Raw genomic sequence first — 144,179 nt, 5'->3', positions numbered from 1 at the left:
CCCCAATCAGCACCCCCCCACCCCATTCGTGGGCGGGGCCAGCCAGCCTACAGCCCACAGCCCCTCCCATGGCCGCCCCACCCCAAACCGGCCTCCCAACCCCAATCGGGGGTGGGGCCCACTGGTCAATTGCCCGGTGGCCCCTCCCCCCAGCCAGGCCCAGCCCTGATCGGGCTCCAATCAGGGTGGGCTGCTGGCCAATCTCCAGCCATCTCCTCTTCCTGACAGTCCCAGCCCTGATCCCCTCTGATTGGGGCCGGGCTGGCCAGACCCCACCTGAGCACGAATTTGTGCACTGGGCCTCTAGCGTATATATAAATATACATATATGCACTGATTAACTGTGATTCAGTAGTCAAATTTTCAATTTATTATGATAAAAGCTTAGATGAAAAAACACTTTCATATACATAAAATTTATGATATATTATCATAAATATATGCTATCAAAAATATATGTAAAATTTGGATTCACAGATTCTTAAAAATAACTCTGCTTGTTTAGATAGAGTGAATCTGTGAGCATCTGGATGAACTGACTACCCACTAGGTAATTTGTACTTACTATATGATTTGTATTACAGCGAGTTGAATCCTAAAGGAAATGTTAAAATAAGGAGGTTTAGCATTGTTGTGAGCATCACTTTTAAGAGACTTTCACTGTGGGAAAGTACGGGACTTGGTTGGAAAGTCTATAAGGAGGATTCTCTGAAAGATTGGGGGCCTCTAAGGGGGACCTTGCCGAAGGCAGCAGCCCCTTCCTTGACTTTTCCAGATAAGTCCAAGCCCCCGGGTATTTTGCTGGAATCTCTATGGTTAGTCTTTAAACCTGACCTTGTAGAAGCATGTACTTTCTCAAGAATACTTACCCTGCTAATTATATCTAGAGGTTAATTTTAATTCAAGCTGTTGTTACAATAAAAGCCTAAGAAGACAGGCAAACAGGGCTGGTTGGTGCCTCCTGCCAAGCAACCCCTTAGCCCTCTCTTTTACAGAAACTTGTGTCAGAGTAATCATTCATCCTTTGCTCAGGGGTCTGCTGGTCAGTCCCAGCATTTCACAATAGAGTTGCTGTCTATGGGCTCACACTTTTCTTTCTCTTACCCCACTTTTTATCCTAGCTGTTATTATAAAAACCTGACCAGCTCTTTCTATCTGCAAATCTACAATCTCCTGAAATAATATTTGTTCCAATAGTATCACTCTATTCTAGATAAAAATACTCCAGACTTCCTTGCAAGAAATAGTTTTATTGCAATCTTGAACTGTTGAAAAAGTAATATTGCCTCCAAGGGGTTATACCATCTTAATAAGAATATCTTCAAGACAAGGAAAAATGTACTTTTCAAATCCTACATGTGTTATAAACCACCATATATGAAACCTTTGTTCTAAAGCGTTGCCAATTTTACCTGAGGCAGTCATTTCACTGCATTTAAAAGGTCTCCAAGGATGTTAGGGAATCTTAGGTGAACCTGCAGGCCAGTGGATATAATGAAAACTAAAGTTTTTGTTTTGTGAAGTTTTCTCAAGGCTTTTCTCCTGGGCTTTGAAATGTAACTTCCGTTTTGCTAGTCTAACTACCATGTAGTGCTGGCAGAAATTTTAGAGAAATAGCTGGTGAATGTAATAAACTAAAAAAATAGAACTCTTTCTTCACTCACCTGCTCTTCTACTGAAGGAACTGGTGGTAGAAAATACTGTTAATCTAATTAAAAATAGGTGCCAGAAGTTTGTAAAAAATGAGAGAACAATGTTATTTTTAGAATTTTTTACTTTAGTAACTTACTTTGCTAGTTAGATCTAAAAAAATTGTGCAGGCAAACATCTGTCAATGTCAATTTTTTTCTTTCCTTTCAAAGTTTTCTCCATTCATGTTCAATGAGCCCAGGTTTTACCCAAATTGATGATCGAGTAAACCACACTAGGGTTCATTAATTTATTTTGTCCTTTAGAGTCCGCACATGAGTGAGATTGTGTTATACTTGTCTTTCTCTGCCTGGCTTATTTTGCTTAGTATAATACATTCTATGTCCCTCCATGCTGTCTCAAAGCATAAGAGATCCTTTTTTTTTTTTTTTTTTTTTTACTGCTGTATATATATAGTATCCGATGGTGTAAAAATACCACAACTTTTTTATTCACTTGTCTACTGATGGGCACTAGGGCTGTTTTCAGATCTTAGCTATTGTAAATTGTGCTGCAATGAACACAGGGGTACATACATTCTTTCTGATTGGTGTTTCAGGTTTATTAGGATATATTCTTAAATATTTTTAAAAATATATTTTTATTAATTTTAGAGAGGGAGAGAGAGGGGGAAAAGATATAGAAACATCAATGAGGGAGAAAAATCGATCAGCTGCTTCCTGCATGCCTCCTACTTGGAATCAGGCCCACAACTCGGGCATGTGACCTGACCAAGAATCGAACCATGACCTCCTGGCTCATGGGTCAATGGTCAACCACTGAGCCACATGGGTTGGGCTTGAATATATCTTATTATATTTAATGTATATTCTATGCTTTATTATAAATTGAAGTATACTTAGGTGTTTTATTTTCTTTTTATTTTTTCTAGGGTCAAATATTAACTGCCTCTTAGCCAAAAGAAACTTGAGCCAGACACATCTTTTGCTTCTTTTTTCTTATTTGTACACTGAGAGTATTAACAGATATCCATTCAAGGATGTTAAAGAATTTAATAAGATTTATGGAATCTGTTTGTTAACCACTTGAGAAAGTATCAGTTCCTCATTTCTTATAAAATGTGAGATTGCCAATAAATACTGGGATATTTGGAAATCACATTCTGAAGAAAATAACACACACACACACACACACACACATGAAATGGGTCATATAATAACAGCCCAAGTTGTTAGGAAACAACAAAATCTATACTTTATGTGTGTATGTCCTGACTCTTTAAAGAAAATGTACAACCTGTTAAATCTGATTGTCCCCAAAATGTCAGGGTTGCTTAAAGCAACAGGAGCTTTCTGATGGTGAAATTTCAAACACCTGTGTTGGGGGCTATCTTTGAACAAAGGTCCTACTTCAGGTGTTTCAAAACAGACCATGTAGAAAATAGCTTTAACATCAAGTACTTTTGAGTTCTGCCTTTTAATCTTTTCAGGAGTGAGAGAATTGTCAGATCTCCGCATGATACTAGTATCCATTCGTTGAGGGGGGAAATAACCGAATGAAAAATAACTTCCCCGAACTCTCTAAGTACTTTACTTTTAGTTTTATTAATCACACAGCATTCAAATAAATTGGCATTTGTAACAATGTGTATGAGCGACATATTCATGATACAGATAATCCTTGATGAATAAATGGATTGCAGATTCTTTGCTGTAAACTCTTACAGCTTAACAACCCTCTATGCACCTCCTTAGAGAACAATACATATCCTATGAGATAAAATGAGATATTTAGAGTTAATTTCATTTCCAAAGTAATGCTGACTTACACTAATGCACCCTCATCTGCTGCATTCATGTACTCTCCAGTAGTTTTTCTAAATTCTGTATTCCAGCTTCACTGTTCTAAGTGTGTTCTCATATTTATGTGTGCATTATACCACAGCCTCACTGTATGTTTGGACTTTTGCTGCCTAGCATAGCTAAGCATTGATACTAAGGGTCTCTTTCACTGGTCTAATAGGCCAAGGCAGAAAACAAAACTATTTACTAGTGGCCACTGTTGGGGTTGCTCATGGCTCAAATGCAACTCAAGATGGGCACTGAGTCTACCTAGGTGCCCCTTTGAGACATTTCAAACACTCATTAATACCATCATTGCCTATGATACACTCTAATTTTAATGCAAAGTTTCCTGCAGAATTTCAAGATTTCTACTCAATTTAGTAAAAAAATTGAAAACAGAGGGAGAAATCAACCTGGGTTATACACGTTCTTACTAACTGATTGACATGCTCATCTGCCAGCATTTATTTAAAGCCAATCCCAGAGCACCACTCCAGGTATTTTTTGTCACTCAAAGCTACTCAATTATACTGAAGGTTGGTTGTTTAAATTAGAATCTATCCACCCTTCCTTCCATCAAACTAATTATTGTTAAAGGCTTGCCCTTATTACTTATTAGTCTAGTTTTATGCTTAAGTGGAGGGTATGTGATGTTTCCCCGCAGAGAAGTTAAAGCCCAATTACTGGCATTCACATTCTGAGCTTATTATACACATGTTGTATGATCCTAACAAGTTATTTAATTTCTCTGGTCTCAATTTTATCTATAAGATGGAGATATTAATAATATATTCCTCATGGAGTGATCATGAAGTTTAAATCAGTTGATATTTCAAAAATGCCTGGTGTGGAGAAAGCCCATATAAGCGGTGGTTAATTATAATAAATAGGGAAAGAAAACAGATCATATGTTCTAAGACTTAATAGGCATGGTCATATATACTTCTACTTAGAAAGTTTTAGGAGAACTCCTATGATTTAATAGAAATTTTTTATTGAAAATATTTATTTGAAGATTTTTAAACTAAAAGACATCTTAAAAATTTTAAATCCAATTTTCCTACTTCACTCACATGCCACTGGCCAAAGCAGAACACACATCCACGTCTGAAGACAATGGAATAGGAAAGTAAAATTCTCCCCAGTAATAGAATTGCAAATATTTTGAGCAATAATGCCATGCAGGTACCCAATGAGGAACCTGAGGTATTGAGCAGCTAAGGGATTTACCCATGGTCACATAGTAAGATTTTGACCAGTATTCTAAGCCTACAGCCTGTGTTTTTAACTCTCCTATTCTGACTTCTTTTTATGTGGAGATGAGAGAGCCTGGACATTCACCTATGTCAGTCTGCATGAATACTGAGCATGACTGTGCAGATGAGAGACCTGGGATCTGGGTCATGCAGGAGGCTCCTGGCTGCCTCGCTGAGAAGCCAGCCTCAGAAGTATCTGTAGGTCATATTGGGGACTTTGCTTTCTGTCCTATGTAAAACACTGTAATTGAAATAGAATGTCTTTTTTGTTGTGTTATGTAGGGTTTTAAAAAATGTATAAATAATGCCCTGCACTTTAAATAAGATCCATTAGCAAAGCCCAGACACTATTAGCCGGTGAAATGACATTCGGGTCCCAGATGTTTGTACACTTTTCCGCCGTGATTCCCGTGATTGCCAATGAATGGTTACACCTCCTTCACCAAGCTGAATAATACATCACACTTACACTGACACCTCACCAGGGACAGAGTGCTTCTGCAAGGCCTCGGAGAGCCCGAGCTGCTGAAAATGAATGGATATTAAAGTGAAATATTAGACCACATAGCGGAGCAGAGCTTGTTGCATAAGAATGTTAAAATGATGTTATTGGCAAGTTGGAGAACACAATAAGAAGAAAATGATTATAACAGCTAGTAAAAAAAATGACATCTTATGAAAAATTCATTTATTACCTTAAAGGGCTTGTTTATAATTGTAACTATTTCCCCATTGTGGTAAGGAAATGTAGATCTTTTTTTTTTTTTTTATGCTCAGGTAGGTATTTTTTTTTCCTTTCTGAGCATCCTTCAAAAACAGATTTAGTTGCATTTCTCTAATTGATGAGAGAAATACATTTTACTCAAGTCAGCATCAAGCAAAACAAAAATTTGCATATGGTATTTCTGAGAGGAGATTCCGAGACTCCTGTTTGGTCATGGAATTTTACAAGTGCCTTTTATGGCACATAATTTTATCATAAACAGCCATTTTCCATTCAAGCATTTAAGTGATCCAGAGCAAGGCTTATTGAAGCGGCATTAAAAAAAAATCCCTATGGATGTAGACTCTGAAACTTCTCCTTCTGGAAATGCATATAAGCCATCAAGATTAGATGGACTTCAGGGTACACATCATATTATATATTGTCCTCCAAGCAGGTCAGGACAATTTTTATTTGTGAGTCAATATGTAATGGGATAACTTGTCTCCTCTTTTAAAACAGTCAGGCTAACAGAGAACAATGCCAAGAAGTCTAAAATCATGTGTTTTAATACATCTTCTTCTTTGCTAAAAGAATATGCTCATTTAAAACAATGTTTCCAGCATGTTTTAGATTTACTGGGTGAAAAGTGTTCATCCAGAGCCTACAAACACTCAGCTGGTGATGGCGAGGACTATGATGATGAGGGATGGAACTGAGTCATTTTTCTCAAACTGAGCTCATTTTGGAATCACCTACATGAGATTTGCAAATCCTGCGGCTGGGTTGTATTCCCAGTGTTCCTGATTCAACTGCTTTGAATTGCAGCCTGGGCACCAGGATTTTAAGGCTTTTCAGGTGATTCTGCTGTCCAGCTAAGGCTGTGAATCACTGGAATCAGAATTGAGAGAGAAGAGCGCATTGAGCAAGAATAGGATAGGCAGGATCTTGTGCAAGTATTAATGGCCTCATTCTTTGCTGGCAGAGTTGCCAGGAACAATTACCTGTTCCTTCTCCTTCCCTGCCTCCTGCTAGCACCTTCCTCATTTTTCCCCCACTTTGTCACATATTGAGTCCTTACTACCTGCCAGACAAAGCACCCTACATGGATTCACTCACTGGGTCTTCAACACAAATATTTGTGATAGGCAATGATATTACTCCTGTTTTGCAGACGAGAAAATAATGAATAGGTTTAGTAACGTGCACAGTGTTGCACATTTATGATGTTTCATGCTTGGGTTTCTCTTTTAAAGAGATCAGCCCAGAAGTGTATTCTATTCTTCTTATGAGCCTTATATAAGTTGCAAAAGTGCCCAATTCACAGCAGGTACTCTTTTCTGAATTTTTATTTTTTGTGTTTGAATTTGCATTTCTGAAATGAAAATACTTTTGAAAGTTCAGAGAGACACTTCTCTTCCCAAATAGTCCCTCTTCAGTTTCATATTTTATAAAACCTACTCAATAGGCAGCTTTTAGGAAGAATTAAGTATGGTCTTCTATTCACATGCAAATATCCATATGGGGGGTGAGTTTGGTAACTGATTTAGGTATTGAAATTACTTTACACAGTAGCCAAAGCTTTCCAAATTCTCACTCTGACCTTCTTTCACTGGGGTATCAGGTTAACTCCAATAGTGATTTGATATCTTCTCCCTTAAGACTACACTTGTCTTTGGCAGTTGTTCTCTTTACTTAAGCCTCAAGCTCTTATTCACGTGTTTGCCAGAATTTTGTGCAAATTCACATTATTTTTTCAGTAACATCTTTGTCTAATGCACTTCTTTATATTTTATGTAACAAAATTATTTCCAGCATGAATGTGGACTATAAGCAATGAATTAGTGGTTATGGAGAAAAAGAACATCATGGAGTGGGAACACTGGAAATACTGTATAATGTAAATACAGTGAAGCACTAGTATCGATGGATTATCTACTTTTACCTACTGCCTATCTATCTTGCTTGCAGGGGAGATGATGGGAATAAACTCATCTCTTTCAAAATTTGTTTTGTATCTCTTTAATAAATTTTACATTTCAATATTGTAATTTTGTACAAGTGTAGCACTAGAAGCAGTTTATTTTGGTTTTGTGTGTCCCCAGCTGATGCTGGGAGATAGTCAGTGACCACTTTCATTCAGAGCATGACCATGTTCAATGCCAAATAGGAAGCCACAAAATGATCCCCTGCCACTGACTGAGATTCCAGAAACAGTTTCTTTACATGTTATTAAAGCTGCAGTATGAGGTCATATGATATATCTCCTAACAACTGTCCTCTAACTTGCTCATTGCCAGTAAAAGTCATCTCAGAAATCACTTTAGACCCATGGGGATGCTTTTCTAAACATTTTGAAAATGCTTCTAATTGCACATATTTTTTCACAGTTACTGCTCAAGATCCTTTCCACTTTTGGAAAAACTGTGTACTTGATGATGTTGGGATTTCATATTTTGGGCGCCAGAAAGTGTTCAATGATAAAACTAAGATGTTATGCTAAATTTGAACACTCTTCAAAAACAGTCCTCTGTGTGGAAGAGTTATCTCTGAATAATCAATGATCAGTTTGCACTTAAAGAGGAAGACCTTTTAGCTTGGGATAAAGGGCCTTCTTAGTAGAGATTAAAGAAACAGCTACGTGTGTTGGAATTCATGAATCATTTTATGTTCTTTTTTTTTAAATCTTTATTGTTGAAAGTATTATAGATGTCCTCCTTTCCCCCCGTTGACCCCTTCCAGCCTGCCCCTGTCCCCCACGTCATGCCTCACCACCCTATTGTTTGTCCATGGGTCATGCGTATGTGCATACAAGTTCTTTGGTTGATTTCTTCCCACCCTCTCACCCACCCTTCACCTTCCCTCTGATATTGGACAGTCTGTCCCATGCTGCTATGTCTCTGGACCTAATTTGTTCATCAGTTTATTTTCTCATTTTATGTTCTTAAACCCTGTGAAATGTTATAATAGAAACCAGGAAACGGCAGAGTCCTGAGGTTCTCTCTCTCATTTAAACCCCCAGTCTTTAATTCAGTGTAGAATAAGGATTTCCTGCACTCATGGGGATTCGGAGGAGGACACCCTCAAGAGCTTTTGAGCTGAACTCTTTTTCTTGCCCAGGGCTGTAAAAGATCTGGGAGACAGAAAAGGAAATTCCTCCTACTCTTTATTTTCTAAATGACAAGTCAGAGCCGGAGCTTTCTTCGGTAGTGTCCTTGATATAGAAATCAGTGTTGATTGAGTCTTTCTTTCTTGCATTCCAGGCTTACTGGGCCCAACTGAGGATGAGTTGACACACTGTTATCTATCTATTTTTTCTCCATCCTCTTAGTCCTTAATTTCACACACCGCCTGCCAGAGGGAAGCAGATATATAGCAAAGAGCATTTTACACACAACCAAGGATGCCGAGTTATTTTATTTTAATAATTAAGAGATAATTTGGTTATAGAAAACTGCTCACAGCTTTAAGATTAATCCTTCTAATAAAATGAGAGATCAAATTGGGAAATAGCCAGGTGACTGAATATCTAGATGTGATTAAAATATAATGGGACTGCATTTCTTATATTGGATTTAAAATTATTTTGTAGGAAAAATCCAAAGGAGAATTACGAATGAATTTTGAACAATGAAATTACACAGGAATAATAATATTATTCTACAAGGTACTCTTTTAAAGGTTGTCATATGCATATCTAAACTATGCAATGTTACATAAAAATATACATAACTTCACAATCAATCTTTGTATAACTCACCATATGATTGATTTATTTATTTAATAACTATGATGATTCTTTTCAACTTATATAGTTATGTCTCTGATAATAGACAGTGATTCAGTTTGATTATAAAAAATCTGTTTAATATTTATTTATAGACTTAACTAAGGTGAGTTAAGCTGAAATAAGTAGAGATGGTAGTATTGACAGTGGCAGAGTGTTTTATATTAACACAATACAGAATGAACGGATGGGGAGCCTGGGAAGTGACTTGTAACTCCTACGAACACTTTGGTCTGGTTTTATGTATAACCCTCATCGACATCTTGTTGTAATAGCTTAACAATTTAATACCAAGGCCCTCAGATGATATTAATGCAGTTTTATATCATTGGAGGTCGAATTTAAAAGCATTGCATCTGAAGACTGATGTAAGTCAGATAGCCAAATAAAGCATCTTTGCTCATATCCCCCCATCAACAATTATAACTTGGCATCCATCCATAGATAGCAGTGCCTTTGTAGGAGCTGTGAGGCAGTAGATTTTGGAAGAACCCTGGTGTGATCCCGGAATGAAGAGGGCTATTTTGAAAAGATCTGTACCCAGGCAGCTGACACACTGACCATTGTTTTATCTATGAACTTGGAAACATCTCTGTACCCCTGAGGACTCAGCAATAGCCTATCTGGCTTTGGTTCTGTCACCAGCACTATACACAAAGGGACCCAGTGGAGTCTCACCATTAGTGTATGGGGTAATAGCATACAGACTTTGATCCTGACTGTGGACCCTTAAGTAGCCCATGGTCTCCAGTCCCTGTCAGCCATGGTCCAGAAGTCCCTGGAGAACACTGGATTAGAAAATTACCAATGGATAAGAGAGCCTTTGTGGAAATCCAAGAACACAGCTGAGAAGTACCATTATACTGTTGGAGAAACAGAAATCAGAGATTTAATAAGTCAGTAGAGCCTGAAAGAAATAATTGAAATGTTAGATGCAAAGACAGCAATATAGGACTTCAAGGAACATAAAAACAATCATGAAAATATGATACCATCAAAGGAACACAGTAATTTTTCAGTAACTGACTCCAAAGACATGAATATTTATAATTTACCTGACAGAGATTTCAAAATATTTTTTAAGGTAGCTCAATGAACTACAAGAAAACACAAAAATAAAATTTAATCAAGTCAGAAAAAAATCCATGGACAAAATAAAAGTTTAATAGGGATAGAATTCATAAGAAAGTACCAATAGATTCTGGAGCTAAAAATACAATGAATGGAATTTAAAAATGCATTAAAGAACATTAGCAGCAGGATGGGTTACACAGAAGAATCTGTGAACTACAAGACAAGAACTTGAAGTCATCCAGTTGGAGAACCAAGATAAAAATAATAATAAAAATAGAGTAAAAAAAAAAAAAAAGCAAGTGTGAATTTTGGGATATCATTGAGAGAAATAACCTGCAGGTTATTGGAGTCCCAGGAGGAGAAGAGAGGAAAAGGGGGGAAAGCCTATTTAAAGAAGTAAATGACATAGAGGGGATACATGGTGCTGGAAAATTAAGTTAAATTAAATGTAATAAATAGAAAGATAGGAGGAACAATGGGTGAAGACTTCCCACATGTGAAGAGTTTTGCACATCCTCATTCATGAAGCTAACAGGGCACTTCAAATGTCAACCTGAAATGATCTTCAAGATACAGTGTAATAACAGTGTCTAAAAAAAGAGACAAAAATAATTCTTTAAAGCAGGAATAGGAAAGAAATTATGTAATAGCAGATCCTCTGTAAGACTATCAATGGATTTCTCATCAGAAACCTTGCAGGCCAGAAGGAAGTCACATGATATACTCGAAGGAGAGAGAGAGAGAGAGAGAGAGAGAGAGAGAGAGAGAGAGAGAGAGAGAGAGAGATGCTTACCTACGCTTACCTACTAAGCATATATTACCTGGCTAATTGGCCTTCAGAATTGAAGGCAAGATAAACAAAAGTTGAAGAAGTTCATCACTGCTAAACTTGCCTTACAAAAAATGCTGAAAGAACTTCTTCAAGCTGAAAGGAAAGGATGTTAGTTAGTGATAGGAAAGCATATATAATACACAACACAGTGTTAAAGGTTAGTATAGAAACAAATTCAGAATACTCTAATACTGTAATATAGAGATATGTTTATTACTTAACTCTAGTTTAAAGATTAAAAAAACAAAAGTATTAAAAGTAATGATACCTACAATAATTTTAAATAAATACAATATAAAAAGAAATAAATTGTGACATCAGAAACAGAAAAAGGGAAATGAAGGGTAAAGTTTTTGTATGTGATCAAAGTTAAGTTGATATCAGTTAAAACTCAGGCTGTTTTATCTATCAGGTGTTTTATACCAGCCTCATGGTAACTACAAAGCAAAAACCTACAGTGCTGCAGAAAAGATAAAAAGAAGAGAATCAAAGCATTTCATTACAGAAAATTATTTATTCATAAAGGAAGATAGCAAGAGAGGAACAAAGGAACTATAAAACAGATGGGATAATTAATTAAATGACATTAGTAAATCTTTACCAATCAATAATTACTTTAAACATACAGATTAAATTCTACAATTAAGGGAGAGAGTGGCTGAATGGATAAAAAGGAAGACTCAAAAATATGCTATCTCCAAGAGACTTACTTCAACTTTAAGGACATACATAGGCGCAAAGTGAAGGGATATAAAGAGATATCCCATGCAAGTGGAGACCAAAAGAGAGCAGTGGTAGTTATGTTTATACCAGACAAAATAGACTTTAATTTGTTATATGTTAAATGATATAATGAATGATAAAGGTCAATTCATCAAGAGGTTATAACAATGTAAATATTTATGCATCCAACATGGAAGCAAATATTAAACAAATAATAAAAAATAATAACAAATCTAAGGGAGAAATGGGAAATACAATAATAATAGTATTATTACTTTACTTTCAACATTGGAATAATCATCTAGACAGAAAATCTGTAAGAAAACATTGGATGTGAGCTCTGCTCTAGACTGAATGGACGTAACAAACATATGCAGAGCATTCCATCCAACAGCAGCAAAGTACACATTTTTCTCCCCTGAACATGGTAAACCATCTGATAGGCCACCAAACAAGTCTGAGCAAATTCAAGAAGACTGAAATTATATCAAGTATCTTTTCTGACTGCAATAGTACAAAACAGAAAATATGAAACAGATTAAAAAGTGAAATATTCACAAGGATGTAGAAATTTTAAAACACACTTTTGAACATCCAGTGGGTCAAATAATAAATCAAAAATAGAATTAAAATATCTTGAAAAAAATGAAACCACTACATATTAGAATTTATGGATGCAATAGAAACAGTTCTAAGAGGAAAGTTTATGGTGATAAATGCCTGCATGAAGAAAACAAATGTCTCAAATAAACAACATAAATTTACACTTCAAGGAACTAAAACAACAACATAACAACAAAACTAAGCCCGCATTTAGCAGAAGAAAGGAAACAACAAAGATTAGAGCAGAAATAACTAAAACAGAGACTAAAAAGTAGAAAACATAAAAAAAAGAACTAGTTTTTCACCCTAGGGCTTAGCCAGTTTTACTCAGTAGTTAGAGCGCTAGCCTGTGGACTGAAGGGCGTCAGGTTCAGTTCCGATCAAGGACAGGTACTTCGATTGCAGGCTCGGTCCTTGGCTCCCGTCCCGGCATGTGTGGGAAGCAACCAAAAATGTGTCTCTCACATCAATGTTTCTCTGTGTGTGTCTCTTTCACTCCCTTCCATTCTCTAAAAAAAAAAAAAAAAAAAAAAAAAAATCAATGGGAAAATATACTCAGGTGAGGATTACCAAAAACAAAAAAAGACTAATTTTTCAAAAAGATAAATAAAAATGGCAAAACTTTAGTTATATTAACTAAGAATAAGAGAGAAGAATCATAAAATCATAAAAATAAAAGGATGCATTACAAGTGTACCACAGGAATAAAAAGACTCCTAAGAGACTACAAAAATTATATTCAGAAGAAATGGTTAAATGCCTAGAAACATACAACCTATCTAGTGGGAAACATGAACAAATGAAAAAAATCAGAGACGACAATAACAAGTACTGAGATTAAACTTACAAACACAGAAAAGCCCACGACCAGAGTATTTCACTGGTAAATTCTACTAATATTAAAAAATTGAATTCCAGCCCTAGCTGGTTTGGCTCAGTGTAATAGAGCATCAGCCCTGAAGTGTCCCAGGTTCGATTCTGGTCAAGGGCACATACATTGGTTGCAAGCTCAATCCCTGGCCCTGGTTGGGGCACGTGTGGGAGGCAATCAATCGATGTGTCTCTCTCACATTGATATTCCTCTCTGTCTCTCTCCCTCCCTTCCACTCTCTCTAAAAATCAATGGGCAAATATCCCCAGGTGAGGATGACAACAACAACAACAACCAAAAAAAAAACAGTTATGGGGAAATCTGTAAGCTATTTTCAATTCCACACTTAGAGACATCACACATTTCCATATTTTTGATGAACTAAGTAAAACACTAAAAAAATTGAATTTCAATTCTTCTCAAACTCTTTCCAAAAATCAAAGAGGATGGAACACTCCCAAACCTTTTCACCAAGCCAGCATTAGCCTGATACCAAAGTATGATAAGGATACTACAGAAAAAGAAAACTACAGGCTAATATCTTTTAAGAATACAGATGAAAATATTTTCAACAAAATATTAACAAACTAAATTCAATAGTACATTAAAAGAACCATATACCACGATCAAGTGTGATTTATGCCTGAGATGCAAGGATGCATATGTTTCAACAAAGGCAAGTCAATCTATGTGATATACCACATTAATGGCATAAAAAAATAAAATTACATAATCATCTCAATAGATCCAGAGAAGGCAATTGAAAATTCAAAACCGTTTCACGATAAAAACTCACAACAAATTGGATATAGAAGGAATGTTGCTAAACTTAATGAAGGCCTCATGTGATAAGTGTACATCTGAAATCATACTCATTGGTGAAAGGTTGCAAGCTTTTCCTCTTAAAATGAGATAAGGGTGTCCACCATTTCTACTCAGCATGCATTGGGAGTCCTAGCCAGCACAAATAAACAACAAAAAGAAATGCAAAGCATGTAAATTAGAAATAAAACACTAAAATAATTAGCCTGCAAAAAACTGTATAATAGACTTAGATGATGCCTTCATCTTCATGGACATGGCTCCAGAGAGACAAAATCATCTCTGTTTGCAGATCACATAATCTTACATACAAAAACCCCTAAGGTCTCCACCAAATAGATCTGTTCAGACTAATAAGTAATTGGGAAAAGTTTCAGGATACAAAATCAACATATAGAAATCAATTGCATTTCTGTATACTAACAACAAACTATATAAAAGGGTTAAAAAAAGTCCCATTACAATAGTATCAAAAAGAATAAAATTTAACAGATGTGAAAGATATGTATGCTGATAACTATATGACTTTAATGAAAGAAATTAAAGATACAAATTAATGGGAAGATAGCTCATGTTCATAGATCAAAAGAATTAATATTGGTAAAATGTCCAGACTACCAAAGCCATTTACAGGTTCAATGCAACCCATATAAAAATTCAATGGCATTTTTATAGAAATAGTAAAAAAAAACAATTTTAAAATTCATATGGAACCACAGAAGACCTTGAATAACCACAGCATTCCTGAGCAAGAACAAAGCTAGAGGCATCACACTTCCTAATTTCAAATTGCATTACAAAACTATATTAATCAAAATAATACTGTAGTGGTATAAAGACAGACTGACACAGAACAATGGAATGGAAAGGGAACCCAGAAACAATCTCTCTCATGTGCAATCAACTAATATTAGACAAAGGAGCCAAGAATACTCAGTGGGGAACAGACTCTCCAATAGTGTTGGGAAAACTGGATAATCATATGCAAAAATGAATTGGATTCCTATGTTACATCACTCACATAAATTAACCCAAAGTGAATTAAAGACAAATATAAAACCTGAAACCATAAAACTCCTAGAAGCAATCATAGGAAAAACTCCTTGACATTGGTTTTGGCAGTAGATTTTTGGATATAATACCAAAAGCAAAAGCACCAGAAGCAAAAATAAGCAAGTAAGACTACATTAAACTTAAATATGATTCATCCATGAGAAAGAAGGAAATTTTGCCATTGTGACAACATGGATGGATCTTGAAAGTATATATTAAGTGAAATAAGCCAGACACAGAAAGACAAATGCTATGTCATATCAGCTTTTTGTGGAATCTAAAAATGGAGAATAGTGGTCACCAGGGGCCAAGGGTTGGAGGAAATGTGAAGATATTGGTCAAAGGCCAACTTCCAGCAAGAAGAAGAATTGGTCTGGGGACCTAATGTACAACATGGTGTCAATGATTAATAACATTGTATAATATACTTAAAACTTGCTAGTAGTGTATGCCTTAAATGTCCTCACCACACACATAAAAAGTATTTATAAATTAGGTGATGGAGGTTTTAACCTTATTGTGGTATTTGTTTAACTATATATGTATTATCAAGCTATCACATGTATACCTTAAATTTACACAAAATAATAATGTAAATCATTTGTAAACAATAAAAAAGCCTTACATTTGATATTATCCTTTATAATAAAGATGTAATATGCAAATTGACCATCACTCTAACACACAAGATGGCCTGCAGGGAAGGGCAGTTGGGGGCTACCAGGCTGGCAGGGGAGGGTAGTTAGGGGTGACTGGGCCAGCAGGGGAGGACAGTTGGAGGCAACCAGGCCTTCAGGAGAGGGCACTTAGGGGTGACCAACCTAGCAGGGGAGGGCAGTTGGAGGCAATAGGGCCAGCAGGGGAACAGTTAGATGTTGATCAGGCAGGCAGGGGAGTGGTTAGGGGGTGATCAGGCTGGCAGGCAGAAGCAGTTAGGGGCAATCAGTCAGGCAGGCAGGTGAGTGGTTGGGAGCCAGCAGTCCTTGATTGTGAGAGGGATGTCTGACTGCTCATTTAGGCCCGATTCCAGTGGGGTCTCAGATTGGAGAGGGTGCAGGCAGGGCTGAGGAACACCCCCCCCCCATTGCATGAATTTCATGCACCAGGCCTCTAGTAGATATATAACTTCCTTTTCCAATGGTTATTAATAATACCATGTGGACAATACTATGATACTTACTTTGGCAAGTTTTCTTTTAAAAATACTTTAAAAATTTAAACCTAGCATTGAATTTCAGTGGGACTTCCATGGGTCAAAATGAAAATTGTGGTAGTGGGACATTAAATTTGGGGAGAAATTTTGAGAGACAGGAAATGGAATAAAAAAGTTAAGGTCATTGTAGGTAAGAGTTAGGCCACCGGTTATGTTACTAATTGAAAAAAAAAATTGGTATAAAAGTTTTATCTTACTTTTCTAGCACTGAAATACTTGGAGCATCTTAAATTTGAGTACATAAGTCAAATTCAATATAATTACAATATAAATTATTACAATATACTAATATTCTATAGGTGCTATAGTCTCTGTAAATGCAATAAACATAGTGAATTTAAATCATAGAAACTTGTCATATGAAAGAATACTTGCTTGTTGTAGCACTAACATTCTACACAGTTTTCGGCTATTATGTTCACAATCAGAATTTTAAAAAATGCATATGTGTTCAATCCATTCCTATACTAATTTTTGTTAGATTTTAGAGGAAAATGCCCCTTTTCATGTTTTAAATGTATCATTATAGGTTTGTGAAAAGAGTGTTTTCTGTATAGATTGGCCAATTAAATGAAGCTGTCAACATTCTAGAGTTTACACACTATAAGACATTTAAATCCTACAGATTCTCCTTGTCCTCACAATTGGCTTTGACAGTTATAAAATTGATTGTGGGGGGGGGGTGGCTTGAATCATAGTCAGCATCCGGCTAATTGGAAAACCATGCCTGTGATATAGCATGTCGTTAAAGTGGTCAAGGTAGCGGATGGTCTCTAAAGCAAATTCAAAGCTAACAAGCCAGTTTGGGCATGTGTGACAGCAGCGCTTAAAATGCAGAAGGAAATGGACCAAGTTCTAGCACTCTGGCAATGACAGCACAATGACACACATCGGTTTCCATTTGGGAAGGAAATCTGCAGCGTATGCCTTTCAGCTAATAGTCTCTCATTAAAGCAAAGCCTCCTTCCTCTGCTACCTTTATTAAGCCTCCCCTTTGTCTATGGTTTATCTATGCAATCTTTCAATGTTAAAGTGTTTTTATGATCCCATAGGGCACTTAGGTCATACTAACCATGCTTTATCCTCCCCAACAAAAACCATAATTTTTTGGCATCTCTTTTCTTCCAGTTATCTCCACAGCACACTTTGGTTTCTAACCAACTAGGATATAATTAAACTGTGGAGAGGAGGCCCACACCTGGGACTCAGGCTCACTGTTGTAGACGGATAAATCTAATCAGCCAGACATGGCAGCAGGAGTCTGGGCTCTGTTACTTGTGTCAGATAGCAAGGGCTGGCTCCTTTTATGTGCTTACTCAGCATGTGGATGGGACATGATAGGTAGCTGGCGGATCACATTTCTCTTTCCTCGCAAGCAGGCATCACATGGCTTTCATTGGGAAGGATGATTCCATTAATTTAACAAGAAATTTTCACAAGGTCACAGGAGACTCCTGTGGCTATTTTGTGGGGAAAGTAAGAATAATAATACATCTGAGGTTCAGGATTAATTGAACCCCCCTAATCCCATGTCGTGATGGGAATAAGGCAGCCAGCTCTGTTTGCCTGTACTTATAATTAGAGGTCTAGACGCATATTTCTCAGTATTCACTTTACTTTGGTGACTTGATAGACATAAAGATGATCAGCTCTTCAGGTTTTACTTGAGTAGCCTGTGAAACATGCTAGACATTTGTTTGTCCTCTGGAACCTATACATTTTGTTAGCAAGAATTAATATATTCATCCTATATATACTAGGTGTGTAGTAGATACTTGGAAAATATTAATTGATCAGATGGTTATTTGACAGACCCATGACACTGTTGGTCTTATTAAAGAATCAGGAGTGTTTAATAAAACACTCCAGTATGTGAAATATCTTGGAATGTCTGTGGACATTTCTGGCAATTCATTTGATTTTAATGTATTTTTTGTATACTTCTACCCTCCAATAACTGCAAAAAGCTGAGTATTTTCAATAGTATTACTGAGAGATCAAATGTTATTTAAGGAAAATCTAAATGATTAAGAGTTTTTGTTCTTCATCTGAATACATCTTATTGTAATGCAGACACAACTTCTTTGGGGGTTTTATTAGTTCTAGGAGACAGCATTTTGGTTCAACAGAGTTTTCTGTTGTTTTACTCAATGCCTACCATTAGTCATATGCACAGAAATACTGATTTGCCAAATAAAGCTTTAAAATAATGCCCAATTTCATCCATTGTAATTCACTTCTTTGCAACCTAGCAGTTGATTTTGCATAACTTGTATATGGTTTTTTTTGTGTGCAAACATTAACACTACCCCTCCTTTCATTTTTATTTCATTTTATATGATTACTTTTAACTTTAACTTGCGTGTGTATTAAAATAGAGAAATAGCCGAAACCGGTTTGGCTCAGTGGATAGAGTGTCGGCCTGCGGACTGAAAGGTCCCAGGTTCGATTCTGGTCAAGAGCATGTACCTGGGTTGCGGGCATATCCCCAGTGGGAGATGTGCAGGAGGCAGCAGATCGATGTTTCTCTCTCATCGATGTTTCTAACTCTCTATCTCTCTCCCTTCCTCTCTGTAAAAAATCAATAAAATATATAAAAAAAATAAAATAGAGAAATAAACAAGCGTTTTCTGCTGAGTACAAATTCTTGCTTTACTGCCCTTTACATTTCATGAGTCAATATCAATCCTAATATTTTTTTTTTATAGTTTGTAGTTTGTATTCACTTGGTAGGAACATGGTGTCTGTGTGCTTCACAGTTGAGAAAACTGACACTTCAATTTTTAATTTGTTTGGCCAAGGTCATTTAGTGAAGCTGGGAAGTGGACTAAAAGCTGTGTCCACTAGACTGATGCTAACACTCTCTGAGTTTACCCAGAAGCATTACTCTACACCATAGGTTGTCAATTTCATAGTTCTTGGGTGTTGGAATTTTAAAAGCGTTTTTGGAATTTCTCTGAGATCGTCATCTGATCCTTGCTGAAAGTGAAAGGCATGTGACACTGCTGGTTTACAGCACCCTGACCAATGCATCAGGTCTTCTCTGGGTACCTACATAGTGCTAGCTGGTGCTGATGAGGGCTATGGCCTCTGAGAGGAGGCAGTACACTTATTTGAATAGTCTTTTACTCAACTATGGACAGTTTGTTTCAGAGGCTGCCCCCCTGGAGAAATCTCCAAGAGATTGTTGCTTTTTTTACTCAGCAGCTTTGTGTTTTGTAGAAATATTTTGGCAACAGAGAAATGTACCAAAAATGAAAATCCAGTAACTCCAGAAAAGCAAGAAGAATCTTGAAGAGAAATAAGTTTCTATTCTGCCTTCACTGTGTTGTCAGTGGAAATGGAGTTCTCCCATGGAGTCCCAAGAAAAACCTTTTGGGAACCCATGAATAGGAGGATGAGATGTAATGGTATGATTTATCGAAATAAAAATCAAGGACTGTCTCCAGGTACCTGGTGTCTCATCCACAAGACAGCTTAGCTCCATCTTGCTGTAGAATAAGTCCTGGGCCTGGTGAGCATAAGTGCCCATCAGGAAGGTCAGGGTCCAGAACTGTAATGCCATCACCCTGGGCACTGGTGGTCCAACATACTCCCTGCTCCCATCCTGCTAGCTTAGTCTGTGTTCCCAGCTACATGCTGCAGGGCAGCACACAGGCCCGCGCTTGGAGCTCACCCAATCTTGGACCCACCCCGCTGTTACAGAGAGAAAACGTGCAAGAACAGGTGAACAAACAGGCCAAAGGTGCTACCCAGAGGGGCCTTTGTTAAGCTTTGATTATATTCCCTTGGGCTTGGGAAGGTGTAAGCTTTCTTTCAAACTAACCAGTCTCTCTTCTGGATCCTCCTCCTATCCAGTTTGTTTCCTAAATCTTCTGGGGTTTCATGCTCTCATCCAATCCGATCCTTTTCTCAAGCTAGGTACCTCCCCTTTTTGGTCTCCCTCTTGGCTCCTAGTGCACATGCACCCAGCAGAGGAATTTTCCCCTTTGTGGTTTATTCCTCCCCCGAATTATCTTGGATACAATGCTGGTTGCCCCCAGGGAGGTTGAAAAGCCTGACCTTCCTCTCTACATGGGGGGTAGGGAGCCGACAAAGGAGGTTTGTAACTTCCAGACTTTAAGCCTGATTAAATGTACATTCCAGATTCAATAGGGCCCAGCCAGTCTAGCTCTCCTGTCCTTTGTGAACGCCTAGCTGCCTACCTAACAATAGGTACTATTGATTTTTTGCTAAATCAAGACATTGAGATTTGAGTTTGATCTCAGTAGGAAGGGTGAGAGAGTATCATCCCTGCCCCTGGGCTGGCCATCAATCTGACTTGTGTTGCCAGGCCTTTAACCTCTCTATCTTTGATGCAGCAAAAGCATGGAATGTAGCAAAGATGTGCCTGTGAGGAAAAAATGTGCCAGGCTCCCTCATTTTCTGGCACTGGAATGCAGTGGAATCTTGAGTTGTAAGAGAGCATTGTCAAGTTTCCTAAGCAATTTTCCACTGTTGAATTCTAATACAGACCCTCCTAATGAGCAAAGATAGTGCCTTCTTTTCAGTTCAGCTCACATGACTAGAAGGAGGCCAGCAGTCCTAGCAGAGTCTGTGTTCTTGGAGTTTCTGCATTGTACAGTTTTAGGGATGTAAATGGTAACAAATGCCATTTATTAAGCACCTCCTGTGCTAAATATTTAATTAACACAATCCCACAATACCATGTGGTTAATGTTTGCGACATGCTTATGAGATAGATATTTTTACAGATAAGGAGGCTATGGTGCAGAGAAACTAAAAATCATGTTTGTTGTTTATCACATCTTATATAAATTATAAATCTGGGTTTCCAGCCTAGGTTTGTCTCACTGGAAAGACATGCTCTGTCATATTATGCTGCTTGAATAAACTTAGTTTCCAGAAAACTAACTTTCTTCCACAGTTCTCTTATCTTTTTCCCCCCAATTGAAGCAACATGTAACTGTTTGCTACTCACACTTTACTAATAAACACCATATTTTATATCTTTGCTAAAATGTTTTAGTCTGAGTGGATATGTTCATGTCAAGCCTCATGTTTGCATTCTCTTCTCGAGTTTAAGCTAATTTAATACCTCCAATTTCAATCCAGAAGTCCAGTGAGACCCAAACCTATACACTACCATTTTAAAAAGTTTTTATTGATTTTTTTAGAAAGAGAGGAAAGGAAAGGGATAGAGAGATGAAAATATTGATGAGCGAGAAATATTCATCAGCTGCCTCCTGCCCACCTCCTACTGAAGATCATGAGCCTGAAACCCAAGCATTTACCCTGACTGGGCATCGAACTGGGACCTCTTGGTTCCTTTGTTGATGCTCAATCACTGAGCCACACCGGCCAGGCACCATTTTTAATTTTACACCCTAACTGAGTTGTTTGATTAGTGCTGAAATTTCCTGTACCAGAATGCAAAATAAATTTCACTTAGAAAGTCAGTCTCCTTAACTCTCCTTATATCTCCCCTCAGATACCAGTGTTACTATTTGTGGTCTGAGGGGAGTGAAGACATTTTCCTGACTGTCTCAGAAACGTTTTTAAACCTTGTTTCCTAAAATTTTGGATGGACTTGGATTTTGTCACTTGAGCATGTTTAAACCACATTAGTGCACTTATGTCCAACCACATCGCTCTGGCCATGTTCACTGAGGCCATATTCCTTCTTCACAGTCCTGCAGAGGTACTACTTCCCTGATCACTCTTCCACTTTCTTTATCGTATGTCGGTTTTGGATTCTATCCCCACCCGATGGTGAGTCGAGCCTGTGTATTTCTGAGTGTATGTACTCATGAATCTATATACCAAGGAATTAGTTTGGCACACTTTGGTATAAGCAGAAGCCACTCCTTCCTCTCCGAATCCAAGAACCAAGCACAATGTATAATGCTTAGTAGTCACCAGGTAGGTTTACCAATTAATATTAAACCGTCTAAATTTCAGAATTATATTATGAAATTACTTTAAGAGATTCTGCTGGGTTTCATTCACTAAAGAGAAAAATGTGCTTTTCAAGGAAGTTGATTATTGAATATTCATATTTTAATGTGAAAGCTGGAATATTGAAGGGGTTTTACAGTTATTTTTTATTAAGGCAAAATCTAATTTTTGTTGCCGATTTCTTAATAACAAAATTTTATGGCTTATTATTTTAGGAACTTAAGAGGAAGAAAATTACTAAGATAGTATATAAATGATAAAACTATTATAACTGAATTGCAGAATTTATTGATATAGGCAGTGTTCTTATCTAGTCAGTTAACAAAATGTTTTAACTAGCAAGAGATACTATTTTTTTCTGTATATGTTTCTTTGTATGTTAATGTGGGTAAAAAAGTTGGCTAGAGTACTCACAGAAAATATATATCGCTTCCTTTGAAATACACCTTTAATGTATTTAGGGAGATATAATAAAGATTCATAGCTCTATGGCTCTAGACAGGGCTGGGCATACTAGGGCTGTAGGCCAAATCCAGCCCATCGCCTAGTTTTGTACAATTTCTGAGTTAAGAATAATTTTAAAATATTTAAATGTTTTTTAAAAATCAAAAGAATAACAATATTTCATGGCATGTAGAAATTATATAAATTTCAACTTTCAGCATGTTTAAGTAAAGTTAGGTTGGAACACAGCATTGGCCATTCCTTGATATGTTGTTTGAAGTGCTGCTGTGCTATAGTGACCGGGCTGAGCGCAGAGAAAGCATGGCCCACAGCTCTAAATTATTGACTCTCTGACCCTTTGCAGAATATTTGCCAATCTGTCCTGTAGAAGACATGCTTCATCCTCTGCCCATTGGTGTTGGGAGAAATACACAATCAATCAACACGTCCACGCCACACTGACCAGCTATGCTCAGGGCCCTGCATCGTTATATGAGAAATCAATGTGATTCAGTTCTGGAGTTTTTGAGAGGTCTGGTTTGTGTCATAAAAATAAAGTTTAAACACAATCTCCATTCTTGTTTGTCTTGCACATTTTAATAAGTAAGGATGAATGGAAAATGATCCTACAACACCCATTAGTATGCCACAAAGGTAATAGGAATTCTTAAAATGAAATTATTTTCATTTTCAGTAACCCACTAATTATTCCTAGTGTCATTCTGCTCCACACCCATTAAAATACATTTTTTTTTATATCTCCAGAAAAATGCTGGATATAGGTTGGAACAAGAAATCTAATATTTAGCTTTGCCTTTCAAAGTAGTCTTCTCAGATTTAAGCATTTATGCAGTCTGAAGCTTTTGGTTTGCAAAAATAATGTTTTGCTGGGAGAAAAAGTTCTATAAAGCAATCTCATGCCGAACTTTAACAAGCTGAAAATAAAGAGTCAAGTCTTATTATTATTATTATTATTATTATTATTATTATTTACTTTTTGCTATTAGCTACTCAGGGACAACTGCACACTACAATCATGATTCCTATTATAAAAGGAAGGAAAGCTAAGGAGCCTTTCTTGTTTAAGGGTGGAAGGAGTAACAGAAAGGAGTGATAGGAGGAAGTAAGCAAGGCAGAGTTCACAGCCTCTGGCAATTTGTCTTTGTTGTATTCCTTACCTCCTCCCCTAGGGTTTAACCTAGTAGGTGGTAGAAATATTCAGTTAAGTTGAGGGAAACGAAAGAGCAGGAGTCTTTCTCCTCAATCCAAGCTTAGAATCTCTGTGGTCTCATGGGAACTGGTTCAACATGGTAGAGTCTGCATTCCAGCACATTTGTACCGATGGACAGACAACTGGTGGGCTGGCCTGGGAAAACCTCTCTGACCCCCTGTGCAGCATTGCAGGGACCAATAGGAGCTCCCACAGTTTCTGATAAAATAAGCAGACAAAAATAACACTGTGAGAGATCTGAAAATTAAACTGTGATTGCAACCACAGCAGACAAACTAGACCAAGACCCATGTGATAACTGATACAGAGTGACTTGCTGCTAAAATCAAAGAATAATAAGTAATATGTCCAAGTACCATAAAAAATCACTTGTAAAAAAATGTAATTTCTACACTTTGTTCAAAGTAGTAAAAAGCTGATACCAGTAGACAATTTTGTTACAAAAGTACATTGTAATACACAAAAATGCAACTATACAAAACACTAAGAATAAATCAAGGTGCAATACTAAAAATAGGTCTAATCATCTTTTGAAATGCAAGAAAATAGAAATAAGTACAAGAATCTCAGGAAACAAGTAGAAAACAACAACAAAAATAACGTGTGTTGTGTTCACATATCAATAGTTATTTACATTGAAATAGTTTAAATACACCAACCGACCAACCAAGCGACTAAGATTAGTGAAGTATAGTTAAAAAAATAACTCAACTCTGTTTTCTACATAAAACTCATTGCAAATATAAAGATATCAGTAGATTGAAAGCCAGAGATTGAAAAATGTGTAACAAGCACACATTAATAAAACAACAGTGACAAAAATAAGCCATGCATGATATATTACTATTCAATGAAGTAGACTTTAAAGCAAAAGAAAGTTACTGGAGATATAGCAGAATATTACATGATCATTCTTCAAGACATAATAATCCTAAATTTGTGTATATTAAACAACAGAGATTCAAACTATATGAAATAAAAACTAAGAGAGCTGAAAGATGAAAGTGATAAAAGCACAATTGTAGTTGTGGATTTCAGCCCTCTCCTCTCAGGAAGTGATAAGACCACCAGACAGAAAATTAGCAAGGATATAGAAAATATGAATAACATAATCAACCAATCGGAACTAATTAACATATATTAAACATCTCATCCAATACCAAGACTATATATTTTTTAATCAAATGATCATGAAGCTTTTATAATATTCTGGGCTATATAACAAACTTCAACAATTTAAAAGAATTGAAATTATATAGAATATGGCATCTGATCAGAATATGAGATCAAACTAGCAATCAATAACAAGAAAAAAGGAGGAAAATCTCTAAACATGTAGAAATTAAACAATACACTTCTAAATAGTTCAGAGGCCAAATAAGAGGTCTCAAAAGAAATTTAAAAATACATAAAATTGAATAAAAATAGAAATACAATGTATCAAAATTTATGGAACATAACTAAAGCAGTGAGTCTCCTCCATCATCATTAGTAAGTGCCAGCACTGTTACAGAATTTACCAGGCAACCGAAAAATTCACAGGAGTACTTGGAAATGCAGGAAAAAAACATTTATTTTCAGATGTTTCCCATGTATTAGGACAGTGACTCAAGGGAGACTGTTTCTCTCTAAATCCTGAGCAAACCAATATGGAGGAAGCTCTCCCTTTACAGTGTACCCTTTGGTTTCTTTGTCCCCCAAATATGGGTGGGACTTCTGGCCCTTTCGCAGGCTTTGCAAAAAGCCCCATGTGTTGGGATGGGGGCCGTGAGACCACACCTAAAGGCCTGGCCTGGCGCCAGTGCTGATAACCCTCTCCGGGGGTTGTGTATTGTGAATGGTTCATGGCCTCTGTAAAATGTGAGCATTTATTTATTTTTCTTTCAATTTGTTTATGTGATGTATCACATTTATTGATTTTCAGATATTGTACCATCCTTGCATCCCTGGGATAAATCCTACTTGGTCATGGTGTATGATCTTTCTGATGTACTGCTGGATCCGATTTGCTAAGATTTTGTTGAGGATTTTGGCATCTATGTTCATGAGGGATATTGGCTTGTAATTCTCTTTCATTGTGTTGTCTTTACCTGGTTTTGGTATTAGGATGATGCTGGCTTCATAGATGAGCTTGGAAGTGTTCCTTCCTCTTGAATTTTTGTAGTAGTCTGAGGAGGATAGGTTTTAGTTCTTCCTTGAATGTTTGGTAAAACTCCCCTGTGAAGCCGTCTGGTCCTGGGCTTTTGTTTGATGGAAGCTTTTTGATGACTGCTTCAATTTCTTCCATAGTTATTGGCCTATTGAGATTCTTAGATTCTTCCTGATTGAGTTTTGGAATGTTTTATTTTTCTAGGAATTTGTCCATTTCCTCCAGGTTGTCTAGTTTGTTGGAGTAGAGCTGTCCATAGTATTTTTTTTAATATATTTTTTTTATTATTATTAGTTTGTCCATAGTATTTTTTAACAATCATTTGTATTTCTGTGGGGTCTGTTGTTATTTCACCTCTATCGTTTCTGATTTTGTTTATTTGGGTCTTCTCTCTTTGCTTCTTGGTGAGCCTGGCTAGAGGTTTGTCAATTTTGTTTATCCTTTCAAAGAACCAGCTCTTGGTTTCATTGATTTTCTGTATTTCTGTATTTATGTCATTTATTTCTGCTCTAATCTTTATTATCTCCTTCCTTCTGCTCACTCTGGGGTTTTCTTGTTGCTCTCTTTCTAATTCTTTGAGTTGTAGAGTTAGATGGTTTACTACCATTTTTTCTTGTTTTTTGAGATAGGCCTGTAGAGCTATAAACTTCCTCTCAGGACTGCTTTCATTGTGTCCCAAAGGTTTTGGATTGTTGTGTTTTCATTGTCATTAGTTTCCAGGATGTTTTTAATGTCTTCTTTGATCTCATTGGTAACCCAATCAATGTTTAATAACATGCTATTCAGCTTCCAAGTGTTTGAGTATTTTGAGTTATTTTTATTATAGTTTTTTTCTAATATTATGCCCTTGTGGTCTGAGAAGATGCTTGGTATGATTTCAATCTTCTTGAATTTGGGGAGACTTTGTGACCCAATATGTGGTCTATTTTTGAAGCTGTCCCATGAGCACTTGAGAAGAACATATATTTTGTGGCTTTGGGATGAAGTGTTCTGAAGATGTCAATTCCATCTGATCTAGTGAGTCATTTAGGATTGCTGTTTTTTGTCTGATTGCCAATTTTTTGTCTAGAGGATTTATCCAGTGATGTCAGTGGTGTATTAAAGTCCCCTACTATGATTGTATTGTTGTCGATCTCTCCCTTGATATCTTCCAGGAGTTTTTTTTATGTATTTGGGTGCTCCTGCATTGGGTGCATATATGTTTATCAGGGTTATATCCTCTTGTTGTATTGATCCCTTTAATATTATGAAGTGGCCTCCCTTATCTCTTGTTATGGCCTTCACTTTGAGGTCTATTTTGTCCGATATAAGTATTACTACACCAGCTTTTTTTTCATTTCCACTTTCCTGAAAGATATTTTTCCATCCCTTCACTTTCAGTCTGTGTGAGTCCCTTCTTCTGAGGTGGGTCTCTTGTAGACAGCAAATGTATGGGTCATGTTTTTTTATCCATTCAGCCACTCGATGTCTTTTGGTTGGAGCATTTAGTCCATTTACGTTTAAAGTTTTTATTGAAAGGTACTTTTTTGTAGTCATTTCTTTTTTTGTGTGGCTGTTTTCTTTCTGAGCTTTTTATTTCTTCTTTTTACACCAATCCCTTTAGCATTTCTTGCATTGCTGGCTTGGTGGTAATAAACTCCCTTAGCCGTTTTTTTTTTGTCTGTGAAGCTTCTTATTTCCCCTTCAATTTTGAATGATAGCCTTGCTGGATAGAGTATTCTTGGATTCAGTCCTTTGCTTTGCATCACTTTGTAAATTTCCGTCCATTCTTTTCTGGCCTGATGTGTTTCTGTTCAGAAATCATTTGATAATCTAATGGGAGATCCCTTGAATGTAACTTTCCGTCTCTCTCTTGCAGCCTTTAAGATTCTCTCTTTGTCCTGAACATTTGCCATGGTAATTATGATGTGTCTTGGTGTGGGTCTTTTCGGGTTCACCTTTTTTGGGACTCTCTGTGCTTGTGTGATTTTTTTCTTCCCCACCTCAGGTAAGTTTTCTAATATTATTTCTTCAAATAGGTTTTCTAAGTCTTGTTCCTCTTTCTGTTGTTCTGGAACCCCTATTATTCATATGTTGTTTCGTTTCATGTTGTCCCATATCTCCCTTAGGCTCTCCTCCTGTCTTTAAATTTTTTTCTCCAATTGCTGTTCAGTTTGGGTGTGTTTTGTTTCCCTGTCTTCTAATTTGCTAATTCGGTCCTCCGCTTCTCCTAGTCTACTATTGAAACTTTCAATGGTGTTTTTTATTGCAGCTATATCACTTTTCATTTCTTCTTGGCTCTTACATAATTTATTGATTTTTTCATCTGTTTCTTCTTGCTTCTTGCATAAGTTGTTGATTTTTTCCTTCATCCGGTTTAGGCATTCTAGGACCCTTAATCTGAATTCTTTTTCTGTCATGATGCATACCTTGGTTTCCCTTAGCTGCTTTTCTGGCGAGTCCTCCTTTTCTTTCCTTTGGGGGTTTCTTTGTCTACACATGTTAGATATCACCGACATATCTAGATGTTGAGTCCTTCAGTGGCTGCTCCCTGTGCGGCAGTGGCTCCTCGGGCTGCAGTTGCTCCTCGGGCAGTTGTGGTAGCAGCTGCTCCTCAGTTGGCAGCAGCTCCTGTGATGGGTGCTGTTCACCGCTGTGGTGGCTCCTCTGACTGGTGGGGGGAGGCTTCACACACAGCTGCTATTCCTCAGACTCTCTCTTGTTTTTTAATTCAGTTGGAATTTTCAGTATATTTAGCAGTATAGACTTCTATAGATGATTAGTTCTTGTTTTGTGAGCTCTTCCAGTGTAAATCAAGTTAATAAGTGGTAATGACAGCCAGCATTTTATTGAGAGTTTCCTCTGAGCCAGGAATGATGTTAAAGTGCTTTATGTAAATTTTCCCTGCAATTCTATAAGTATTGTTACGTGATATTTATAGTTGAAGAAATTGGGGCTCAGTGAAGTTCAATAAGACTTGAAGTCCTTGACCAGTAAATTTTGGAGCTGAGATTCAAATCCAGGTCTGTCTCATTCCTGAGCTCTTGACCACTGCTCATCCTGCCTCTCAAATAATTATTAATCTCCCAAGATATGCCAGACACATAATTAGAGAAATGTAAAATTCCACTCCAGGATTCTGAAACCAATGGTGGCAGTCCCTTCTTCTCTTGAACTATCCTTTGCCACTCATAAAATGCATATTCATTGTACTTAAAAACAAAGGAAAATAAAGGTAATCTGTGATCTTAGTACCCAGAGATATCACTGTTATTTTGGTGAATATCCTTACAGATATCTTCCTCCTATAGGTGCAGCCATGTATGTATGGTATCATACTACTTTGCTTTTTTGTAAAAAATTTTTTTTTTAAACTTTGTAAGAGTTTATTTGAGCCAAACTGACAACATATGCTAGAAAGCAAGATCTCAAATGCTGACCTGTAAACTTTTTTTAACTTACAATGGGCTGTGGATATGACTGAATAAATATTGATATTATAATTTTTTATGGCTAGCTGGTATTTCAGTGTATGTTTCTAATATGATCAGTTCCCAGCTGATGGATATTTATATTTTTATTGATTTTTTTCATTGTAAAAAACATAAAATTTACCATCTTAACCATGTAATATTGTTACAGATGTCCCCCCTTCCCCCTAACCTCCACCTCCACTTTGCCCCACCAACTCTGCTCTCCCCAGTGTATATAATACAGTTGTGTTAAGTGTATGCACCTGTCAGGCAACAGATTTCTGGAACTTTTTCATCTTACAAAACTGAAACTGCTCATTGAACAACAACTCCCCTTTTACTCTCCTACAGCTCCTGGAAACCACTATTCTACTTTGTTTCTAAGATTTTGACTACTTTAGATACCTCATATGGAATCATGCAGTATTTGTCCTGTAACTGTCTTATTTTACTTAGTATCATGTACTCAAGGTTCATCCATGTTGTAACATATGACAGAATTTTTTTTTAAGACTGAATAATAGTCCATTGTATTTTATTTATCCATTCATCTGCCAATGGAAATTTAGATTTTTTCCACCCTTGTTATTATGAATAACTAGAGGCCTGGTGCATAAAAATTTGTGCACTTCGGGGGGTGGGGCATCCCTCAGCACAGCCTGCGCCCTCTAGTAGTCTGGGAGCACTTGGGGGATGTCCACCTGCCAGCTTAGGCCCACTTCCCAGAGATTGGGCCTAAGCTGGCATCAGGCATCCCTCTGGCAGCCCAGGATCCCTCAGGGGATGTCTGGCCACAGACATCCTTAAGGCTGGCCACGGAGGTGGGAGAGGCTCCCATCACCGCCGCTGCGCTGGCCAGCCATGAGCCTGCTTCTGGCTGAGCAGCGCTCCCCCTGTGGAAGCACACTGACAACCAGGGGGAGCTCCTGCATTGAGCATCTGTTCCCTGGTGGTCAGTGCATGTCATAGCAACCAGTCATTCCCGGTCGTTCTGCTGGTAGGGTCAATTTGCATATTATCCTTTTATTATAGAGGAGACTTCAGTGAGCATGGATGTGCAAATATCTCTTTAAGATTATTAATTCTGCCCTACCTGGTTTGGCTCAATAGATAGAGCATTGGCCTGCAGACTGAAAGGTCCCAGGTTTGATTCTGGTCAAGGGCATGTACCTTGGTTGCAGGCATCCCCAGTTGGGGGCGTGCAAGAGGCAGCTGATTGATGTTTCTCTCTCATCGATGTTTCTAAAACTCTATCTCTCTCCCTTCCTCTCTGTAAAAAATCAATAAAATATATATAATTTTAAAAAAGATTATTAATTCTTTTGGATATATAATACCCAAAAGTTGGATTGTTGGGTCATTTAGTAACTTTTAAAAATAATACTGTTGTCATCTCCATGTTAGTATGCTTATCCAATTATCCCTTAAATCTAACTTTTTAGAAATAGGGTTACTTAGTCATAAATACTCTAATTCCTCAATTACTCTTTTCAAAAGGTTGTGCCCATTTTCTTTCTTACTTACAGTGTTTGAGAGCACCCATTTCCCATCTTTTATTCTATCCAATCCGATTGTAAAAAGTGATCTCTCATTAATTAATTTTATATTTAACAGAAGTCTGTTGATGCTAAGCATCTTTTATGTCTATGTTGTCCATTATTGTTTAATCAAATTTTCATTTGTTTTTACATTTAATTTTGAAATTTACATATACTTAGGGTTTTTTTTTGGACTCTGTTCTCTTTCATTGTTCTGTCTTCTTTTTTTTTTTTTTACTTGTATCTCCTATTAATTTCGGTAACTTGTTTTGATAGCTAGTAGGAAAAGTGTGCTTCCACTCTTCTTTTTAAGATATTTTCTTGTCATTCTCATGGTTTATTAGATGGATTTTTGGTTTCATTTTTCAAATTAAAAATAAATTTCTGTACTTTTGTATTTTAACAAAATAGAAGCTTGACATTTATATAGATATTGAATACTACATAAAGGAAGGAAAGTATTTCAATTAGTGTTAGCAATCAGAATTTTTCATAGATACCAGCAAGGCTCAATGGGGCATTCTGTGCTCTGTTAAAACATGTTTTTATTACAGAGTTGGATCAAAATGGTTGCAGTTTAAGAGCACATCTAACTTTTAAAATTATATAATCGCCTTTTATACAGCAGCTTGCATGTGATAGGTGGCTTCTGGTAGAGCCTGATAACTTCTTTGAATGATTATCTCAATTTATAACTACTTATCACACTGTAGTTTACAGCCTTCTCTAAGTACTTCAAATTCAACATTTTCCCTAAATCTGTTCCTCTTTTATCTCACTTGTTTATTTGGTCAAGAAACATTTATTGAGCTTCTACCAAAAGAGATACGAAGGGTCAAGAGGAGGGTCTCTGGGTTGCCTAGGCTTGATTCTTGGTTCTGCCAGTTACTTTTTGGGTGTCCTTGGGCAGATTAGATAACTATGTGTACCTTAGTTTTTTCCTGTAAAATTGAGATAATAGGGTACCCATGTCACAGGCTGTGTGAGGATTAAATGACTTAATATATGTAAAACACATAAAGTAGTGCCTGGTACATAGTAAATGTGTGCTGAGCTTTGTTAATATAATTTTTATTGACGTGGTTGATGCTAGAGTACCGAAGTAAAACAACAATAAACAAGACAGTTGATGGTTCTTGACTTTATGAAAGCATTCTAATAGGAGAGTGAGACAATTTTCTAGCAAACAAATTTTTAAAAATTGCCAGTTATAATAAGTGCTTTGAGGAAATCCTACATAATAAAAGGCTAATATGCAAATTGACAGAACGGTGGAATGACCGGTCTCTATTGCATGCACTGACCACGAGGGGGCAGATGCTCAATGCAGGAGCTGCCACCTGGTGGTCAGTGTGCTCCCACAGGGGGAGCACCATTGAGCCAGAAGCTGCAGTGGTAGTGGTGGTGGGAGCCTCTCCTGCCTCTGCAGCAGCGCTAAGGATGTCTGACATCCCCTGAGGGCTCCCAGACTGTGAGCGGGCGCAGGCTGGGCTGAGGGAGAACATCGCCCCCCCACACCCGAGTGCACAATTTTCATGCACTGGGCCTCTAGTCAATGATATTAAAGAAAATATCAGCTGTCCAGTTGGGAGATATTGCAGTATTCCAGTTGAGCAGTGATGCCTTGGGATAAGTGATGGCAATGGAACTGGAAATAAATGAATTAATTTGAGATATATTTGGGGAATAATCAATAATAATTGGATTTAATATGGTGGTTAAGGGAGAGGGAGAAATCAAGAATGAACCAAGGTTGCTGGTCTGAGTAGCTTGCTTGATTGTATTATTACTGAGAGATTGGGCAGGGAGCACACAAATTTGGTGGAGAAATCAAGATATTTTTTTTGGACATTTAGGCTAGAAATATTTATAAGATACCAAAAATGTCAGGTAGGTAATTAAATATAGGAGTCTGAAGCTAAGAGATTATGAATTATATTAACTGGACTATTTGTGGTGGCCTTCTAAAGGTTGTCCCTGTCTCCAGATCCATTCTTCCAGTTTTGACAAGATAATGTTTGTAAAATAGTGGCCTGATTAAACTCCAAGAATAGCTCTCAATTTCTTGCAGAATAAAGCTCAGTTTTAGCATTGCATATGAGAGCCTCCCTGATCTGGCCTGTTTTTGCTTCTTTACCACTTATCACAAGCATCTTATTTCTTAGCTATGTTACACTGCTAAGGATTTTCTGAAACTTTATGCTTTTGCAAATATGGCTTCTTTCTCTCTAGAACATTTAAAAAAATTAAATATTGATTTCAGAGAGGAAGGGAGAGAGAGAGACATAGAAACATCAATGATGAGAGAGAATCATCGATCAGCTGCCTCCTGCACGACCTTGACTGGGGGTTGAGCCTGCAACCCAGGCATGTGCCCTGACCGGGAATTGAACTGTGGACCTCCTGGTTCATAGGTCAATGCTCAACCACTGAACCACACCAGCTGGGCAATATTTTATCTTGATTCTCCATCTGCAAATTCTACTTTTCCTGTAGCTTCAATTTAAGAGTACATCAAATAATTAAACAAGCTGTACTATGTGCTAGCATTTTTTTCTGCTAAATGAAGCCTTCTTTGATTGTTTGCTATGTTACACAGAGTCAACATTGCTACTTATATATGCTATTTTTAATATACTCCTTTCATAGTGCTTATTACATTATGTTGCAGTTATTTGTTAATAATTCTTATTTCTGTCCTAGAGTGGGCTGGGAGGTGAGGATACAATGACATAAATTTATCTTTGTATATCTGGTACCTGCCGCAATGTGGTACATAATAGCCACTCAATAATTATTTGTTGAATGAGCGATTTTAAGAGGCAGTATTGCATAATGGGAAAAAAAGATCAGACTTTTAAATTAGGCCAATCTAAATTCCAGGCTAAATATCACCAATATTTTTTTTGTCCCTAACATGAGAATAATAATATTTGTTTTTGTGAGTGTTTTTGAGAATTACAGATTTTCTAAAATTTCCTAGTGTAGTACTAGGAGGCATATCCCCTACAGGAGAATGAAGCCTACAAGCTGGTCATATGTCCTAACCAGGAATTGAACCAGCGACCTTTTAGTGCATAGGACAATGCCGGCCCCGCCCCCCACCGATCACCACTGCCGGTTGCCTCACTTTCGGGGGCGAGGGGAGCGGGGGTTGGGGGGAGGAAGACTCTCAATGCAGACACTCCTGTGTTGAGTGTCTGCCCCCTGGTGGTCCGTGAATATCATAGTGACCGGTCGTTCCACCAGTCGTTCCACCATTCGGTCTATTTACATATTAGGGTTTTATTATATAGGACTAGAGGCCCAATGCACAAAAATTTGTGCACTCGAGGGGGGAATCCCTCAGCCTGGCCTGTGCCCTCTCGCAGGGACCACTCGGGGGATGACCACCTGCTGGCTTAGGCCCACTCCTCGGGAGTTTGGGCCTTAGCTGGCAGTCAGACATCCCTCTGGCAGCCCGAGAGGCCTCGGGGGATGTCCACTTGACAGCGGGGAGCAGGCCTAAGCTGCAGTCTGACATCCTTAGCGCTGCTGAGGAGGCTGGAGAAGCTCCCACCACCACCACTGTACTGGCGGCCCTCAGCCTGGCTTGTGGCTGAGCAGAACTCCCCCTGTGGGAGCGCACTGACCACCAGGGGGAAGCTCCTGCATTGAGCGTCTGACCCCTGGTGGTCAGTGTGTGTCATAGTGACCAGTCATTCCCAGTCTTTCTGCTGTTAGAGTCAGTTTGCATATTACCCTTTTATTATATAGGATAGAGGCCTGGTGCACAGGTGGGGCCAGCTGGTTTGCCCTGAAGGGTACCCCAGATCAGAGTGGGGGTCCCCACTGGGGTGCCTGGCCAGTCCAGGTGAGGGGCTGAGGGCTGTTTTCAGGCTGCCAAGTCCCCCCCCTGTACCTCCATCCCCCCGCGACAGAAGCTCTCAGCCTCTCCTTTATTTCTTTTCTTTTTTTTAAATTCTGGGATTTATTTACCTTCTATAATTGAAACTTTGTTGCCTTGAGAGGAGCTCAGAGCTTGCCGGCCAGGGCAGGGCAGGAGGGAAAGCCTCCTGCTCACTCCAGCTCCATGGCCACAGCCAGCTGAAAGCAGGTATCTGGGGTTTATTTACCTTCTATAATTGAAACTTTGTTGCTTTGAGTGGAGCTCAGAGCCAGCCCTGGCAGGTGGGAAGTTGGCTTCCTCCATCATTGGGGAAACCAAGCCTACTGCTTGCTCCAGCTTGGTTGGGTTAATTTGCATATAGTTGCTTTGATTGGCTGGTGGGTGTGGCTTAAGGCATAATGAAGGTATGGTCAATTTGCATGTTTGTCTTTTATTAGTGTAGATTAATTTTCTATAGGTTGTTTTTATTCTATATAAATGATTCTGTTATATCATCTGTTAATTATATACACCTTTTCTTTCTCCTTTTCCTTTTGCTTATTCAACAGATCTGATTCCACTTTTAAATAAAATATGAGGTAGTAGACATTTTTTGTATTGTCTGACCTTGCATGGAAAGCTTTCAACAGTTTACTTTAAGTATGATGATGGGTGGGGCAGGGGGTTGGTAAAAATCTTTCATCATATGAAGGAAATTTTCTATTTTTTCTCTGTCAGAGAGCTTTTGCTGTGAATGGATTTTGAACTTTATCCAATGTCCCTTGCCCCAGTCCAATGTCCATGCACATTACTTTGTTATTGTTGAGAATTACATTGATTGAGTTTTTCCACAATAAATTTCTTAACAGTGTTATTGAGATATAATTCCTATACCATAGAATTTAATCATTTCACAATTTTGTGGGTTTTGATATACTCAGAGTTGTGGGATCATCATCATGATCTAATTTTAGAAATTTTTCATCACTCTAAAAAGAAACCCAGTATTCATTAACAGTTGCTCTCTATTCTCCACTGCCCTACTCTCCTCCATTCCCCATTCTATTAAAACAATTTTTTTTTATAAAAGTGGCTTTAGCCCTAGCCGATTTGGCTCACTGGATAGAGCGTTGGCCTGGGGACTGAAGGGTCCCGGGTTCGATTCCGGTCAAGGGCATGTACCTTGGTTGCAGGCACATCCCCAGTGTGGGGCGTGCAGGAGGCAGCTGGTCAATGCTCCTCTCTCATCAATGTTTCTAGCTCTCTATCCCTCTCCCTTCCCTCTCTGTAAAAAATAAAAAAAAAATATTTTTTAAAAAACTGTTTCCCTTGAATATATAAAAAGAATTAACTCCTAAAGCTTAAAAAGAAGTGGCTTTATTTTCATTGTTTATCTTTATAAATATAGTGACTAATTCAGTCCTTATAGAATAAATCATATAAGTTCTAATGTGACCTCAATGTAGCAGATTTTTTTTTTCTTGGAGTTTTTGTTAGAATTTTTTGCATTGTAGAAAAAAGCAAAGATAATAGACTATATAATGTGTTTTTTTAAAATTTTTTTTAGCTTTTGGCCAGTTTTTCCACACTAAAGCCTGGCACCCCTCATACCCTTGACCCTGAGAAGTGCTTCTTAGCTGCTATTACTTATAGAAAGTGGGCATGGCTCTTTCTGCTGTTGCCACTCTTGCCAGAATGTGTTTCACTTAATCCCTGCTCCTTTGAGTTTTGACTTTCTGGATTAAAGTCTAGAATGGGTCTATCTGATTAGAAAACCTAATAGCTATAAGGCAGGCTGGGAATGCAAGAATCTGGTATTGCCAGCTTTTTTATTGGGAGGTGATATCTGATTCCCATTCAGATTTGAAATGTGAGGACATTTCTAAACATAGGAGGGGACCCAGATGTTGAGTGGCCCCATGACTATCTCATGTCTACTCCCAAATAACACACATCCAGCTTTGTTCTTTGTTCTTCAGATGTATTTATTTCCAAACCTATTTGGCATTTGCATTTCATATTTTATAGCCTTTTCTAACTTTTTATATTTCTAAAAGATCTATTAATTTTTGTTTTCCTGAATCCATTTCTTCCTTAGTCTTTAATATCTCAGTAACTTGCATTATCTCATTGCTGTAAATGTACATCTTGATTTCCCATTACCCTCATTTTCCACAGGTACTCCATCAGCAAGTCACGTTTGCTTTACTTCAGATACATTCCCCAGTCTCTCCAGTTCCATTGTTAACCTAGTGAGACTTGAAAAGCATCTGGATTATTCTGTGCTTTACCCATCTTGCATCACCATTTCTGTTCACTCCAATTTTACTTTTACTTTCTAGTAGAAACATTATGACAGCGTCATAGGCATGATCAAATGTCCCTAGTGGCATCCAATGGGGCAAGTTCCAGCCTCTCCAATAATGGTTTATTCTAATCAGAAGGTTTCTAACCAACATTATATATCAATCCATATGTCCTTAATATTCAGGTAAGTCTATTGCTACTATGTGGAAACTGAATAGAGGGCATAACAGACTAAAATGAAATGAATCACAAAACTGTCCAGAATATTATCAGAGCACTTACCAGGCCATATTGTAAAACCTCTTTACCTGTTTGTCTTCCTCATCAAAATAAACTCCTTGAAAGTAGAGGTTGCATCATTTCAAGAGAATCAGCAATTCCTAATGAGTGCCTGGCAGTCTGCAGAGATCTTTTCAATAAATAAATTAATTAATGCTATTATCTTATCATATATAATATTATATATATCTTTAAATGTAAGAAATTGGTTTGAAAGTTATAAAAAGAGTAATTTTGTAGGAGTAACAAAATGAGATGCTTCCTCAAAGTGAAATTGAAAGCAATGTTTCTGGTGAGAGAGTATGTATTTATATGCAAAGTAAATACAGTGTTCTCACAAATATTTGAGGATGTAATATGCTAGTATTTGTGAAGACTAGCTTTGAGAATCATTTCTTCCTTCAGATTCTTTAGTAGAGCTCTCCTTAATTAACCTGGTTATTGTTCCCATTCCATTTCAGAAGTGCATTCTCTGTCTCTCAAACACAGGAGTTATCACAATGCCCTGAATAGTTCCCAGCTTGGCCACTCTGCTTTGGCAACACTGTCTCCTATAAGAAGTGAGGATTTAGGCAGAGATAATTCAGCCCAACAGCACAAGAGTGGATGTGCCCTTGACCTTAATCGAACCCAGGACCCTTCAGTTCACAGGCCTACACTCGATCCACTGAGCCAAACGAGCTGGGGAATGACTTACAATTTTAATAGATAATTTTTTAACTTTACTATGGTGTGGAAACCATACTCCAAATTTTGAATTTTAACCTTTTCCTGGGCTGGCAGTCTGTGGTATGATACTATGTGGTGATGCATGCGATTAGAAGGGTAAACACTTGATACTATAGCTTGTAGTATTAAATGCATTTTTACTATAACTTTTTTAAACTTGATTTGTAATCCTATTATAAGTCAGGAAGTGTGTGTGTGTGTGTGTGTGTGTGTGTGTGTGTGTATCTATATTTATATTCTTAAGAGAGTTTCTTGTACAAATGTTTTCTTTTCAAACAGTTTTGTCTGATTTTTCTGGATGCTAAATATATAGGTCATTTATATAAATGAATAACAAGCAACAATTAAGGAGTTCTGGGTAAAGCATTGGGCACAGCCTGTGGGCAAGTGGGACTCTTTCTTAGAGAGAAGCCAAGTTCATCAGGCTGGTGCTTCTCAGTGGTAGAGCATCTTCCCATGAACTAGGATGTCATGGTTTGATTCCTGATCAGGGCACATGCCTGGGTGAGGGCTTGATCCCTAGTGTGGGGTGTGGAGGAAGCAGCAAATGGAAGGTTCTCTCTCATCATTGATGTTTCTATCTAGCTCGACTTCTCTCTTCCTTTCTCTGAAATCAGTAAAATAGAGAGAGAGAGAAGCCAAGTCCTTCTAGCATATCAAAATTTAGTTGGTAAAGAAATGAGAGGCTTTTTTAAAAGCATTTCATAAAGGAGATCATACTGTGAAAAAAATACATGGTATGCCATAAAGCAGTGGAACAAATAATCTTACCTCATAATAGAAAAACATGGTAATTGACCATACCTTCGCTATGCCTTCCAGTGGCTAATCAGCAATATATGCAAATTAACTGCCAACAAAGATGGTGACTGGCAGCCCCGGAGCTGGAGTGAGCAGGAGGCTTGCTTGCTCCAGTGATGGAGGAAGCCAAGGTTCCCCGCCTGCTGCGGCCTGCTCTAAGCTACACTCAAAGCAACAAAGTTTCAATTACAGAAGGTAAATAAACCCCAGATACCTGTTTCCAGGTGCAATTGCCACGAAGCTGGAGCGAATAAAAAAACAACAACAAAAAAAGGAAAGGCTGGGAGCTTCAGTCGCTGGGGGCTTGGTCAGTCTGAAAACAGCCATCAGCCCCTCACCCAGGCTGGCCAGGAACCCCAGTGGGGACCCCCACCCTGAAGGGGGTTTGTGCAGCCTGAAAACACCCATCAACCCCTCACCAAGGCTTGTCAGGCACTCCAGTGGGGACCCCAACCCTGAAGGGGGTTTGGGCAGCCTGAAAACAGCCATGAGCCCATCACCAAGGCTGGCCAGGCACCCCAGTGGGGACCCCCACCCTGAAGGGGGTTTGGGCAGCCTGCAAACAGCCATCAGCCCCTCACCCAGGCTGGCCAGGCACCCCAGCAGTACCCCCACCCTGATCCAGGAACCCTTCAGGGCAAACCATCAACACCATGCACCAGGCCTCTATTTTGTGTAATAAAAGAGTAATATGCAAATTGACCTTAACAGCAGAACGACTGGGAATGACTAGTCACTATGACACACACTGACCACCAGGGGGCAGACGCTCAATGCAGGAGCTTCCCCCTGGTGGTCAGTGTGCTCCCACCGGGGGAGATCTGCTCAGCAACAAGCCAGGCTGATGGCTGCCAGTACAGTGGGGGTGGTGGGAGCCTCTCCTGCCTCCTCAGCAGTGCTAAGGATGTCCGACTGCAGCTTAGGCCTGCTCCCCGCTGGCAAGTGGACATCTGCCGAGGGCTGCCGGGCTGCCAGAGGGATGTCTGATTGCCAGCTTGGGCCCGTTCCCCCAGGGAGCGGGCCTAAGCCAGCAGGTGGACATCCTCTGAGGGGTTCCAGACTGCAAGAGGCCATAGGCTGGGCTGAAGGACACCCCCGAGTGCACAAATTTTTGTGCACCGGGCCTCTAGTGTTTTATAATAGACTAGAGGCTCGGTGTACAAAAATTTATTCGCTGGTGGGGGGGAGGTGTCCCTCAGCCCCATCTGTGCCCTCTCACAGTCTGGGACCCCTCAGGAGATAACAACCTGCTGGCTTAGTCCTGCTACCAGGTGGCAGAGGGCAGGCCTAATCCCTAGGTGCAGCCCCTGGTCGGGCTCAGAGCAGGGCCGATTGGGGAGTTGGGGCGCCGCCCCATCATGCACAGAGCAGGGCAGATTGGGAAGTTGCGATGCCACCCCCAGTCACGCTCAAGGTAGGGCTGATTGGGGGGTTGGGGCACTGGCCCCTGTCACACTCAAGGCAAGATCAATGGGGAGGTTGCGGTGCCACCCCATCACGCACAGAACAGGGCCCATCAGGGGGTTGGGGCACTGCCCCATGTCACGCACAGAGCAGGGCCCATCAGGGGGTTGTGGAGCTCCCCCCTATCAGGCACAGAGCAGGGCCGATCATGGGGTTGGGGTGCCTTCCCCTTTCACGAACAGAGCAGGGCAGATAGGGAGGTTATGGCCCCGCCCCCTGTCACACACACAGCCGCAGGGCGATCGATCAGGGGGTTTGGGCGCTGCCCCCTGTCATGCTGCTCCAGGGGCTAGGAGGCCTCGCGGCTCCACTGATCCCGGTGCTGGGAGGCCTCGTGGCTCCGCTTGACACTCAGGCAGTGAGGCCTCGCTGCTCAGCTGATCCCGGTGCTAGGAGGCCTCACTGCTCCACTGATCCTGGGGCTTGAGGCCTCGCGGCTCCGCTGATCCCGGTGCTGGGAGGCATATTACCCTTTTACTATATAGGCTAGACGCCTGGTGCATGGGTGGAGGCCGGCTGGTTTGCCCTGAAGAGTGTCCTGGATCAGGGTGGGGGTCTTGCTTGGGTGCCTGGCCAGCCTGGGTGAGGGGATGATGGCTGTTTGCAGCTGGTCACGCCCCCTTCAGGGTGGGGGTCCCCTCTGGGGCGCCTGGCCAGTCTGGGTGAGCGGCTGAGGGCCGTTTTCAGACTGGTGGGTGACTGAAGCTCCCAAACTCTCCTTTTTTTCTTTTCTTTTTTTTTTTTTATTCTGGGATTTATTTACCTTCAATGGCTGTCACTGGAGCTGAGAGCCGGCTTTAGCTCTGAGGCTTGGCTCTAGCTCTGAGGCCTCGGCTGCTGAAAGCAGGTATCTGGTTTGTTTGGGTTCTATAATTGAAACACTGTTGCAACTCCAGCTGGGGCTGGCTGGCTGAAAGCATGGGGATTGTTTAGCTTCTATAATTGCAACATTGTTTCTTAGACTGCAGCTCAGAGGCCGGCAGCGGGAGGCGGGGAACCTTGGCTTCCTCCATCACTGGAGCAAGCAAGCCTCCTGTTCGCTTCAGCTGCCTGGCTGCCGGCCACCGTCTTGGTTGGCAGTTAATTTACATATTGCCTTGATTAGCCAATGGGAAGCGTGTCAGAGGTATGGTTAATTACCATGTTTGTCTATTATTAGATAGAATGATACATTTAAATCTATCGTGAAAAATCTATCGGGAATGATATTTAGGAACAATCTGTGTGATGTATAGTTCTTAAGAAGTCACTTTCAGTTCCTATTCATTTAGAAAGTTAAGAGTCTGCAATCAGAAATCGAATAATGTCATTTTGAAAATCTTGGATCTTTACTATTTATTTGTCAGGTCATAACATATCAAAATGTATTATTCACTTTTCTTCCTACTCATTGCACAAGCATTTCACAGAGATTGCTGAATGCAGAGGTGCTCTCAAGGAGCACAGACCAACAAGCAGGCAAACCACCAGAATAATGCAGCAAGTGCAGATCTATGTACTAATGTTCTTAAAGCACAGATGGAGTATGCAAGAAAAAAATCCCAGAAATCTTCACTGAGGAGGTCTTATTTGAGTTGTCTTTTAGGATGAAAATAAGTTTGTCTGGCAGGCCAGAGGAGGTGGGGAGTAGTATCCGCTTTAATCACACACAACTCAGTTTGCTCTGCCACTAGGAAATATATCATATATAGCAATAATGAGACAAATGAAAGGGATCAATTCATAATTTGTGTTAAACCCTTCCAATAAGTTATAGTTCATAAACCAAGTTATGAGTCAAATTGTAGCTTCTCAGTATGTCAATATATTCTCAATTTGTGAAATTCAGTTGTTCACTTCTCATTGTTCATATAGATGTAGTTCTTTATAATATTCATTGAAAAAACTTTGAGTTATAGATCTATATGTTTTAAACAAGAAAATAAGTTTTAAGTTGTAGACTTCTTTGCATGAGTAATATAAAATATTCTACCACATTCTGAAATGGTTTATTCTTTGGGAAAATGTTGCAGTTTGATTTTTTTTATTTCCATAAGACGTTTTTTAAAAATATATTTTATTGATTTTTTACAGAGAGGAAGGGAGAGAGCTAGAGAGCTAGAAACATCGATGAGAGAGAAACATCAATCAACTGCCTCCTGCACATCTTGTACTGGGGATGTCCCCGCAACCCAGGTACATGCCCTTGACCGGAATCGAACCTGGGACCTTTGAGTCCGCAGGCCGACGCTCTATCCACTGAGCCAAACCGGTTTCGGCTACATAAGACTTTTTAATAAAAAGAATTGCATAGTGAAATGCAAGTGAGACATTTTAATAGTTCTTTTTAATTAATTGCCAGTATTGTTCTTTTTAAATTTTTAATCTTTAATTTCTTTATTGGTTAAGGTATTACATATGTGTTCTCATGCCCCCTTAACCCCACTCACCCCCCCCCCCCACCCCCAACTCATGCTCTCATCCCCCTGTTGTCTGTGTCCATTGGGTAGGCTTATATGCATGCATACAAGTCCTTTGGTTGATCTCTCCCCCTTACCCCCACCCTCCCCTACCTTCCCTCTGAGGTTTGACAGTCTGACTATTGCTTCTCTGTCTCTGGATCTGTCCCTGTTCATCAGTCTATGTTGTTCACTATATTCCACAAAGGACTGAGATCATGTGGTATCTTCAAGAGAAAACTTTCAAAACATTACTATACTATGAATAAATAAAAATCATACAATATAAAATTACTATGAATTTAAAACAAAGGCACAACTCAATAATAAAAGAAAATGTTTTTAGAGTGCACTGAATTTTTAACATGTAAAACGTGAAAGCTATCCTTATTATACAAAACATAATTTTAGATACTTTAATCATTCTTGGGTAGACAATGTAGAAAGTGCTAGACCTCTTAAAAAGTATTTTATAGTGTACTTAGTATTAGGTATACTGGAATGAGGCAGAAAATGATGGCAAGCATAGAGAGGATTTTGAATCTCAACAGGATATATATATATATATATATATATATATATATATATATATATATATATCTTTTGTGTTTTTTTTAGAAAATGGGGGAAATAACAGTATAATATATACAAATAATACTTATTAGACATCATATAAAAATAAGAATAGTAAATGCCAACAATGGAATTGGTAGCATGTAAGAAATTTTATTTGCTTTCCCCTTTTAACAAAATTCCTGTTGGAACAGATCAATATATATTACTTTGCAATTACATTCTAGGCTCCAGTACATGCTATCTTAACAAAGAACACTTTCATAGAGATGTTAGGGCTGAGTAGAAGGGAAGGGTATTGCAGTTTCTATTCTAAAAATTCTGAAATGTTTATAAAGTCTTTTGCATCACACATATACTCATGAATGGCAGATGTAGGGGGTATAGTAAGTTGCATAGAGGGTAAGGCAGTATCTGGGATGTGTGGTCTGCCTTGTGCTATGTGGTATTAAAAGGGGCCGTCTGCTCATATTGCTGGGATGGTTGTAGAGATGGTGGTGGTAGAGGTGCATAAAAATGTTGGCTCTAGATCTGCAAATGCACTTTCCTAATTAATCAAGGACATAGTATACGTACTGACTACCAGTATATCCCTTACTGTTTCAATATAAAGTCAGAGGAATATAATGTGTTCCTCCTTTCTAGGTTATGCTATTTCAGCTATTAAAATGGAAGAAGTTATTCTGTTGAAGCTAACTTGCATTAATTAAAGGACTTTATGTTACAAACTATAGGAAATGGCTTAGGCTAATTGAGGAAAAAAATCAAGAACTTAACTGAACTTAGTAAAGGAAGGCTAATGACTTAGTGTTCTCAGTTTAAACAGCCCAGTATTTCAAAGGAGAGGAATTGAAGCAAGCCTCGCAGTGGAAAAACCTTCATTTGAGTTGCAGACAAAGGATAACTCACCACTACCACCATCTCCAATCTCTCGCTCTCCTGTTTTACTCTTCCAAGTTATCAGTACAGATTGGTCATGGATAGATGTTTACTCAGGATAACTAGGTCGGATGATGACAGGAAGGTAGAGAAGTAATGACTTTACTTAACTAGTCTGACTTGCCTACATATTTGGCAGAAAACAGAGCCTTTTTTCAAAAGAAGAAGTAAAAATTACTCAGATAAAAACAACAGCAGCTGTAATCCATCTCTTAGCTTCTGGGTACTTGTGGACACACGGGTGCACATGTAGTTCTTTTACATGTGTTTTTATGGGGAAGAATGCAGCACAAAATGAAAAGTTACAAGATCATCTAATATGTATACATAAAGGTGTCCAAAATACCATAGTACAGGTTTAAGCTTTAATAATTTCAAAAGGGTAAAAGCTACAAATTCTAAAGATCATTTAAAAGTGGATCTATTTTATTTTCCATTTTCCCGTATAGTTTTGAGAATTATAAATAATACTTTTTGAATTTTAATTTTTTGTTTCATATTCTCTGAAGATGGCAGAGAAAAATTAACATTGGTAGTTAAAAATATACAAAGTCAACTAAGTATAAATGACATGCATGTAAATAAAAATGGAAATTGTGTTTTTCAACAGTTGGTAGCTGTCACCCTTCTAAAGTTATTAAACTTAAATATGCACTATGACATTTTAGAAACCTGTATATATACACGTTAATCTAAATATTAGAGTATCTTGTAATTGTTCATTGTGTGCTCATCCTTCCCCATGGATACATATGTATAAGGAGTGTACATACACCTGTGTTTCCACAAGTTCATAGACGATTAGAGGTGGATTTTAATTGCTTTTGCTTTCATCCATGCAGTACCTTTTTATACTTCCACAATGTCTGTCTTCCAGCCACATAATGGTGCAGCTGAATACACTAGAGGAAGATATTGAAAAAAGGTTTATCTTCATTTAAAGAAAGAGATATAGAAAAATATGTAAATTTGTAAATTTGTTAACAAAGACCAATTGCATAGAAATGTGGGGGTGAATACAGGGAGAATTACAATCTGTACTATCAAGATTTTTTAGTGTTTGCAGTCTTTTGCATTAAGAGTGTTTTCATGGAGGGTATATAATAAAGTTGGAGAAAGGAAAGGCAGTATCTGGAATAGTGTGGTCTGACTTCTTGTCTGTTAGGAAAATGGTGGATGGTATTAAAAGGGACTGCCTGCTGAGATAGGTGGTAGGGTGTAGAGATGGTGGTGGTAGATATGAGTATAAAGGTTGGACACTATGTCTGCTTGAAGGGAATGAGCCTGCTTAGTGGAGTCTAACCTTCACATCCTCTCTTTTAGGGGCTGAAAAACAGTCTCTTTAGTTGTACAAGTTTGTCTTCATGGCAAAATGTTTGTCATTTAGCGTCTAAATAATGCCTTCTCTTTTTTCTCCTTCCTCCTCCTCTGACGTGCTTTGAACTTTAGATGAGACATGGCATTATGGAAAACATGGCAGCTGAAGCCCTCCCTGATGCCATACTCCACATGGTCCTGGAGGATTTTTAGGCTCGGGAAGACCCTGCAGCAGGCCATGCACCTGAACCCGCTGTCCAGGGCCACCAGCCACTCAGGCGTCTTGGCGCTGGGATACCCGCCCTGAGGTGGAGGCTGTGCTGGACTGTCAGCCTCCTCCCTGTTCTCCTGGGCTCCGCTGTCTAACATGGGCTCATGGGCAATTAGGTGTTTCTTCTCAGACATGTGAGAGATGGGGACATTTTTATGGATCTTTCCAATATAGGTCATTTCTTCCATTTTGATTTTTTTTGAGGGGGGCTCCCACCCTTCCTTTGTATGGTATAAGACGGCCACACCCCTTTTCAATTGTACATGCATATAGTAAATTTTCATGGGCCTTACATCTGTCCCATGTACTGGGGACATAAAGGGCCCGTTATGATTAGGTGTATGGGAAGGAAAGTAGGTATGTGAATAGTCAAAGGAGTTCTCCGTTTTCTCCGAGTCCTGGGATACAGGCTTCTCCTTGATTTCTAGGAAAGAAAATTTGAAACATAAAAAGATTAGAAAATATATGTAAGGACTGTAGGAGTTAAGGTTACACATGCAGTATGTGACCATGTGAAGTAAAAATAGATATATATGTGATATTTCAGAATTCTTTATGTGGTGTGCTATATCTGAGGTGTTTACATGGTATAACTATATCAGAATGAAGATTGGGGTTGAGTCACATGTTCTTGTAGAGTTGTATGTATATTCTTGGCCATATCTTAGAAGTGTTTCTGTGTTGCTAAAAGAGAATGGCAAATCGGTGAATGCATGCTTGTTACGTAGTATGACAGCGCATGTGAACAGTGCAGGAGTGGCACCTGTTTTAATGTGAGACAGGGAGACTGAGTGTGTTATGTGCTTTCAGAATGTTTAGCTCTATGAAGGTCTTATGGCCTGGTGGATGAAGTGACATATGATTAGTAGGGACACAACAGATGAAAGTTCATTTCCTTCAGGGCATGTGAGTATTCTATAGTTTGACCTAAAGAGGTTATCTGTGTGAGGGGAAGGAGATTACTTATGGAAATTGTGTGTAAATGGGTGAGTCTGGAAATGATTGTGTGAAGGAATGAGGGTGAGAGTGCATCTAGGTGATGCTGCTAGAGAATGGGAAATACAGATGAAGAAGTAAGGCTGTGTATATAAGAGAACAAGGGAAAAGAAGGAGAAATGGAGCCTTACCTGGTCTGGAGGAGGACAGATGTGTGAGTGGGTGAGGATCGAATTTTGTGCTCATCTGAGGGGAAGGTTCTGAGTAAACTCTCATATCCATGTCAGCACTGAGCTCTACCTCTGGCACAGCTGTCCCAGTGCTGTATGCTGGGGATTTGTGCTGCAGGACTTTGCCCAGTTCTGGAAGGCGCACTCTCTACCTGTCCCTCCACAGAAGCCTTAGTCCTAGTCCTTCTGCCCTAAAGCCCTTTCCTGTTTTTGAGGGGAAAGTGAACTAATAGGGAGCAGGCTGAGGAATTGACTAACAGTTCATGACCAAGCTCAGATCCCACCTTTGTATATTCCTTACCCTCCTCATCAAGACGGGTACGCTTGGATGGGGTGGAGACACCGATAGGATGTTGTGAGAAGGAAGACTTTTCTCCTGCAGCCGGACTACGGGCTAGGGTTTCCACGGGTGACTCGGGCTGACGCACATTGCCTTGGCTGATGTGGCGTACTGGGCAATGGAATAAAATAGAACATTGAGATGAGGCATTTCCTGAGGTCTGTGTCAACTCAAAAAGTACATGTTGAGTGGACATGACATGTGAGACATCATTGCTACACATGACACCTCTTCTCATAGAAATTAATATGAGTTTTCCATTTAAAATTCCATTAACTCCAAACTATAAGTAAACGTACTAAATGGTGTGTTTTGTGAATATCAGTGGGATTGGGTATGAAAGTGTTATTTGAATGTAATGTGCTTGGTGTTTAAATGCATAATGTGTTGGTTAAAACTGGATTAAGGTTTAATGTGAGGTTGATTTGGTATTTGCTAATGTGAATATGGGATGAACTTTGTGTGACTGAAAAGGTTAAGGTTATGTGTGCTTTCTGTCTGGTGTTAGTTCAGCACACATTTATGTATGTAGAATGCATTATCAACAATGATGTATTTATGTGCTCTATATATTATACTAGAGGCCTGGTGCACAAAAATTTGTGCACTCGGGGGTAGGGGGCCCTCAGCCCGGCCTGTGCCCTCTCCCAGTCTGGGAACCCTATGGGGTGACCACTTGCTGGCTTAGGCCTGCTCCCCGGGGGATTGGACCTAAGATGGCAATCAGACATTCCTCTGGCAGCCCGGCAGCCCTCAGGGGATGTCCATTTGCCAGTGGGGAGCAGACCTAAGCTGCAGTCAGACATCTTTAGCGCTGCTGAGGAGGCAGAAGAGGCTCCCACCATCACCGCTGTACTGGCAGCCATCAGCCTGGCTTGTGGCTGAGCAGAGCTTCCCCTGTGAGAGCGCACTGACCACCAGAGGGCAGTTCCTCCATTGACCGTCTGCCTCGTGGTGGTCAGTGTGTGTCATAGTGACCAGTCATTCCCAGTCTTTCTGCTGTTAGGGTCAGTTTGCATATTACCCTGTTACTATATAGGATAGAGGCCTGGTGCATGGGTGGGGGCTGGCTGGTTTGTCCTGAAGGGTGATCCGGATTGGGGTGGGAGTCCCCACTGGGGTGCCTGGCCAGCCTGGATGAGGGGATGATGGCTGTTTGCAGCTGGTCACACCCCCTTCAGGGTGGGGGTCCCCACTGGGGTGCCTGGCCAGCCTGGATGAGGGGCTGAGGGCCGTTTTCAGGCTGGTGGGCAACTGAAGCTCCTGGCCTCTTTTTTTAATTTATTTATTTTGGGATATATTTACCTTCTATGGCTATCACTAGAGCTGAGAGCCAGCTCCAGTTCTGAGGCCCTGGCTGGCTGAAAGGATTTGTTTACCTTCTATAATTGAAACTCTGTTGCCATCACTGGTGCTCTAAGCTCTGAGGCCCCAGCTGGCTGAAAGCAGGTATCTGGGGTTTGTTTAGCTTCTATAATTGAAACATTGTTGCTTCTGGAGCTCGGAGCTGGGCCGTGGCTGGTGGGGAACCTTGGCTTCCTCCACCACTGGAGCAAGCAAACCTCCTGCTCACTTCAGCTGCGTGGATGCCGGCGGCCATCTTTGTTGGCAGATAATTTGCATATGCTGCTGATTAGACAATGGGTAGCGTAGTGGAGGTATGGTCAATTACCATGTTTGTCTATTATCAGATAGGATTGTTTAGATAAGGCATGTTATTACTGAGAATATACTCTGAGACTAGAGCAGTTAGTGTATTTGCAATATGTGAGGGAATAATTAAAGGGGATGTGGAAATGAAGTTATATAAAATAAAAAATACCTGTGATTTGAAAAAAAAATAGCAGAGTTCAGAGGAGGATGTATAACATTAGAAATTAAAAGTATGAAAGATTGAGTTCTGGAGGGATTAAGATAGAATATGGGAACTAAGGCCTAGCAATCTAACTCTTAAGCATTCACTGAACAGAAATGTATCCATAGTGAAAAATACATGCAGTATATTACCCACAATATCACTTTTGAAGCAGCTCAGACTGGAAGCAACCCCAATGACCAGATAATTATAGTCAATGAAAATATAATATTCATGCAATGATATACATGTATCAAAAAGGAGCAAATTAATGTCATACACAACATGGATAAATTCCACAAATATATTGATTAGTGAAAGGAGATAGACAAAAAGTATATACTGTGCCCTTGTATTTCCATACAATTTAAAAACAAGGATACTAATCTAGCGTCTAAGGAGCCAGAGAAATTATAACAGTTTGCATGGCATGGACAAAAATCCAGCATGGAGACTTTAGATGCATGTGGAATGTTGTAGGGAAATGAATGATGGGGACTGTGACAGCAAAGGGGTCTTATATGAGATGAATGTGAATGGGAAATACTGGCTATGTAAATGTATGGATGTGATGGTGTCTTTGCCTGGGTATCTCTGCACTCTACCTCAAGTTCAGTTCTTGAGGATCCTACCACGATGGGCCTATGTTAAGTTATTAGTGCTTCGCAGGATCCTGGTACTATGACATGTGCTTGGCCAGCTCATAGGAATGTATTCTTCCATGTTTCTCTGATAAAACTCTCATCCCCTTAGGCCCTATCCCATGACTTCCTCAAATAGAACACTGTTCTCCACTGATCTCCTCGGGCTCCCTCCAGCTGTTTTCGGTTGGTTACGCTGCTGATCCTACTAAGAAGATGCAGAGTCATTGGAGTATCTGTTTGTCCTGGGCAGCTTGTTGTCGGTTAATGGACAGAAACACTCAGCTCAACCATGGGTTCTGTCTAGATCCCACCTCCCTTTGCATCCTACTCAAGAGTCCCTCCATACCAGCATCATTTTGATTGTCTTTAGAAGAGATGGAGGGAAAGCTCTCTGAAGAGGAGGCCTTCCATGATTTCTGGCCTTGAGTTAGGGCCACTGCCTTGTGCCTGCGCTACAAAGCATCTCCTGAATTCAGCTTTGCTGGGAAATTAAATAAAAATAATAGATACACAGCCCATTCTTGTAATTTGTGTATTTACCTGTCCATTAAACAAAGCGTCTACCATGGACCACATTCACTGAGCACACACAGCCTGGAGGGTAGTGTTATGTGGTTCCTATGAAAATATTAAATGCACGGAGGAGTTATGGTGCTAATATATGTCCTGGGTGACTGGGTTTGTTCAAAGCGGCTTCTTTGAAAATGGAACCGAGATTGCTGTCTTCCCTCAGCCTGGACATAAAACTATGTTATCTTTGTTAGCTTCCCTTGAAGGTAGTTCTGACCATGAGATTACATTACCACAATGGAAAATGATTGGAAATGACAGGTGCCATTTCAGGCTTCGCCATACAAACCTTGAATGTGCTGCTCTGTGCTCTTCCGTTTCCTGACTGGCTGGAACGCTGACATCTCAGAGGCTCCAGAACAGGACTCTTTTTGATGTGTTTGATAGAATACTGGGAAAGAAAATTTTTAACATAAGCAAGTTAGAAGATGTGTGTGAAATCTATAGGGGTTAAGATGTCCATGACCCACACGAGAATTTGGAGTGAAAGTTCATAGGCATATTCTATTTCAGAATTCTATGTGTGGGGTCTTTGAGGTGTTTACATGGCATATCAATGTGGTAATGAGGATGTAGTTTTGTATGCAAGTATTTTTGGAATTGTATGTACGTATTAGAATATTTCTGGTGAGTGTTTTCCATGTTGGTAAAGAGAATGGGGATGAGTGTGTGCATGTTTGCAATGTGGTATGGCAGCACATGTGAATGGTGCAGGACTGGTCCTTGTTCTTACTGTAAGACAGTGAGACTGAGAGTATTAGGGGAAGGGTGTATGAGATCTCAGAATGTTCAGTTCAGTGAAGATCTGAAGGCGTGGTAGCTTAAGTGCCATATAGATTAGAAAGGAAACAGATGAAAGTAAATTTTCTTCAGGGCATATAAATTTATTAGACTTTGACGTAAAGAGGTTTTCTGTGTGAGGGGATGTGGCTTATTTATGGGATTAGTGTGTGCATATTGTGGAATTAGTGAATCTGATAATGATTATGTGATGAAGTGAAGGTAAGAGTGTATCTCCGTAATGGGAATGGAGAATGGGAAAGAGAGATGAAGAGGGAAAGCCTGTGTATATGATAGAACAAGGGAAAAGGAGGACATACAGAGCCTTACTTGGTATGGAGGATGACAGATGTGTGAGTGAGTGTGTGAGGATCTGACTTTGTGGTTCCCAGAGAGTGAGGTCTGAGTAAAATGTCCTACACACACATCAGCACTGTCTATTGCCTCAGTTTCAGCTGGCGCTATGTTGGAAATTTGTGCTGAGCAACCTTGCCCTGTCCTTGAAGGCACACTGCCTACTTGTCCCTCTGTGGGAGCCTTAGTCCTAGTCCCTGTTTCCTGAAGTCCCTTTCTGTATTTGAGGGGAAAATGAACTAAGTTGAGAGTAGGCTGAGCAATTAAGCTACATCTCTTGATCAAGTTCGGATCTCTCCTTTCTTTATTCCTTACCATCCTCATCATGACGTGTTTTTCTGAACATGTGTATCTGCATATGCTCCTTAGATGGTGAGCAAATAACGTTGATAGGTCCACCGAAGGCAGACTTTTTCCCTTCTGCCTGATCACAGGCTGGGGCCTCCAATGGTGACTTGGGTAGAGGTGTCTTGTCTTGGGTATTGCAGGGTCCTAGGCAATGGAATAAAAAAGAACACTGAGATGAGGCATTTTCTGGGGTCTTTGTCAATTCAGAAACTGCATGTTCAGTGGACAGTACAGGTCAGGCATCATCATTTCACTTGACATTGCTCTCACAGTAATTAAGGTGACTTTCCCATTTAAAATAATACTTATTTCTAGCTATAAGTAAACTCTTTTTTTTAAATGTTTGTTGATACTTGCTTGACTTTATTTTTTTTTATTGTCTTATTGCTTAAAGTATTACAAAGGGTATTACTTATGTCTCCTCCCCCCCCCCACCCCGCCCTTGACAATCTCCTGGCCTCCCCTACCCCCAGTGTATTATGTCCATTTGTTATGCTTATATGCATGCATACAAGTCCTTCCTTTGATCTCTTCCCCCTCTCCCTCCTCACCCCCCCCAACCCTCCCTGGCCTTCCCACTGCAGTTTGACAATCTGTTTGAGGCAGCTCTTATTAAATGGTATGTTTGGTGGATGTCACTTCGATTGGGTATCTTGCATGTGATATTTCTGGAGACATATCTATACAGATTATCAACAACTTCGAATCATGCCTGAAAGACAGTATGCAGGGATTAAAACGTGGATATCAATTCAAATTCCTCATGAAAAATTGTGGATTTAGCAGATATATGGTGTGACTTTTAGAAAGTTCTTAATGAATATCAATATATTTACATTGCTCTTTATACTGATATATATGTATATAGAAATATATATATATATATACACACACATACAATGATGTAAAAGGATAAATTTTTATTTTTGAAGAAATTATACACTATTTTGTCACTGTTCCTGTTTCAATCTTAGCAAGCTCACTGCTGCTTAATTCACTGTTGAACATTATCTTCATGCCTCTGGAATGTGTGCACCATAGTATTATTCACATTTATAGCAAAATGCCATGGTGAATGTAATGTACTTAGTGTTTACATTTCTAATGCGCTGGTTAAAACTGATATGAGGTATAATGTGTTATTGAGTTGGTGTTTGCAAATGTAAATGTGGAATGAGCTTTGTGTGACTGAGGAGGGTATGTGTGCTTTTTGTCACTGTGTTCGTTCAGCACATATTTATTGCATAATGTGTAGATTGCATTATCAATAATAATGGACTTACGTGCTTTATATATTATGTTGTGTAGATAAGGAATGTTATCACTAAGGATATTGTCTTTGAGACTAGAGCAGTTAGTATATTTCCAAAATGTGAGACAATAGTTATAGAATCTGAGGATGTGAAAATGAAGGTGTATAAGAGAAAGAATGCCTATGCTTTGAAAATAATGGCAGAGAATGCAGAGAATATTTTGTAATTCTAGATATGCCATAACAAGAAATTGCATTAGAAAGCAAAGTGGGAAATAGTGACTTTTGAGGAGGTTAAAATAGAATATGGCCCCTGTGGCCTAGCATTCTAATTCTTCAGCATTCACCACATAGAATTATGGTCATATTGAAAAATATATGTAATAGATTGCCCATAACATCAAATTTTCAAGTAGTTCGACGTCAAAGCAACCTGAATGATCGGAAGAGTATAATCAATGCAGAAATAATATTCGTGAAATGATATACATATACCAAAAAGGAACAGAATTAACATTATGTACAACGTGGATGAATTACACAAATATAGTAATGAGTGAAAGGAGCTAGACACAAAGTATATACTGTGCCCTTGTATTTCCATAAAATTTACAAACAAGGATACTAATCTAGCCTCTTAGGATTCAGAGAAATCATAATGGTTTGCATGGCATGGACAAAAATCCAGCATGGAGAATTAAGATGCATGTGGAATGTTGTAGGGAAATGAATGATGGGAACAGTGAAAGCAAAGGGGTCTTATATGAGATGAATGTGAATGGGAAATACTGGCTATGTAAATATATGGATGTGATGGTGTCTGTGCCCGGGTATCTCTGCACTCTACCTCAAGTTCAGTTCTTGAGGATCCTACCACGTTGGGCCTACGTTAAGTTATTAGTGCTTCCCAGGATCCTGGTAATATGACATGTGCTTGGCCAGCTCATAGGAACGAATTCTTCCATGTTTCTCTGATAAAACTCGGATCCCCTTAGGCCCTCTCCCATGATTTCCTCAAATAGAACACTGTTCTCCACTGATCGCCTTGGGCTCCCTCCAGCTCTTTGCGGTGTTTTCCCTGGCTTCCACTGCTGATCCTACTAAGACAGTGAAGGTGAACCTTTTGTGCTCAGCCTGTCAGCATTTTGAAAAACCCTAACTTAACTCTGGTGCCATGTCATATATGGAATTTTTTTGATATTTGCCACCATAGTAAAACAAAGATTTGTATATTTAACGTTTATTTTATATATTAAATGCCATTTAACAAAGAAAAATCTACCAAAAAAATGAGTTCCCTTGTCACCTCTTACACGCATGTCATAGGTTCGCCATCACTGTACTAAGAAGATGCAGAATCATTGGAGTATCTGTTTGTCCTGGGCAGCTTGTTGTCGGTTAATGGACAGAAACACTCACCTCAACCATGGGTTCTGTCTAGATCCCACCTCCCTTTGCATCCTACTCAATAGTCCCTCCTAACCAGCATCATTTTGCTTGCCTTTAGAAGAGATGGAAGGAAAACACGCTGAAGAGGAGGCCTTCCGTGCCTTCTGGCGTTGAGATGGGGCCTCTGCCTTGTGCCTCTGCTGCAAAGCATCTCCTGAATTCAGCTTTGCTGAGAAATTAAATAAAAATAATAGATACACAGCCCATTCCTGTAATTTGTGTATTTACCTGTCGATTAAACAAAGCGTCTACCATGTACCACATTCATTGAGCACACACAGCCTGGAGGGTAGTGTTATGTGGTTCCTATGAAAATATTAAATGCACGGAGGAGTTATGGTGCTAATATATGTCCTGGGTGACTGGGTTTGTTCAAAGCGGCTTCTTTGAAAATGGAACCGAGATTGCTGCCTTCTTTCAACCTGGACATAAAACTATGTTCTCTTTGTTAGCTTCCCTTGAAGGTAGTTCTGACCATGAGATTACATTACCACAATGGAAAATGATTGGAAACGACATGTGCCATTTCAGGCTTCACCATACAAACCTTGAATGTGCTGCTCTGTGCTCTTCCGTTTCCTGACTGGCTGGAAAGCTGGCATCTCAGATGCTCCAGTACAGGACACGTTTTGATGTGGTGGATGGAATACTGGGAAAGAAAATTTTTAACATAAGCAAGCTAGAAGATGTGTGTGAAATCTCTAGGAGTTAAGATGTCCATGACCCACACGAGAATTTGGAGTGAAAGTTCATATACATATTCTATTTCAGAATTCTATGTGTGGGATACTTTGAGGTGTTTACATGGCATATCAATGTGGCAATGAGGATGTAGTTTTGTATGCAAGTATTTTTGGAATTGTATGTATGTATTAGAATATTTCTGGTGAGTGTTTTCCATGTTGATAAAGAGGATGTGGATGAGTGTGTGCATGTTTGCAATGTGGTATGGCAGCACATGTGAATGGTGCAGGACTGGTCCTTGTTCTTACTGTAAGACAGTGAGACTGAGAGTATTAGGGGAAGGGTGTATGAGATCTCAGAATGTCCAGTTCAGTGAAGATCTGAAGGCTTGGTAGCTGAAGTGCCATATAGATTAGAAAGGAAACAGATGAAAGTAAATTTTCTTCAGGGCATATAAGTTTATTAGACTTTGACATAAAGAGGTTTTCTGTGTGAGGGGATGCGGCTTATTTATGGGATTAGTGTGTGCATATTATGGAATTAGTGAATCTGATAATGATTCTGTGATGAAGTGAAGGTAAGAGTGTATCTCTGTAATGGGAATGGAGAATGGGAAAGAGAGATGAAGAGGGAAAGCCTGTGTATATGATAGAACAAGGGAAAAGGAGGACATACAGAGCCTTACTTGGTATGGAGGATGACAGATGTGTGAGTGAGTGTGTGAGGATCTGACTCTGTGCTTCCCAGAGAGTAAGGTCTGAGTAAAATGTCCTACACACACATCAGCACTGTCTATTGCCTCAGTTTCAGCTGGCGCTATGTTGGAAATTTGTGCTGAGCGACCTTTCCCTGTCCTTGAAGGCACACTGCCTACTTGTCCCTCTGCGGGAGCCTTAGTCCTAGACCCTCTTTCCTGAAGTCCTTCTCTGCATTTGAGGGGAAAATGAACTAAGTAGAGAGTAGGCTGAGCAATTAAGCTACATCTCTTGATCAAGTTCGGATCTCTCCTTTGTTTATTCCTTACCATCCTCATCAGGACGTGTTTTTCTGAGCATGTGTATCTCCATACGCCCCTTAGATGGTGAGCAAATAACGTTGATAGGTCCACCGAAGGCAGACTTTTTCCCTTCTGCCTGATCACAGGCTGGGGCCTCCAATGGTGACTTGGGTAGAGGTGTCTTGTCTTGGGTATTGCTGGGTTCTATTCAATGGAATGAAAAAGAACACTGAGATGAAGCATTTTCTGGGGTCTTTGTCAATTCAAAAACTGCACGTTCAGTGGACATTACAGGTCAGGCATCATCATTTCACTTGACACTTGCTCTCAAAATAATTAAGGTGACTTTGCCATTTAAAATTATATTTATTTCAAGGTATACGTAAACTCTTTTTTTAAAAAGTTTTTGTTGATACTTGCTTGACTTTATTTTTTTTTATTGTCTTATTGCTTAAGTATTACAAAGGGTATTACATATGTCTCCTTTCCCCCGCCCTTGACAATCTCCTGGCCTCCCCTACCCCCAGTGTCTTATGTCCATTGGTTATATTATATGCATGCTTACAAGTCCTTCGGTTGATCTCTTACCCCCCTCCCTCCTGCCACCCCCCCAACAACCCGCCCTGACCTTCCCACTGCAGTTTTATAATCTGTTTGAGGCAACTCTTTTCAAATGGTATGTTTGGTGGATGTCATTTGGATTGGGTATCTTGCATGTGATATTTCTGGAGATCTATCTATACAGATTATCAAAAACTTTGAACCATGCCTAAAAGACAGTATGCAGGGATTAAAACATGGATATGAATTCAAATTCCTCATCAAAAATTGTTCATTTAGTAGATATATGGTGTGACTTTTAGAAAGTTCTTAATGAATATCAATATATTTACATTGCTCTTTATACTGATTATATATATATATATATATATATATATATATATATATATATATATATGTACACACACACACACACACACACACACATACAATGATGTGAATGGATAAATTTTTATTTTTGAAGAAATTATATGTCACTGTCCCTGTTTCAATCTTAGCAAGCTCACTGCTGCTTAATTCACTGTTGAACATTATCTTCATGCCTCTGGAATGTGTGCACCATAGTATTATTCACATTTATAGCAAAATGCCATGGTGAATGTAATGTACTTAGTGTTTACATTTCTAATGCGCTGGTTAAAACTGATATGAGGTATAATGTGTTATTGAGTTGGTGTTTGCAAATGTAAATGTGGAATGAGCTTTGTGTGACTGAGGAGGGTATGTGTGCTTTTCATCACTGTGTTCGTTCAGCACATATTTATTGCATAATGTGTAGATTGCATTATCAATAATGATGGACTTACGTGCTTTATACCTTATGTTGTTTAGATAAGGAATGTTATCACTAAGAATATTGTCTTTGAGACTAGAGCAGTTAGTATATTTCGCAAATGTGAGAAAATAGTTATAGAATCTGGGGATGTGAAAATGAAGGTTTATAAGAGAAAGAATGCCTGTGCTTTGAAAATAATGGCAGAGAATGTATAGAATATGTTGTAATATTAGATATACCATAACAAGAAATTGCATTAGAAAGCAAAGTGTGAAATAGTGACTTTTGAGGAGGTTAAAATAGAATATGGCCCCTGAGGCCTGCCATTCTAATTATTTAGCATTCACCACATAGAATTATGGTCATATTGAAAAATATATGTAATAGATTGCCCAGAACATCACATTTTCAAGTGGTTCGACGTCAAAGCAACCTGAATGATGATCAGAAGAGTATAATCAATGCAGAAATAATATTCGTGAAATGATATACATATACCAAAAAGGAACAGAATTAACATCATGTACAACATGGATGAATTACACAAATATAGTAATGAGTGAAAGGAGCTAGACACAACGTATATACTTTGCCCTTGTATTTCCATAAATTTAGAAACAAGGATACTAATCTAGCCTCTTAGGAGTCAGAGAAATCATAACGGTTTGCATGGCATGGACAAAAATCCAGCATGGAGAATTGAGATGCATGTGGAATGTTTTAGGGAAATGAATGATGGGGACTGTGACAGCAAAGGGGTCTTATATGAGATGAATGTGAATGGGAAATACTGGCTATGTAAATGTATGGATGTGATGGTGTCTGTGCCCGGGTATCTCTGCACTCTACCTCAAGTTCAGTTCTTGAGGATCCTACCACGTTGGGCCTATGTTAAGTTATTAGTGCTACCCAGGATCCTGGTACTATGACATGTGCTTGGCCAGCTCATAGGAATGTATTCTTCCATGTTTCTCTGATAAAACTCTCATCCCCTTAGGCCCTATCCCATGACTTCCTCAAATAGAACACTGTTCTCCACTGATCTCCTTGGGCTCCCTCCAGCTCTTTGGGGAGTTTTCCCTTGCTTCCATTGGCAATCCTACTAAGACAGTGAAGGTAATATTTTTGAGATTGGCATGTCAGCATTTTGAAAAACCCTAACTTAACTCTGGTGCCGTGTCACATATAGAAATTTTTTGATATTTGCAACCATAGTAAAACAAAGATTTATATATTTAATGTTTATTTTATATATTTAAATGCCATTTTTTTTACATATATTTTATTGATTTTTCACAGAGAGGAAGGGAGAGAGATAGAGAGAGTTAGAAACATCGATCAGCTGCCTCTTGCACATCCCCCACCGGGGATGTGCCCGCAACCCAGGTACATGCCCTTGACCGGAATCGAACCCGGGACCTCTCAGTCCGCAGGCTGACGCTCTATCCACTGAGCAAAACCGGTTTCGGCTATTTAAATGCCATTTAATGAAGAAAAATCTACCAAAAATATGAGTTGGCATTTCACCTCTGACACACGTATCATAGGCTCGCCATCACTGTACTAAGAAGATGCAGAATCATTGGAGTATCTGTTTGTCCTGGGCAGCTTGTTGTCAGTTAATGGACAGAAACACTCAGCTCAACCATGGGTTCTGTCTAGATCCCACCTCGCTTTGCATCCTACTCAATAGTCCCTCCTTACCAGCATCATTTTGCTTGTCTTTAGAAGAGATGGAGGGAAAACTCGCTGAAGGGGAGGCCTTCCATGCTTTCTGGCATTGAGTTGGGGCCTCAGCCTTGTGCCTGCGCTGCACAGCATCTCCTGAATTCAGCTTTGCTGAGAAATTAAATAATAATAATAGATACACAGCCCATTCCTGTAATTTGTGTATTTACCTGTCCATTAAACAAAGCGTCTACCATGGACCACATTCATTGAGCACACACAGCCTGGAGGGTAGTGTTATGTGGTTCCTATGAAAATATTAAATGCACGGAGGAGTTATGGTGCTAATATATGTCCTGGGTGACTGGGTTTGTTCAAAGTGGCTTCTTTGAAAATGGAACCGAGATTGCTGTCTTCCCTCAGCCTGGACATAAAACTATGTTCTCTTTGTTAGCTTCCCTTGAAGGTAGTTCTGACCATGAGATTACATTACCACAGTGGAAAATGATTGGAAATGACAGGTGCCATTTCAGGCTTCGCCATACAAACCTTGAATGTGCTGCTCTGTGCTCTTCCGTTTCCTGACTGGCTGGAACGCTGACATCTCAGAGGCTCCAGTACAGGACTCTTTTTGATGTGTTTGATAGAATACTGGGAAAGAAAATTTTTAACATAAGCAAGCTAGAAGATGTGTGTGAAATCTATAGGGGTTAAGATGTCCATGACCCACACGAGAATTTGGAGTGAAAGTTCATAGGCATATTCTATTTCAGAATTCTATGTGTGGGATACTTTGAGCTGTTTACATGGCATATCAATGTGGTAATGAGGATGTAGTTTTGTATGCAAGTATTTTTGGAATTGTATGTACGTATTAGAATATTTCTGGTGAGTGTTTTCCATGTTGGTAAAGAGAATGGGGATGAGTGTGTGCATGTTTGCAATGTGGTATGGCAGCACATGTGAATGGTGCAGGACTGGTCCTTGTTCTTACTGTAAGACAGTGAGACTGAGAGTATTAGGGGAAGGGTGTATGAGATCTCAGAATGTTCAGTTCAGTGAAGATCTGAAGGCATGGTAGATGAAGTGCCATATATATTAGAAAGGAAACAGATGAAAGTAAATTTTCTTCAGGGCATATAAGTTTATTAGACTTTGACATAAAGAGGTTTTCTGTGTGAGGGGATGTGGCTTATTTATGAGATTAGTGTGTGCATATTATGGAATTAGTTAATCTGATAATTATTATGTGGTGAAGTGAAGGTAAGAGTGTATCTCTGTAATGGGAATGGAGAATGGGAAAGAGAGATGAAGAGGGAAAGCCTGTGTATATGATAGAACAAGGGAAAAGGAGGACATACAGAGCCTTACTTGGTATGGAGGATGACAGATGTGTGAGTGAGTGTGTGAGGATCTGACTCTGTGCTTCCCAGAGAGTAAGGTCTGAGTAAAATGTCCTACACACACATCTGCACTGTCTATTGCCTCAGTTTCAGCTGGCGCTATGTTGGAAATTTGTGCTGAGCAACCTTGCCCTGTCCTTGAAGGCACACTGCCTACTTGTCCCTCTGTGGGAGCCTTAGTCCTAGTCCCTGTTTCCTGAAGTCCTTTTCTGCATTTGAGGGGAAAATGAACTAAGTAGAGAGTAGGCTGAGCAATTAAGCTACATCTCTTGATCAAGTTCAGATCCCTCCTTTCTTTATTCCTTACCATCCTCATCACGACGTGTTTTTCTGAACATGTGTATCTGCATACGCCCCTTAGATGGTGAGCAAATAACGTTGATAGGTTCACTGAAGGCAGACTTTTTCCCTTCTGCCTGATCACAGGCTGGGGCCTCCAATGGTGACTTGGGTAGAGGTGTCTTGTCTAGGGTATTGCAGGGTCCTAGGCAATGGAATAAAAAAGAACACAAAGATGAGGCATTTTCTGGGGTCTTTGTCAATTCAGAAACTTCATGTTCAGTGGACAGTACAGGTCAGGCATCATCATTTCACGTGACACTTGCTCTCACAGCAATTAAGGTGACTTTCCCATTTAAAATTATATTTATTCGAAGCTATAAGTAAACTTTTATTAAATGGTGTGTTTGGTGGATGTCATTTGGATTGAGTATCCTGCATGTGATATTTCTGTAGATTTTTCTATACAGATTATCAACAACTTCGAATCATGCCTGAAAGATAGTATGCAGGGATTAAAAGGTGGATATGAATTCAAATTCCTCATGAAAAATTGTGCATTTAGCAGATATATGGTGTGATTTTTATGAAGTTCTTAATGAATGTCAATAGTTTTACATTGCTCTTTATACGGATATATATATATATATATATATATATATATATATACACATATACATACATACATATATATATATATATACATATATATATATATATATATATATATATATATATATATATATATATATATATATATATATACTAGAGGCCCGGTGCACAAAAATTTGTGCACTCGGAGGGGAGAGGAGGTCCCTCAGCCAGGCCTGTGCCCTCTTGTAGTCCGGGACCCCTCTGGAGATAACGACCTGCTGGCTTGGGCCTGCTTCCAGGTGGCAGAGGGCAGGCCCAATCCCTAGGTGCAGCCCCTGGTCGGGCTCAGAGCAGGCCCGATTGGGGAGTTGGGGTGCCGCCCCCTATCACGCACAGAGCAGGGCCCATCAAGGGGGTTGGTGCTCCATACCCTGTCACACACAGAGCAGGGCCGATCAGTGGGTTGAGGAGCTCCCCCCTTTCACGCACAGAGCAGGGCCCATCAGTGTGTTGGGGAGCCCCCCCGTCATGCACAGAGCAGGGCCAATCAGGGGGTTGAGGAGCTCCCCCCTGTCACTCACAGAGCAGGGCTGATAGGTGAGTTGGGGCACCGCCCCCTGTCACACAGTGAGCAGGGCCGATCAGGAGGTTGGGGTGCTGCCACTGTCACACTCAGGGCAGGGCCGATGGGGGAGGGGTTGGGGCGCCTCACCCTGTCACACACAGAGATGCAGTGCGATCAGGGGGTTGGGGAGCTCCCCCCTGTCAGGAACAGAGCAGGGCGGATAGGGAGGTTGTGGCCATGCCCCCTGTCACACACAGAGCCTCAGAGCAATCAGGGGGTTTGGTCCCTGCCCCCTGTCTTGCTGATCCTGGTGCTGGGAGGCCTCGCGGCTCCGTTGATCCCGTTGCTGGGAGGCATATTACCCTTTTACTATATAGGATAGAAACCTGGTGCACGGGTGCGGGCTGGATGGTTTGTCCTGAAAGGAGTCCTGGATCAGGGTGGGGGTCCCGCTTGGGTGCCTGGCCAGCCTGGGTGAGGGGATGATGGCTGTTTGGTGCTGGTCACACACTCTTTAGTGTGGGGGTCCCCACTGGGGTGCCTGGCCAGCCTGGGTGAGGGGCTGAGGGCCGTTTTCAGTCTGGCGGGTGACTGAAGCTCCCAACCTGTCCTTTTTTTCCTTTTTTCTTTTCTCTAATTCTGGGCCAGCTTTAGCTCTGAGGCTCGGCTCCAGCTATGAGACCTCTGCTGCTGAAAGCAGGTTTCTGGCCTTTGTTTACCCTTCTGTATTTGAAACAATGTTGCAGTCCTGCTGGCTGAAGCCCGGGGTTTTGTTTAGCTTCTATATTTTGTTACAATGTTGCTTAGAGTGCAGCTGAGAGGCCGGCAAGGCAGGCGGGGAAGCTTGGCTCCCTCTGTCACTGAAGCAAGCAAGCCTTCCTGTTCGCATCAGGTGCCTGGCTGCCGGCTGCCATCTTGGCTGGCAGTTAGTTTGCATATCTCCCTGATTAGCCAATGGGAAGGGTAGCGGTCGTATACTAATTACCATGTTTCTCTTTTATTATATTGGATATATATATATATATATATATATATATATATATATATATATACAGAGCTGTAAAAGGATAAATTTTTATTTTTGAAGAAATTATACACTATTTTGTCACTGTCCCTGTTTCAATCTTAGCAAGCTCACTGCTGCTTAATTCACTGTTTAAGATTATCTTCATGCCTCTGGAATGCGTGCACCATAGTATTATTCATATTTATAGCAAAATGCCATGGTGAATGTAATGTACTTAGTGTTTACATTTCTAATGCGCTGGTTAAAACTGATATGAGGTATAATGTGTTATTGAGTTGGTGTTTGCAAATGTAAATGTGGAATGAGCTTTGTGTGACTGAGGAGGGTATGTGTGCTTTTCGTCACTGTGTTTGTTCAGCACATATTTATTGCATAATGTGTAGATTGCATTATCAATAATAATGGACTTACGTGCTTTATATATTATGTTGTGTAGATAAGGAATGTTATCACTAAGAATATTGTCTTTGAGACTAGAGCAGTTAGTATATTTCGCAAATGTGAGACAATAGTTATAGAATCTGGGGATGTGAAAATGACGGTGTATAAGAGAAAGAATGCCTGTGCTTTGAAAATAATGGCAGAGAATGCAGAGAATATTTTGTAATACTAGATATGCCATAACAAGAAATTGCATTAAAAGCAAAGTGTGAAATATTGACTTTTGAGGAGGTTAAAATAGAATATGGCCCCTATGGCCTAGCATTCTAATTCTTCAGCATTCACCACATAGAATTATGGTCATATTGAAAAATATATGTAATAGATTGCCCATAACATCACATTTTCAAGTAGTTCGACGTCAAAGCAACCTGAATGATCGGAAGAGTATAATCAATGCAGAAATAATATTCGTGTAATGATATACATATACCAAAAAGGAACAAAATTAACATCATGTACAACATGGATGAATTACACAAATATAGTAATGAGTGAAAGGAGCTAGACACAAAGTATTATCGTGCCTCTCCATTTCCATAAAATTTAAAAACAGGGATACTAATCTAGGGTCCTAGGGGTCAGAGAAATTCTAACTCTTTGGATGATATGGAATTTTAATCCATGTGGAATATTAAAAGGAAATAGATGACAGGGAAAGTGCGTTCATAGGAATTTCATATGTAATGAATGGGAATGGGAAACATTGGCTATGAAAGTATACGGATGTTATGGGATCTTCACTTGGGTATCTCTGCACTCTACCTCAAGTTCAGCTCTTGAGGATCCTACCACTTTGGGCCTGTGTTAAGTTATTATTGCTTCACATGTTTCTGGTAAATACAACATGCCCTTGTCCAGCTCATATAAAAATATTCTTCCATGTTTCTCTGATAGGCGCTCTCCCATTATTTCCTCAAATAGAATGCTGTTTTCCACTGATCTCCTTGGGCTTGTTCCAGTCCTGTTACTTGTTTTTCCCTTGGAATATATTGCTTCCACTGTTTATCCTATTAAAGATGATGCAGAAGCATTCCTGTTTTTGTCCTTGGCATCCTTGTGTTGACTATTAGGCAGAACCATTCAACTCAACCCTCGGTTCTGTCTAGATCCCAACCTTCCTTTGCAGCCTTTTCGATAGTCCCTCCTTAGCAGCACCATTTAGCTTGTCTTTAGGAGAGATGCAAGATAAACTGTCTGAAGAAGAAGCCTTGCATATTTCCAGCCTTGAGTTAGGGCCACTGCCTTGTTCTGTGCTGCAAAGCACCTTCTCATATGTATGTTCAGCTTTGCTGAGAAATTAAATGAAAATAATAGATGTAGTTGATGTTGTTATCTGTTTATGTTAGTATATCTGTCCATTTAACAAACAAGAAGAGTCTACTATGTGCCATGTTCAGTGAGCACACATGGCCTTCATCTTCATTGATAGTGTAATATGGTTCTCATGAAAATATTAAATGCACAGAAATATTTATTGTGTCAATATATGTCATGGGTGACTGGGTTTGCACAAAGAATGTTGTTTGAAAATGGACAGAGACTGCTGTCTCCTTTCAACCTGGACATACTGCTATGTTATATTTATTAGCTTCCCTTGCAGGTAGTTCTGACCATGAGGTTACATTTCTACAATAGGAAATGAAGGGAAATGATAGGTGCTACTTACAGGCATCACCATACAAACCTCCTTTGTGCTCCTCCGGGCTCTTCTGTTTCCTAGCTGACTGGGATACAGGCATGTTAAAGGTTCCAGGACCGGAAACATTTCGATGTGATTGATGGAATCCCAGGAAAGCACTATGAAATGTAAAACTAGAAGATGTGTGTGAAGGTGGTAGGAGTTAAGATGGCCATGACCTACATGAGCATGTGGAGTGAAAGTTCATGTACATACGGTATTTCAGGATTCTGTGTGTGGGCTACTTTGTTTGATGTGATTACATGGTATAACAATGTGGGAACGAGGATGTACTTTGTGTGCAAGTTCTTGCTGAGTGGTATGCATATTCCGGGACTTATCTGGGTGTGTTTTCCATGTCTGTGAAAAGGGATGGTGACTGAGGGTGTGCATCTTTGCTATGAGTGTGACAGCACTTGTGAACAACTGCAGGAGTGGCACCTGTTCCACTTGAGATTTTGAGAGGGAGCCTGTTGGAGAACATGTGCGTGCACTCTCAGAATGTCCACTCCATGAAGGACTGAAGGCCTGGCTGCTGAAGAGCCATATGGTTAGACACACAACAGGTGAAATTTCATTTCCTTCAGGGCATGTTAGGTTATCTGTATGGATTATATATGGAATTAGTGTGTAAATGGATGAGTCTGAAAATGATTGTGTGAAGGAATGAAGACAAGAGTGTACCTAGGCAATGCTGCTGGAGAGTGGGAAAGATAGATGCGTGGTGAAGGCCTCTGTATATGAGGGAACTAGGGAAAGGAAGGAGAAATAGAGCCTTACTGGGTATGAAAGAGGACAGAAGTGTGAGTCTGCAAGAATCTTTGTTTGTACTCATTTGAGTCTTAGGTTCTAATTAAACTTTATTATATCGATTGGCATGGTCCTCTACCTCAGCCACAGCTGTCCCAGTGCTGCTATGTTGGGGATTTGTGCTGAAGGACTTTGCCCAGTTCTAGAAGGTACACTCCCTACTTGTCCCTCTGCAGAAGCATTAGTGCTCGTTCTTCTACCCTGAAGCCCTTTCCTGTTTTTGAGAGGAAAGTGAGCTAAGTAGAGAATAGCCTGAAGAATTGAGCTTCATCTCATGAGCAAACTCAGATCCCACCTTTGTGTATTCCTTACCATCCTTATCAAGACAGGGATGCTTTGGTGGGGAGAAGACACAGATGAAAGGTTTAGAGAAGTCAATTTCTCCTGCTGCCTGATTACAGGCTGGGGCCTCCACAGATGTCTGACGCTGAGGTGTGTCCTCTGGGATGTTACATGGACCTGGGCAATAGAATAAAAAAGAACATTGATGTGAGGCATTTTCTGAGGTCTGTGTCAATTCAAAAACTACATGTTGAGTGAATATTACATGTCAGGTATGCTGACTTCAAATGACACTTGCTCTCACAGAAATTAAGGTGACTATCACACTTAAAATTCCGTTTACTCCAAACTCTAAGAAAGCACTTATTAAATGGTATGTTTGTGGGTGTCAGTGGCATTGAGTATTTCTGCATGTGATATTTCTGAAGATCTATATAGATTATCAACAACTTAATGTCTTGTGTGAAAGACAGTGTGCAGGTACAAAAGTTGGATATCAACCCAATTTCCTCATGAAAAAGTGTACAATTTGGAAGTATGTGGTGTGAGTTTCATCAAGCATCCTGCATGTATCCATATATTTATATTGCTACCTATAGTGATATTGATATACAGACAGAGATACAAAAAGATGAATTTTTATTTTTGAAGAAATTATATTATTATGTCACTGTCCCAGTTTCAATGTTAGCCAAGCTCAATGCTCATTATTCTCATCATATCTCATGAATGTATATGCTATGTATATTATTCATAGTTGTAGCAAAATGCTATGGTGAAGGTAATGTGCATGGTGTTTAAGTTTATAATGTGTTGGTTAAAACTAGATGAAGGTTTAATGTGTGATTGATTGGGTGTTTGCAAAACTGAATATGGGTTGGGCTTTGTGTGACTGAGAAGGGTATATGTGCTCTTTGTGTGTTAGTTCAGCACATATTTGTGTGTGTAGATTGAATTTCCTATAATGAAGGATTTGTGTGTTTTTCATATCATGCAGTTTAGACAGGGAATTTTATCACTGAGAATATTCTCTTTGAGACAAGTGAAATTGCAAAATGTGTGAGGGCTTAATTAAAAAGTGTGAAGATGTAAAAATGAAGGTGTATAAGAGAAAGAATACCATTGCTTTAAAAAAGATGCAAAGAGTACAAAAAAGAGTGTGTAAATTAGGAGGCCATTAACATGTAATTGCCTTAGAAGTTAAAAGCATGAAAGAGTGAGGTCTGAAGGGGTTAAGAGAGAATATGGCACCTTAGGCCCAGCAGTTTAGCTTTTCAGCATTCACCAAGTAAAAATGTGTCCATACTGAAAGATACTTGTAATAGAATGCCCAGAACATCACCTTTTCATGCAGTTCAGACACAAAGCAACCGAAATGCTCAGAAAAGTATAATCAATGGAGAAATTATATTCATGCAATGCCATACAGATACCAAGAATGAAAAAGCTAAGGTCAAATGCTACACGAATGAATATCACAAATATAACGAAGAGAGAAAGGAACCAGACACAAAGTATGTATTTTGCACTTCTGTTTACCTAAAATTTAAAAGCAGGGATACCAATTTCACAAACAAAGTAGAAACAGAGGCATGGACACATAGAATAGACTGACCCCTCTCACAGAGGAGGAGAGAGGAGATGGGATGAGAGAAGGTAAAGGGATTAGCCAAAGAGCACATAATTGATAGACACAGACAACAGTGTTGTGATGGCCACAGGAAAGGGGGAATGGGTGCGGGGGAGGTGGGCAAGACTTAAGGCGGTTGGGCAATGACAACACTTGTAATAGTACCAATGATAAAAATAAAGTTAAAATATGATGTTGCCAAAGGTCCCCTGGAAGACGCAGAAATCCCAAACAAGTTGGAAATACCAGTTCCCTTGAGGAATGTGAGCTCCCATTAGAACTTTGGGGTTGGCTCCAATCTGTCTCCCTCCCACCCCTGACCAACAGTTCTTCCATATACTGGTTGCTTGTTTACTTTTAATCGCCATAGTAACCAAAAATATTCCAGTTTTCCAGTTTCCAGAAAGAGCCAAACTTTCTCCTTAATTTAACCATCATTGTTAATGGTTGTTTTTTTGTTTGTTTTGTGAGTGTGTGTGTGTGTTTGTGTGTGTGTGTGTGTAACCCATTTTTTCTTACATTTCACATAGTAGGCCCACATTACATCTTCATAATCTAAAACATAGCGATTCATTTTTACCCCTGAGTAAATAAATTCTATCTGACATTAAACACTCATCCTTGCACAGTAAGTTTCAGTGTTCAAAGTCCTTCTCCCTCCACCCCCAATTTATTGCTCACCTCTAGGAGCCAGACTTTCTTCTTGATTAAGAGGAGAATATACTATTGAAAAACTAGTAACAACAACATTTACTTACCAATGCCCTTAGGCAGAAATCAAATACAGGGAAATACATTTCCTAAGAAATATTATACTAATCAACCACTACGTTTCTAACAGAACAACCCAGAATGACATGCTGCAGGTAGCACATATCCTAAACCACAGTGACGAGGCCCTGGACATCTAAGTTTACTCTCAGACTCCCTGGGCCCTAAAAAGATCAGCAGGCACACATCCATCTCAGTCTCTCAAGGTCTCTCTCCCTCCCTCCCACCACCCTCTCCTTCTTCCCCTGGTTTATCTTCTTTATCCCCTTCTCTTCATTCTCTCTCTTCTCTTTCCCACCCACAACTCGCTCCCTTTCCTCTCTCCTCTCTCCCATCCTCCCTCTTCTTTCCTCATTCTCTCACTCTCCCTCTCCACCATCAAAACTAGGAATTCTCTATGTCTTTCTTTAGAAAACAGCACCTGGTTACCATATGCCCCGAGAATGTGCATAACACATACCTTTAGACATCCTCGCAGTTTTGATGAAATGCCTGCCTTCCAGATGTTTCTGTTTCTTTTTATGCTTCATGGTTGAACTCTTTAAAGAATCACTCAAATCAGATACCTTTCTCCCCCAACAGAGTTTGGGGTTCTCCCCCAAATGGGGTTCTCCCCCAAACTCTGCTCTCAGAGTTTGGGGGAGAGTGTCAGTTGGTGATGACAAAGAATAAAATTAACAAATAAAATCAATATAAACAAATTACTATCAATAATAAGACACTTGAGAGACCTCTCCTCTCACCAAATCACTACTCTGACCAGTCCTTAGGACACCACCAGGGCAGTTATGATGCACGTCATCACCATGGTTTCAGTGGTGTTCTATGACCTGTGCATGACATCAGTGCACCCCAGCCACCCAACCAGTATTCACAGAACTACAAGGCTGCCACACCCACTGGCCAGCGTGATCCCTATAGCCAATGGAAACACTACCATGAAATTGAATTTTTTATTGTTTACTTCATATCAAAACGAGAGGATAGGTGACTTGAATGAAACAAAGGAAATGATTTTATATGTCTAGGATAACCACATTACTAATTCTCCCCAGTGGTGAGGCTAAGCAATACCTGAGAAAAGTAGGCTTAGAACCATGCCTGTCTCACAGAAAGTGGTATTTTTATGTAGTATATGCTATTGGCAGTTCTATTTAACTAATGTATAAACATGAGTTATATGTGAGGTATGTATTGGTGTATACTAGTATGTGTGGATTTGAAAATTCCATACAACTCTATCATTTATCGAGTATCCCCCACTATGGGGAATCGTCTCATACATTTTTACAACAAGCCAGTTTCTCTTTGGCTATGCTTTTCCTTATCATGTCCCCAGAGGTTGGGAGAAAGCGGGAGCCTCTGGCCCTTGTCATGAATCCTGTTCTTGTCAAGCTAGAAGGTCTCATTTTCCAGGCTCTGTTCTAGGCCCCCATCTAGATCTTCTGGAAACAGTTGGGCTCTAAACAGGGTTTGAACTCTGTAGAGTCCATTCTACATCCCACCCACCACAGAATATGCCTCATCCCTTCAGAGCAATATGTATTTACTTAGCAGTTACATTAGAACTTGGCTGTGACTTAGCCTTCTCAGTCTTCCTTATGCCCAGTAGGCCCTGCCTCTGAGTCTTACCCCATGTAATCATGGGCAGTATTTTCCAGTGCTATCACCAACACACTATTATAAATAGTGGTGGAAAGAGACTGCACTTGTGGTGGTGAACACAATAGAGATGATGCATTGTAGAATTGTATCCTTAAAACATATTTTTAAACCAATATAACTCCAGTATCTCAATAAAAATAAAAGAAACTACAAAACAATAGATGTCATTAAAAAATTATGTTTTCAAAGAATTTTGTTACTTCCAGGCTCTTCTACTTTTCTCAATGTTATTTATCTATAACTTAACACTGGGCACTTTCAAGTGTCTCTTCAGTTTTATCTTGGCACTAGGTTTCTTTGAGAAGGGATTTTTACCTTCATGTGTGAATAACTCTCTGTCACCTGAATTATTATTTTTATTTTGTGCTTTTTGCTTCCATTTGTCTTTTCCTTCAAAGTTTCTTGACCTAAATTATAAATGTAGAGTTTATAATCCTAGAGAATTAGTGATGTGCTTAATAAATAAAGAAGGAGTGAGCAGGATCAATGAGTGTAAACCCTGGTCATCTGGTGTATGGTTACAATATTTTGTCTTTCCACATGATACTTGAGATTTCCATAATAACTTAATTGCTATAGTCATCCCTATATATAATCTAAGAAAAACTTTTGGATCATCTTTTACTACTAACGATATGGGTAAGATAGACACCCTCATTAAAACACCCATTATTAGATTTCATTAAGGAGGACATAAGAATTAATAAGGTAAAATAGTAATACTATATAAAATATAATAATAAAAATATAATATGCTAATTAGGCTGGAAGTCCTTCCAGACAGCCTTCCGGATGAAGCCGGGGCTGTGAGGGAAGCCCAGATCCCAGGTTCCTGCTCATGGCTGGAGGGAAGCCGAGGTTCCGGGTGCCAAAGGGAAGCCGGGGGAAGGAGCCGGGGAAAGGAAGGCCTACTCTTGCATGAATTTCATTCATCAGGCCTCCAGTACTATACAAAACATTTTAAAGCTAGAGGAACAAATGATCCCCTTGCAGAGAAACTAATGATCCAAAGACCTGATATTGCCTGGGTTTTGTAGCTTCCATTGTCATTAACTATTATATTGTTCTTGTGAAGTTGGAGGTGGTATTTGCTTTCATCATTTTTGGCTCTACCATCCAATCATTTTATCTGAGGCTCCTTGGTGCCTTTTAACCAATCCATCCCATTCCTCTCTCTTCCTCTTCAGTGTGTCCATGTATGTGACCATCCACATTCCAGTTCCAGATGATTCTTGCTTTATCTATTGCAGTTCCTTGCTTTTATGCTTTTCCCTTTTTGAACCATTCTCTATTCTTTACTCAGAGTTTTGTTTTTGTTGTTGAGATGGTGCTAGGGATGCCCACACATTGGTGTTTACATATGAGGACCTTATCATACAGGTGTGGGTCATAAATCACTCCTAAATCCAGTTAGCTACTTGGGGCAGTGGTGGCTTTGTGGACTTGGCATGTCCTTTAGGAACATTTAGCCCCTGCCTTTCTATTGATAGCTTTGTCCTTCACTGATAGCTTTTGAAATGTAAGTCATATTTTGTCACTCTGCTGCTTAAAATTCACCAGTAAGTGCTGCCCAGTATAACTTTCAGTGTAGATAGAAATGTTTCATATATGCAAGGTTCAATATGATAGCCAATAGCCATATGTGGACATTGAGCACTTGAAACATGGTTGATGCAACTGAAGAGCTGAATTTTTAATTTTAAATAAACTCAGATAGCCTGGCTAATAGTGTATTGGACAGCACAGCTCCATTGGCATCCCTTCATTCTTAAAGTAGAAGCCAAAGTCGTAATCAAGACCTTCTATGATCTGGCTCTTGCTTATCTCAATAGCGTCATCTCATACCATTCTTTCTCTTGGTTCAGCTTCCTTTGTGCTGCTAGAAAACATCAAGCCCTTTTTAAACTCAGGGCCTCTGCTGATGCTGTCTGCCTGAAGTACTCTTCTTCTTTTTTAAAATATGTTTTTATTGACTTCAGAGAGTGGAAGGAAGAGAGAGAGTGGGATAGAAACATCAATGATGACAGAGAATCATTGATTGGCTGCCTCCTGCATGCCCCCTACTGGGGATTGAACCCATGACTCAGGCATATGCCCTGACCAGGAATCAAACCATTGACCACTTGGTTCATAGGTTGATGTTCAACCACTGAGCCACACTAGCCAAGCTATTTTATTTTTTAAATGCAGTTTTATCCCGTTCTTAGAAAATATGGTGTGATATAAAAATGTACATCTATAAATTATAAGAGGATTCATTTTTCTATAGCAAATTTATCCTTTATTTTAAAACTAGGGGCCCAGTGTTTGAATTCGTGCACCTTGAAAGGAACTGTGGGCCGAGAGGCTGCGATGGGCACAGGGGCGGGTCTTGGACCATCCTCTGTGCCCCTTCCCGGCCCCTCCCACCGCGGCTCCTGGTCCCCTGTTTGCCGGCAGCCCCGCTCCCGCTGCCACCGCTCCCACACGATGACAGCACTGGTCCCGCTCGCACCCACTGATGGCACTGAGCGATTGGGGCCAGCGCCAGCAGTAGGTGCGAGCAGCGGCTGCTGCCCCAATCGCCCCTCAGGAGCAGGGGGAGGTGGAGAAGCCCTCAGGGGTGATCAGGTCCGGCAGCCGCCACTTGCACCCACTGATGGTGCTGACGATCGGGACCGGGGCCGCGTGCTGGCAGTGGGTGCGAGAGGTGGCTTTGGTGCTGACAGCAGGTGCCAGCAGGGCCAGTGCAGGCAGCAGGTGCAAGCACCGGGTGAGACCGCGGCACGCAGGAGAAAAGAATTTTCAGTAACCACCAGAGGCTCGCCCCGATGACAGCACCCAGTGCCCCACCTTGGTCTGGCACCTCTGCTTATCTGCTCCACCATCCTGCTGAGGTGGATGCCCTCCACGTCCCCCACACGCCCCTCGGTGGTCAGTGCATGTGATAACGACCAGTTGTTCGGTTGTTCCGCCATTTGTTCTATTTGCATATTAGGGTTTTATATATATAGAATTATTCAGTTGGTAAAAATGTAGTTGACTTATAACTTTTCAGTAATATATTATTGCTTAAAACAGGGTTATGGCTATATTATGGCTCAGTTAGAAATACAAATGAAATTGAGGATGCTGAGTTTTTATTTTTATTTATTTTTTAAAATATTTTTATTGATTTCAGAGAGGGAGAGAGAGGTAGAAACATCAATGATAAGAGGGAATCATTGATCAGCTGCCTCCTGCATGCCCTAGACTGGGGATCCAGCCCGCAACCCGGGCATGTCCCCTGACTGGGAATCAAACCATGACCTCCTGGTTCATAGGTTGACACTTAACCACTGAGCCAAGCCAGCCAGGCGATGCTGAGTTTTTATCTATTTTTATTAATTTCATTTTTTAATTAAATCTTTATTGTTCAGATTGTTACAGTTGTTCCTCCCCCCCCCCCATATCTGCCCCACTAGGTTCCCACCCCATCCTCTGCCCTTACCCTCCCCACAGTGTCCTCATCCATAGGTGTACGATTTTTGTCCAGTCTCTTCCCGCACCCCCCACACCCCTTTCCCCCCCCCCGAGAATAGTCAGTCCACTCCCTTTCTATGCCCCTGATTCTATTATATTCACCAGTTTATTCTGTTCATCAGATTATTTATTCACTTGATTTTTAGATTCACTTGTTGATAGATGTGTATTTGTTGTTCATAATTTGTATTTTACCTTTTTCTTATTCTTCCTCCTCTTAAAGGATACCTTTCAGCATTTCATATAATACTGGTTTGGTGGTGATGAACTCCTTTAGCTTTTTCTTATCTGTGAAGCTCTTTATCTGACCTTCTATTCTGAATGATAGCTTTGCTGGATAAAGTAATCTTGGTTGTAGGTTCTTGGTATTCATCACTTTGAATATTTCTTACCACTCCCTTCTGGCCTGCAAAGTTTCTGTTGAGAAATCAGCTGACAGTCGTATGGGTACTCCCTTGTAGGTAACTGACTGTTTTTCTCTTGTTGCTTTTAAGATTCTCTCTTTGTCTTTTGGTCTTGGCATTTTAATTATGATGTGTCTTGGTGTGGTCCTCTTTGGATTCCTTTTGTTTGGGGTTCTCTGCGCTTCCTGGACTTGGAAGTCTATTTCTTTCACCAGGTAGGGGAAGTTTTCTGTCATTATTTCTTCAAATAGGTTTTCAATATCTTGCTCTCTCTCTTCTTCTGGCACCCCTATAATTCAGATGTTGGTACGCTTGAAGTTGTCCCAGAGGCTCCTTACACTATCTTCATATTTTTGGATTATTTTTTTCTTTTTGCTTTTCCAGTTGGGTGTTTTTTTGTTTCTTTGTATTTCAAATCTTTGACTTGATTCTTGGGATCCTCTTGTCTGCTGTTGGGTCTCTGTATATTATTCTTTATGTCAGTCAGTGTATGCTTAATTTCTAGTTGGTCCTTTTTCACATCCTCCAGGGTCTCACTAAATTTATTGGCGGTTTCTAGAAAATTCTTGAAAAACCTTATAACCGTGGTTTTGAACTCTATATCCTGTAGTTTGCTTTCCTCCATTTCTGTCATTTGTGACCTGTTTCTTTGTCTCTGCATTTTTTATGTTTATATCCTCTTTAAATCATCCATTTTAGTGTACATCAGGGGTCCTCAAACTACGGCCCATGGGCCACATGCAAATACAAATATTGTATTTGTTCCTGTTTTGTTTTTTTACTCAAAAATAAGATATGTGCAGTATGCATAGGAATTTGTTCATAGTTTTTTTTTTTTAAACTATAGTCTGGCCCTCCAATGGTCTGAGGGACAGTGAACTGGCCCCCTGTTTAAAAAGTTTGAGGACCCCTGGTGTACATATTTTCATATTTATTTTGACTTTTGATTCTCAAACTGATCCTGTGGGATTGTCAGTGAAGTGCTGATCCTCTAATTTATAGATGAGAAAACTGAGGCCAGAGATGAGTGACTTGCCTAAACTTATAAAATGAGCAAGAGAACAATGCTCAGTCCTGAAGCCATGTTCTCCTGTTAACTACCAAGTCCATTGCTCTTTCTCCAAACCCATTTCTCTGTTAGCATTGTGCAACTCTGCCTGCAATTAAGTTAAGGATATTACAGTCTTTTGTTTTGGGCTTATATTGTATTTTATCAAGAAATACATGCTTCTTATAAACAGTATTTGACAATTTTGATGCCAAGAATATTCACATGAAAGCATTCCTGTTGCTAGAAAAATCTTTGCCCAATGTGTTATGCCTGTTTATCTATAAAGGAGTCAATAGATTTGATTTCAAGTGCTATGAATGTTTCTCATAATTAATTGAGTACTGGCAGCCTGCTAGAGTAATACCATTTGAGTCAGCAAAAAGGATTATATATTTACCACTTTTAGTGGGGAAAGATGTTCTTGATCTCCTTTTCATACCATCTCATTTTTCTCTCTCATTATCTTTCAAAAATATTTATCAGTTGTCTTACAGGAATGAATTCCTACTACCACGTTTCCATGACAAGACAAACAAACAAGACAAACAAAAAACAAAACCCATACTCCGCACTAAGATACTTTAATCAAGTTGCTTTGTTAAGTAATTATCATTAATTCAGTCAGTATAGAATTTTGATGGGATGGATAAAATGAGAAATGTAAATAAATGAAGATAATTTAAACTAGGCTGGAGATCCAGAGATTTCTTTCTGTATTTAATAGATTCCTCTGTATTTAATAGAATTTCTTTAAAAATTCAAATGGCTTATTGTCTTAGAAGCTGTTATTCTCACACACAAAGACAAGAGTGGATGCCAAACAGTGCCTTGTCCTGACAAAAGTCCAAGACATGAGCAGAAAAGAAGAATGAATGTAACTGGTGGAATTGCAGAACAAAAGGTACAGCAACTAAAAGGAGCTTGTGATAGATCAGTGGGCAGTGAATGGCTTTAAGAGATGGGAGCTGGGGAGTGGCTTTTCTGAGGCAGAAGAAGTGCAAGGAGAACGCAGATAGAAGAACAGAAAATGAAGAGAGAAGGCGTGACGAGAAGAGAAATGAATAGAACAGAATGGGGAGATTAAAGAGAAAGTAAAACAAACAGAACAATTCCTCTTGACATTGCTAAGTGTCTGAAAGGAATAGGCCATTTTTACATGATTTCATACATTTAGATGAAAAATAAAGGATGAGTCCAAATTGTCAGCAAAGACTAAGACATTTTGCATGCAGGTTAAACATCATGTGACCAAGCAAAGAGTTTGTCCACCCACGGCTGTAGGTAGCCCGTGATGCTGACACCGGTGCAGTGAAAGAAAGTGGCATTGATCGTTAGCGCCATGCAATGGAGAATGGGCAGCTTGTGCTAGAAAAACCAGAAAACTTCCATGGTTTACAGTCAAGGGCTTTTATAGAACAAAATCATACGTCATCATGAGTAAGGGATTTGGGGTCATGGGTGAAACTGGTTGGCCAAGAGTGAGGTGCCCTGGCTCAGTGGCTCAGTTGGTTGGAGCATCGGCCTGATGAGCCAAGGCTGTGGGAGTTGATCCCCGGTCAGAACACGCGTTAACCAGTGAGTGCATGAGTGAGTGGAGCAACTGGTTGATGTTTTTTTCTCTCTCTTCCTTTGTCTCTCTCTCTCTAAAATAATAAAAAATAAATAAAATATTAAAAAGAAAAGAGTGAGGTAAGGATAGTAGATCATGATTTAATGTCTTGAGGTCAGTTTCAGCATCCCTCAGTCTGGTTTCCCAGGGAGGTGGGCAGGTGGTTGTTCCCCTGTGAGGCTCAGGAGCTGAAACACAAGCTAGGGCATGATGTGATCTTCAGCTTAAGGAAGCCCATACCGCCCATACCATGTGGCCATTAGTCAGGGCCCAGCCATCCTTTCTTGCTGCCTGGGGTGGGGGTTGATAAATGAAAGGGGAAGAACTGAGGCTTCCCAGGCAAACTTGTGAAGAAGCTGAATTGGGTGCCAGGGCTGCATGTTAAATAGAAATCATATATTACATCTGTATCATTTAATTTTTCACTTGGGCAACATAGACTTTGGTGTATTTTGTCCTTTCCCTGCTCTTTTTTATTTATGCAGGAAGGGAGCGTTTCTTTAACTAATGGAGATTCTGTAGCACTCATCAGTAACCTGACCACATTTCATTGATGAAATGAAACTTCTAAGCCCTCCAGGGATAATGCTATTCTTTCTGATGCTATTTTCAAAGTATGTTTATATATGTTGCAAATGGATGATAATGTTTTCTAAAAAGCAAAATGAATTTGCTATTCAAAAGAACTGCTGACTTTTTTTTTTATTTTACTGAAAAAAAAATGTTTTTAGCTGATGAAAAATGTGCTTGAACTATCATCTTGAGATAACTTGCTTAAAGATTTAAATCTCAAAAGTGCTAAATAAGCCAAGTTAACAATATGTCTTCCTCTCTTCAGCCAGGGAAGAAAACAGAGTCATGTGTCCTTCAGTGAGCCAGGGTACCTTATCTGGGGGAACTTTTGCATCGCGATCGGAAACCTGATGCCCCCAAATTCACAGGCAGTTGAACTTTGACCATATTGTTTAATTTATTGTTGAATTGAAACTCAATGGTTGCTATCTGCGTTGTAGCAGATTCAGAATCCACCTTGGGGCATGTCAGCTCATTATCTTTAATTATCTTCCAAGTACCTTTCATATTTCATTGCACAAAGCCCAGCTTTCATTAGCTAATAAAAATACGCTGCCCTTCCACAATTGGTTTAACTTTGAAACTTATTTCTGTCTTTCTCCTTTTTTATCCTCATTTATCTTTACTTCTTACTTTACTTTCAGCTGTTTTTAAGGCCTCACAGTGCTAGGCGGTGCCTTCTGAAATGCCCTAAACTTATGTATGTTTTATTGGGCTTTGGGTTTTATTCTCTTTTCATAACCGTGTTTGTTTTTTCTTAAAGTTAGCACCGTATTTGTAAAAATACACCCTAATTCATGTTAAATTTTGGCAAGTGGGTATTTTTATATGCTCTTATCTATACAAACTCGTGACAGATTTAGAAACACTTTTATATTTTTTGGTCAGTTGTAATTATGTGCAAAGCCTCAGCTCCTGCTCTTTTGTATTTTATTTGGCAAGAGAAAATTCTAAATAATGTTGCATTGTACTATTCTTTAGATATATTAGATGATGTGGTAATTTTATTTCTTATGTCCAGTTCATTATTGTTATTAGGTAGCAGTCCTTTATAGATGATATTTTAACCATTATAGAACCCTATCTTAAAATTAAAATTTTCTTTTTGATTGACCCACTAATTTCCCCTGGAAAAGGAATAATTAATCGATCTTACTATTTTTAAACGATTTGCTTACTTCCTTTCTCACTTAGCACTTCTCATCTTAATATTATGTTTCAATAACATTTCCCCTTTTCAGGTATTATTTTACTCTTTTTTCCATTTAAAAAAACCCAGATACATTTTCTTAGATTTGTTTATGGCAATGCGGAATCCAGTTCTATATGCGTAAACATTGAATTAGGAGAATAATAAGTAACAAAGGAGTTAAAAGACAGTTTCTTTCTAGATTATTTTTTGCCTCAGCATTACTTTTTATCATGATCAACAATTTGTTTTTCCTTTGATATACAGCAGTGTTAGCCACCTGTTGTCTGAGGGAAGCGTTTGTTATGGAACTGTCTTGATCTTTTAGTATGTTTGCATTTGCACGCGATGGCTGTCTCTTCTCTAGTATTTGTCTGTGATGGTTCAGAGAAAATCTTTGCCGTAGATCTTTGACTATCCAACTCTGAAACCATTTTAAATCCAAAATGCTTTTTAAAAAACTCAGAGGCACTGTTTCAAAGCCTCAAGTCTTTTTTCTATCATGTCGACATCCATGACATGTATAACAACAGCTATGCCTTTGACTTATAAATTAGACGCTTCTTCTTTGATCTTCTTAAACTTACAAATAAATTCCTCTCCTATCATTGTCAGAAACCTTTCTATATAACTAAAATGTTGCAGTCTTAATATATAACTATTCCTTTTGAGGAGGTACACAATTCACTATATCAGCTTACTAGTATTTTATTTTTTCTCATGGGATGAAAGGCAGCACAGATTATAAACTTGTGCTAATCTCACCTTTTTCTCCTGTATAAACATAATTAGAAGAGTAAATCCTATCCTTATGAACTCCATTTTTTTTAAAAAATACACTAGTGTCCATGTGAGCCTGGATATTTTATAAATGCTTGGCGTTCCTCTCTCCATGAAATAGAAAATAAGGGCAAAGTTTGTAACAAAAAATGCTGGTTGCTTACTCATATCACATTTTCTTTACTTATCCTGATCTTATTCAGAATGATGCTGGAGAATGGGCCAGACTTTCCAGACTTGAGTGGGAATGAGGCTTTTGTGATATCTTCAGAAAGTGAATTTTCTAAGACTCGCACAGGAGAGTGCAATGTGCAAGCAGGCTTTATTTGTATAAAGTTATATTTCTCGGGTTGCGATGTTCCATTTACCCCAAGCCAGTCCTGAAAGAGAGGCAGCTGGGAGCTCAGCAAAGCTGGAAGCAAGGTGCAGCCAAGTGTGTTCAGCATTCAGTCATGTGTGGAACCCAACATGGCTGTGAGCCACATGGGGCACAGGGGAGCATGCCCCTGCACCAGGAGTTCCAAGAGGGCCTCATGCTCTGGAGGAGAGAGAGAGAGAGTGAGAGAAAGGGAGGGGAAGGGAGGGGGGAGAGGGAAGAGAAGGGGAGGGCAGGGGAGGAGTATTGTGTTTGGAAGTTTATATGTTTTGATTTCTTGAGGTGGCAGCGGCCATGCCCATCCTGGCCAATTACCTGTTTCCAGGTGTGATTGACAGGCAATTAGCCTCGCACCTTCACTCAGACCTGGAGAATGTTAAATGTGTCTTTTTGACAAAGCTGTGTAAATGGCATGGCTATATGTTTTGGTCTCCCCTTTCACTACTTTCCTGTTAAGTAATAACCAGGTTATTACAACAGTATAAAGAACAGCAATATACTCATCTCAAACACATTTCCCATCTCCCTGTAGTTGTATGAATCTGTGTTGCTAGCTCAAACAAGTTAAATGAAAGTGAATATAAGATGTATTTTTTTTAGGACAAGCATCTGAACAGAAGCTGATTCAGCTCTTTGTGTCTCTTGGAATTCATACACGATGACTGGAATTCTTGCAGCTCTCTTGTCCCAGGAAGTCATCTTGAGGACTGACAAATCAGCAATAACTATAGAGCCCCACACTACCACTCAGCTGTTTACTCTCAGACTTTTTTATGTGAGATAAATATTTAAAGGATGTTTATTGTAACTGATAGAAAATCGTAATTTTTAGATTGTAAATGATAGAAAATCAAAAGAAAGGGAAAGTGTAATTAAATTCTTTGACTTGCCATTTTCATTTGAGTTAATTTTTGTAACATGATATAACTAGTGTTGCTGTTTTCAATTTATATATACAACTACTTATATTCACATATAAATAAAAAACATAAATGCTTTTGAAATTAACAACTCTAATTTTTATCCTCAATAAGACTATGTATTTTTTTTAAAATATATTTTATTGAGTTTTTACAGAGAGGAAAGGAGAGAGATAGAGAGTTAGAAACATCGATGAGAGAGAAACATCGACCAGCTGCCTCCTGCACACTCCCCACTGGGGATGTGCCCGCAACCAAGGTACATGCCCTTGACTGGAATCGAACCTGGGACCTTTCAGTCCGCAGGCTGACGCTCTATCCACTGGGCCAAACCAGTTTCGGCAAGACTATGTATTTTGATTTCTATAGAAATATTTTCATAGCAATAATAATAAGAGTTAACATTTGTATAGCACCCAATATTTTATAAGGCAGGCAATGAATGATAGTTAATAGTTAATAACAGCTTAAAGTCAATCTTTCTAAATGGTAGATTATATCACTCCTTGTTTAGCAGAGGTGTTTTAGCTGGAGGCAAACAGACCTAGGTTCAATTTTTATTGGTGTTGTTTATTAGCTGCATGGCCTAGAATAAATTACTTAGTTAAGCATCAATTTTAAAATGAGGCTAATAACATTTATCTTTCTAGACTACTACACTATTAAGTAAAATCATGCTTTTAAGGTATTTTGAACAATACTTATGTAATACTAGAGGCCCAGTACACTCAATTAGAGAGGGTGCAGGCTGGGCTGAGGGCCACCCCCCCTTAGCCAAGCCTGCACCCTCTCTAATCTGGGACCCTTTGGGGGATGTCCGACCGGCGGTTTAGGCCCGATCCCGGGGATTGGGCCTAAACCGACAGTTGGACATCCTTCTCACAATCCTGGACCGCTGGCTCCTAATCGCTCACCTGCCTGCCTGCTTGGTCACCCTTAACTTCCCCTCCCCCGCCCCCCTCTGCTGGCCTGATTGCCCTTCACTGCTTCTGTGTGCCAGTCTGATCATCCCTAACTGCCACCCCCCCCCCGACCAGCCTGGTCACCCCCAACTTCCCACCTCTGCTGGCCTGATCACCCCTAACTGCCCCCCTGCTGACCTGGTTGCCCCCAACTGTCCCCCCTGCCAGTCTAGTCACCCCTCACGGCCCCCTCGCTGGCCTAGTTGCCCCACGCAGCCTGCTGTTCAGTCATTTGGTCATCACCCCCAACTGCACCCCCCACTGGCCTGGCCACCCCCAGCTGCCCCCCCTGCCAGCCTGGTCACCCTTCACAACCCCCCTGCCAGCCTGGTTGCCCCACACAGCCTGCTGTTCAGTCGTTTGGTCATCCCTCACTAACCCCCCTGCTGGCCTGGTTGTAGGCAGCCATCTTGTGAGGGCATGAGGGTTAATTTGCATATTACCTCTTTATTATATAGGATGCTTTCAATAAATGATTGTTGTGATTATCACTATGATCAGCCAATCACTTTATACACATTTCTGTTACTCTGATTATGCTTCCTATTTCAATCTCTGCTTGAAATGCCTGATTGCTCCCACAGACAGTAATCTTAAATGGCATATGGAATGCAGTCATTTCTTATACATTTGATTATTTAATATTACCATTTATCTCTTGTACTATTATTTAAACATTTACTGCTATAGTTTTTATTCTCATTCTCTATTTTAAGCTTCTTGAGGAGAATCACTGAGATAATTAGAGAAATTGAAATAAAGCATTTAGAAACTTTTATAACAATTTGACATTGGCTGGATATCCAAATGTATGATCTTTGCACTTTTCTCATTAAACTGAGCATAGATTAGTTTGGCTGTTGAATAATGAGCTACATTTGTACAAACTATAAAGAAGTCATGGAGAGTTGAACCACTTATAAGTCCACCATGAACTGAGAATGAAGCACACACAGATACACATTCAGGGAAAAAAAAATCATTTACAACAGTTTGCAATAGACTACATTAATGGACCTAAAATATGTAGGATCTATCAAGTTGTTAGGTTCAGAGTGTGCTAAAATTAAACATGTAAGTATCTACAGCTTTAGAAAAACACAGCTTTTTCTTTGGGCAAAAACTAATTATTTGGGTACAGCCTAATTATTCTTTATTATCCCTTCTTACAAATGAACTGTATCAAACTGTGAGGTAACATTTTTTCAGGTTTTAAAGTCTGGATTTTCAAAAAATGTATGGTTTAGTAGTATTAACTCTCATCAATATTATGGCATAGAGTAATGGGAATCCTTGTGTTATAGACTGTATGTTGAAGGAAGACGCAGTTGCCCCTGCACCTTTTATCTTTAAGAGCTTGCTTGGTGCCCACTGCCATTTTCAGTTCTAATTTTTTTTTTTTATTCTCCAGAGATCATGGAAACTAATTTCCCTTAACATTAATCAATTACAGTTTGGAGTCATTGGCTGTTGGTATTCTTTCCCATTATACTTCCAACAGTATGGCCACTGATATTTAGCAAGCTTCATCATGAACTAGATTCCTTTGATTACTTAATAATGTAAACATATTCTTAGCCCCTTCCATCTTCATGTAACTAAGGGACTTCTTATTAAATGTAAATAGGGATAGTTCAAGAAGTGAGTCAGAATATATTGAGAACATACCATATGCCTAATATGGTGCCAACCACCATTTAGGATATTAACAATGTTGTCTCTTTGATCACTTACCTTTAGATTCAACTTCAGATTAAGGAACTAAATAGGAAGTATCTACTGAATATCTGCTTACAAGGCATCATGCTAACTGGTGCAGAAAATATAGAAAAACATATATGTTTTTGAGGAGAATATAATCTAGGACATATGTGAGACAAAGAATGAGACAAAATAATATCCATGCTGCCAAATCCATGTCTGGGCCCTAATGTTTTCAGATAAGTGAATCTTTGCTTTTTGATTGTTTGCATGATAACAATTCATTTTAACTAATGTAATAATTTATTTTTAATGCATGCTGATTATCATATTATTATTATTAACATGGCTTGAGTGCTTAATATCTGCCAGGTAATGCTCTAAATAATTCTATCTGCATTAGTTTGTTTAATCCTGGATTACCCTATGAAGTTGTGGTATAATTCTTTTTATTTTATAATACATTTACTCATATTTATTATAAATAAAACATAATTAGTATCTTATAAAGTGGGAAACTCAAGAACAGAGAATTTAAGTGATCCAAGTAAGATTTCATAGCTACAAAGTAGTAACAAAAGACATTTAAGGAATCTTTTTTGTTTTGTTTTGTTTTTTAATATATTTTTATTGATTTCAGAGAAGAAGGGGAAGGAGAGATAGAAATATCAATGATGAGAAAGAATCATTGATCTGCTGCCTACTGCATGCTCCCTACTGGGGATCGAGCCTGCAACACTGGCAAATGCCCAATTAGCTAGGGAAGCATTTGATTTAACTGAATCAGTTTCTTTAGCTACATGATGATAAGAAAACTAACAATTCATTACATATGTAATCTGATGAACAGAATAAACTTATGAACAAAATAGATCCAGAGACATAGAAGCATGTAACAGACTGAAGAATTTCAGAAGGAAGGGGGCAGAGGTGGTGGGAAGGAAGAGATTAACCAAAGAATTGATATGCATATATGCATAGCCCACAGAAGAACAATAGTGAGGGGAAAGCCTGGGGAAGAGACAGGAGTGGGGTGGAGGAGGTCAATGAGGGAAAAGGGGGGACATCTGTAATATTTTCGATGATAAAGAAAAATTAAGAAAAAATATCTTGAAAGTTAAATGAGACACATAATGAAATACTTGGAAAAGTAAAAGCAGTGTACCAGAATAAAGCAACATAATGCAGTAAAAAATAGTAGGAGCATTGACATCAGGCAGGTAGAGCTTAATGGTTTAGAGGCTACTAACTTAGACTGCTTAGTCCAGTGGTTCTCAACCTTCCTAATGCCGTGACCCTTTAATATAGTTCCTCATGTTGTGGTGACCCCCAATCATAAAACTATTTTCATTGCTACTTCATAACTGTAATTTTGCTACTGTTATGAATCATAATGTAAATATCTGATATGCGGGATGTATTTTCATTGTTACAAATTGAACATAATTCAAGCATAGTGATTAATCACAAAAACAATATGTAATTATATATTCAATATGTGTTTTCCGATGGTCTTAGGCTATCCCTGTGAAAGGGTCGTTCAACCCCCAAAGGGGTCGCGACCCACAGGTTGAGAACCGCTGGCTTAGTCCAAGTCTTAACTAACCACTTTCCTGTGGAACAATTTTTACTTATTTACACAATCTCTCTAAAACCCTCTTTTCTCACCTCTAAAATGCTAATAATAATTTCACCAACATAGAGGTGTTTTTCATACTTTTTAAATGAAAAAAATAAATGCCCTTAGTATAATATCCTAAAATAAGCCTGTATTTTATTACATATTTAGTTGATACCAGATAGTATTCTTTATGTTTTATAAGTACTGTCTTGTTTTGTCTTTATTGTAATCAAGATGTTAGGTACTATTATTAGCTGCATTTTATACATGAGGAAACCAAAATAGACAGAATAAGTTGCCCAGATTCATAAAAGTAATACATGTTGGGACAGAAATTAGACCCCTACATTGTAAGTCCAGAGTTTATGTCTTAACATTCTGCTTTATTGTCTACGAGAGGCCCGGTGCATGGAATTCATGCACAGGTAGGGTCCCTAGGCCTAGCCAGCGATGAGGACCAATCTTCGGGGAGACCAGTGGGGTGATCAGGTCCCCTGCTCGCGAACACCATGGCCTGGCACCGCCCGCTCACCGGCCCCACTCCCCGCTGCACCCACTGGTCACTTCCCTCTATGGGGCGACCAGCAAGGAGATCAGGGGGGCCCCCTGCTTGCACCTGCCTTGGCTGGCCTGGAGCTGCCTGCTTGCTGGCCCCGCCACCCACCACTGTGTAATAAGCCTATTTCAAATTCATTCTCTCCTCCAACCACAGCCGAAAGGCAAAGAGTAGTTTGAATTTCAGGAACCTGGAAAACAGAAAAAAGGAAAAGAAAAGTCTCAGTGGTTTAAGAACAGCTTTCCCCCTGGTGGGACACTGCAGCTCCGGCATTGAGCGTCTGCCCCCTGGTGGTCAGTGTGCATCATAGTGACCATTCTGCTGGTGGTTCTGCCGTTTGGTCGATTTGCATATTAGGGTTTTATGTAGATAGATAATGATAAGAGATAAGGAAAATAAGGAGGAAAATCTATTATCCAAATTTAAATTTACTACTTGTTTGACCTTAGGCAACTTTAAACACTTTAATCTATGGAGAAGTATAGCATATAGCATATACATGTATAGATGCCTAATCCTATCTAATAAAAGAGAAACATGGTAATTAGCGTACGACACTACCCTTCCCATTGGCTAATCAGGGTGATATGCAAGTTAACTGCCAGCCAAGATGGCGGCCAGCAGCCAGGCAGCTGGAAGCTAACATGAGGCTTGCTTGCTTCAGTGACGGAGGAAACCAAATTTCCCCGCATGCCTTGCCGGCCTCTGAGCTTGCAGCTTGAAACATTGTAACAAATATAGAAGCTAAACAAAATCTCAGAAACCCTCTTTCAGCCAGCCGGGATCTCAGAGCTGGAGTTGATACAGTGTTTCGATATTATAGAACCCAAACAAACCAGATACCTGCTTTCAGCAGCAGAGGCCTCAGAGCTGAAGCCAGAGCTAAAGCTGGCCCAGAATAAAAAGAAAAAGAAAAAAAGGAGCAGTTGGGAGCTACAGTCACCCACCAGCATGAAAACAGCCCCTCACCCAGACTGGCCAGGCACCCCAATGGGGACCCCCACCCTGGTCCAGGACACCCTTCAGGGCAAACCAGCCACCCCCCACCTGTGCACCAGGCCTCTATTCTATATAGTAAAAGGGTAATATGCCTCCAAGCACCAGGATCAGTGGAGCCGCGAGGCCTCCTGGCACCGGGATCAGCGTGACAGGGGGCAGCGCCCAAACACCCCGATCGCCCTGCAGCTCTATGTGTGATAGGGGGCAGGGCCACAACCTCCCTATCTGCCCTGCTCTGTTCGTGACAGGGGAAGGTGCCCCAACCCCCTGATCAGCCCTGCTCTGTGCCTGATAGGGGGGAGCTCCCCAACCCCCCTGATTGGCGGCTCTGTGTGTGACAGGGTGCGGCGCCCCAACCTCCACTCCCATGGGCCCTGCTCTGTGTGTGACGGGGTAGGGCCATAACCTCCCCATCGGCCCTGCCCTGAGTGTGAGCGTGGCGGTGCCCCAACCCCCTGATCAGCCCTGCTCTGTGAGTGACAGGGGGGAGCTCCTCAACCCCCTGATGGGCCCTGCTCTGTGCGTGACAGGGTACGGAACCACAACCCCCCTGATGGGCCTGCTCTGTGCATGACAGGGGGTGGCGCCACAACCTCCCCATCGACCCTGCCTTGAGTGTGACAGGGGGCGGTGCCCCAAACCCCCAATCGGCCCTACCCTGAGCGTGACTGAGGGTGGCATCGCGACCTCCCAATCAGCCCTGCTCTGTGCATGACCGGAGGCGGTGCCCCAACTCCCCAATCGGCCCTGCTCTGAGCCCGACCAGGGGCTGCACCTAGGGATTGGGCCTGCCCTCTGCCACCCAGGAGCAGTCCTAAGCCAGCAGGTCGTTATCTCCTGAGGGGTCCCAGACTGAGAGAGGGCACAGGCTGGGCTGAGGAACCCCCCCCCGCCGAGTGCACAAATTTTTGTGCACCGGGCCTCTAGTTATATCATAATTAATTATTAATTTTTGAGAACCCTCAAATAATTAAAGAATTATTCCTTAACTTGCATAATTAAAGAAATCGAAGTTATCTGGGCAGGATTGATTCTCTTAGGTCTCACAATGTGCTGGTCCCAGTATTTATCCTCATCCAGCAACTCTTCTTTTATTACCAAATTTTTGTCCAGTAATATGTTCTCACAGGATAGCCTGTGACGTTCAGCGATGCTCTCTGTTTACACTGAGGCCTCCATGTCTGTTATTTTTGTGGACTGCTGTTGAGTGCTGTAATCACGGGAAATGTTTCAAAGGACTGTTAGAGGGAAAAGTCAAAATCAACAAAGAACCCTAAAAGTTCTTAGATATAGAGGTGAAATAATTTCTCTCATTTGTTCTATGCCAAGGCTCTTCCAGTGTTTTCATACTGAAACTCTTGCCCTACTACAACCCCAGCAAAGATATTTTCGCTGGACATCAATGTTACTTCTCAATGCCAATGTGGCATGGTTCTTAAATCCCTCAGTGTTTTACAAAACAGATTTTGTTAAAATATTGATTGATAATTCCCAATATTGAGGAAGTGCCAGGGTCCAACCCCAGCGGGTCCAGGGGTCCCCAAAGGCGTGGACGGAGTCGGCGAAGAAGGAAGGACAAGGAGACAGGGTTCAGTTGATCAGCAGCCTAGCCAGGATCTCCAGCCAAGTTCTGGTCTTGATCTCCAGAGAGGTTCTGCTCAGGTTCTCCAGTCAGGTTCAGTCACCAGGTTCTAGTCAGGCTCTCCTGCCAATCTCCGCAGTCAGGTTCAGTCCAGGATCCCTTGCCATGTTCTCCCGCTAGGCTCTGTCTCTAGGCTCCGAGGCCAGTCCCTCTCCAGGATCCTCCGGCATGCTCTCTCCAGCGAAGTTCTTCTGTCTCTAGAGAACGTTCTGTGTAGGTTCTGTGCCTAGGCTCTGTCTCTCTTGGTCCTGTCTTCCAAGCCCTGTGTCCTTAGTTCTGTGTTCTGAGTTCTGTGTTCTAAGTTCTGAGTGTTTCTGTCTTGTTACAACTGTATTTATACCAGTTGATTCAATCCTATCAATCTCTATTACAAAGGTTAGGGCGTTTCTTATCTCCATTCCAGGGAGAAAAAATTATGTAGTTTAAGCATGATTGTTCGTAGTTAAAGTGATTAATTACCCGCCTGGCACTTAGTTGAGGGGTTTTATTCCCTCCCTAACTTCAGGGGAAAATCCCTACCTGGGGATTCATCCTTTCTCGGAGAGGTGACCTTGGTTAAAACACAGCGCCAAGAAGGTGAGCAAACATATTAAGAACCGTATGCCATATATGCCAGGTCCCTTGAAACAGCAAGGATGGACCGGCTCCCGGCAAGGAAGTTATGTGGGAAATAAGCCCTCTCACCTGCAGCGGGCATGGTGCTCTCAAATCACCCAACAACAATGAAAGATGGAACTGTTAATACAAAAATAACAGAATTATTACAGATAAATTAGCACCTCTCAGAATGCGAGGCACACAGAACAAGTTTCCTGGACCTAAATATCATTTTCAGGATTTGCATAGTTTTTTTCTTCAAATAGAATTCAACCAAAGTACATATTTTGTAGAATGTAGAGTACAAATACATGAAGATAAAAATCACCATTATTCTGCCTGGGAACAACCACTATGGTTGCCAAACAGATATACAATTAAAGAACTTAAAGGTGTGTTCCTTTATTAATTCTTTTTAACACTTAAATGCAAAGAGGTAGACACTATTGTGCAACACACACCACTCATTTTCGGATGCATGTGTCAGCGCAGAGAGCTCTGTGCTTGACCCTGTTTGTTCTGGGTTACTGTGGGTTGGTGGCAGGCTAGCTTCTTAAAGACTTACATAGGCCCCTGCCTTCTGCTATCCCTGCCCCTGTGCAATACCTTCCCTTATGTGCTGTGAGACCTACCGACTCACTTCTCATGAATAAAGACCAGCAAAAAGAAGGGACATCACTTTTGAAATCTTGGCAGCATGAAGGTAGCGCCTTTCTCAGAGCGGGGCCAACACAAAGAAAGCAGAAGAGACAGGAGAAATGATATGGAAAATATTGCTTGAAACTAAATTGAGGCCCTTGAAGTTAACCCTGTTCTTGGTTTAAGCCTTGTTCTTTGGCAACGTTTTCTGTCATCTGCAACCAGAAACTTAACTGATATATTAGTGCCAAGTTTTAAACCCATAAACTAAACACCACACTCATGCCTGTCACCATTAATCAGTGAGCAACTATTCATTCCATGACTATAACATGCATCACATATATTTAAATCTCTAGCTGGCTAAACTATTATTTGTTTTAGAGAAATAGGACTCAACCAGATGAAATACTATCAATTCAATGTTTGCATGCCATTTAAGATGAAAAAAAAATTTCCTTAACACATGATTTTCTACAGTACATTTTTCAAAAAGTCTACCCCAAAGTAAGTTAAATAGTTGCAATTTATTAAATTATTATATAATATGGTCACTTAAAACTTTTAGTGCACTAGAATTTGATCCATTCTTTGGGTGTTCAGAGGAAAATTATAAAAGAACATTGGCACCCCTTTATCCATTTTGAAGTCAGGCACTCATAGTAACCCTATCTGTATTCTAAAATATCATAAGAGATTTTAAAAAAGCCTTTTATTGAGAAAACAAGGCATTTATCAAACACAAGTTTGAATTGCTTTAGGTTGTGTTTAATACAACTAAAGTCCTTAGCTCCTGGCTATGTTAATATAATTTAAAGGTGACCATAAAATTTTGTTCTCTAGAGCTAACTCTTTGAAAGCTAGTGGCTTTTCAAATTAATATGAATAATACATAAAATGGAGATGGAGATTTTCCTGGGCTCACTATATTGCATCATTATCAAGATATGGCACATAACTGCCAAAAAAGACGTTAAAAATAAAACAGTATAGCATCTATTATGCATTTGTATTATTGCTACACATCAATTTTTTCTACTAACTTTCACAGTATATGACTACTAAAAATCATTGAAAATCTCGATTGTAAAATGCATACTGTCCTTTAAAAAACTGAGCAAAACCCTTAGTTATTCAGCCTGATTTAACAGTAGGATGCTCATTGGTTATGTGTGGAGTCCTCAGATATAACTTGCCATATCTAACAGTTAAAATGATTACTATAAAATGCTAAACTATTTTGAGTACAATTAAATCTTGATTTTATATCTTAGCAGACATTTTAGACATCCCATTGTCTTCATTCTATCAATTTTTATGGTAATATACAAAATTTAGATGAAATTAATTCTAGGTTTTTAAAAGTTTTGGTAATAATGAGGTACTATACTTGAGTTTACATTAATGGTACCTGAAATAAACTCATGGGTTTTATCTTCAAAAACATGTATAATCCTATATAATAAAAGGCTAATATGCAAATCGACCAGCCTGCAGAATGACCGGTCACTATGGTGCACACTGACTACCAGGGGGCAGACACACAACGCAGGAGCTTCCCCCTGGTGGTCAGTGTGCTCCCACAGGGGGAGCTCTGCTTAGCCAGAAGCCCTGAGTCAGGCTCATGGCTGGTGAGTGCAGCAGTGGCGGGAGCCTCTCCCGCCTCTGTGGCAGCGCTAAGGATGTCAGACCGCCAGCTTAGGCCTGCTCCCCAGGGAATCGGGCCTAAGTCGGCAGTTGGACATCCCTCAAGGGCTCCTGGACTGCGAGAGGGTGCAGGCTGGGCTGAGAGACTCCTTGAGTGTACGATTTCATGCACCAGGCCTCTAGTCATGTATAAGTTTATACATGATATAAGTGTAAACACGTATATATCTTTAAAAACTTGTATAATCTTTAGAACAGCAGTTTGATATAGATGGACATCTTGAGGCATCTCAGAAATTCTTGGTAAAAAGAGAGTTCCTCTAGTCAAGCTGAATAATGATTCTGGTTATATTTGATGATTACAAAGGGGTAGTCATCTGATGTGTGAAGATAGTAGTGATACTTGGGTTTTCTGGGTTACATTTTAGGCATAAATGAACAGATTTGTTAGGCGTTATCCTGAACGAGGAAACTCCAGTACCCATGAATCACAGAAGACACATGTCTATCTACGCATGCATTCATTGGTCACAGTAGTTCTGCAAAACAAGTTTGTATATGCATACAAACACATTTACACACACACATATATGTACACATATACTTCAGGTCACATTTTTTAAACTAAAGTAATTGTTTTAAATGTTGAAAATTGCAAGTTGTTTCTTCTTGTTTCCCTCCAATTCTGATTTCCAGAGACAACATTTCTAAGAGGTAATAACATTTACTTCATATGGGACCAGAGGGTTTCACTGAGCAATTATACTAAACTTTCAATTTTCAGATAATCCCAGTGCCACTTATCATCTTAGAGATAATAGAAAAAGGAAAAAAAAAACTTTCAAAAATAATAAAAACAATAATAAAGTCAAAATTTCTACATAAACGAGAAGCACAAGAGACATCCCCACGGAGTCAGGCATAAAATAAAATGTTCAATATCTTTGCTATAGTTTAATACTATATTAGAGCATGGTTTCTCAACTTTGTACCATTAACATCTGGGCTGTATAATTCCTTATTGTGGTTTTTTTTTTCTGTGTATTTTAGGACGTTTCATGGTATCACTGGCCTCTATTCATGAGATGTCAGCAACATCAATCCTCACACCACCATCTGTGACAACCAAAAATGTTTCCAGACATTCCCAAATATTCCTTGGGATATAAAATTACACTCAGTTGAGAATCACTATATTAATATAACCAAATAATAAAGTGAGATCAAACTATTAATAATATAAGAATTGGAAAAAATAAGATATACTATATTTATTTGCCAATGATATAATAGTAGATTTTGAAATTATCAGAGAATTTATGATAAAATAAAGAAATCAGTGTCAGAAAACCCTAGTCATCCATTAGATAGTTACCACAGAACAAAACACAAAAGCAGTTTAATTTCTATTGAAAATGTGGAATAAATGCTTTTAAAATATTCTTAAGGCAAGCTAATTACAGTTATTTCTTGTAATAATAAGTAAACCCAATATTGTTTTAATTAAAAAAAGTATTTCTTATATAAATATGTCAGTGTTTCCTCAGAAGTTTACAAGTTCACTAAAGTACAATGCTGATAATTTTAGTATTATAATAATAAAATAAGACATATTGTATCTAGCTCTGTCCTAGTATATTACATAAATTATCATTTTAATGCTATACTCAGTACATAAGAGATGTACAATTCCTATGCTTGCTTGTCTTACTGATGGTGAAAACAAGGCAGAGTTTAATATTTCACAAGAATTCACATCTACTAAGTATTGAAGCAGTTATTCAAAGTTAAGAAAGTTGCTTTAATTCACACAACTGGTCCATATCCAAGTAAGGTAATTCCAACTGTTTTTTATTGGCAGGTTGATTTCTTTGTTCCAATCACATTATTTTCCTAAGATTTCTTTAGGCAATGATGGTAAAGGCACTCTCCGGATTTAATTAACAAATTTGCTTTAATGTTATATAATGCTAGGTCACAGAATAACATTGGAAAATAGGAAGAAATGGAAAATCACCTGGCATCTTCTACAAGGCATGGAATGTTTTGGCTCTTCAGTTTTCACCATTTTGGAGGACTTTTCTCATTTCTGTGTATAGAACCTATCACTGAACACATTTACTTCAAGAGAAACTAATCAACCTCATCTTAATATAACAAAAAAAAAAACCCCACAAGTCGTACTCTGTTAGCACAATCATTTTCAAATTACCAGAGACATTTGTGAAGAAATTTTTATGACAAAGCATTACTTCAGAATTATTACATGATGTTTCATTTTCACAATTCTAAAAGTAATGCAAAATTGTAGAAAATGAACTAGAAAAAGAAAAACTAGGACAAAAACTTAAAAACAAATTACTTAACCCCTCCCAGAAAAACCAGTTAAATATTTATTTCTTATGTCTGTAGAATTTTGTGGGTAGTATAATTTTTATTTAATAGTTTCTCAAATGTTGTGTGTAAACAAAATGATTAAACGATTGCTTGCTGGGAAACAAACAAACAACTTTCTGTCTTTAATCTCAATAAAATATCTTCTCTAAATATCTTCTGTATTAATGGTGAAGCACATTCATAATCCTTTACTTATTCACCTATTATTATTTATTGAGCACCTCAAATGGAACAAGCTATATCTTTTGTGTTGGAGTACACATGTTAAAAAAAAAAGAGAAAAAAAAAGGTCATTGAGAGCCTTATTATTGAGAGGCTTATATTCCAGTGGGGAGAAATATATGCATGCTATCGCATGCATATTATGGAAGAAAAAGGAGAAATAGAGTAGGATAAGACTTTGGCAGACAGAATTCTAAAATGACCTCCAAAGACCCTTGTGCTTGTACAATACCCTCTCCTGGAGTATGGAGAAGACCTGGGAATATAATTACAAATTACTCCCATTATAAGGCAAAATGGAATTTACAGATGTGAATAAGGTTCCTAATCAGTTGATTGGGAATTAATTAATGAGAGATTATTCTAACTAGGCCCTGCCTAATCATGTGAGGCCTTTGAAAGGTAATGAAGCATCAGAGAAAAGTTCTCTGGCCTAGAAGATGAAGCCCATACAATGTGAGGGAAGAAGGGCATGTGGTGAGAAATTGAGGGCAGTCCCTGACACTTGTTAGCAGCCAGTAATTGATAGTCAATAACAAACTGGGGTGGGGTGGGGTGGGATGTGGGGGAGGGCGGGATTCACCCTCCAACCATGAAGAGATGAATTCTACCAATAACCATGAGCTTGGAAGAGGGCCCCGGGCACAAATGAGAACTTCAGCCCTGGCCAACTCCTGATGACAGCTTTGTGAGACCTGAGCAAAGGATCCAGGGAGGCAGTGCCTGATCTCCAACCGATGTGACGGTGAAATAATCAATGTGAGTTGTTTTATGCTGCCATGCTGCAGAGTGTGCGGTAATTTGTTGCACCACAATAGAACACTAACTAGGGGAGTTCAGTCAAAGCAGGACTGTTAGTGAAAGTGACATGAGCCAAAATGTGAAGAAGAGTGAATGAGGAGCCATTTCAGCGTTTTAATCATATGAGTCAAGTCCTGAAGCAAGTATCAAAATTCGTAGTTTTATTTATAAATTAAGAATAAACAACTCTTTTATGATTAAAAAAACATGAAGGCTTATTTGAACAGATAAGAACAAATTATTTCCTCCTTACAAATACAGAGCAATTATTATTCTCAGACACAATATTTCACATTACAAAAATAATAAGAGAAGGGTCTCCTGGAATGACAAAAACCAAGCATCTAAAATATGGAGCAATAGATATTTTTAGGAGGTGAAAGTGGGAATGTGTATATTTTTCCCATTGATTTTTAGAGAGAGTGAAAGGGGGTGGGGTGAGAAAGGTAGAGGGAGAGAAACAGAGACAAAGAAACATCAATGCAAGAGAGACACATGACTGGTTGCCTCTAGCATATGCCCAGACCAGGGCTAGGGACTGAACCTGCAAGGGACATGTTCTTGACCAGGAATCGAACCTGAGACCCTTCGGTCCTTGCCCGTGGGCCAACACTCTAACCACTGAGAAAAATCAGCCAGGGCTATTTATTTTTATGTGATGAATAAGGAAGCAAGACCTGGAAGGGAACTACTTAGCAACTAATCAATCAATTAGAATCTTTGCTGCATTTGCTGTAAGCATTCACTTGCACAGAGAACACTATAGATGTAATGATATTAGCTCTTCTTAGAGTTTAAACTCAGTTGAATTAAAAAAAAAACTATTTGGATTGATTATTTATAAGACCACATGCAGATAAGACCCAATCTCTTATGTAGTGTGACCACAAGTTGAGGAACAACAGAAGTGGACAGCAGTACAAATGGCAAGAGCCAAGGAAACCTTAATGGAGAAAGCATAGTTGAAGCTGGGATGTGAAGGGTATAATAGAATTTCACTAAGCAGAGGGGGTTTTAAAGCATGATAGAAAATGGTAATGCTATGACTAAGGAAACCCATATTCTGGGGGCAACTTCAGATTTAGAGATGAAAGCAGCTACAAATTAGAGATGAAAGAAAGTACAACCATAGGAAGATGTTGCAAACCCTCTTAATTTCCTCTTGTGGCAGATGTGTTGTAGACAGCACTGTTTTCTAATCCTCCTATCCGGTTTCCTCAATATTCTTCTCTCCTGAAGAGCAAACAGCAAGCATCTTATTTAAATCATGAGCCCTATGTTCCATTGAAAAGACATTGTCCTAAATATACATGTATAAGTACAACAGAGTCACGCTAGGGAACGAATTAATGCAATCCAGAAGATTAGAATACATGTAAACATAGTATCCAAGTTCCATATGGTTCTCTAGCAGTGCTACAGTTCCTTGAAGGGGTAACTATAGTTTGAGTTAGCATTTTCAGCACCCAGTACAGTGGCTACCATTTTACTAAATGGATTACTAAATGAATGATGAATGAGTGAATGGCAATCTCATTTATATAATTCTGTATGCATTTCAGCAGATGGTACAATTTGGAAGTGCATCCTCACCCTCATCATTCTTTTCAAAGCCTGCAAGTCTCACTCTGATTTCCTCACGCCTGTCCACACTCCTGAAATATAATATCCCCAGGCCCCAGCCATGTTCCCAGAGAAATGCCACCAATTAGTGGCAGAGCAAATGAAATAAATGGATGCATCGTATTCTGAATGAGTGTTGGCAAACATCAAGATTGACAGACAGATGGGATTCCACAGAGAAGGTGCAGATGGACCAGTCAGCCCAGAAGGGAAGTCTTACAATGTTTGTCTGGAAAAGCAAATGTATCATTTCAATATAACTTTCATTGTTGTACTTATTTTCAAACCATGAAAATATCTTCAAGAATATGAGATATATTACAAATAATTTCTCAGCCTGTATCATTTATTTTTGATCAAACTTCCAGGGAGCTTTTCTTTCTTTTCTTCTTTTTTAACAATGTAGTGTCTTGAAAGCTTATCTGCATCCTATTATTACTATTATTATTTTTTAATTTAGGAGTAAGCAAAGATTCTTGGAATAATGATCATTAAAATGTCATGAAACAACTTTTTTATGCCATAAGAGAGTTTCTCTGAAAAGATTTCTAAGCAGAACAAATATTTAAGTTCCAGAGAGAGAAACTGGAAATGATTCCAGGATTAGAAAACATAATCTTTAAGTACTTGATTATTCTCAGATATATTCAACATGCAATCAAAAGTGCTAATTGTAGAGAGAAAAACTCTTCATTATGTGAACATTAACTCCCAAAGAGACTCAGTTAATTGCTTAAGAATTCCCTGGTCCAAATGACGCATTTTGTTTAGAATTTGTGGGTCTTGTGAGCGGGAGCGGAGAGCTCTATCCCAGGTGTTGTTTTGCATTGTCTTTAGCACTGTCCTGGGAAGCGGCGGAAAGTAATTCTGTTTTGTAGCATTAGCACTTGTTAGTGCTTAATAAATATTTAATAGTACAATATGTTACCTATGCTAGTGTGCTGAATATTTTAATTGTGTGCATTCCTGTGTGGCTTAGTCACATTGCATATTAAATAAAACTTTTTGGAACTTAAAGTTGGGTAAACATAGAAAAGTTCAAAAGCGAAGTCAAGGCTGCCAACTGAAGGGCCCTCTGTCTCTTGGAGTAGATAAGCTGTTTGAATGAGCTGATTAGCTCAATAACGTAAGTTTACTCATCCAATGATATTCACATTGAAACTCCCTACTTTTAGAGAAAAAGCCATGAACGGAAGACCTTCGATTAGAACTAACTCAGCAAGGAGATAAGGTGATTCAACTGCCATTGTAAGGATTCATCGTGTGGTTATATTTTCAGGACTGTTTGTCTTACGTCAAAGCTGCTTATTTCATCAGATCTAGCAGTAAAATACTGCGTGTTGTTGCAGCTTCTGTCTCAGTGTTCCTCAGATTTGAACGCACAGACAAATCACTGAGGATCTTGTGGAAAGACACCTTCTGACTCAGTCGGTCTGGCTAGAGCTGAGATGCTGAAATTCTCAGAAAACTTTCAGGCAATGCTGCTGTTGCGGCTGGCCCAGGGCCACGTTCCGTGGCAAGAATGCAGAACCTCGGCTCTCAGTTCTGGATGTGCAACAGAACCATACGTGTGGCTTTTACAAAATCATGTCTGTGATTCAAAAAGTCTTGAGGGGCTTATTTGTTTGTAACCTCCCTCCCCCCCAGGTCATTGTAATTACTAGTCAAGTATGAAATCCCACTGTGAGAGAAAGATGTTTTACCATTTCTATTTATTTTATTTTTTTTAAATATATTTTATTGATTTTTTACAGAGAGGAAGGGAGAGAGATAGAGAGTTAGAAACATCGATGGGAGAGAAACATCGATCAGCTGCCTCCTGCACATCTCCTACTGGGGATGTGCCCGCAACCCAGGTACATGCCCTCGACCGGAATCGAACCTGGGACCTTTCAGTCCGCAGGCTGACGCTCTATCCACTGAGTCAAACCGGTTTTGGCATACCATTTCTATTTAAAAGTGTATAATTTTCTATGCATTTAAAAAATAAGAATATCATGGGTATACATATTAAATTGGGGCCTGGAAAAATTGTAATCTCTCATCATGCAACAATAATAATAATAACAAATATTTATTGATTTGCCCTCTTGATAACTCAGCAATTTATACCTTGATTCAAAGTAGCTTATTACTTTACCGAAATAATTAAGAAGGTAATTATTTAGTTATCTTTAGTTACCTTCCAGGAAGATAACTTAGTTCTGATAGGTGAGGCAGCAGTTCATTTACAATAAACACAACAAGAGTGGTATAGTGATAATATTTTTTTCTTTTTTTAAATGTTTTTTTTATTGATTTCAGAAGGGGGAGGAGAGATAGAAACAGCAATGATGAGAGAGAATCATTGATCGACTGCCTCAGTATAGTGGTAGTATTGATTGGGTAAATCGGAGAGAGAATCCAAAAACTATAAGTGAGGGAAACAGTTACTTTTCAAAATTTGTCCAGAGCCATAAGTAGAGGTAGAATAAATTATTCAAAGCCAAAAATGAAAAAAAGAGCCAAATGCCTGTGCCTGGGATCCCCTGTGTTCAGGTGTACAGATGGAAAAGCACATGTCTGCTAATTCACCTGCCTAGATCTGCCTCCTCCCACCTCCCCTTCTTAATTCCAGGGCAGCATCTTTCCACTCATTGTGTTAATTTAGGTTCAAGTTATAAACTATGTGGTTAGTGCCAGTGGGGAATAGTGGCAAGCATCTGCTACGTGTGACCTTTAACTGATTCGGTCTCATCTGTCCCTTGGGATTGTAGTCCTGAACTTCCAAGTTCACTGTCCCTGTTATGGACCAAATTGTTATCTCTTCTAATGTGATTGAATGCAGGAGGAATGAGAAGTTGCAACTAGTTTTTTTTTTTTTTTTTAAATGGAAATCCAATATGAATGCAGAAATAGCTCATTTAGTCCTGGAAATCTGTCCCTCTGGAAAATTGCACGACAATATTGAACTATATAGACATTTATATCTGAAATTATACCAATTGGTTTATTATTTTGCAGTAACATTTTAGAGCCTCCAAATGTATAATAAATGTACAATAGGAATGTATTATTAATAGAACCGAGATAATATTCAGCTGCAAAAATTTACATGATATTCTTCCAAAGAGACTGTCATCAAATTCAATGGCAGATACATTTTCTTTGCCTAAAATTACATGAATTCTGCACATTTTTCCACAACCATAAAGAATACTGCATATTAATTTATAGCACACTTCACTTTTCTTTGTTCAAGTTGGCTTATTTCCTAAGTTCTGGCAAAAAGAACTACTTAGGATGCATCATTGGATGTGATTTTCAGGGAATATTTCAGGGAAGAGAGAAAGGCGATGAGACTGACAATTGTTTTCAAATAAAGTCAGCCATTTAAACTCTTATTCTGGGAAAGAAGTAACACAGACTTTCCTAAGTTCAGAACAGAGAAAGAAGCAGCAAAATTGTGAGACTCTATTTAGTGATAAAAAGACAGCTTATCTGTAATGTTTATTTTTAACTATTTTTTGGCAGTCCAGGCTTTACGCTGTCAAGTTGCTAGTGATTCTAATATTGGAAGAAATTCGAGAATGAAAAAAAATAGTTTTTATTTTGCCATTTTAGAAACATGATTTCATCAGCCTTATAAGAAGGTTTAGTTATGCAAATGGAATTTTTAATTCGCAAATGCATTTATTGTTAATATTCTATGTCCTGATTCATTTAGAAATGGTAAGCCAATTTCTCTTTCCATCATGAATTCTCAGAACATGGGCAGCAGTGCTTCAAGCTATCTCTTAATTTATTTGTGGTAAGGGCAATATTATATAGCCTTTGATCCCTTCCACAAAATTATGCTATGTGATAGTTTATGCTTATGTTAAAGAGTGAATGGCAAGGATATAGGAAGTAGATCATGTGGGAGATGATTATAAATAACCAAACAATGGGCCATGTAAACTGTGTCTTCTTGGATAAAAGGCTGTTTTCTTCCATTTGGTTCTATTGCAAGGTTCTAAACTTGACTTTGCTCAGCATAATCACTATTTCAGTATACTGCATAATTAAGAAATTTAATAAATATCACTATTTTAAAATAGGTTGCCATTTTTAAGATTTGAAATATAATAAAATGAATTTAATTTCAAAACATTCAAATGCATTAAAATTATTATAATCTTTGTTATATTATTACTGATTAGTATGGTGCCATAGATGGAACCTATGGTGACATCCTTGCAGATATTTATTATGTGGCCGTAAATATAAACTATAAGGACTTTACCGAATAACTGGTTAATAGACAGCTTATCCATAGTGTTTATTATATAGTATTTGCTTCAAATGACCATCACTCATCTATTATTGTCAGATACATATAGGCAAATGAATTTTTGTATATTTCTCTAATCTTTGGACAGAAAAAAGTATTAAATTGTATGTATACCACTTTATACTACAATAAAAAGGTAGCTCCAGATGACTTAAAGTGATATAATAAATAAATAAGTACTTTAACATCTTAGCAGGAAATAATAGGGAATAGTTTATAAGCTTGGGTTGGGTGAAGGGCTTTAAAGCCAGTTATAAAATGAAATAGAATAAAAAGTAAGACAGATTTTTGAATACTGCAATTATTTTTAATTTTTAAGGATAAGATATATTTTAAATGAGGATATATTTGCAATATACATGAACAGGATCAATAACTCCTACTTGGTATACCTCTACTGAAAAGAAGAAAAGAAGCAAAAGGAAATTAAGAACCCAAGAGAATAAGATGATGTCTCTGCCCAGGTGAGTCACAGAAGAGATATAAAATCTGGAGGTGCGTCTTGAAACTTATTAGATTACTAGGGAGCACAGAAATGCAAATTAAAACAAAAATAGGTTATCAATATATATTTTTTTAGAATGAGAAACTCCAGTGAGAATAATCTCTTCCACGGGTGGTAGGAATGTGGATAGGTTCTAGCATTTTGAAGGTCAATTTGATAGTATCCAGCAAAGTAGAAAAGTAAGAACCTTTCTGAATATGGATGTTGCTAAAAGCAAGGGCAGTTGCTGAGATCAGCGTCTCCCTATACTTACTTCAAACATTATGGAGAAAAACAAGGAGCAAAATTAAAACCATACAAAACTCTTCCTACAGCAAAATATAAGACAGAGACTAGATATACTTCAATATAACTATAAGTAAAGCAACAGAAAACACAAAATCATTGCAAGTGATCTCTTAAGCATGATTTTTATGTCAAGAAATACTGATGAAATGAGAGAAGAGATCTTTTAGATTAAGACTGATCTAAAACCACTCCCAAAATGTGTAAGGATATTCTGAGTCTGAAAATACAAAAGGAATGTCCTGGTAGATTAGAGCATGGTGTATAGAAAGAGATAAAAAAAACAAAAAAAACCACAACGTTAATTTGCAGGGCACATTTTGAAATGTATAATTTCTGTAGGAGAAAAACGGACAAAGAGAGACAAATCCTATGGCAGTTGGGAAGCATTTCCACTAAGATAGGGAATAAGGAAAATATATTCACTTTTTTTCTCTAGTATTCAACATTGTGTTATAGTTTTAGTAAACACAATTAGATAAATCAATTAAAGCATATAAAAGGGTAAAGAAGTTAACTATTTCTGTTTTCAGATGACATGAATGTATTCCTAGAAAACTCCAGATGGTTAATGATAAAACAACTCAACCAATAAAAAAATTAAGTAACTGGTTATAAAGTTACAATATAAAAGTCAATAGTGTTCATATAGACAGAGAGTAGCCAGTTAGTAAACACAGTGGTGAAGAGAAACCTTATTTACAATAGCACTAAAAGCATTAAACACTTAGGATTCAACTTAAGAATTATGTATAAAGTTCATAGGAGGGAATTGTTATAACATTCTTCAGACTTGATGCTAGATTTAAACCAAAGGAAAAATGTGTACTGATGTCTGATGAGTCAACATTATAAAGATGTCAGTTCCGTCAAATTTAATTTATATATTTAATTCAACCTAAATATAAATCCAACAAAGTTTCTTATGAATTTGGACAAGATGATACTAAAGTTTATATAGAAAAAAAATGGTATGCAACAATAAGCAGAGAAAAGCACTAAACAGGAGGAACTTAGAAGGAGGCTGTGCCAACCACATGTTAAAGTATATCATAAAGCCTGGATAGTTAAAACACTACGGTACTGGCACATGATACACTGACATGATAGTATAACGGTAGCATTGAATCAATAAATCTAGATGTAAACCTAAAAAATTGGAGAATAGGATAAAGGTGGCTTCTCAAATCACTGTGGAAATGGCAGGCTTTTTAAACAATGTTTAGGCACAACTGGGAATTTAGAGAAGCAGAAAATTAGGTCTATACCTTATACCACACACAAGAATATGCTCCATATGTCTTATAGATTCATTTGCCAAAAATTAAACAAACAAATAAATAAAACATTTGAATTCTAGAAGAAAACCAGATAGTTTGTAGTTGAAGTTTTAAAAAAATTCAATTATTAAGACTATTTGAGATCAGTCTGACTTAATGACATATCATGTATTTATTCAAGTCGGGCTTTAAAAATGTTGCATATTAGATTTATTATTTTGCTAAAAGTTTAAAAATCAATTAGTATATAATTTATATTAATTATGAATATAATTTTCTGTTGACGTTAAGTTTGGTGCCATTCTTCAATTTTTTCCAATGTCCATTATTTTTCGCTGTCCATAATTTTACATAGTGAAAATAAACTTAAACAGTCTAGTTCTTTTACAAAGAAACAAAAAGTAAATCTTAACTAATATTAGTATAAATGTATTTAATTACCAGTATAAATAAAAGATTGACTAATTCTATAGGAACGAATTATAGTTAGCTGTGAAAAGATGTGAGGCATGCATAGTTTTGCCTCTAAAAATATTGGTGAAATAAAGAAGTAGATTCAACCTCAAAATGAGCAGCCTGCATTCACAGTATTTTGTTTGTTGTTAAGGCTAATTGCTCTGACTTTCTGAGTCTGTGAAATCCCAGCCTTAAGAATATCTTCAAAATACCACTAATCTTTTAAATGTTATATTGGGCTCTTGTTGTTGGAAAACTTTGTTTCAGCTTTATTTAGGTACAATTGGTATACAAAAACTTCACATAACTAATGTACACAATTTTGAAAGTTCAGATCTATGTGTACAATAGTGTTCACATCACCACAATCCAGATAATAAATATTCTCATTATATCCAAAAGTTTCTTTGTCCTCTCCCATCTTTTCTTGTGCTTAGAACAGTTACCCTGAGATATAACTTAGCAATTTTTAAATACATGATATCTTTTTGTTAACTACAGGCATTCTGTTGTACAGCAGATCTCTGAAACTTACTTTGTATAACTTTATACCCATTTAATAATTCCCTATATCTCATCCTATTCCCTGGTAACCACCATTCTGTCCTCTACTTCTATCCTCTGACTAATTTAAATGCCTCATATAAGAGTACTTGTCCTTCTGAGAGTGGCTCATTCTATTTAGCATAATGTCTTCCTGTTTTATGCCTGTTGTTGCACAATGGTAGAATGTCCTTCCTTGTAAAGGCTGAAAAATATTGTTCACATTTTCATGATGAACATTCGTGTTGTTTCCATATCTAGATTTTTGTGAATAATGCTGCAATGATCATGGGTAGGGAGATATCTCTTTGAAATTGTAATATCAATTCTTTTGTATATATACCTAAAAGTTTAATTGCTGGATCATATTGCAGCTCTAGATTTAGTTTTTGTGTGATGTCTTTATATTGTTTTCTAAATAGCCAATACAACATTTAACATTTCCACCAACACTGTACACGGGTTCCAATTTTTCCAAAGCCTTGCCAACACTTATTATTATTATTTTAAAAATATATTTTATTGATTTTTTACAGAGAGGAAGGAAGAGGGATAGAAAGTTAGAAACATTGATGAGAGAGAAACATCGATCAGCTGCCTCCTGCACACCCCCCACTGGGGATATGCCTGCAACCAAAGTACATGCCCTTGACCAGAATCGAACCCGGGACCTTTCAGTCCGCAGGCTGATGCTCTATCCACTGAGCCAAACAAGTTAGGGTTTATTATTATTATTATTCTTTTTAAAAATATATCTTTATTGATTTCAGAGAGGAAGGGAGGGGGAGAGAGATAGAAACATAATGATGGGAGAGAATCATTGATCGACTGTCTCCTGCACGCTCCCCACTGGGGATCATGTGCCCTTGACCAGAATCGAACCTGGTACCCTTCAGTTCATAGGCCGGAATTCTATCTACTGAGCCAAACCAGCTAGGGATTATTATTATTTTTTATCACAGCCATTTGACATGTGTGTGTGTGTGTGTGTGTGTGTGTTGTGTGTGTGTGATATTACTCTTATTTTTATTTGTAATTCTGATAATTAGCAATGTTGAACACCTTTTTAGATACCTGTTGGCCATTTGCATGTCTTCTTTGGAGAAAGGTCTATGCAAGTTCTTTGCACATATTTTATTAGAATTATTTATTTGTTTATTTTTGCTATTGAGTTTCTCTTATTAGATATATGGTTTGCAAATATTTTCTAATTGTAGGGTGCCTTTTCACTCTGTTGTTTTCTTTGCTATGCAGCTTTTTAGTTTGATGTAGTTTGACTTACTGCCTGTGTTTTTGGTGCTATATTCAAGAAATCATTGCCACGGCCAATGCAAAGAAGCTATTCCACTATATTTTCCTTTAGAAATTTTACAGTTTCAGATTTTACATTTAAATCTGTAATCAATTTTGAGTTAACTTTTGTGTGTGATCAAAGATAAAGGTCCAATTTTATTTCGGGGTGGGATATCCGGTTTCCCCAACACCATTTATTAAAGCGATTATTATTTTCTCATTGTGTATTCTTAACACCATTGTTGAAGAGCCATTTACTGTATATGTGTGGATTTATTTCTGAGTTCTTTATTCTGTTTCTTTGATCTATATATCTAATTTTATACCAGTTTTATACTGTTTTGATTACTGTAGCTATATAATATTTTTTGAGATCAATATAATGATGCCTTCAGATTTGTTATATTTGCTCAAAATTATTGTGCTTGTCAGAGTGTTTTTCTGGATTCATATGAAATTTAGGATTGTTTTCTTTTCTTTATCTGTAAAAAAAATGTCTGGGATTTTGATAGGGGTTACATTGAATCTGTAGATTGCTTTGGATAGTATGGACATTGTAACAGTATTAATTCTCCTAGTTCATGAACATAGAATATCTTTCCATTTATTAGTGTCTGCTATAATTTCTTTCCTGAATGTTTTATAGTTTTTGGAATACATGTCTTTTACCTTTCTGGTTAGCCTTATTTTTAAGTACTTTTTGGTGCTATTATAAAAGAGATTGTTTTCTTAATTTCCCTCTTGAATAATTTACCATGCGTAGTTTTATTTGTTTGTGAAAAAATCTACAAGTGAATGACATCATAAAGTCAAAATTAAAAGATTCAAACTTGTATAAGTCTTGGTTAAAATGAAAAGAAATTAAAAATAACAGACTTATTTGTTGAAACATATTCTAAAATAAGAAATATGATGACATAGCAATTTATAATCTAATTTTTTTGCTCTATAACATTAGAAAGATAAGGCTAGATAAAAAGATACTTTCTAGTAAGAACAGGGCAATAATTATAAAAAGTCTGCTGGGTACTATAAGTATAGCAAAGGTCTCATCTAATCTAATAAAAGAGAAACATGCAAATTGACCACACCTCCGCTATGCCCCAAGCAATGCCCACCAGTCAATCAGAGTGACTATATGCAAATTAACCCAACCAAGATGGGGGCCAGCAGCCACGGAGTTGGAGCAAGCAAGATGTTTGGTTGCCCCGGCGATGGAGGAAGCCAAGCTTCCTGCCTGTCCTGGCTGGCTGTGGCCCAGATACCTGCTTCCAGCCAGCCTCCACTGGGAGCTTGGGAGGCTCAGGGCCATGGCCAGCCTGCAAACAGCCATCAGGGCACTCACCCAGGATGGCCACACCCTCATGGGGTGAGGTTCCTTGCTGGGGGGCTTGGCCAGCTGCAAACAGCCATCAGCCCCTCACCCAGACTGGTCAGGCACCCTAGCAGTACCCTCCACCCTGAAGGGGGTGTGGCCATCCTGAAAACGGACCTCAGCCCCTCACCCAAGCTGGCCAGGCACCCCAGCGGTGACCCACACTCTGAAGGGGCTGTGGCCAACCTGAAAACAGCCATCAGCCACTCACCCAGGCTGGCCACTCCCTCATGGGGTGAGGGTCCCTGCTGGCAGGCTTGGTCAGCCTGAAAACGGCCCTCAGCCCCTCACCCAGGCTGGCCAGGCACCCCAGCAAGACCCCCACCTTGACCCGGGACACCCTTCAGGGAAAACCAGCGGGCCCCCACCTGTGCACCAGGCCTCTATCCTATATAATAAAAGGGTAATATGCAAAGTGATCCTAACAGCAGAACCACTGGGAATGACTGGTCACTATGACACACACTGACCACTAGGGGGCAGACACTCAATGCAGAAGCTGCCCCCTGGTGGTCAGTGTGCTCCCACAGGGGGAGCTCTGCTCAGCCACAAGCCAGGCTGACGGCTGCCAGTACAGCAGTGGTGGTGGGAACCTCTCCTGCCTCCTCAGAAATGCTAAGGATGTCCAATAGCAGCTTAGGCCTGGTCCCCGCTGGCAAATGGACATCCCCCGAGGGCTCCCCGGCTGCCAGAGGGATGTCTGACTGCTAGCTTAGGCCCAATCTCCGGGGGAGCAGGCCTAAGCCAGCAGGTGGACATCCCCTGAGGGGTCAGACTGCGAGAGAGCACAGGCTGGGCTGAGAGACCCCCCCGAGTGCACAAATTTTTGTGCACCAGGCCTCTAGTCTATACTAATAATAGAAGAATATGCAAATTATCCAGGACACCATCTCGTAATGACCAAACAGCAGGGACCTGAGGCTCCATGTGCCTGACCGGGCCAGCGGATCTCAGGCTGCGCTCCCTGCCCAGTGGGGCTTGATGGGGGACCTCAGGCTGTCCCCCCTACCTGGAGGGGCTTGATGGAGCTGGGGCCAGCCGGGTCTGGGTCTTGCCCAATGGGGGTGGGGCCAGCCGGGTCTGGGTCTCCTGCATTTTCAAAGCACATGTGGGTGGTGGGGGGGACTTGACTCTGGGTCCCTCAGTACACCCCAGACTCTGACAGTAGGGAGATTTTCTTATACATTTTACTAATTTTCTTTCATCTCTGACACTTTTATTATAGAGAAAGGGCAAATAGCAATATTGAAATATTTCCTCTAATTAATTCCCTTTTAACATGCATGAATTTCATGCACTGAGCCACTAGTTTGGAAATAAAGCACATGTTCTTGACTACGTATTGTTATTTTTTTGTTTCTCCTAATTATTGATAGTCCTATACATACTTTTTTTTGGCATCTCAGAAATGTTATCTTAATCTGAAAACATTGTAGTAATCAAATAATTTGTTATACATTATCTTTATGACAAATATTAGTTATTTGATTAATCTATATTAATACTTCAATAAAATTGAATTTAGTTCTGTTAGCTGTAAATGAATATATAAAACTTTTGTAATTTAGCTTAGTGCTCTATGTACTGTCTTACTGTGTAGTTTATCTTGTTAGAAATTATCAGAAGGATCTGATATAACTTTCCCTTTGGTTTTTGTTTGTTTGTTTGTTTGTTTGTTTTTAATAAAGTAGGCCTCTACTAATTCTGATCCAAACTTAAAGGTTTGATCTACCTTAACATATTTTCATTCTGAAATTTCGTTATTTTCTGGGGAGAAACCAGTTACTAATGAATGTACTTGTAAAAACATTGCTGAGTATGTAAGGAATAAGACTAAGAAAATTACAGGCTTATTTCCAGAGAACAGAAGATTGGGATATACACTGTGTACTGAAAAGGAGTTCACCATAGTTCTTTTTTTTTTCTTTGAATTTTAAGATTTTTTTTGAGTTCACCATAGTTATAAAAAAAAAAAAGAGGGAAATAAAAATATTCATAAAAATCTTTTAGTAAGTACTGGAAAACATTTCTTAATAGGAGAAAAATGTTTAGTGAAATTCAGGAAGTGGTAAGCTTAAAATGTAAGATATGCCCAGAGTATCCACAAAGTCCTGTAGAAATGTAATTCAGAATAAAAGCAGAAGTTTAGACAAAAAGTCCTAGAATTTTTAATTGTTTGAGCAGTTATTTCATTTTTCAAAATAGTCATGGTTTCCATTTTGTTGAATTCTAATGGCTATGGCTATTCTTTCCTCCCTCATCATTTAAAAAAAATTATAATCCCCGTCACTACATTAAGTGGCATTATTTCACCTAATTGTCTGTCTGTCGTTTTTAAACTGAATTGGATACTTAAGTTTTCTATTGTAGAAAGTATGTTCTAATTGTTTCTTTATTTTGCACAGCAAAAGTTGATCTCAGATGGATACTAATGTTTTTTGATGACAATGAAGAAAAAAAGTGGTTGACTTTTTTCTTTGAAGAGACACTCTACTTTTCCCCAAGAGTGGCTCTTTGGAAATTATCTCAATAGAATTGCAACAATTCTCTCCTGTTTATGAAACCAAAATAAGCTCTGATCCACTTTGAAGAAATGCTAGCGTTATTTCCTTAATTCAGTTCAGTTGTCATATTAGATCTTTATGCAAGCAGAAAATTACCATGACCCTGAGACTTCTTCTCTATCTCTGATATTTTTTATTGCCAATAAAGTAAGCTCAGAGTTATAAGGATACTTTCTTACCAAACAAAGTGAAGATAGATAAAAATTTAAATTCAAAGGCTGAATATCTCTTAGAAGTAGGCTTTTTACAGATTTAGTTATCACAAGGGATAAACAGAGAAGTACTACAAAATTCTATTAATTGTGCTGAACTCTTTGATATAGATTATAAAATGTTTCAAAGCCTTTCGAGAAGAAACTGTTTATTCTCAGGAGGTGACAGGTCATGCAGTTGATATATTTCAATATATTCTCTTACATAAAAATGAAACTTCAAAGACAAATTAATTTTTAGTTTTTAAAGAATTAGTTACTTTAATATTTCCGTTTTGCTCTTTTCCATAGGCACGCATACACACACACACACACACACGCGCGCGCGCGCGCGCGCGCGCGCGAACAGACACACACCTACGTTTCTCTTTACAGATATTTCAATATGTATCACTAAAATTGTCTTTCTCCACAAATCGCAACCCTGGTCTTTCTAAGCAACACATTTCCTCACTAATCATCTTGAACTTTCATTGCTTTTTGTAGCATTATTGTGCTATATGATCCTTTCCCCACATTCTTAAAAATAAAAATATTTATGTTTCTCTTTTAAAAAACTGTTTATTTTTAAACAATACAGACTCACAGGGATTTGCAAGGATAATAGACAGAGGCCCCTGTACTGTAGGTCCAAATTCTTTCAGTGGTTACATTTAATGTAATTTTAGCGCAATATTAAAACCAGACAATTGACAATGGTGTGTGTGGCCCAATGTCATTTTACTTCATGTGTAGATTCATGTAACCACCCATATAATCGAGGTATATAACCACTCCAGCACCAGAGATAGTCCCCATGCTACCCCTTTACAGTACACTCAGCCTCCCTCCTCCCAGCTGTTCCTAACTGCTGGCAACCACTACCAACTCTCTCTCCATCTCTATATTTTTTCATTTCAAAAATGGCATGTAACTTGAATCATACAGTATGTGGCCTTTTAGATAGACTTTTTTTTTTTTTTTACTAGTGCTCCTGCATATAATTTTTAAAATCCATTCTGCCTATTTCTGCCTTTTAATTGATGTTTTAAAGTAATTACTGACATCTTAGAGCTTAAATCACCATTTAATTTTTTGTTTTCTGTTTGTTTCCTCATTTTTTAAAAATTATCTATCTTCCATGTGGGTTATTTGATTTTTTAAAAAATTCCATTTCTCTTATTTACAGTATTTTGGGTTCTATCTTTTAATACAGGATTTTAGTAGTTGATCTAGGTGTTACCTTACATTGTTGTAGTTGGCCACAATTTACTGGTGTAGATACTTTACCAGATCCGGTAAAACACAGAAACCTTCCCTCCCTTTTCATCCCTTTGCCTTTCCTCATATATAATATACTTATCTTAAATAGTCCCTCCATGTACTTTGAGGAACCATCTTATATAATAAAAGGCTAATATGCAAATTGTCCCCTGGACTGGGAGTTCGACTAGGAGTTTGACCAGGGGGTGAGGCCAGCTGGCCAACCGCCAGCGGCCCCTCATTCTGGCCGGCCTGGCCCAATTGGCCCCAATCAGGGCAGGCTGGCCAGACCCCACCCATGCACAAATTCGTACACTGGGCCTCTAGTATCTAATGTTGCTATAATTTTTGCTTCTACCTTCAAACATGTTTTAGGAAATCTAAAGAAAGAATCCACTCTTTATTTAAGGGTGTTTTTGTTCTTTTCACTGATTATTCTTCTTGATGTTCTAAGATTTTTAAAATTCATTTCCTTTTGATTTCAAAACCTAATTCAGTTATTCTTTCAGTTCACTCTGTTGGTTACAAAGTCACCCTCCCTTCATTGGTGAATGTCTTTACTTCTTCATTCCTGAAGGTGGATTTTGCCAAACATAGAATTGGGGTTCACAGCTGTCTTTTACCACTTGAAAATGTTGTCCTGCTAACTGCTGGCCACCATTGTCATGTGGAGAACCTGTTATCCTTTGAATTGTTTTCCCATCTACGTAAGGTGTTCTTTCTTTCTCATTGATTTTAAGATTTTTTTCTTTGTTTTTAGCTTCCAGACATTTGATTATGATGTATCTTGGAAAAAAAAATTCTGTTTTGGTTTCTCTTAAATTCTTTATTAGCAGGTTGGTGTCTTTTAACAAATTTGGAGTGTTTTTGCCATTGTTTCTTTCAGTGCAGTACTTCTAAGATTCCATCATTCTCCTCTCCTCTTGGGACTCTGATGGCAGACATGGTAGCTCTTTGTTATGGTCCCACAGGTCCCTGAGGTTCCACTCAAAACTTTTATGTCTATTTTCTCTATGAGAGTCACATTGGGTAATGTCTGTTGTTCTAATTTAAACCCAATGATCTTCTACCTTCTCTATTCTGATGTTGAGCCCATCTACTGGGTGTTTTACTTTGGTTATTATCCTTTTCAATTCTAAAATTTCTTTTTTTAAATATTTTTATTTTCTTAACTTAGACTTTATATTTTTTTATTTGATTTAAGCATGTTTATAATTTCTTATAGCATCTTTGTGATGGCTGCTTTAAAAACATGGCCAGATAATTTCAACTTTAGTGCCATAATAATATTGGCATTTTCACATTCAAGGTGAAATTTTTCTAGTTTTTGGTATGCTAAACCTGGTAATTTTTTGAAAATCCTGAATATTTTGGTATTATGTTGAGACTCTGATATTAAGTAAATTTTCTGTTAGCAGGCTTCTCTGAACACTAAATTATGCTATTATTTTTATTTATTTATTAATATGCATGTGTGTTTGTACATGTATGTGCAAAATTGTGCATATGTGTTTGGTTTAGTTTTGAGGTTTGCTCAAAGACATGAATCATGTCCTTTTTCCTCTGCAAATTTCTGACATGTTAAGTCATATTGAGAAAAGCTAGGTAGACAGGGACAGAAACCATGGGATGAGGCGGGGAATAAAACTGAGAAATCCGGCTAGATGGAGTTACTAAGTCACCCCAGCTGGGCTAGGAGGGAAGGGCATGTGCTAGAGGTATGATCTTTAAAATACATGAATGTGGCTAAGACAGGCAGCTTTCCAATAACCAATCACAAGGCAGTGAGGCATATAAACCAATCCCAAGGATGTTGCTTAGGCAGAATTTTTTGAAAGGACCAATCAGGAACTGATAAGCATACATAAAAAAACAAACAACAAAACTCACGCTTCTGCTCACCTTCTCTCTCTCCCTTGCTGGTTAGGTTCTTGGGTTGATGGCAGAAGCTGCGCTCCCCTGTGCCCATGTGGCTTATGGCCACGTGGGCCTCCACACGTGGACTAACCGACTTTAATTAGCTTGGCAGCTCCCACTGTAACACGGAAAGGAAGTTCTGGACACTGGCCTGCTCCTGGGATGCCAGCTTCACCTTCTCCAGGACAGGCTTCTCTCAGTAAACTGCTTCTGCTCACCATTTTTGTCCATGACTTCTTGAGACAACAACTCAGACTCAATACCCCACATTTTTGGTTTCAATATTACCCATCAGTAAGTATTGCTGATGGACTGACAGTGGAAATGAAAGCTAGCTGCAAGGACTCAGCCCAGCTCTGGCTGGGTTGTTCAGTTGGTTAGAGCATCATCCAGATACTCCATGGTTGCATGTTCAATCCCCAAACGGGGTCCATGTAAGAATCAACCAGTGAATGCATAAATAAGTGAATAAGTGGAACAAATCTCTCTCTCTCTCTCTCTCTCTCTCTCTCTCTCTCTCTCTCTCTCTCTCTTCAATAAATTAAGAAAATGTTAAAAAATAACTCATCCCAGAAAATTTATCACACTCTGGTATAACCAAATGCTAGAAGTGGAAGCCTGGACAACTGTAGTGAGAAAGTGAGGACATGAGGGTAGCAAAGCAAATGTAGAATATCTCTAATAAATAAGACTCAAAAGTAGGTTATTGAGTAGTAGTAAAAACATCACATTTAACACAAAAATAATCTATGAAGGTTGTTTTTTTTTCTTACCAGATGAAGAAACTGAGACTTAAGGATTTAAGGAAGTCAAAGACTTCACTGATTAGTAAGCAATCGTGCTGATATTTACATCTAGGATGATGGTCTGACTCCAAAACATACATCTTATCCTAATGTCTTTATGCTATATTCCATAGTAGAAATTATATTATAGATATTCAATATTAAGGCAATTAAGTGAAAACTTATTATAATGTTTTTCATTGATAACAATGTTTCAGTTTTCTAAATGTATGACTGTCTTTTTAATTGTGTATAGAAAAACCAATATTGAAATATCAAATAATTATGTCAGTACTGATGAGGCCAATTTCTGATTCTATCACTCTCTGACTTTCTCACTGTGCCATCTAACAAGTCCTTTAGCTTTGCTAATGCCCGTCTCTTATGTAGTTTGGTAAGAGTTTCCACGTAGGGCCTGAAGCATATTGGTTGTGAATATCATTTACATGCTTTTATAATGTGGCCTCTCTCCTCCTCCTCCTCCTCCTCCTCCTCCTCCTCCTCCTCCTCCTCCTGCTTCTTCATCATACTATTCGTATTTTTATTATATGATAGTAAAATATTCTTTTTAATATTTCAGGAGTTAATGCTACTCTATGTTTCAGTAAATCATTACACTTGACACTTGACATTTATGTTTTTATGTCAACAGTTTTCTGATTGCAAATTAGCCAGTTTCTCATTCTAATTAGCAGTTGTGCTCTGACAACATCGATTTGGCATTAAAAAGTCGTGAACAACCAACTCATAAGACAGTAATCCAAGAGGAACATGCATGTCAGGTTATTATTTTAATTAGATCTCATGAGCTGAACTTTCTGAGCTGCTTATTGCCAAAACATTTCTCCTCTTCCCAGCGGTAATTAAGAGACAGGAAGATGACCCCTACACCAGATTTGATGGCGCAGAAACATCTTTTGAAACACATTTTCCAAGTGCTGTTTGCCAAAGCCTTGGATGGAGGCTAGCTGCAGACACTGCCCCTGGGTAAGGCAAGTAAAAGACTTATGAACATGTACAGGAGATAGAAACAGCCATAGTTATCAAAATGAAAAAAAATGGATCAAGTGTATAATTATGAAATAAGCAGTTTAAAAGAAATTCGCTTTTATACACTAGAATAAGCATGCATTCATCTTAGGTTATCTAAAGAATTCAAGCAAAGAAAAAAGAAACAAATGAAATTTTAATGCATTGGGAAATAAGCAATTATGGAAATTGAAGGTAGTTAATCTATGTATATTAACGTTATCTTACACGATTTTATAAGTGGGAACATGAGTGATAAATGTGCTCATTTTTTCAGAATATAAATATCATTTATGTGTCAAAGAGTAATCTATACAATCAGTACTAGCTTTCTTCACAGTTTCAGACTTAACATCAGTGAGAATTCTTTCTAATTAATTAGTTGTTTCCATGTGGCTAAAGAGGATCTTCTTACTGATCTCAGGAGGTACAGAGATTTAGATGATTTTATAATTTTATTTTTTTGCATGTTACAGTACTTTTCACCATATATAATTTTTGCACTACTGTTTTCCATTTCCTTTTCAACCTTGTTATTAAAAAAACAAAGTGCATTATAGTGGGAGTTTTAAACAGATAAATGAATAAAATCAGATAAGTTTTACTTGCTACACAGTCTAAAATGATAATTGGCCTGCCTTGACCAGAATTCTACTGTAATTTTATTTCAAAGATATCCCTTTATCATCCTATCATTTTTAGTTCTGTTTTATCATTCTGCATTTTATGGTCTCTTTGTCACTGGGATATAGATAAGTAGTTTGAGCTGAAAGTCTTGAGATTTATTTTAAGCTTTTTTGTTCTATATGTATTTAATTGATTCAACTAGCACCAAAATGTGATCAGAACTCAGTTTTATCTCAGCCTATTAAAGGAAAGGCAAGATTGCCTTCTGACACTGCTAAGGACAGACAATTCCAATTTGTGGTAAAAGACAAGTGTAGTTTGCCTCACTCTTTTTGTGTTAGTTTGCTGCCTATTATGCTGATGGAACAGTTGCTGATGGGAACAGAGAAGGGAAAGGGGGAAAAGACTGCATAACTGTTGCAACATGGAAGTGATACCACTGTGAATTTGCTCTGAATACATATATAACACTCATGGGAGGCAAGAGTTAATAATTATTTACAATAACCTAATTTAGCCAAACATCACTCAGGTGTGCTTTTTCCTTAAGTGTTTCCATCACCTGCTGTCACACTTCTGGCTTGCCTCATGAGAAAATTATAATTTTTCTAAGATTCTGAAATCTGTAGTGATGTCTGGCTTTTCTTAAGTTATTCAGTAAAACCCCCCAAAACCCACAGCTACTGATAAGAAGAAAAGGGGAATATGGAGGGGAGATAAGGTCCTATATTTATTTATTGACTTTCTGCAAAAACAACAGATCGAATCTGTGTCCACAGGTATATTATTTATTCAAAAACATTTATCAAAAGTACCTAGTTATTCCCAGAATTTTTTAAGATTTTAGAGTTACAAATATATACAACAAAATCAATATCTGAGAGGTAAACAAATGCAAGGTAAGACAGAACTGTAATAATTTATTAAGCACTTATCATATGCCAGCATCATAGAGTGTTGGGATTGTACATTGATTGAAAAATAGTTTCTTTGAGGATAGAGACTTCTAGTTTAGGTCTCCTAGTGACAAAGGGAGCCAGGGAGCACAGTCAGTGGTGGGGTGTGTCCGACAGGAATCATGGAAAGTGTTCCAGGAGAGCGATTTCCTGAGCCTGAGAACCAGAAGCCACACTCATCACTTCTAGCTTTAGTCTGTATTCCTGTTGAGGTATGGTTCCTTTAGTAGATTTATCTGTAAGTAACGGTGTTATTATCTGAGAGCAAGAGTGGCCAGCCATTGTAACTTGTTTCTCTCCTCAGTCACCGGGCGGTGGTTGTTTTGTTTGGGCTATTGCCCCAGACTCTGTGAGTTGGGTTAGGAGGTAAGCCTGTCTCTTTGAAACCGGGCCAGGATGAGGGTGAAGCTAGTGAGACCTAGGACACGACCAATGTCAACATTTCAATCAAGACAGAATCGGTGCTGCTGGTGTTTCCTTTGCCCCACACTCTGATAGGTCTCTGTTCTGTGTGTGCTGTTGTTACTGGCCCTGTCTTTACTTACATTGTGGCTGTTTTGTTCACCATGGATTTTTGCATACATTTGTGTATTATAAATATTATACTAAAGTATTATTTACATTTACCTTTCTTATGGACTTGTTGGGGCTCTCTTAATTTTGCGACTGAGGTGAGTGGAGGCACTGTAATCTGGCCCTGCTCTGAAACTCCTGAATCTAAGTTGCATTTCTGACTAAAATACTGAGTGCTCATTCCTGAGACAGTGTCTTCATTGAGGCAAGTTCATGCATCGGCCAAACAGGCTAACAAACTTTGGGATTTTTTTTTTCTTCCAAACTTCTTTAACTTGTTAAAGATTCTTTCAAATAAGTAATGAAATATGTCTAGATTAAAATATAGCAGGGAATTACTTCACATCATCATAATTCTTTGAACTCTCTGTGCTCAATGAGTATTTCTAGATTGCAGTTTAAGAAAAACTCGGTCATAGACATTGAAAAGATGAAGTCACATGGGCAGAATTCACAAGTTAGTTTTGAAATGAATGGCAAAATAAAATTAATTTGCCCAGCCAGTGTGGCTCAGTGGTTGAGTGTCAACCTATGAATCAGGAGTTCTTAGTTCAATTCTCTTTCAGGGCACAAGCTCAGGTTGTGGGCTCAATCCCCAGTAAGGGTTGTGCAGGGGGCAACTGATCAATGATTCTCATCATTGGTGTTTCTATCTCTCTCTCTTTCTCTCTGAAATCAACAAAAATATATTTAAATTTTTTAAAATAAAATTAATTTTAATGGTGAGGAAGAAGACATGGGATGTCATAAAATATCCATGAAGAGCACGATTAAAATACCAAGTGTATTTTATCTTAACAAAACAAAATAAACTAAGGCTGTGTGCACCTTATGCCTGTGGATTTACTTTACAAACACATCATACTCACATTGTCACGGTTAAGCCCTTTGTCACCTGTGCATCATCAGCACACAGTGCTTGAGTATTAAACACCTGCCCACCCTTAGGATCTGAAGCTCTGTGATGCAGCAGGTGGCTGTTTCTATTAAAATGCTGATAATTCTACTAAATCGCGTATTTTACTCTTTCCTACCCCAGCATCAACCCTCACTCCTGGAAATTGACTCTGATAAGGGGAATGCAGTTGACTTTGAGAAGATGCAAAAGGAAAGCCAAACTGAGAGACAAAGGGAAAATTGAGATACAGTTAAAGGACAATCAAGTAATCAGATTGGGACAGAGAATAAAACAGGGAATCATTGCAGAAGACATATAGAAGACCCAGAGTTGAAATTTGTCTTAGGTAAATTAAATTTAGCTGCAGTGAGCCTCAATTTCCTTGTTTGAAAAATGGAAAATAATAAACTCCCATTGTCGACATACTAAGACAGTGTTTGTAAAATCCAAGTAGAGTGTTTGGCAATTGCAAGTGATCAATGAATGATAATCACTATTAATATCGCAGAAAAATATTAAACTTAAATAAACCACAATGTATACAATATAGTAAAAATACCACACTCTGATAAATTTAGTCATGGGTATGTTTGTGTACACATGTGTATGTATATATGTACATAAATATATGTGATATATATGTATATGTGTATGTGTAGGAATATGTGTATACACAAACATATTTTTTTCTTAAGGAGGTCCTGGACCACTGAAAATATAGATGTTAGATGTTGTTATTATATATTGATTTACTAACAAGTGCATTTATTAAGCTAGTCTTCTTCGAAATGACTCTCAAATGTTTATTCCCAAAGAAATTTTATTTTCCTGAAATATAGGAGTATAAATATCCTTTCTAAACATGTGGTGGTGCTGGTATCTGAAAGTTTTGCCGGGGAGTCCTGAAGTCAAGCCTGTGTTCAATAGTTGAAGTGAAAGAACTTAATCGGGAAATCACAAGGTTATTAATTTGTGTGTTTACTGAGCACTTATTGTATGACAACCATGGCCCTACACACTACGTGTGATAAGTATATGGGTAAATATTTTAGCTAGACACCACATCTTTGTATCTTTCTGTGTAAAACTTCAAGCATATGGCGTGGCTCATAATTAGCCCTCAAAGGTTGTTTGTTAAATTCACTTCGAACATAAAATAGAGTTACTGTCTCTCTAAGCAGGCAGTCAGATGGTAGAAGAAAATATAAACATATGTAAGAAGTAGCAAGCAAAGTAAAGTGCTTATAAAAAGTAAAAGCAATAGGTGCCAAGGTTGGAGACAATCACCTGAACTCAAAGCTGAGACAGAGGAAAAGCTAACCCAGACTGTCTGTGTACCGAGAACAAATGTCTTGAGGAAAAAATGTGTGCTTTGTGCTCAACAGACAAGTTCAAGAGATCAGCTGGGATGGGAGAGCCCTGGTGGTAAGAAATCATAGATACAATTAGAATGCAACCATGGGACCAGTTTGGGAACTTTGGATTTTACCTTTTGGGAAACTGGAACATTTTATATGGAACTGTAAAATGTATAAAGCATAAGAATATTAGAGGCAAATAGGAGGTTGCTTTGGTAATTTAGCAATTAATTCAATAGTTAGGTCTACTTGGAATGAGTATCTAACTTAAAGTATCTTTAGTGGATAAACTTTGGAGGAAGATATATATATACTAGAGGCTTGTTGCATGAAGAGATTCGTGCAATAGGTCTTCCCTTCTCCTGGCTGCCAGCACCGGTTTTCCTCTGACACCCGCGACCCAGGCCTTCGCTCTGGCCAAAGCTGCCTTCCATCCTCCCTCTTCGCGGCTCCAGCTCGCCTTCAGTGTTCGCTCTGCCACTTGGAACCTACGTATGCAAATTAGCCGCCATCTTTGTTGGTGGTTAATTTGCATATCGTGCTGATTAGCCAATGGGAGGCATAGCGAAAGTATGGTCAATTACCCTGTTTGTCTATTATTAGATAGGATATATATATATATATATATATATACATACATACATACATACATATATATATTTCATATGTGGATTTAAATCTTTCTGGCTATATAACTTTGGGAAATAGTTTAATTTTTCTGAACTTCAGTTTCTTCATCTGTAATGGGTATTAAACTTAATTGTAGAATGTCTAACATACTACAGAGCAGAATCGATGCTCAGTAAATTTTAATTCTCTTCCCTTTACCGACCATATCACAGTTTATTTTTTATAACCCAGGTAATTTGACCCTTGCCAAAGATTCAGTCCATGAAAAGCTTTGAAATTAATCCTGCATATAAGAATAATTAAGGAGATTAGTACAGTATTCAGGTGACTCTGCACCTTCACACTTTTACTCTCTCTCTTTCTGTATGTGTGTACTTTTCTTTATTCTTTCACTTTAGGGAAATGCATGCACACACAGACACATGCACCCCACACTCATTATTCATAAATACTATCCAGACCATTTGCATTTGTGGCAGGAATGCCTTTATAGATAGGTAATGACTGCCTTTGTTTCTCTCTCCAAGACAGTAGAAATTGAGAACTACAAGACCTTCCAACCGAGAAGGTAACTTCTTACAATTTTCCACCCTTAATCAGACGAGGGTACTTTCTACTTAAAATCTACCTCTCCACCCCACCGCAAGTAACACCTATGCAGAGAGGAGCAGTTTGATTTGCATACAGAAAACAAGGATATTTTTTCCCCTCAAAGTAAAAAGGAACATGCGATAGCAGAAAGAACACAAGATTCGGACAGATCGACTTGAGTTCAAGTGCTCTGCAACTTAATGCCAGATGTGAAATGTTAGAATAAGGTGTTGCTTTTTTTAAGTCAGCTTTTTGAGCCTTGGTCTCCCTGCTAAAAATGGAGAAATGATCAGTTCTGTTTTGCAGTATTGGATTAAGTGAGACATGTTATGCAAAGCGCCTGACATCGTATCAGTGACATTACAATCTAAATTGGCCTTGGTTAAGTCTAATGTCATTTGCTCATACAAAAAAAAATCTTTCTTTAGCAGTGTTAAGAAGAAAAGGTAGCTGATTTCTTAGAGCTGCTCAACAGGCTCCCATAGATTCTCAGTGCAGCTGAAGAATTAAACTAATGGATACAGTACTTGAATGTGACTCAAACAACGTCCTATTAGGGCCAAGATCCCCACTGGATCCCACCCCTGTCCTGGGACCATTCCCCTTTTCACTTTCTCTGTCTTTCAAGATTCTCTCTTCCAGGAATTTCCTATTATTTTGCTGGCAGGATAGAACCATGATTGAACATGGGAGAGAAGCTTCTCAAATGCTCCATTATTTCTTGTTATAAAATCGTCGATTAGGGTAATCACAGAATTTCTTAAGGAGAGTCATTAATATGTCTCCTTCAAAAGAAATCCAACTTAATAGAGCTACAGTGAAACTTTGCTTTAAAATGTTAACATATCCAACACTTAATTGTTATTTACTATTTAATAGGCGACACAAGAACAGACATCGTGGAAATCTTTTTATTATAGTCATAATATTTCCAGGTTTTATGCTCAACAAAATTGTGAAATTGCACTCCGCATGTTGGCAGTCTTTCATAATGTTCAAGAATAAACTTTCTGGAATAAAACTAGTTTTCTACTTATAAGCTATGTGGCGTTGGGCAATTTATTTAACCTCTGTGCATCCTTTTCTCCCCTTATACAATGTGCATGATAATGGAACCTACCTCCTTGAATGTTGGTGATTATTAAGTGAATAAATGCATGTAAACAGCTTAGAAATGCCTAGTTTAAGGCACTTATTGAGTGTGACTTCAGTAAATGTTAGCTATTGTTATTTCTGCACTGCTTTGTCTATAGTTTTGCATCTAGAATTCAGTTCTTTTACATATTCTTGTCTCCTATCATGGAATAGGACCTAGGTCTGAGCTGTTAGACCTTACCTCATGCTTACAACATTTCCAGGAAATTCTTCCCTCCCTTACTCTCCCCAAATATTGGCCTTAGAGCAGAACTCCTTCAGCTGTTTCCACCCACATAGCAGGCTACAGGGGTGAATTATTAACAAGAGAAATGGCGGGCAGCAGTTCTTCCCTGCAGTAATGGATGACCCAGCAGTTAGGTAGGATGCACTCATGACAATCCAGGAGCATTCATCATCCCCGGCTGGCTGGCTGGAAGTCCGTGGCAGGAAAGTCTGGAAACAGTAGGTAAAATGGTCTCAGGTTAGGCGCTGGTACTCAGCATCAGGACTCCAGTTGCCACCTGGGAGGTCGAGTGGGGGGAGGACATCCACAGGAATAAACCGTTTGGAATGGTTAATGGGAACTGGGATCCAATCAGTTGTAGAACCAGGGGAAGCTTCCTTTCCAGAACCAGCAACAAGACAGAAACAGAGAGAGGTCTAATTCCCATTTATTGAAGGTGATTCATGAGATTGCCCTGATTTAGAGAGGAATCCACTGTGAACACAGGCCTCCAGATTTGGTCAGAATAGGGTGGAAGGAGCTAGAATAATTATAGCTCCTGTCAAACCAAAAAGTATGTAGGTAAGGTATGAGTAAGATATGTCTGGGGTTGGATTAAGGTGTCTGGATAAAAAGGCTGAGGCATTGACAAAGTTAGGGTCTGAATTTGGAGAGCATGAAGTGGAAGGATTAGTATTTCTCTTTTAGGAAGCAGAACTCCATTAAAATTTGAGCAGAGGGATGGCATAGGCAGGCAAGGGTTTAGAAATGTGTTCTGCTTGGCAGTCTGGTTGTTTTTCTGAGCAGGATGCAAAGGCGATTTCTTTCCCAGCTTCCTGTCCACATGGATTCAAAGAATGAAGCCACAAACTAAAGGTGGTAGATGAAAAGGGTGGAAATTTATTGGAAGCAAGTACAAATGCTTACATAGAGAAGGAGTCCTAAGGGGGTAGCCCACTAAACCCCTTTTTCTAAGGTTTATAAAGGCTGCAGTTATTTGTTTCTTCATATTTCCTTCTGATTTGTCATTATATCAGCTTCAAAGCTCAAACCCCATGTGGTGTCCCCATTATTATCTCCTTCAGTGGTAGAATTCTCTACCCCCTGTGAAAGTTTGTTTCCTTTTTCTCCTCATACCTTGTGGCTTTTCCTGATCTTGTGTGAATGGATGTCTTCCTCTCCCTTTATCCTGTGGCATCTTTTTTTTTTCTTATCTGTGAATGTATGCCTTTGGCAGCTCCAAGTTCCCACCTATTTAGTCCTCCCCCATGGACACTCTTTATTCCTAAATCTCCCTAAACCTGCCTATTTTATCCCTAACACTCCTTTCACTTGTGTATATAACATACTACAGGCCTGGTGCATGAAATTTGTGCACTGGGGGGGGGGGCAGGGTGTCCCTCAGCCCAATCTGCACCCTTTCCAATTTGGGACCCTTTGGGGGATGTCCCACTGCCGGTTTAGGCCCGACCTCCAGGATATCTTAACTTCAGGGGAGGGCAGTTGGGGGGGACCAGGCTGGCAGGGGAGGGCTGTTGTGGGCAATCGGGCCAGCAGGAGAAAAGTTAGGTGTCGATCAGGCTGGCAGGGGAGTGGTTAGGAGGTGGTCAGGCTGGCCGGCAGAAGTGGTTAGGGACAATCAGGCAGGCAGGCAGGTGAGCGGTTGGGAGCCAACAGTCCTGGATTGTGAGAGGAAAGTTAAGATATGCTAGGTTGCTATGATATCCTGTGAAGCAAGCATTATTCTGTATGACAGATTGAGGGAACCATGCTATTGACTCTGTTGGTGACCTGTAGATGAGGGGTTACCCAAGGCATGGCTATCCATCCCTAACCACCTGGCCACTAATGGAATCCTGGTTTCTGTAACTGTTCTATCATCTTTCCTCAAAACATGTCAGATGAGATCCCTTCTTTGTATTTGTCAAAAATTAACCTGATAAACTCAAATACATTGAAAAATATTTACTACTTTTGGCAGAAATTTTAAAAATATCTATACTAATAAAATGGTAACATGCAAATTGGTCACGATGCCCTCACAGTCACTACTGGATATTGCTAATTAGTCCAGACCAGTATGTAAATTGACCATCACTCCAATCCTATATAATAACAGACAAACATGGTAATTGAACATACTTCGCTACGCCTCCCATTGGCTAATCAGCGTGATATGCAAATTAACCGCCAACAAAGATGGCGGCTAATTTGCATACTGCAGGCGGGGCCGGCAGCGCGTGAAGCTGCCAATGGGACCTGGGCCCCAGACCCTTGATTCTGCGAGGTGGGGCCAGAAGTGCACAATGCTGCCCGCGGGCCCCGGGCCCCAGACCCCTGACTCATTGAGGTGGGGCCAGCAGCGCATGAAGCTGCCAATGGGATCTGGGCCCCAGACCCTTGACTCTGCGAGGCAGGGCCAGAAGCGCACGATGCTGCCCGCGGGACCCGTGCCCTGGACCCCTGACTTGGCGAGGCGGGGCTGGTAGCACCTGACGCTGCCCGCAGGACCCAGGCTGCAGACCCCTGACCCAGCGAGGCGGGGCTGGCAGCGCCTGATGCTGCCATGGGACCCGGGCCACAGATCCGTGACCTGGAGAAGGAGAAAAGTGGCAGAGAAGGGAGAGAACCCAGGTGGCAGAGGAGGGAGGGAGCCGAGGGCTAAGAAGTGAAGGGAGGGAGCGAGGCAGTGGAGAAGGAAGTGAAGCCCGCTTCGGTGGGCTTCGCTCCCTTCTCAACTTTGCTGCGGTCTCAGGAAGCCCTATTCTTCCAGGAATCTTCCTGCAATGGGCCTCTATCCTATATAATAAAAGAGTAATATGCAAATTTACCCTAACAGCAGAACGACTGGGAATGACTGGTCAGTATGACACACACTGACCACCAGGGGGCAGATGCTCAATGCAGGAGCTGGCAAGTGGACATCCCCCGAGGGCTCCTGGGCTGCCAAAGGGATGTCTGACTGCCAGCTTAGGCCCTATTCTCCGGGGACTGGGCCTAAGCCAGCAGGTGGACATCCCCCAAGGAGTCCCAGACCACGAGAGGTCACAAGCTGGGCTGAGGGACCCCTCCTCCCCCCAGTGCACAAATTTTTGTGCACCTAGCCTCTAGTATAATAATAAGAGAGGGATATGCTAATTAGCCCTGGTATGCTAATTAGCCACGACAAGTATGCAAATTGACCATCACTGCAACACACAAGATGGCCACCCCCATGTGGCCACAAGATGGCCACCACAAGATGGCCTGCATGGGAGAGCAGTTGTAGGTGATCAGGCCAGCAGGGGAGGGCAGTTAGGGATGACCAGGCCAACAGGGGAGGGCAGTTGGGGGCAATCAGGCCAACAGGGGAGGGCCATTGGGGGCGTTTGGGCTGGCAAGGGAGGGAAGTTAGGGCTGATCGGGCCAGCAGGGGAGAGCAGTTGGGGGCAATTGGGCCAGAAGGGGAACAGTTAGACGTCGATCAGGCTGGCAGGGGAGTGGTTAGAGAGTGATCAGGCAGGTGAGCAGTTGGGAGCCAGCAGTCCTGGATTGTGAGAGGATGTCTGACTGCCCATTTAGGCCTGATCCTTAAATGGACAGTCAGACATCCCTTGAGGGGTCCCAGATTGGAGAGGGTGCAGGCTGGGCTGAGGGACAACACCCTCTAGTGCACAAATTTTGTGCACCAGGCCTCTAGTCTAGTATAAGAAAAAGATGCAATGCTATAGACAAAGAGTGGGTCTTTCTTTTTCATCTTACAATGTTAGGTTCTTTTCAGCAGTTCCTCTGAAGGAAATATTTGGCTTCCAGAGTAAAGAAGAAAAAATAGGAAACAAATTATATGGACTTATAAAGTCAGTGATCAGCCTGCTTTCACACAACTGAACACGCTTCAGATGGGCCACTGGCATTGCCATGATGATGAGTTTCAGCAGCAGACTGGAGGAAACAGAAAGTTTCATACCTTGAATTACCCAATAATAGGAGGGTCCTGGGAAATGCTTCTCAAAGTGTATACCCTGGTGACCTAAGAGAGTTCCTTAAAACGGATTAGACTCCCTGGGGTTTGGCCTTGGCATCTGCATGTTTAATAAGATCTTCAAATTATTTCATTCCATGCTTCAATTTGAAAATTATTGTTTCCTTACACAAATTCTCCTCTTTCTCTTGAAACTCACTAACAGTGTGTTTTCCCTCCAGGTATAAATAATGATTTCTAGAATGGAAGCTCCAGGTTTTCAAAATTGTAAATGCTAATTATGTGTGTGCTCATATGTGCACATTAAGTGCATGGAACATAGTTCACTGTTACATTGGTCCCAGCTCAAAAGGTTGCCCTTTGTTGTGCAACATTCTTTTTTGGCATTAAAAAAATCTTTATTGTTGAAAGTATTATATATATATACTAGAGGCCTGGTGCACAAAAATTTGTGCACTTGGGGGGGAGGGGGAGTCCCTCAGCCCTGCCTGTGCCCTCTCGCAGTCTGGGACCCCTCGGGAGATAACGACCTGCTGGCTTAAGCCTACTCCCAGGTGGCAGAGGGCAGGCCCAATCCCTAGGTGCAGCCCCTGGTCAGGCTCAGAGCATGGCCGATTGGGGAGTTGGGCCGCCACCCCCTGTCATGCACAAAGCAGGGCGGATTGGCAGGTTGCGATGCTACCCTCAGTCACGCTCAGGGTAGGGCCGATTGGGGGGTTGGGGCACTGCCCCCTGTCACACTCAAGGCAGGGTCGATGGGGAGGTTGTGGCGCCACCCCCTGTCATGCACAGAGCAGGGCCCATCAGGGGGGTTGGGGCTCCGTCCCCTGTCACACACAGAGCAGGGTGGATCAGCAGGTTGGGGCGCCGCCCTCTATCACCCACAGAGCAGGGCGGATCAGGGGGTTGGGGCACCGCCACTGTCACACACAGAGCAGGGCAGATCAGCGGGTTGGGGCGCCGCCCTTTATCACCCACAGAGCAAGGCTGATCATGGGTTTGGGGCATGCCACTGTCACACTCAGGGCAGGGCCAAGGGGGAGGTTATGGCTCTACCCCGTCACACACAGAGCAGGGCTCTTGCGGGGGGGGGGGGGGGGGAAGGGTGTTGGGGCGCCGCACCCTGTCACACACAGAGCCGCAGGGCAATCAGGGGGTTGGGGAGCTCCCCCGTATCAGGCACAGAGCAGGGCTGATCAGGAGATTGGGGTGCCTTCTCCTGTCATGAACAGAGCAGGGCCAATAGGGAGGTTGTGGCCCCACCCCCTGTCACACACAGAGCCACAGGGTGATCAGGGGGTTTGGGCGCTGCCCCCTGTCACACTGATCCCGGTGCTGGGAGGCCTCGCGGCTCCGCTGATCCCGATGCTGGGAGGCATATTATGCTTTTACTATATAGGATAGAGGCCTGGTGCACGTGTGGGGGCTGGCTGGTTTGCCCTGAAGGGTGTCCTGGATCAGGGTGGGGGTTCCTACTGGGGTGCCTGGCCAGCCTGGGTGAGGGGATGATGGCTGTTTGTAGCCTGTCACACACCCTTCAGGGTGGGGGTCCCCATTGGGGTGCCTGGCCAGTCTGGGTGAGGGGTTGAGGGCTGTTTTCGGGCTGGCGGGTGATGGAAGTTCCCAACCGCTCCTTTTTTTTATTTTTTTTTTATTCTAGGCCAGCTTTAGCTCTGGCTCCAGCTCTGAGGCCTCTGCTGCTGAAAGCAGGTATCTGGTTTGTTTGGGTTCTATAATCGAAACAATGTATAACTCCAGCTCTGAGATCCTGGCTCGCTGAAAGCAGGTTTCTGGGGTTTTGTTTAGCTTCTATATTTGTTACAATGTTTCAAACTGCAGGCTCAGAGGCCGGCAAGGCAGGCGGGGAACGTTGGTTTCCTCCGTCACTGAAGCAAGCAAGCCTCATGTTAGTTTCAAGCTGCCTGGCTGCCTGCCGCCATCTTGGCTGGCAGTTAATTTGCATATCACCCTGATTAGCCAATGGGAAAGGTAGTGGTCGTACGCTAATTACCATGTTTCTCTTTTATTAGATAGGATATATCCATCTTTTCACCCCATTGACAAATTTTTATGTAATGTTTAAACAATCAAAATTGGGTAAGCCAAATAAGGACTACATTTACTAGTTTCCTTTGCAGGAGATCGGGGCTTTGCAACTAGGTCTGGCCAATGAAAGAGGGAGAGTTTGTGTGCACAGTGTCCGAGATTGGTTCATAAAATAGCTTCAAAACTTTGCCTCTGTGTTTCAGGGACTGTCAGTCAAGGGTTCCAATATGGAAAATCTTCACTATCTGTGACCTACTTTTCTTTAAACATCCACTTTCCCTTCGAGTTTTCTGAATTTCTTAGGTGTTCTTAATTACTCCTATAATTCACAAGAACTTTCACACAATGTATTATTTTCTGACCTTTCCATCCATGTCACATTTCTTCTGCAGAGTGTAATTATCTTGATTAAATTTGTCTATGCCTTTCTTGATCAAAGTAAAGCCTAAATAATCTGATAAGCTTAATGGTTAATGAGAGTAAATGGCTTAATTATCTCTTATTATTTAATTAATATGTTAATTATCTCTCATTAATTAAATGACAAATGGGTTTAAACTAAATATTTTAACCTAAGGCTCTTTGAGTTTGTTTCCTGACTTTTCTTCTTGCCCCAACTCCAATTCATGTTCCAGTGAAATAAGTGAGTCTTCCTCACCCTTTTTATCCACATTTTCTGTTTCCCAGTTTTCGGCTCTAGGCTTTCTTCATGCTGGCTGGATTGATCACTAAAACTTCTCCTCAAATATAATTTATTACCAGACTTCATGGTTCACCTCCATTCATAGGATATTCATTGAGGATTCTTGATTAACACAATCTCTTTCTCTTTTGCTACATGGTGGTCCTAATAGTGTTTATTCAACAAATATTGCTGTACATAGTAAGTGCCCCAGTCAGTGGAAATAGAAAGAGAATAAAATTGGATCCCTGTTTTCCAGAAACAATAGGTCATGTTATTGGTATAAATAAACAACAATAATATGATGAAAAGAGAGATGATAGGTAAGAAATTATGAGAGTTCAGTGGAGAAGTGCAATCTCCACCAGTTAATTAACATGTAAGGTACATGACTTTCCTAGGCTAGATATCTGTTATGCATGTTGTTGTTTTTATTTAGAGCTTCTATATGTGAGGATTATAGGTTATTAGACATACTTAGAAATATGTTATGAAGCTGATGAGAACCAGAAAAAAAAAGATGTCTTTAGACTGAAGAATATTAAGAATAAGTATTAGAGAAAAGGAGCTACTCATTGTGCAGGTGACCTTATGTCAGTTATGAGCTTAAAATTCAAGAAGCTTTGCCCATGTCCACCAACCCTCTTGAAACCTGCCTCCATTAAGTGCAAAGATCCAAACTGGCCTGCTGGTTAATGAGACGGGAGGCCCAATAACCACTGTCATCCCTGATGAGAACCAGTTCCCAGACACTCTGCAGCTTGATCATAAATACAACAGCAAGTTCACCTGAGATCAATGAAGCCTGGTACATATTCACAGAACTGTCCAGCTCACCTGTCACCTTATTAGCAATAAACAATAATCATCTTTTATTTATGTCATTAAGTTGAGTGGTGGTATGTTATTCAGCAAACAATAAACACTAAGTTATATGCTTGATTGATAGTTAAAAGGACTTAAAATAGGAAGGGATGATGTAATGATAAGTATTAATAATAGCTCGCAGTTACTGAGCTCTTACTATGTGTGAATTACTTACTATACATACATGTACTGAGTGTGATCATGTATGCATGTGTATGTGTGTGTCTTGTGTAAAACACCTGCATGGTAAAAATATTATTACTCTGCTTTACATAGGTGGAGAATCTGAGACCTAAAAGTAGTTAAGAAATCTGAGTAATATCACAGAACTCTTAGGGCGGGGGGGGGGGGAAGCCAACATTCAAAATCCTTCTTCTTAATCATTTCTATGTTTTTCTATCTAATATTACCTTTCCCTGAAAAGAACACATCAGAACCAATACCAATGTGTTAGAGCACTCCTTTAATGTGCCTTTCCTGGGATGTCTCAATTCCTGTGGCTTCTAAATGAGTCATGTTAGCCTCGCTATCACCCATCAAAGTTCCCATCCTAGTTTCTTGTTCCAGTTTCTTATCCAAAAGAGAGGCACTGCTGAATGTTTCATGGCCAATGCAGACCAGAGGAGAAGACTCCTGAACAGGCTTGGCTTGACATTCTTCAATACATGGCCACACAGTTGGAACTGTTCTGATGCCCCAAACAGCCCTGAGTGTTCATTAAGGAAGATTTGAATTTCTGACATAACCGGGTAATAATAGTAACATTTCTAACAAGCAGAAACTTGTATATTATATAGATTATCCCAATATCCAAAAATTAATGTTCTACTTACTTAGTAATGGGTAACCATTTTACTGGAGTACCAGTTAATGTCTGTTCTAATAAGTTTTCCAAAGATATCTTTTGATTATGTTAATTTATTTTTTAATGTGAGGTTTATTAAGGTATAATTTTTATACAAATCTACAGTTTCATGCATTTTGATAAATTGTGTAGTCATATAACCACCAATGTAATTAATTATTGAAAATTTTTATCAACCCCAAATTTTCTAAATGCTCTTTTTGTAATCGGTTGCTTTGCCTCACCCCAGCTCCCGGCAAACACTGATCTGAATGCTGCCCCTGTAGTTGTGCCTAGTCTAGGATGCTATATAAACAGAATCACATGCTAGTTGCTTTCTCTGCCTGCCTTCTTTTACTTAGCACAATGCTTTTAAAATGCATCTGCGTTATTACACAGATCAAGAGTTGGCTGTTTACATTGCTGATTAGTATTCCATTGTTATTGTATCCTACATTGTTAATCTCTTCTTTAGTTGAAGATATTTGAATAGTTTTTGGCAATCATGCATAAAGCTGCTATAATCATTCATGTACAGATCTTTGTATGGACATAAGTGTTTCTTTTTCCATGCAAACACCCAGTCATGAGCTTACTGGGTCCCATGGTGTCATAGACTAAAGGTTTGTGTCCTCCACCAAGGTCACACGTTGAAGCTCTGACTTCTAACATGATCATGTTAGGCCAAGAGCCTGTGGCAGGTAATTAAATTAGGGTGAGGTTAGAACCCCAGGACAGGATTATTGGCCTTATAAGAAGGAAACAAGGCACCAGAGCTTCTCTCCTCCATGTGAGGATACAGCCAGAAGGTGGCCATCTGCAAGCTAGGAAGTGGGCCCTCACCAAGAACCAAATCTGTTGCATCTTAATCTTGGACTTCTCCGTCTCCAGAAGTGTGAGAAATTACTGCCTGTTTTTTAAGCCGCCATGTTTATATTTTCTTATAGCAGCCTAAGCTTACCAAGTCAAAGGGTAAGCATATATTTTGCCTAGGTTTTTCTGTAGGACTCCAATTTATTTACTTTAATCAATTATGTTTTATCTGAACCTTAAGTTTAAAATCTTTTCAAAAGTAAGCTAAATATACTTTTAATATATTTTAATTTTTTCCTTGCTTTATTAATGCTCAAAAGCAACGCTTAAATTGAAACATTTGCTCTGGCCCATAATCCAAATATATGACAAATTCCATTTTTCAAGAAACAATGATCACTTATTTTATTTTCTTTCAAATTTTTAATTATACATCGAAACATGTGACATATTTGTCACATGAAACCAAAGCAAACACCCTATGAAAGACAGTGACAGGCAAAATTAGTGATGAAGAAACTAAATCAATGTAAATATCATGCAGTTCTTCCTCATGAGGGCCCAATTTAATCAATGCACCTGCGGTTGATTGCTACCTTTTAAAGTGTATGTCATATATCATATATAGAGTGAGGAAGAGGCACATCACTGTTGCACTTGAAATATAAATACAGATAAAAATAAGAAAGAAAAAAAAGGGTTTAGAAGGATGATTACAGCCTTTTGCAGGAAACTAGCCAGACAGGCTTTAAATATATTTTAGATCTATTGAATTAAACCATGAATGAGTCATTGTCTGGGAAATAATTTATATTAAATATCAACTAATACCTTGTTGGCTTAGGAATCAATTATATAATGCATTCTATAGCAATAAGAAGAGAAAGTCTTTTGGAGGATTATTTTATTCTATAAAGGAAGGTAGGGAATGCTTTGTAGAAAGAAAGAATGACAGACAGATGCCATTAGAATAGACTTCACAGGTTTAAGACTACGTTAAGCAATTCTAATGAATGTATCAATTAAGAGATAGTTAAGAATGAAGGGGTCAATGGGAAAAAACAAACAAACAAACCAGAGGGGAGTATCTGTAATACTTCCAACAATACAGATAAAAAGAGATAATCACGGATCTCTTTATCCAGAAAAAAGAGAAAAAGACCATATTAATCAATTGAAAGGTATATTTAGAAGAATTCCATTAGGAAAGTGTCATATTATCTTATTAAGCTTTAGGGACCACAGCATATATTAAGGCCCTGCATCCCCTCCAATCCCAGGCAGGATGAAGAGCCAGACTGATGGATGGCAGGGTGACAGCCAGGGTCTTGGGGTCCCTGACTTATTTTGGAAGTGATGCCTGCTGCCACTGGATCTATATAGTTATTTTCTAAATGATTAATTCTTGGTAGATTCTGATGAACGTCTTTATAAGATAATTAGGCATATCTTAGAGATGGACATTTGTTTTTCCTTGTAATAAACTTGGTCATGCTGGGAGGAAAGAATGTAATCCCTATTTTACAGATGAAAAATGAGTTCTGGGTTGATAATTTGCAATAGGTCAGTCAAGTCAATAGCAGTGGCTTCTCTGAAATGGGTCCTCAGGTCTGTTTTGATGATATGTCTGGTGGACACTGTTGATATCATCTAAGAGTGATCATTTTCTTCTTCTTCCTCATTAATAAGGAAGATTATTAATAAGCACCTTGATATTTTTGAAGCATTTATTCTTTCTCAACTGGTTGCACTTCAGTTACAGATCCCAATAATTTTAATCCACTTGAGGTACAATATTTTGTACCTCTGGCTGCTTGTATTGGATAGGAAGTTACTAAGGTAGGCTCAACCAGATCAAAGAGAATGATTGATAATCAATGCTAATATTTCCTAGTGCTTATTAACAAGGACGAGGCAGCCTCAATTGCTCTGGGGCAGATATCTGGTGACAATAAGACAAGCTGTCTGAGGATAATGCTTACACCCCAAGAATGATGGGTAAGAAAAGAACCTGAAAAAAACAAAAAAAACCAAAAACATGGTCCTTGATATAACCACTGGGCTACTGACTCAACCAGCCCTAGAACATATGCTTTCCCTGGTTTCTTGTTGTGAGAGATAATAAATATATTTGTACTAAAGTCCCATTAGTCTAGTACTTAAATTTCAAAGCATCCTAACTTATGTCCAGTATAGCATCTTCCCCTCAATAACGAATCCATACCTGTCTCCATTCCCTGTATAGAAACACGTTATCTCTCAATAATCTTTCTGTGTACCTCTATGAAAAAGAGCTAAAATGTAGATGTAGCATGTGGCCTCTCTCACTAGTAAAGTTGTTTAAATAATGACTGCCTGCACAGGATTCTCATTTTATGACATTAAGTAAAGCCTTATACACATGTTTAGGGCCGCAGCCATACATTATAGTTTATTCCTGCACAGAGCTCTGTATAATTTGAAAGCGGTAGCGGGTAAATGATGAAGATTGCTCTCCGGGAGCATAACTGCAATGAGGACATTCAGTTCCTCAGCCCTTGTCACCAGTGGACCACCCAGGGTGAAAGCCTGATAAATTAATTCATCTTTAGCCCAGGGTGTCATTCCTTGCCTTCAAATACATTCAGTTTATCTGCCATCATCTGTGGGAATGAATCACTGGGCAACAAGCTATCCCTAGAACCATTTTCAGATAAGATGAGGATTTTTTCTCTAAAAATTGTATTTTTATGTAAACCATAGCCCAAATATTGTCGAACTGAAGTCAAAGAACACATTCATCTCCAAATTATGCATTAAGATGCATCTGATAACCTTGAAAGTATATCTACTTGGAAGGGTTTAGTGCCATTCTTAAAGAGGTCTATATTTTTTAAATATATTATGTTTCTATGTAAAACATTACAAAATATGTGTGACTATTAAAACTTAAAATCAAATGCTTCAAGTTTAATACCATAAAAATGAATTTCCATAAAATATGCAGAACAGAGATATGAATGTTGAAGATAGAAAAGCAGACAGTTTGGGGGTAAAACATAAAATGCTTATATCATCCTGATTTCTTTTTATATTAAAGCTTTTTTCTCCCTAAAGCTGCTGAGGGAGAAGAGTATATTTGAATTACTGTTTTCTAATTTTTAAAGGAATGAAAACATTGTAGATAGTCTTGGCAAATAAACCGAGCTCATCTCTAAATTTTCATAGGTAAATAATTACGATCATTCCCTTGCCTGTGTTAAGAAAGCTACTGGTTCTAGGATCTACCTGTCTCATCCTCACCATGTGGATACTCATGTACCTGTTGTGAGAAAAGTCCATCAACAATTAAATTCACATAAACAGCTGGTGATTTTAATATACATTGGCTTTTGCCATTTCTTTCTCTTTTGTTTGTTAGAAAGAAGGTTTTCAGTGAATCCATTCAATTTTGTTTTCTGAAACAGCTTGAAAAGGGAGAGTTAGTCTTTAGCTCCTTTAGTAATAAATAAAACACTTGTTGTAAGCATTAGGAAAATTAAACTATCTATTATTTTATTACATTATGTTAGAAGAAGGAAAGTAACTGTATGGTATTCTTAAAGCCCTGAATTGTGAGGCTGTCTATAAATCCTTTGAGAATATGCTGAGCTCAGTACTTCACGTACCTTTTAAGGAACCTGCAGTAAAAGCTTTCTCACTGAGACCTAAAGGAGACATTATTTACAATTATTCTCACTGATGCAAGAAGTTATCTGAGATAGCTCAGACTGGACTAACCCCATGTATTACCATTGATGGCCAAAGCCTCATTAAAGCTTTTATTTCATGGCTGAAAAATGCAACTCTGCCCATGAGGCTGGTATACAAAGAACTTCTGGAAAACGGATGTTGCTCAGAAAATTTTAGGAAGGTTTACTTTATTTTATCACTAAAACATGCCCAAGAAATCTATAGTTTGTGTTTTTGAAAGAAGAGTAGAAGTATTATGTCAAGTAGGCCAAATTTCTTGTCTGTCTGAACCTGAACAACTTAAATTTGGACTTTATTTCTGTCCTTAGTAAACTCTGCATATGTTTCAATAGCTCTTGTGCTATCCCAGAATTGTGAAATTCTGTGATCTTTACCCAAAACTCTTTATTCACACCAACCACTTATTCATGTAAATTCTTTAATTGGATCCAATATTAGCATGGGTCATCTCCTATTAAGAGAGAACTCATTGGAACTAGGCAGACAAAGGAAAGAGGAGAGATTCTAAGTTTCAGAATTGTGAATACTCCCCATGAAAGAATTCCTGCAGGCCTAGAGATTCCTCTAATGCTTCAGAAAGGTTTGCTTAGGGCTGTACACTGCTTTAGGCATATTGAACATAGTAGCTCAGTTCAGAGCTCTATGGGGTAGAGTTTATTGTTATGCAACTATTACTTATTATAACACATCTTACAGATGAGCAACCTGAGCTCTTAGGCAAACTGCTAATGACAAAACCAGGGTCAAGTTCCACTAGACCACCTCCCAAGTCTATGGATTTAATCTGACTTTTTATGTTTACTTAAATTCCCCTTCATAAATCTTTCTCTAAAAGTAAACTTACTGTGTAAGCAAAGGGAGAAAATTGTGTAAACAAGTGTATACTTGTGTAAATAAAACTAGGAAAATGTTTTTGTCCATTTAATTTTTTCTTAGTCCTGATTCTATTTTTTTAAAAGAATCTTTGCTTGTTGTAATTTCAGAGTTTTTAGGTTCCATGAGTTAAAGAAGATGGTATCTTTTTCTTCTTGTGGAATGACAAATAAACAACAACACCTTTTCAGCATATCTTCCTGGTGGCAAGAGCAGCTGTCTGGAAAAAGAAAATGGATTGAATATTCAAGCCCTTCTGCTAGGTGGAAAGGTACACAATAGGCAGACGGACATTTAGTGACGAAATTGAATCATATTAACTAGCAAATGCAAAGCTGACACTTTGCCATAAGTGTCTATTCTTATTTGGCTACCATTTTAAAGTTGCAATTAGATACCAAAGCTGATCTTTTTATTACCTCAAGATTCTGACCCATTTAACTGGAAGTTTGTTTTAAACAAATTATATAGCAAATATATTCAGAAAAGGCAAGAAAGCTGCCAATAAATAGATCATGGATGTTGCCCACATGGATCTTATAGTTCAGTAAAAGAATGAAGCATACTGCACCTGCAGAAATGAAAGAATATACAGTATAAATTTATTTGCCTTAAGATGTTAAAGACTGGTCTAGGAAGAAAGCAGTGAATATATGTGGATTGGGGTGCGGCAGGTAGAAGTTAATTGGTATTAAAGAGAACAACTTCAAGGAGAAGAGATAACTAAATTTGGCTAAGTAGAGATTTTGGAGGTTGCACATTTTTTGTTGTTGTTGGTGGTAGTGGTGTAAAGCTGCATAAGGAAAGCTATGGAAATGAGAGTGAGCATAGTTCGTTTCGGGCATGTTTAATGACGTCAAAGATCTGAGACTAACTAAGGTTGGTGGAGCTAGTGTGAGGTAGATTGATAGATTCCCGCTAGCTCAAGACCTTTGACTATGCTAGTTATTCTGTTCCTAACTACTAAGCCTTCCCTGAACATACCAAATACACAAAAACACCTTTACACCTTTAATCAAACTATTCCTTTAGCCTATAATTGAAAGGAGTTTTACTGATAAAATAGGCAGGTTTAGGGAGGTTTAGAAATAAAGAGGGTCTATGGGGGAGGACTGCATAAGATGAGGGATTGAAGCTGCCAAAAGACATATATTCACAGAGAAAAACAGAGGTGCCACAGGATAAGGGGTGAGGAAGACATCCATTCACAGAAGATCGGAAAAGCCACAGTGTATGGGGAGAAAGAGGAAACAAACTTTCACAGGGGATAGAGAAATGCCCACAAATGGGAGAAAGAGGAAAACAGATTTTCACGGGAGATAGAGAATTCTACCACGAAAGGGGAGAGGAGGAGGGGGGCACCACGTGGGGTTTGAGCTTTGACGCTGAAATAGTGACCAATCAGAAGGGGATGTCAACAGACAAAGAACTGCAGCCTTTATAAACCTTAGCCGAAGAGAGCTTAGTGGGCTACCCGCTTTGGGACTCCCTCCTTACGTGGGAGTCTGTACTTGTTTCCAATAAATTTCCACCCTTTTCATCTACCACCTTTGTCCATGGCTTCATTCTTCAAATCCATCTGGATAAAGACCCCATAAAGAAATCACCCTTGCATCCTGCTCAGGAAAAACTACCCAACTCACAATTATCTTTTCTCCAATCCCGAAAGTATGCAGTAATATGTTTCCTCTCAAACTCTTCTCTATGAGGTATTTGCCGAATCCTCCAATTAAACTTAATTATTTCATCACCTGTACTCTACATTATATGAACACTACTATCGGCAGGTTGTTCTGTCCAGATGAATGTGGTTAGCTGTTTGCACAGCTCTCGCTTTTGGAGAGATTGGATGGCTTAAACAACAGAAATTTATTTTCTCACAATTCTGGAGGCTAAAAATTTAAGAGGAAGGTGTTGGTAGACTTGGTTTCTCCTGAGGCCTCTCTTCTTGGCTTGGGTTGGCCATCTGCTCTCTGTGTTCTCAGATAGACTTTCCAATGTATAGGTACATGTCTATGTCAAAATAAGCTTTTTTTATACCAGCTTGATTGGATTAGGCCTCACCCTAATGATTTCCTTTTGATGTAATCATCTATTTAAAGACTCTATCTCCAAAAACAATCATATTTGAGTTATTGGGAATTAGAGCTTCCAGCTCAAAATGGTGTGTGAGTGCTGTAGTAAGAGATGCAGCTGGAAACTGGTTATGTGGGAGTTTAATACCATTTCAGTAGACTGGCCTTTCTCTCTAGGTTCCATTAAAGTATTTAGAGAAAAGTATGCCTATCATCTAGTTCTACCTTAGAAAGGTAAGTCAGGCAATAAGAGAATAGCGGAGATAAGAATAAGTTAATTCTCTTTGAAGGCTAAAGTTGGAAGACATTGAAAACTGATTAGGTATAGTTTGCAGAAGAGAAAGAAAGGTCAAAAGATAGTGCACACTTTTCTGAGTCTGTCAACAACAAATAGGAACCACTAATAACAGTATGGAAGTGAGGAAACAAATAGTTTTGTGGGGCATGTGATACTTTGGGTTTTAGGTACATTGAGATGAAATTTTTGCTGGCTATCAAGAAAGGCGGCTAGAAGGCAATTGGTATGAGGGTTAAAAGCTGTGGGTAGAAAGAATGGGTATCCTAATAAGAGCTAACAAGGGCAAATTTATAATGAGTCAGGTTGCAAACAGTTCCCATTTAGTATGGAGGAAAGGATAAATGGCCTGGAGCATGGACTGACACTGTGAGAGGTCTGATATTACCATAAGAGGGTGTGTTTCAAAAGGGAGGATATTTTGGGTCCCTCCACCCTCTGCTCATGAAGGAGAGAGTGCTGGCTGATACGGGGAATCACCAAGACTCTATGTGCTTTACAATGGAGCCTTGTGGTCTGTTACTTCCCAAGGGACATTCTAAGGTTTAGAAGAAATAATTGGCCCAACCAGTGTTGATTTGGAAGTTTTATTTTAATTAATCATTTCAGTGTAGAGGACACACAACCCAGAGATTCCCAGCCAGTAGCCTGGAAGGCAGACAGCGACCCTTCTGAACTCTGTTCTCTAGCTTCTATCAGGGCTGGTCATGTTTTCAGTGAAGGTTCTTCTATCTGACCCCTTTAATGTTATCTAATAGATCTGTCATCAATAAGTTATTATTTTACTCTGCTAGAGAATACATACTCTGGTCCATTTAAATTCCAGAAGATTTAGACTTTGGCCTTTGCTAGTCCCTAAAACTTTATTGCAGTAGTTGTTTCACTCTGCCCTACTTCTTATGATGTTCACGATGTAAAGTATTGTCTTAATGCAAACAGATTCAGTATTACCTCTCTACTAGAGGCCCAGTCATGCCTGGGTAGGGTCCTTAGTGGCTGCCGGCTGCTGGCAGGAGCCTCCCTTTGCACTGGCCTTGGCCTGGCACTGCCTGCTCACCTGCTCCACCATCCCACTGTGGTCCCACTCTTGTCCGGCCCATCAGGGCTGGCAGCACCTCCACTGCCGGCACAGTGTTGCCGACGCCTGCCATGTTCTGCACCTCCCCCTGGTGGTCAGCACATGTCCAACTCCCGGTTGGTCAAACTCGCTTGTGGAGATAATTTGCATATTAGCCTTTTATTATATAAAATTTTCCACTCAGCATCTCATGCCTCTTCTTTTCCTCCCTTTTCTGTTTTTGAATGCAATTTGTTTTAAGTATCCTGAAGAGATGCTTCAACATTTTTGATACTAACTAGTTCTGATCTTCCCTATCCCTCTCCACAAGCTCTGTGGAAAAAATTTTCCAATTTTAAAATAGCAAATAAAACGTTATCATATCTCTCAGGGAAGCTAAATAAATGATCAGTTGATCAGGCAGCAAGCTAAATTACCACAATCCTCTCAGGTATATGTATGACTTTGGCAATCTTCTGATTCCTCTCACTCTTTCTATGAAGCTGACCTCTGGACACCAAGTCAATGTATGTCTTTTTACACAGAACCAGCTTAGCTCATTATAACTGGAAATCCCAGCCTTGGATTGCCAGAGAAAATGAAAAACAAACAAACAAAATAATACAGCATTCATCACTCAATTAGAAGCTTAAGTGCCATGCAGACACCCTCAGGATTTATGATCAGTAACGCTCCCCAATTAGAACTGACAATACCTTCATTGCTGCATTTGTGTTTACCACTCTGGAGAAGTGAATTGTATAATGAAATTATTGAGAAGGTAAATAGATTAAAGCAACTGAGATGTGAGAAAGGGCAAGGTTTATATATGGAAGTGATTTATGCTGTCTTTGAAAACAAAATGCTGTGTTTACTGTTAGCTGTGAGATATGTACTTTTTAAAGTTTAGAATGTAGAGGGCATAAGAAAACAGTTCTTTCATGATAATTCAAGGTAAATTATAAAAGCCAGCAAATATAAAAGAAAATCCTAAAAAGACCAATGTAGTAAACCACTATAATTTCCCATAATAAAAATAATTTTGTGTGAACCCATACAGAGTATTTCTGATCTTTCAGATTGAACCACGTGTTCCCAAATACAATTTCCCACCCCCTCAACACTGGAGTAGAGCAACTTGTGATGAATTGCTATCTAAATGAACAGAAATCAGGCCCAGTCAGCATGGTTCAGTGGTTGAGCATCGACCTATGAACCAGGAGGTCATGGTTTAATTCCCAGTCAGGGCACATGCCTGTGCTATGGGCTCAATCCCAAGTAGGGGGTGTGCAGGAGGCTTCCAATCAATGACTCCTCTCATCATTGATATTTCTATCTCTCTCTCCCTCTCCCTTCTTCTCTGAAGTCAATAAAAATATATTGGGGAAAAATAAATAAATGATCAGACAACAGGAAGTGGAAACACTGTTCAAATCTAATATGGTGACCTGAGAAACAAAGTTTAAGGACTTTGGGAAAATGTTGGAAGCATGATGGATGGGAATTTTTCCATTATCTTTTGATTCACTGTGGTTGAAGCTTCTCTCTATTTTATTGTTAATTGGCCATAATAACCTAGACTCTTAGAGTGTTGGCCAGCTACAGTCAACTGATTGATTTAAAACACACACATAAAAACAAACAAACAAAACAAAAAAAACCCTCTTACCAGAGCAAATGAAAGTTCTCTATAGGGAGAAAAAATTACAAAAACAGTTGTGGAACATAAAATTCTAAATAAAAACCTGTTTAATATGTCTTGGATGTTGAAGAGGAGAGTGTGCAGCAAGTGGAGTTTGTGTGCTTTGCAAGCAGTTTCTGAAAATGACAATGCCCAGCCTATTTACCTCTTATAATTACCTGTCACCTGCTTGCAGAGACTGGCCCGAGACAAGGGAGCCGCACGCCTGGCTGCGCAATGCTGACTGAGAGAGAAAACTGGGACTGTGCCTGGGGCTTGCTCATCCTGCCTGTGCTGTGTGGGGAGCTGTGCCCACTGACAGAGCCCCCGATGGAGAAGGCAGTGAAGTGGCTCCCAGCACCTGTGCTCAGAAAGTGTCAGAGGAGCTTCATTGCACTGCCAAGGCCAGAAACCACAGACACTTCTATTCAATATTTAAAAAAAGCATAAAGCTCATCAATAGAGTCAGTTTGATTTATTAATTTGTATAAATTATCTTTTTGTTGTCATGGTCAGTATTACTTTAGAACTTGGGGCTCTCATGCCATACTTTTTTCACCCCTAGGTTGCCAGTCCAATTGTCTCATTGTTGAGCATGAGCAATTATTGGGAGTGCTATATCGCACTCCTTACACACACTTAGACATTTTTCATGGCTCAACTCTGTCATGAAATTTTGGTCATGAGTGCAGTTATTTTAAAGATATCATTATTGCACAGAGACAGTGACTTAGGGGTATCCAGGGCTGTTCAAGCCACTGAACTTGCCTGTTAGCTCTTTGTTAATTACTAGAATAGGTGAAAGGCACTAATCCAAGATTCAAAAGATTTTATTTTATTATATACTTTCCATTTTCCATTTGCTGTTGTTGTTGTTGTTAATCACCAGAAGATAATGTTTCCCTTGCGGGGGTAGGGAGGGAGAGAAACAGTGATGTGAGAGAGATACATCGGTTGGCTGCCTCCTGCACGTGGCCAGACAAGGGCTGAAGATAAAAACTGCAACCCAGGTATGTGTCCTTGACTGGGAATCAAACACATGATCCTTTGGTGCCTGGGCCAATGCTCTAACCACTGAGGAAAACTATCAGGGCTATATGCTTTCCATCTTAATAGAGTAAGTTCAGAAAAATTTACCTCTCTCAGTTTCCTCATTTACAAAATATGAAGTATAATCTTTTTCCTCCCTGTTTCTGAAGTTGGCTGTCATGTATAAATGAGATACTCTAAGTAAAATTAATTTTTGCTCTCTAAAGCACTGTGAAAAATACAATGTGACAGTAGTATAATAATGTCAATAATGTGACAGACAGGTTCATGGCAACAAAAAAGAGCGGGAAGAACAGGGAGAGCTCCCTGGGTTTCATTGTTCTGCTTCTTTGTCATTTGGATGTGCAACCTTTTATTCAAAGTTCAAAGGTTAAGGCGCATAAATCCAGAGACATAGAACAATGGAGCAGACTGATGGATTTCAGAGGGAAGGTTGGAGGGGGGCGGATTAACCAGGGAACTTATTTGCATATATGCATAGTCCATGGACACAAACAATAGTGAGGTGAAGGCTTTGGAGGGGTGGGTTCAGGGTGGACAAGGTCAATGGGCAAAACACCAACAAAAAACAAAGAGGACATCTGTAATGCTTTCAACAATAAAGGTAATTTTTTTTTTTTTTAAAAAAAGGTTAAAGTGGATTGTTTCTATAAGTGGTTGTGAAGTGATTAGCTTACTACATGACTGGTTAAAAGCATTATGTGTGTTTATTCTTTTATTTATTTATTTGTTCTCTAATGGATTTTTAACTCCACAGGGATCTCAAATCCACCTCTGAAGTCTCTCTCACACCACACCAGGTCTTCATTCAAGACTATATAAAAATTTTACTTTCTGAATAAAGACACCAGCTACACTGTACAGGAGAACAGATAAGAAGTCTTTTTATTGCACTGAATGATAGTCCCTTTGTAAAAGGGATTTACTATAAGGTACAAGGAAATGGGATTTATAGAGTATATTTTCTGACTTGTATTTTTAGAAAGGACAAATAAAAGAGACCATGCCAACATATAGGTTAAGACATGCATATAAAGAAGAGAAGACCAGCCCATTCAGTGTGGCTCAGTGGTTGAGCATCTACCTATGAATGAGGAGGTCACAGTTCTATTCCTGGTCAGGGCACATGCCTGGCTCCATCACTGGTAGGGGGCGTGCAGGAGGCAGCTGATCAATTATTCTCTCTCATTGGTATTTCTATCTCTCTCCCTCTGCCTTCCTCTCTGAAATCAATAAAAATTCATTTTAAAAAATTAAAGAAGAGAAGACCATATATGGGCTTGATACCTATCATGTGTATATCTGGTTTTGTATACTGGACCTTAATCTAATTTGACTAAGACTTTGCTTTGCATTGAGCTGACACAAAACATATTGCTATGAAATGCTAAAGAGCTAGGTTGTGAAGCTTCAGGTCCCTAGGGAATTATCAGGGTAGTCCTGCTATAGCAAGAATTTCTATAGATGAATGAACCAGTCACACATTTCTTCTATAAGAGTTGACTAGTGGCCAAAGCCGGTTTGGCTCAGCGGATAGAGCATCGGCCTGAGGACTGAAGGGTCCCGGGTTCGATTCCGGTCAAGGGCATGTACCTGGGTTGCAGGCGCTTCCCCAGTGGGGGATGTGCAGGAGGCAGCTGATCGATGTTCCTCTCTCATCGATGTTTCTAGCTCTCTATCTCTCTCCCTTCCTCTCTGTGAAAAATCAATAAAATATATTTAAAAAAAAGAGTTGACTAGTGAAACTAAATTATTGGACTCAAAGATCAACATGTTTTCAGAAAGATGGACTATAGATAGTGCTGCCAAAGTAAAAGGAACATCTGAAGCAAATTAATTACTGTCTATGAAGTACAAACACAGTTGAAACTGGACAAGAGTATGCAACTTAATGAAAAGTTATGTAAGCTTCTTGAAGACTTGCATGCATTTTTATTGTACACCAGAGATACAATAAAACCATAACCCAGAAATTACTAGAATACAATCAATTAAGCAGCCTGAAGGAATCTACTGAGTAAGATGAAAGGGAAGAAAAGGGATATCTTCAGTTAAATGGTAGATTTTTAAAAATATATATTTTACTGATTTTTTACAGAGAGGAAGAGAGAGGGATAAAGAGTTAGAAACATCGATGGGAGAGAAACATCTATCAGCTGCCTCTTGTACACGCCCTATTGGGGATGTGCCCACAACCAAGGTAAATGCCCTTGACTGGGTTTGAACCTGGGACCCTTCGGTCCGCAGGCCGACGCTCTATCCACTGAGCCTAACTGGTTAATGCTAAATGGTAGATTTTTATGTCAATAAAATCAAGTGACTAAAAGCTGGAATTAAAAGAACCAGGTTAATACCAAGTGATGCTCACCGTGAGATGGTCTGTATGCATCAACAGGATGTGTGTAGATTCTTCAGAAATCTCAGCTAAACTGGACCCAATGATGGGTCAGCTCCATTTAAAGGGATGTGTTAACACTGATGCTCTCACAAGGATGAAAGGAATTTGCCATGGCTATCCTGGAGACAAGATAGCACAAGGGGCATTGACAATGAGAAAGAATTATTTTTAACTTGCCATATAAATAAAAATCCTAGAATGGTTAATTAATATCAGGAAAATATCTAGTCTTTTTGTAGAATCAATAATTAGCTGAAGCAAAATTTTCTCTCTGTCTCTGTCTCTCTCCTTTCTTCTCTGTAAAATGTGGATGTAACTCTATTATGGCTGGTGTTGAGGACTAAGATTGCTATACTAGGGTACTAGTAAAATTACCTTGTTCTTGTTCAGGTATCACTGTGTGTTCTAAAATCTGCATTATCCA

The sequence above is a fragment of the Myotis daubentonii genome, chromosome 7 (genome assembly GCF_963259705.1).
Source record: "Myotis daubentonii chromosome 7, mMyoDau2.1, whole genome shotgun sequence".
Lineage (NCBI taxonomy): Eukaryota > Metazoa > Chordata > Mammalia > Chiroptera > Vespertilionidae > Myotis > Myotis daubentonii.
Note: the sequence above shows the minus strand (reverse complement) of the source record.